Source organism: Oryctolagus cuniculus, chromosome 8 (genome assembly GCF_051225735.1).
Source record: "Oryctolagus cuniculus isolate XC-2025 breed Fujian yellow rabbit chromosome 8, ASM5122573v1, whole genome shotgun sequence".
Classification (NCBI taxonomy): domain Eukaryota; kingdom Metazoa; phylum Chordata; class Mammalia; order Lagomorpha; family Leporidae; genus Oryctolagus; species Oryctolagus cuniculus.
In genome coordinates, this window is record NC_142874.1 from 127,920,912 (window position 1) to 128,065,090 (window position 144,179).

The following is a 144,179-nucleotide window of genomic DNA, read 5'->3' on the forward strand; positions in this document are numbered from 1 at the left end:
ATAATCTTCTTTGCCCAGTTTCCAGACCTGAGCTAGTTTAAGACTTGAAACTTGTATATTGTGGGAGGATTTACTAGGATAAAGGAGTGTAATACACCAGTAAGAATTCTCTGTAATGATTTTCCTACTGCTACTCCAGGAGGCCTATGGGCATTTACCTGGATGAACTTAAATTGGGAAAAGGGAAAATGCATGAATGTTGAATATTGGACCTAAAGCCAAAGTTGTCACTGAACGCCCAGAATGCCGAGGCCCCATCATTGCTCTGCCTTATTAGAATGAGGGAATACAGGAACTACGTAATAAATGCAATCTAAGCCAAAGTCTAGCTTAGAGTGGGTCCAGTGGTTTTGTGGATATAACTTCTCCTTATTTCATTGGCCTCTGGATATATAATTGGAATTGGCATTCTCGATATTTGGAGGAACCCTTTTGCATTGGATTCCAGGTCTGTAGTCAAGAAAGGAAATAGAAGGGGCTGACACTGTCCCTCACTGCCACTTGAAAGACTTAATGATCCCTTTCTAATTTACCAATATGGCTCCTGCAAAAACCACATGCATTTTGGAGAATAACTGTAGACTACCTGGTTTTCTACCATGAGGTTTGATTAATACATTATGTTATATCTGATAGAGAAAGAATATGTTAGCTTTTACTTGTATGCAACAGAGAACAATATGCATTCATGGCTTTTTTCCTAAGGGTATGCTAGCTTTCCCACTCACTATCAAAATTGTGTCCAAAGAGATCTGGGCTGACAACACAGAATCACAAACATCATGTCACATGAAGTATCACATGGACATATTACATAAATTATATCATGCTGCTTCAATAGGATGAACAAAACATGGCAAGGATGCTGTAGGCCTTTATAAGGCAAATACTTTCCAAATTGTGGAAACTAAATCTGAACACAATGGAGATTAGCTGTGAGTACCTGGAATGACACATTCTTTGAGAAGATCAGCCAGACATTTGGTAGAAAGTTAACTCTTCGTGAGCCTCCCCTGACTAGAAATGCCAGCAATTCCTTTTAGGGAAAAACATTTATTTTGAGTATTATGTTTCCTTTGTATGTGGTCTCAGTCAACACTACTCTCCAGGGGCTTATGGAACACTTGGTTCCCACTCATTGAATCTCTGCAACATTACACTTGACCAAATGATCCCTTTAGCAGTGAAAGGAAGGTGTGGCTATGGGTCCAGGACCATGAGATCCATTGGTTGAGTTATGTTACACTCTAGCAGGAGTTAGCCTAATAAGTCACAGGAATAATCTACTGAACAGAACTGAAGAAGACATGAGACAAAATGCTTGGGGAAGACAAGGAACAGAATTCCAGAAGGTAGTACACCCCCTGAACCAGTGGATCTGTTTGGTGCTGTGAGCCCAATATGAATTAATTGGTCTAGGAACAGAAGGGTGGAAACAGAGATTCCTCCACTTGCTATCATTCCCCATGACCTACTGAAGGACTGTGTTTGCTCTCCTTGCATTCTGGGCTTTTCAAGTTAGAGGTCTTTGTATTCAAAGGAAGCTCACTCTTGTCAAGGGTTGCAGCAAGGGTCTCTTTAAATTATAAACTATAATTGCTAACTGAACATTTCAGACTCCTTATGTCCAAGAACCAGCAACCACAAAGAGGAGCCATTATATTAGCAAGGGTGATTGGTCTAGTTATGAAAAAGAGTCAGAGATACTATTATATGATGGGGATTAGGAATAATGTATGTAGAACTCTGCACCTGCTTACGTGCTTATTGGTGTCTCCTTGTCTAATGGTGGCTATAAGTAGTTAAGCTTGGCAGCATGTTTGTTTTATTTATTTATTTATTTTGACAGGCAGAGTGGATAGTGAGGGAGAGAGACAGAGAGAAAGGTCTTCCTTTTGCCGTTGGTTCACCCTCCAATGGCCGCCACTGCTGGCGCGCTGCGGCCGGCGCACCGCGCTGATCCGAAGGCAGGAGCCAGGTGCTTCTCCTGGTCTCCCATGGGGTGCAGGGCCCAAGCACTTGGGCCATCCTCCACTGCCTTCCTGGGCCACAGCAGAGAGCTGGCCTGGAAGAGGAGCAACCGGGACAGAATCTGGCGCCCCGAGCGGGACTAGAACCCGGTGTGCCGGTGCCGCTAGGTGGAGGATTAGCCTATTGAGCCGCGGCGCCGGCCTGGCAGCATGTTTTTAAAAGATTTATTTATTTGAAAGGCAGAGTTACAGAGAGACAGGGGAGAGAGAGAGAGAGAGAGAGAGAGAGACAGACATTCCATCTGCTGTTTCACTGCCCAAATGGCCGAAACGGCCAGAGCTGGGCTGATTCAAAGCCAGGAGCCAGGAGCTTCTTCCGGGTCTCCCATTCGAGTGCAGGGGCCCAAGGACTTAGGCCATCTTCCACTGTTTTCCCAGGTCATGGCAGAGAGCTGGATAGGAAGTGGAGCAGCTGAGACTCAAACCAGCTCCCGTACGGGATGCTGTCACTACAGGCAGTGGCTTTACCTGCTACTCCACGGCGCTGGTCCCTTAGCAGCACTTATGAAAGAAAATTGTGGTAATGAAGGCTGAGACCTTTCAGTAATGAGGGTTTCAGTCTTATTTCCGGATAAGATTCTGTGACCACCAGCAGTGGTATCTGAAGGCAAGGAAAATTTAGAAGGGATAGTGGAAGAGGGAAGTCTTGGGACCAATTGCAGTCATAGAGATTGTCGTTCATTTCTCTGATTCATCTTTTTGGAGTTGTCTCTTCTGAAGACAGGCCCATCAGAATTCTGGAGCTGCCTGCAGATATTTGGAGAAGTGTATCTGCTTGTCACAAAGGATATACTGTAGCAGATGTAACGTGCTCAAGTTGCCCTTCAGAAAAGGGTTCATTGCCCAGCCATGAGAATTGTGATTAACTGAAAGCATCCAGCTCTTAACTCCTCTAGCTTCACTTCAACTGTGGGTAAGGATGCCCCTCTACTGGAGGTGCCCTCGGTCCATGACAGAACAAGGCTCTAGCTGTTTTGCCCAGTGCAGAACTCCTTTAATTCCTGTAGCCTCCTCACCCGCCTTGAATTATCAGAGACTATCAAATCTGCAGTTCAGATAGCTACTTCCTCTACCCTGTCCAACTTTCTATTTTTTCTTTTCACAAATGATGCTCTTTAGTCATAATTTCCATGCATATTCTACAGAGAGCCCAAAGGACTCACAAACTAAAATATCTACTCTTTACATACTGTGTATCATTATATCACTATTCCCAAAGAAGGAACCATACCAAGACAGAGTTCAAGTTAATAACCAGAAAAATATAGGGTAAAAGGGGATGGAGAAAAGTTGCAAAGAAACATCATATGGGAACAGAAAAGAAAGATTGAGAATACACAGATGAAGGCAGAGAGATACTCTGTAGTGCTAACTGACTCATCATACTCTCCTAAAGTAGAACTAGCAAGTCACAAAACTTAGTGGAATGAAATTTTCAGTAAAATCTTTTATTGTAATTGGCATGGTAGATTTAGAATGTTGTTATATTCCAAAGAAGTTGATATTGAAAATAGAGTTTTAAAGGCTTTCTAAATTGTGGGTTCGTAAATATATCATCAGGAATTAGGAGAATGTAGATAATATGTTTATTTTTGAAGCTCAGTTTTGAAAATACACCCATTCTTTATTATAGCAAAATCTTTGGATTTCATCTCAGAGACAGAACACTGGGCTTCCATGGAGAATGGGAGGAGTGGGGAAATTACCCAGGTCTATATGTTCTTGGATATGGACCCTCCTTATATCAGGGTTAAATATCCCTAATTTCCTCTGATGCGGAACATCAGAGGTTTATCCTGGAAGAGAGTACCCTGAGAAAAGCTCAGCACCTGCCTTTAACTATTTGAAAAGTTGCTGCTTCAAAAGATTAATGGAAATAGAATTAAAAAACAATTCCTGTTGATGTAAAACCATTTTGAAATCCATGTGTATTTTTCTCCCTACCATGCATTTTCCATGAATTTTTTGAAGTCTCTTCTTATTCTGGTCAATGGGTAAATTTCAGAAGGAAGCAGATGTTAACTCAAGCAGTGAAGACTCACACAGGGGCATCTTTGCTCTTTACATTACAATCTCCATCACTGAAAATGTTTGAGAAAAGCAGGAACAAACACATGTAGGAAATGTTGGAAGAGATACAAGCTTTTTCAGGGAGTTAATCTAGGTGAGATGCCATTAAAACTTCTTAGTCTATGTTTAAAGAATTGGAATTGGGGTCTAACACTACTTGAAGGTCTATTCTCCAGTCTGTAGTACATGTGTAGAGAATTCAAAACAAAAGAGGCTAAGATACAGAAGATGTAGAATGGATAAGCAATAAATAAAGAGATAATAGCAAAAGTACTAAAGCTGTATTATAAGGTTGTAAAATCTCTTTCTCTAGAGCATTTAAATTATATGTGAAGTCCCCATCTGTTATCTGGGATGACAGAATTATGTCTGATTCTGAGGAAGGTGACACAGTGGAGATGAATAAATTTTTGAGTGTTGTTTAGTATCCTGCCTGGTCCTGAGATTTGGTTCTTTATGTCTGTGCTTTCTTTGAATGAATATGAAGTTTATAAAAGAGATTCCTGTTAAACATAAGGGAAAACGGTTAGAACTGTAGTGAAGAATGTTGCCATCTTTAGTTTTGGCTTTTTATGCAATAAAGAGAATATTTTATTATGTGCATTTGAAGAATAGCTACCACATTTTGAAAAATTATAGTGAGATTCTATTATGTGAAGAAACAATGATAATAAATCTATATTATGTTCATAAACCTAATACAAAATGAAATTATTGCCTTCAGAGTATTTGAAAGCCTATTCGGAAACCTTAAAAGCTTCTGAAGTTGTGATAAAAAAAATCACTACAGTTTGTTATTTGTTAGTTTTTATCTTCCTGTTTACATAACATTTTTACTTATACTTACCCTTCAGGTACATGCTTTTAAGTGAATTAAATTTAACTTAGATTTGACTGACTGACTCCAGAAATTATATGCAGAGTGAATAGGCAGCATGAATGTAGAATATTCTCTACATTAGGTTGTAAAGTTAGAGAAAACATAAAAGTTATAAGCCTTTCAGTTGTGAAAATTGATAGCTTGGAAAATGAATTAAATTCCATTCAACAGAAATTTGTTGAGGTTCAACAATTTGCTCTGCACTGTGACGTGTGGGTTGCTAGGAAGCACAAGTCTAACAGTTGGTGATTTAGCTTGGGAAATGGTACTCAGCTCTGAAGAGAGAGATACAGTGGTGTCACGGAGATAATTGGGCTCTAGAGTCCATGTTGTTTAGGAAGATTTTGAAATGCAGAGTAAGTGCAGCTTATTTCTACTTGGGCAGAACTATATTTATTGTACACATTCAAGTAATTTTAACATTTCCAATAGTTTTGAGTAATCATGAACATTTATTTCATGTGTGGGCTGGATCACTTGGACTAATGCAGAACTTATATCCAATCTTGGCTTGGAAGAGTCAGAAAAGGGGGCTAGTATACATATCTACATACATCTGAGAGGCAAACATTGAAAGTGGAAAAGAAATTGGATTTCAATACTGACTGATTTAGAAAAATGGCAGAGGAAGAACCAAGCATGTATTATGCTTTTCTCTTTGTAACTCGAACTTTTATTCTTATAAATGGATTATTAAATCTCTTAGTTAAATAGTTTTTCACTTCCTTGAACCACTAACCACAATTTCTACTTCATCTCTACTGAACACCAGGATGAACTTGTTCCTTATAAGACTACCCAACCTCTGGTATCTTTGCTGCCTACAATCTCCTCATCTATTTTTCCCTTTTATCAGTATGTGTACCTCAGATTGGGCTCACTCATGTCTCAATACTGAACACTCATTATGTCAATACTCAGCATCCTGTTTGGGTTACTTTGTTTGGTCAAAAATATAATTTTATTTTTTTCTGACATTTGTTATAGTCCACTTTGTATTTTGAGAATATTTCATTTGAGCATGCATTTTCTGAGATAAGCACATATTGCATCACATATTGAAAGTAAGAACAAAGCTGCTAATTGCCTCGTTTACAACTGAGTGGTGATTCTTGAATTGTTAGTAACATCTTCACATGTTGATTCATGGAAGTGACTAAAAAGAATTCATGGTCAGTATATCATAGAGTTTAGAGTTAATATTGTCATATCAGTGCTTATCAATATGAGAATCCTTGGAGCAATGCTGTTGTTGAACTTTTCTGTGATAGATAGGGGAATCAATGTATAATGTACATCCAGTATTCTGTTGACGAGTTCTTCTTTTGGATGAGAGGCATTCAGTGGCTTACTTAGTTCTAGTTTAAAAAATCTATTCTTGAAACATTTAATCTTGAAATAGAGAGGAATTAAGACAAGGAAAGAAAGATACTTAAGGTAGAAAATAAATGTCGTGGTTACATTACTTCAGACTTCAGGCTTCAAACATTACTTCAAACTTCAGGCTAAATGTTTAGAAAACAAACATTTACTAGAAGTATGCAAAAAGGATCTACCTGACTATGTCCACCTACTCACTGTGTTGTATGTTTTTCACCCTCTTCTGTGCTGCTTATGCCTCTGGAGGCTGACAATAGTCTACATTAACTTGGCTTTCTTGCCTTCTTGTTCATCAGCCAATGGGAGGCACAAGCAGTATGTCAGAGGGCAGGAGGAATCAGAGTATCCAAATTTCTTCTCACTCTCTGCTTGGCTGGCCACAGTTCTGTCATGGCAGCTCCTACAGTTATGGTTTCATGGCCCCAAGTCTTTTCTGGATCTCTTCAACACCTTGCCTTCATTCTTTCAGCTCTAGAGATTATAATGGCTTCTTATGGTTATTTGCTAGTTATTTGACCAGTGCTAGCCTATGATTCCCTTAAATTTACTTACACCTCTGTAACTAGTATCTCTGTCCAAGAAACACCCAGGACTACCATAGATTTCTTAGGAATTCCTGAAAATTCATATTTTCATTTTCATTAATGTCACAGTTGAGGAAAGACTGATGATTTTGGAAAAAAGAAGAAGTCTCACATCACCTTAAGGTATATCAAAGTCATGGAAATGAAACAGGACTATAGCACACGCGCACACACACACGTGTGTATGTATGTATTCATAGTATGGGAAATTATAAATCTTGTTTGAGAATGCTTTGACCATCTAATTATTCATAATGCTGTATGATGTGGAATATTATTCAGTTAAGTAATAATTACCACTGACTTTATTTGACTTGGGTAGGTAGAGTGGAACCAACTTCACTGATGTATAAGTATAGATTGAGTCTGCACAGTTGCATTGTGTCATGAATATATTGTTGCTTTATTCCAGCAGTCATCATAAATTCACCCATTGGGGTGAAACTTAGATAATGGACATGCCAGATGAGTGTATCAACACCCAATTTAGTTTCCACACTGCTATATTCCTGGTTGGGGTAACTTGATAGATGCACAGTATAAAAAAATCACCATCTATTTTGATTATGAGATATCAAGAGATCATGTAAATCTGCAGCATGCAACTCTGATTATTTAAATTTATTGGAATTATTGATGTGTACAGTGTTACAAGTTTGGCAAATCATGAGTCACACCAAGGTCACAGGTTGACCTAATTTAAATAGTGCCCTTCTGATATGGTTTGCTGAGAGTGGCAAAATGGAAGTGCTCTCTGCTTAATTGCTGTTGATGTGGTGTTATGGCTTATAATGTTACATGCCCCCTTGAGCCTCTTGAGAGTTAATCTCTTCCTCAGCTGGCGTTTTGGTATTTGAATTGCTTTGACTACTTCAACTAGATTGTAAGAGCACCAGGCAGAGACCAAGTCATCTTCTAAGCCAATACAGAAAGAGCACGTTGTCAGTGTGCCACAGACAATATAGGAGCAAAACTTACAGAGAATCTTGCCTTACTGACATCAGCTGAATAATGGTGGCAATTGCACAGGGACAAAAATAGATCCTTGTTATTATGTTCTTAGTTTCTCTTGACTGATACCATTAAAATTATTTTTCCTTGTCTCCATGTGTCTGGCCTGGGTGCTTGGTCTGTAGCAGAAAAGGCTTTCTTAGTCTTTTTCATTCCTCACTTGTTATTTTTCTCGCTGATTTATAGTGCTAGGCTTATGGCTCACAAACTCTCATTCTTCCCATTCAACATCTGTCCCCTTTTTATGGAACCCTTCAGAGAGCTGAGATAGAAAGGAAATATTTTAATCTTAATAAATGGATAACCTGTCTGAGACACGAAGATATTCCCCATACAGAAGCCACATTTTAGAAATGAATGAGTTGTTCTAAATTGCAGTTGTCCTTGAAAATTAATGGTCTGCAATTAATAATATGCTAATTCATTTTATTCTCTGTTCCATATGGTATTGGCTTGAGTTTCACGCTAGGTTTGCCCTTTTGAAAATGATTTAAAAATCATTCCTTACCTTCAAGAAGTTTCAAATAAAAGGCAACATGGCCTGTTGGGTAGGACTCTGGACTAGAATCACAGGGATGGGTTTTGATTATGTATTTATTGTACAATTTGACATGCTAATTATGTTTTTATGATGTTTCATACTTTAAGATGGAATGAACTGGTCTTTCTGTAGATGTGTATTTTAGAGCTTTCCTCCAATGTTGACCCAGCATGTAACTCTAAGACAGAGATTAACAATCCCACTTTACTTAATTGAACTTCAAATTCAAGGTGTAGAGGTTGCATCATCACTGAATATGTAAGAAATGTCTCTGCTCCAAATGATCTCATTCTTTTTTTTTTTTTTAAAAAAAAAAGCTTTCTGCTTGAAGTCATCATTAACAATTAGCTGTACTCATCAAGACTAGGTTGTCATATAAATGGATAGTGTATGTAGAGTGTTCAGGTGGTTAGCGACTTCTATGTTGTCCTATGTTTGGAGCTCTTCTTATAGGGTTTGAATAATAGTTAATCCTATGCTTTTATTTTTTTATTTAAAAAGTTTTTAAACAATCTATTTATGAGAGAGAGATCTCTTCCATCCTGGCCTCCCATATGGGTGGCAGAGGCCCAAGTATGCCATTTTCTGCTTCCTTCCCAAGCACATTAGCAGGAAGTTGGACTGAAAGTAAAGTAGCTGGGGCTCAAAATGACATTCTGATATGGGATGCCAGCATTATAAGCAGGGGCTTAACCCACTGTCCCACATTGCCAGCCCTATCCCATGCTTTTAGTCTCCTTCCTCTTGGTGATTATGGAGCTACCATGCATCCTTAGAGTGATATTAAAATAGTTAACCAAAAGATCATGGCAGCTGACCAGTAAGAACTTACACCAGCAGTATATACCACCAGAACAGCAAGGCAGAGCAAACCAGCTAAGTATCAGCTCTTCTCTTTATCTAGGATCGTCTGGTCAAATGTTGAGTGTAAGAGGCCTGTGTGCGACCCTCCCATCTCCCTTCAGTATTCAACGTTTGATTAAATGCCCAAATGTCCCACAGTCTCTCTGCCTAGGACCTGCTAGACTTTGCACAAGACAGACAGGAAGTACTGGAGAATTAATGCCACCAGGAGTAATGCTTAGTTAATACTGAGTGGAAGCTGGAGTATAAATGCTCCAGTATTCTGTTCTCAGTTGGGGCAACCCTGAGGTTTATTCCACACTGCCTGCCAAAAATAATCAGCAGGCTTGAGACCCTATTGTCTGCTGTGGTATCTTGCTCATAAATATCATTAATGCAGCCTTTCTTGATTTCTCTGTTGTGTCGCCTCTCACACTCCGATGCTTCTTGGAATTGCCCAAATAAACAAGTTAGGCAAAACTCAAGATGTAGTGAATTTCTTTAATTGTATGTGACCTGGGCATCCCCTTTGAATATGAGCTTAACTGTCTCATAGAAGAGGCAGGGCTTGTTACCCTTTACGCAGTTTTCAGTTTTACCCCTTCTTCCAGGTGCTTACCGTGGTCAGTCTAGGTATTTGCCCTTTGCCATCACTTCCAGGCAACCACCTTTGGCGGAGGTGGATCCTGCCTGTCAGTGATAACGCTGCTTCCATGAACTTGAGGTGCGTTTGCTGTTTTGCCTCCTCTGTATGTTACCCAACAGACACACTAAAATCTAATGTTTCTCCTATTTAAGGCTTTCCTAGAAAGTGGCAGACATAAATTGGATACAGAAGAGTCATGAAAGCATTTGCCAGAACAAACAGAGTTCCTGTGGAAGGGACACCTGATCATAGATATGACACTTAGGCATTAGGTCATCTGCCAGTATAACAAAGTATCCTACCAAACTTCCTTTGTAAATGTCTATGGCCAAATCTCCTTAGAGCCCTCTTAGGTGAGGACTAGGGTTTATGGCTGCTCTTGATTGGCCCCATTATTTGGGGACTCACAGATAATGTTGTCCCACCTAACACTGCCTTGGTACAATGGAATTGATTTTTTAGCAAAAAAAGCACATGTTCATGAAATTCACGCATTGTGCCATCCCTTAACTGTGTAGTAGTGGGCATGAGAGAATTTTGGAGTAGCCTTTTAAAAGTACCACAAAAGTATACTCTTACACTGTCCTGGAAGATATATGACAAAATTTTGAGCCAGGAACAAGGGTGGAGATCAGAGAGGCCCCTTTCTCTCCTAACAATGACCTATTAAGCGACAGTTTGCTTCCTGTTGCTTGTGCTGAAGTAGAGGTCGTGTTTTCTTTGGGGAGATGGTCGGTATTTCTAGGACTAAGTAGCTGCTGTTACAAGATTAACAGGCAAAGCATGGGTTTATTGTACTGATAAGGAATTAACCTTCATTTTAACAAAGAAGTGAGGTTGCTGTTATATAGTAGACACAGGGAGGGTGTGTTTGAAGCCCACAGATTGGAATTGTGGATACTTTTATGCCTATCATTAACTGCCAGTGTGCCATGCAGGCTAAGACAAAGATATAGAAACAGGGCTTGCAGCTCTCAGAATCAGAAGCCTTTCCTTGTGTGCTTATGGTTAACAGAATGGGTGGTGTCAGGCTCAATAACAACTGCAATAATGAGGCTGCAGCCTGCCCCATTACACTTCCTGTTTTAAGTCCTTGTTACTCCTCTTGTAAATCTTATTTGGTTTTTAGTTGGTTATGGACCATCAACTTGAAAAAGCAGTGATGGGGCATATTTAACTTACCTTTGCACATGAGAGAATTTGAGTTGCAAGTGGTAGACTTGTTGGAGCCTCAAGCATATTCCCTTCAATATTTACTGTTGCAGTAGCACTCACTGTTGCAGTACAGGAGCACACACACAGGTGATGTCCCTGTTTACAGTCCTGTCTCTGTCTGTCACAGGGCTCTCTCTGAGCCCCTGCTCAGGGCAAGCAAATGCCCCCAACGCACAAACAGTTCTCAACTATGATGCATTGAGAGTTTGAGCATAAATACCTGTAGAATACAGTCACCTTAGGCAGCACAGCTCTGAAGCTCCCTTCACATTGTGTCCAAGCACTGGCAGCACTGAGCCATTGCTGTGTGTGGTAGCAATAATGCACCCTTGCTTCTTGATTTTCTTTCCTTCCATTTTCTCACTTCCCCAGTCATCTAATGATCTAATGGGATCAGCTACAAAGCTGCCAAAGAAATTACTGAGTTAAAACAAGTTAAATAAGAGTCTTTTTTGGGTTTCCCAAATGTATTATTGTGTTTGTGTGTGTATTGCATATCAACAAGTAGAGGAGAGATCCAAGATGGCTGAAAAGGGTTTATCCACACAAACTTCCATCGCTCTGCGGTATGAAAAGAACAAAGAAAGGATCATGTTTCCAGGGGTCTGACTGATAGAAATTTTTGGCCAAGAACTGAAAAATCAACAAAGACTCCATACAATAAGAGGCGAGAAGACAGATACCGCTGCCACCAGCCGTATGGTGCAGCCAGCTGCAGGCTATGAGCCATCATCATACTATGATGAGACAAGAAGAAACAGCTGTGTGCTCTGCTGCCCACAGTTTTAGCTGAGAGGGAACTCCACAGTCACCTACTGACTTTTACTTCAGCCTGGGGAGCTCACTGGGGTCTAAGCAATTGCCAGGCCTGGAGCAGTGAAGCAGTCCTGCTTCCTTGCCCTCCTGTACTGCACTCTTGCAGAGAGCCACATTCAGCAGTGAAATGTTGGACAATGCTCCTCTATTCACTCCTACCGGTACCAGAATCAGCATCAGGAAGACATGACATTTCATAAAGAGAAATGAGAAGAGACTGGCAGCCCATGTCACTGGTGATATTGCCTGAGGGAGAACCTTGTGAGCCACACAGACTTTGAGCCTGGCCTGGAGCGTTAGCAGACTTCAACACATTGGCCAGTTATAATCAAAACAGCCTGGTACTGGCACAAAAACTGACATGTAGAGCGATGGAACAATATAGAAACCACAGACATCAATCCATACATCTACAACCAACTAGTCTTTGACAAAGTAGCTAAAATCCAACCCTGGAGAAGGGACAGCATCTCTAACAAATGGTGCTAGGAAAATTGGGTCTCCCCATGAAGAAGTATGAAACAGGTCTGTTACCTTACACTTTATACAAAAATCAACTCACAGTCAATCAAGTTTCTAAATCTGTGACCTGATACCATCAAATTACTAGAGGAAAACTCGAGGAAACCCTGCAAGAAATTGGCGTAGGCATGGGATTGTTTGATGAGACCCCAGTAACAGATACAATAAAAGCACAGATAGACAAATAGGATTACATCAAGCTATGAAGCTTCTGCACTGCAAAGGAAGCACTCAACAAATTGAAGAGGCAACTGACAGAAAGGGAGAAAATATTTTCAAACTATGCAACTGATAAAGGATTAATATCCAGAATCTATAAAGACCTCAAGAAACTCAGTAACAAATCAAATGATCCATTTAAGAAATAGGCAAAGGATTTGAACAGACATTTTTCAAAGGATGAAATGCAAATGGCCAATAGATTCATGAACAAATTCTCAGGATCACTAGCTATCATGGAAATACAAATCAAAACCACAGTGAGGTTTCACCCTACCCCATTTAGAATGGCTGTCATCCAAAAATCTAAAAACAATAAGTGCTGGTGAGGATGTGGGGGGAAAAGGTACCCTAATCCACTATTCTTGAGAATGTATACATTATGGAAGATAGTATGGTGATCCCTCAGAAATCTAAAAATTGATCTACCATAGATCCAGCCATCCCATTGCTGAGAATTTATCTAAACAAAATGAAATCAGCATTTGAGTTAATTGTACCCCCATGTTTATTACAGCTCAGTTCACAATAGCTAACAAATGGAATCAACTAGCTGTCCATCAACTGATGATTGGATAAAGAAATAGTGGTGTATATATATATATATATATATAATGGTATACTACTCATCAGTAAAAAAGAAGGAAATCCTGTCTTATAACAATATGGATGCAACTGGAAACTATTATCTTCAGTGAAATTAAGCCAGTCCCAAAAAGGCAAATATCCTCTATTTTTCCTGATCTATAGTAACTAATGGAGTACAAAGTATGTAATGTATATGAACAAAATTGAGACTTTCATAGTTATTGTCCATACTGTTCAGAAACTGTGTTTTTCTTCTTACTGTTTGTTGAATCCTTTACTTAGTGGGAAGTTAAGGTTATGATTATAAAATAAGCTAAGTATATCATTGTAAAATATAAAAGGAAAAATTGAAGAAGGAGGGTGGTTTGGAGCATGGGCAGCAGGGTAGATAGGATGGGAATTATCACTATTTTCCAAATCTGTGTATATGAAATACTTGAAATTTGTTCACATTATATAAATAAAAAATTCAAATAAGAGTAATCACAGAAAAAAAAAAAAACCTAAAAAATCCAGGACTTGTCAACTTCATTCTACTAATTCTACTATACATAGCACAATTTACACCATTTCCATTTCTTGAAGAAATGAGGTTCATGGCAACATAGAAATTATTGAGAAAAATGCATCTTGATGAAAAATAAAAGTTTCCTAAATTAGATTGTGCTGTGTATAACTGAATACCTCTTTAAAGATCATAGACATGAGGGGCCAGATTTGTGGTAACAATGGGTTAAGCCACTGCTTGTGAAGCCATCATCCCATATCTGAATATCAGTTTTGAGTCCCTGCTGCTCCACTTCTGATCTGGTGTCATGCTGATGTACCTTGGAGGCAGCAAATGATAGCTCAAGTACTTGGGGCTACACTACCCATGTGGGCAATCCATTGGGATTTCCTGGTTCCTGGCTCCTGTCTTTGGTCCATCCCAGTCCTGGCTGTTGCTAGCACTTGGGAAATGAACCAGTGGATGGAAGATGTTTCTCTCTCTCTCTTTCTGTGTGTGTGTGTGCATATGTATGTATGTAACTCTGCCTTTTAAATAAGTAAGGAAATAACTCTTTAAAAATATAGATATGAACATGAATCACCTTTTTAAAAACTAGCACCTCTTACCACACACTCAAGCTGGACATTGAGAAGTGAAACAACATGTCAGTGTCTACATTAATATGATACTGACATTCATTAACATGTGTTTACTTTTTCAGTGCTACCCCTCCTCAAGCAAATAGAATTTCCTCAAAGACTCATTTACTTTCTGACAGATAGAGTATCAACAGACAGTTTGTGCCCTAAAATTCTTTGAATACTCAAAATCTTTATCTTGTTATTTCCACCAAACTTAGAATGTTTGTATTATAAGTGGCTGTGTACAATCTTCTAAGAAAGAAAATCAAGTAAAGTTAAAGCTGAATTATCTGGTGGGCCAAACCACTGCGTATGTACAGTCTCACTGTATCTTCTTGAGAGTCTGAATATACACGTGGGAGGGACTAGAATTTACGTGGCAATAGAACGCAGACCCATATTCTGTGCTGCAACCAGAGAAACAAATGTAAGCTCTGCATTAACCAACACAGAGGGCCAGAACTTGGTCAAAGACAGCCAGTTTCCCTCTTCCACTCCCCAAGCCCTGTTTCCAACATGGGACCAAACAATGGATGCCAAAAATGTGATGCTCTCACCAATTTTACACAATAAATGTTCTGCTTTTAGTCTGCCACCAGCTTTCCTAAGGCCCACAACCTTCAGTATGTACATACCCTAATTGTACGCCTTCATCTACTGTGCAGCTTTTTCACTCTCCTGCCTGCATTTGAGTCTCTGTCAAGTGCAATCTTGTACTAAGTAAGCTCTGAATAACCTAATTTTTCTCCTTGGTGGTCTTCATTTATTTTACCAAACATAAGAACATTGTGACATAAATACTTTCAACAAATGAAAATAAAATGAGTCAAACAGAAATTATATAAACTGTCCAAGTTTGCAGAGCTGGCAATGGCAGACAAGAGATCTGAATCAGTTTATCTGATTCTGTACCTAGTTTAGTCACCACTCTGGAAACAGTGGTAAATTTAGGTTAACACAACTCCACTGCTTGTCAGTGTTGAAGTTACTGGAGCTCTATGACCCTGGCAAACAAGGACAGTTAAAGAAATCTCCCCACCTTTTGTGTTTCAGGAAAATGCCTCACTACAAAGAGCCACACTTGCCCACATGACACGGATAAGCCTCAAGGGTGCCCTCTTCCTTACAAATAACCAAGGCAAGCACAGACCCTCCAAATTTTCAAGATTGTGTCTCATCAAAGATTAGCTGGATTGTTTGTCCTCATTGATTATTAGAACAAGATGTTATTAATGGACTCGACCAGCTTTAAATTTCTCCTCTTGGCCCTGAACAAAATCAGTTGAGTGCAGGGATGAGATTCCTTGATTTCCTGTCTCACCATGCCACCCATTCCCACCCCTCACAGTTCTGGTTTTACTTGCCCCTCCTTATAAAATAAACTTTCTTTCTGCTCATCATTTCTGGTATTGCAGGTGTTGTAATCAGAGCTTTCTCCCTATATTTCAATAGTCCCTTTCTTTTTACCACAGCATTTGTTCCAAATACATTCTTTTCTTCCCCAAATTTGCATTTGTATTTGACGTGTCTAATGGAAATGTAATATGAACTACACATGCAATTTTAAATCTAGGAGTCCTATGGAAAAATGTCAGGAGTGAGCATTTGGCCTAGTGGTTAAGATGCTGGTTAATATAACAATGGTCCCACGGGGCCCATGTTGTGGCACAGCAGGTTAAAGCTGCGGCCTGCAGTGCTGGAATCCCATATGGGAGCCTGTTCAAGTCCCAGCTGCTCCATTTCTGATCCAGCTCTCTGCTATGGCCTGGGAAAGCAGTGGAAAATGGCCCCAGTGCTTGGGCCCCTGCATCCGCGTGGGAGACCCAAAAGAAGCTCCTGGCTCCTGGCTTCGGGTCAGCACAACTCTGGCCGTTGCGGCCATTTGGGGAGTGAACCATCTGATGGAAGACCTCTCTCTCTCTCTGTAACTCCGTCTTTCAAATAAATAAAGTAAATCTGAAAACAACAACAATAAAAAAAACAGTGGTCCCACATCAGAGTGTCTGTGGTTGATATCTGACTCTGGCTTCTGCTTTCAGCTTCCTGCTAAACACACCCACCCTAGAAACAATGGTGGTAGTTCACACAGTTGGGTTCCTGTCGCCATGTGGGAGCCCTGGATTGCATTATTGGATTCCAGCATCAACCCCAGCCTCAGCCATTGTGGGCATTTGACGAGTGAATCAATGAATGGGAGCTCTCTGTCATTCGGTCTTTGTTTTTCTGTCTCTCTGTCTCCCAAATGAATAAACTTTTAAAGCTATATGGAAACATTTAAATTAATTCTAATAATCTATTTAATTCACTAGATTAAAATATTGTCATTTTAATAGTGAGTCTAATGATTAATGGATTTTTTACATTCCTTCTGCATATTATGTTTTTGAAATGCATGTGTAGTTTGATGTGTACAGAGCATCTCTATTTGGACCAACTACATTTTAAATGCTCACAAAGTGGCTACCATGTTGGATAACACATGGATTCTCTGCCTAGTATCCCTTTAGCCTGTCTTCTCTTTGCCTACTTAAGAAGCTCACATATTTTTAGCCTCTGGGTTTCACTGCATATGATGCATTTGCTCTGGCTTACATAAATATCTGAATTCTCTTACATTAGATAAGAATAACACATATAATTATTTTCTAATGGCAGATTCTTTCACCTCCGCTGGAGGGAAAAAGATATTATTTGCTTACCTAAAAAAAAAAAAAAAGCTATAGCTACTTAACCCATATGCAGGGAATTAATGAGAATAATAACTCTGACATGTCTCATAATCAGACATACCCAGCGCGTTAAGTTGGGTACCCAGAATTGCATCTTGGGAATGATAAGCTATGGGCAGCTAGAAGGGAATTGGGCGTAAGCTGTATTTGATACAAAGTGTTGATTTACCTGTTTTCTGAGGCTTTAGTGTCTTGTTCTCTTTTAAAACATCATGAAAGTACACCTCATAGTTCGATATTCGCATTTGGGTCCCGGATCATCTGTGCAAATGGAATAATAGCTTGGAACTCCTGCTGCTGCTGAAGTGCATCTCTGGAGGTGGCTTTGAAATATCACTACATATTCAGCATTTGAACAACGGAAATTGATTTGAGACGGATGGCTGCTCCAGTGGTGTGTGGTACTCAGCAGGTTTCCCCAAGTGGCCATCCACTGTCATCACTAATGTGGCACTGCGCACCCACCGAGCACAAGAGCTGCCTGCTTGGCTCTCCGGGCTCAAGATGCTCAAACACTGTCCAGGCTCTCCGTCTTGTTTGATTTTATCCTCTTCTTCTCTTGCAAATTTTTTCTCTTTTTCTTCTTCTCAATTCAGCATTCTTTTTTTTTAAGATTTATTTATTTAATTAAAAGGCAAAATTACAGAGAGACAGAGGCAGAGAGGGAGAGTCTCCCATCTGCTGGTTCACTCTCCAAATGGTCTCAATGGCCATAGCTGGGTTGGTCCTAAGCCTGGAGCTTCTTCTGGGTCTCCCATACAGATACAGGGGCCCAGGGACTTGGGTCATCTTGTACTGCTTTCCCAGGCCATAACAGAGAACTGGATCAGAAGTAGAGAAGTTAGGACTCAACTGGCGTCTATATGGGATGCCGGCACTGGAGGGGGCAGCTTTACTCACTACACCACAGCGCTGGCCCCTCAGTTCAGCATTCTTAAAGCAGTGTGAATTGCTTAAATGAAATTTTAGAATTAACTTATTCCACCATGTATTGAGAATCAACAGTGTTCCAGGTATTGTGTTAAACACTGGATATATAGAACCGGGTAAAATAATCAAGGATTTAATGGTTTGGAAGATAAACAGAAAAGGGAATGTGTAGCTACAAGGGGATTTCTAAAAGTTTGTGGAAAATTGAAATCCATGCATCCTAGGGAACTTCAAAAAGTTCGTCAGGTCAGTTGTGTGTGTGTGTGTGCCTGCGTGCGTGCATGTGTGTGGGTGGCATCTCCTTGGTATGGGTGGTGACTCAGAGATGCTATTGCTAAGCACGACCTCCTTCTACAGGTCCAGACAGTGTGTACCTGTCAGGAATGACTTTAGTAAGTGCTGTTTGTCAGAACTGATAAGACCACGGCAAAAGCTTTGGCGGTTAGATTTCTTGTGACCCTGTGTGCAGCTCCTCTCACACAGAAATCAGAGCCTCATTCTGCCAGCAAGGATGAGTTAACGAGGAGGGCTGTGTCTGTGGTGATGCATAGCACTTCTGTCTTTCTCTTTCAACCTGTGTATGGACTGATTGAAGCAGGACCCTAATTTCTCTGTACCGATAATGGACAAGTTTACTGGGAAAATGGACTCCCAGGTGGAAGATGTAGTCTGGCTGGTGATTACAGGGACCAGAGTGAAGATGACTTTGAATCTGCAAAAATACCTGAAGCTGGAAAGCACTCAGATGACTGTATTTGGTCTTTCAGAAATGGCAGAAGAAGCTGTGCACCAATGTGGGGCAGATCAGGCCTCTGTAACCACCAGGAATCACATTTGGCTGGTGAAATTGCAGGTGCAAGGAACCAGGCTGGCAGAAGCCGAGACCCAAACATGAGCTGTGTCAGAACCAGAGGAGGAGGGGGAGGTGGGAGTTAGGCACGTAGAAACCTGCTGGTATGAGGATTGAGGGCCTAAGGTCACTGTTCTGTCTGCCTGCTCAGTGGGGAAATCACTGGCCAGTAATTTTCTAGCACGCACAGGGAAGAAGCAGTGGATCTTGTCCTACTGATGAGGTCAGAGGGCTCCGACCTCACTGCAGGTGTGAGTGCCTGGCTCCTCTTCTAGGGTCTCTGGCCTATACTGGACCTGCTTCTTAGCCATAGGACATTGCAGCCTGTTTAACATTACACCTCATTCGGCACAACTGCGCTCGCTCGCTCTCTCTCGCTCTCTGCCTCATCTTGTTACATCATATCTAAATCATTTTCTGAGCCAGAGAGGGATTTAAAAAACAATACCTTAAGTTCAGCAGTGTTTAACCTCAGTTTTCTTTCTTACTTGTACTTTCAAATATGATTTAGTATTTGCTCCCTCCATACAAATGCAAGTTTGGAGATGGGGAAGGGAAGCCTGTCTAATTTGTAAGATTTTTCTGTATTTAATTTTTAAACTTTCGAGGGAGTGAGGGAAGAGAGGAAAGAAGAGAGAGGAGGGGCTGGGGGAGAGAATATCTTTCAACTGCTGGTTCACGCCTCAAATGCTGGCAATAGTCAGTGTTGGGCCAGGCCAAAGCCAGGAGCTTGGAATTCAATCCAGGTCTCCCATGTAGCTGGCAGGGACCCAGATAATTGAATCATCACTGCTGTTTCTCAGATTTGCATTAACAGGAAGCTGGAATTGAGAGCTGGAGCCAGGGCGTTAACCCAGGTACTCCAGTGTGCATCCCAGTGTCTTTAACTGCAAGGCCAAATGCAGATTTGTCCCCAGATTTCTTTCTTTTCTAGAAAGCTTTTATTTAATTAATACAAATTTCATAGGTGCAGCTTTAGGATTATAGCAGTTCTTCCCCCCATAGCCTCCCTCCCACCCTAACTCCCGTCCTACCTCCTTCTTTGAAGACCTGTTCTTTCCACTGGGATCTCACTCGCAGAGATCTTTCATTCAGGTCTTTTTTTTTTTTGCCACAGTGTCTTGGCTTTCTATGCCTGAAATGCTCTCATGGACTTTTCAGCTACTTTATTTTCTTTTTTAAAGATATATTTATTTATTTATTTGAAAGACAGAGAGAAGCAGACCAGATGTCCATTTTCAGCCTCCATCCCCCAGTGGCTGGGCTGGTTAAAGTTGGGAGTCAGAAACTCAATCCAAGTCTCCCATGTGAGTGGCAGGGAACAAAACACTTGAGCCATCATCACCTGCTGCTTCCAAGGGAGTATATTGGCAGGAAGCTGCAATCGGGAGTAAGGTTGGGACTAGAACCCAGACACTCTAGTATGGAATGCAGGTCTCCCAACTTGTGGCTTACCTGCTTGGCCAAATGCCCATCAAGTTTCTTTTTAAGAGTTTGAAATGCCATCTCTAATCTGGCCTCACTACCCTGTGAGGCCAGCTAAGGTCATGGAGTCAGAAGTCCATTCTTACTAAAGGGACAAATGGTGAGTGTTTATCTTCTACTCTCAATCAGACTTATTCAAAGATGTGCCTCCTTTCCTTCTTTGAGTTTCTCCAGTGTATCCAAAGAAGAATTTATTTTTTGACTCTTGGAAAATGTGTATTATTAAAAATAATTTTGCATTTCTGATTTTTTGGCACTAAAATAAACATCTTTTTAATTTCATTCTTCATGAACTTTTAAGGTACCTTTGTGTAATACAAATATGATCAGTGCCACAATTGAGCTTCTAGTTTGGGCACATAAATGAGTGAGATGGATGGGGAGAAACCAGAGCATAGTAGTTGCCGTTGATCTTGTACTTGAAGAAGGTCGTGCACACCAGAAAGGAAAGATCCTCAGTGGCCTCAAGGGGCACACGGTGTTCCAGGGGAGTCTTGGGTGGTCAGAGTAACGTGGAACAAAGCAGTAGGGGATCTTAAATGTGTAAATTGTGGATTGGTTGTGCATTTGCTGCAAAGTTATTGTAAAGAGTTTAGAAACGTTTTTTGATTGTTATTGGGAACCAAAGGAGATTGTGAAAATCATGATTTGATGGGACCTGTGACTTAAAATTGTCATCTACGAGAGTGTTCAAGATGGCTTGAAAAGTTCTGATATACTATGTAGAAGATCCTTTAATCTGGGCATTTGCACATGTATGTAGTAAATGCTACCTTTTCTGATATGTAGCTTTACATCAGTGTTGTCATTCTTTGCCCAAATCAGTTTGTATTTGTTAATAGGCAGACCCTTAGTGTACAGTTATGTGGGACTATCTAGGTGGAGGGAATCTGGATGCAAAAATATGGTTCCTCTTCTTTTAAGGCTGATCACCAGGGAGCATCTACAATAACCCTTGATAGCTAACCAGAGTTCCTAGGAAAAGAACCTATAACCAGTGAAGACAATCCTGCCATCAATAAGTTTGCAGAATTTATTGTCTAAGTCTCTAGTGTGGTCTTTATTTATATATATGTGTGTGTGTGTGTGTGTGTGTGTGTGTGTGTTTGGGTACACAGACCCAAAGATTAAACTCAACAGTGAAGAGTTCAGCTAATATTTATTTAATATGGATGTAGCAAAACCTCACATAGTGGACAGATACCAAAAATACCGAGAGTAGGGGGAAGGGAGGGAGGTGGGGAAGGAGGGGTAGGGAGAGAGACTCAGATACTTACACTGGGAAATGTAAACAACCTAGCTAGTACTTATTTGGAACAAAGGAAGAAGTACTGATAAATGCTACATGTAGCATGAATGAGCCATGAATATGTTTTGTTGCATAGAAGAAGCCAGACAGAAAACACCAGTTGTTGTATGATTTCATCTGTATGATATGTGCAGAAGAGGAAAATCAGCAGAGACAGAAAGATTCATGATTCCCAGGGCTGGGAGCAAGGAGAAATTAAAAATGACTGCTTAATGCACACCATCTTTCCTTTCCAGGGTGAATAAAATGTTCTGGACTTAGTGGCAATAGTTGGACAACACTGTGAAGATCCTGCAAATCACTGTATTGTGCCCTTTGTAATAGGTAACAGCAAATTTTACTGTAAAAATTAAGGGAGATAAGAGATTAAGAGTTATACTTCACAGGTGCATACCACAGACAGAAAGACATAGAAACAGTAGCTACACACAGGACACACAGAAGAGAAGCAAATCTGACACACAAATGTATACATAGAGGCATCCACACTGAGAATGAGAGAGACGCATCTATAGAAAGAGATACAAAGAGACAGGCACAGAATACCCTGGCATCAGATTTGAGGTTGGGGGACCACAGATTGTATTGAAAAATTAGCCCATGTCTATATTCCTGTGAAAGAGTGGTCTTTCTACTTTCACCTGTTTGAACACTATAGTTAGTGGTGCAATAAGCCTGTGATTATAAAGTAAGTTGAAAGTATATTATTGCAAAAATTGAAGGGAAAAAAGGAAGGAAGATGGGGGGACTAAGGGAGGGAGTGAAGGAAGTATGGCTATCTTCTTAGAATTATGTCTATGAAATGCATGAAATATTTTCTCTTTATATTGATAAAATTATTTAAAAATTTTAAAAAATGACACCAAAGGAAGCAAGAAATTCAATTTGTAAATAAATCAAAGAATTGGCAGGACTGACATGTCCCAAAACAGGATTTAGGGTATATAAAAGGCACTTTTTAAAAGTGGAACTTACTAGAGTGTGGTAATGTCACAATAAGGAAAAAATGATATTTAATTCACTTAAACCATTTAATTACAAAATAAGAGAATATATGAATAGGAATAATTTGAATTGTAGACTTTTAGAATGTATGTTGTAGTAATACAAAGAGAATCATCTTTAATAACCATGACATTGCATTATGAGTAAATAATCAGTATGTCAATATATTGTCAAAAGGAATAACATTTTTAAGAATAAATTTAACACATTTCCTATATATAATATTCAGTCTTGATTTTCTTATAGAAGAAAGTAGCTTTATTGTTGTAGTTGATAATATTTTCCTGATAAAGGAGTGTTACAATATTGCTTTGCCTTACAGGCTGGCTATTAATTTTAATAAGAATTTAATAAGTGTAAAATCCACTGGGAATTTGCCACTGAAAGTTACCAGATGTTTTGTGTGGGACAGTGTGGTTCAGGTGTAATTGAAAGCTGATGTGCCATTCTCACCATTTTAAAAGAGTTGAGTGTCTTGCTAATCCAAAGTCCATGGTGATGGTTTCTACATGCTTTTCCTCTCTCATTCAAATTACTTCCTTTTGATTTTTCATTTTTCATGGGAACTGTGTTGATTCAAACCATATATTGTCAATTCACCAGTGAGTATTGTTAGGAAGAAAGAAAAGTTTAAGTATGATATACTGGGGTTGGAGAAAAATAACTGTTCTCTATAGCAATTGACTTCACCTTATCTTTCCAAGGTTATGCACCATACTACACTCTCCAAAGAATGCTTCCAGCAAAAGGCCTCCTTATTATGAATGGGGTCCTCCTGTTGTTCACAGGAGTGCTGGAAGCCACCTTTTTTCAGCCTCACTTCTTTTATTATCCTCTTTTATCTTGTTCACTTTCATCTTATGCTTTCTCTTTGGCTTATAAAATGAGTAAGCTGCAAGCAAGGAGGGGTAAAGGCCGTGACTCAGACAGTGGCCAATGGAAGCTTCTATCGAGTCTAAATCTTTGATGAGGGTTGCAAAGTAAAACATAAAGGTGCTGCCATTTCTATGGAAGAGATGAAAGACTGTTTGAAGTATAATAAATATATGTCCAATTAAGGATGATTAAATTTAATGTTTGAGAATTTGACATGCTTGTTGAGTTGCAAGATAAACGTATTGATAAACAGAAATGGGCAAAAAATCAACCAATCCAGTACTTCAGGGACCAAGGACTTTCAATGATAGTAAAAACGGGCTTAGTTTTGAAGCACTGAGTTTATTAGCAAAAAAATGATAGAGATATGATAGAGAATAAGTTGAAAAAATTGATTTTTCATTGGCATCTAGTAGGATCAATTCCTACCAGATGATGGGATGTGTAAAGCAGTTATGCAATAGCTGCCAAATTACTGACTGGTGTATGTTCCTTTCCATCTGTTTTTCCACAGGAGGTGACACTATGGGCTGGTCACTATTTGAATTTCTTTCCTTACCTAAGACTTCACACTCACCATTATCTTCTTGGCCCCCTAATTATGTTTTCCAGTTTTCTTCATAGGCCACTTTTCCCCCATTTGATCCTTAGCTGTGGATATTTTGGAGAGTTTGGATCTTGATGATACTCCCTTACTCCCCCTGAGCAGTATTGTTTTCATGGATTCATGCGTTTAAGATATCCAAATTTCCCGGACCCACTAATGTATATAGTTTTTTTAAAAAATATTTATTTATTTGAAAGGCAGAGTGGAGGGTGGAGGGGAGAGAGAGAGTGAGGAAGGGAGAGAGAGAGAGGGAGAGAGGTATCCTCCATCTACTGGTTTACTCCTCGAATGCCCGTGACAGCTGGGACTGGACCATGTTGAAGCCAGGGCCCTGAGAATCCATCTGGGTCTCCCACAAAGGTAGCAAGAGTCCAAGTACTTGAGACATCTTTGGCTTCCTTCCCCAGCACCGAGTCGGAAGCTGAACAGAAGGCAAAATTGCTAGCACTCAAGCTGGCACTCCCTTATGGGATGTAGTAGATACAGTAGCCTAACCTGCTGTGCCAAATGCCTGCCCCTGTGTATAATTTTAATGGACAAACATGTATTTATGATCTCCAAGTTTCTACCTGCAACTCAGATTTATTCTGAATTGCCTCATCTTATTGAATATTACTGGGGAATTCCACAACCTTCTTAAATGGTTGGTCTTATGTACCAGGTGATCTTTTTAAACACACTGTATTAAGAATACAAATCGGCTGGAGCCGCAGCTCGCTAGGCTAATCCTCCACCTTGCGGCGCTGGCACAACGGGTTCTAGTCCCGGTCAGGGCGTCGGATTCTGTCCCGGTTGCCCCTCTTCCAGGCCAGCTCTCTGCTGTGGCCAGGGAGTGCAGTGGAGGATGGCCCAAGTCCTTGGGCCCTGCACCCCATGGGAGACCAGGAGAAGCACCTGGCCCCTGCCTTCGGATCAGTGCGGTGCACGGCCACAGCGCGCTAGCCGTGGCGGCCATTGGAGGGTGAACCAATGGCAAAAGGAAGACCTTTCTCTCTGTCTCTCTCTCTCACTGTCCACTCTACCTGTCAAAAAAAAAAAAATACAAATCATGTACCATTGGTTCTCTGTATCCATCCCTGAGTTCTGCTTCTGTAGATCCAACTAATTACAGATCAAAAACATTTCTTGAAAATAATTATGTCCATATTTCACAAGTATAGACATTTTTCTTGTCATTTACCCCTAAACAATACAGTGTAACAACTATCTACATGATATGGACATTGTAACTTAGAGATGATTTGAAGTATATGGGGCCATATGTGTAGGTTATATGCAAATGATATGCCATTTTATATGAAGGATTTAGACAGCCTCTGATTTTTATATCCCTGCGAGCTCCTGGAACCAGTCCCTCACAGATACTGAAGGAAGACTGTATTTAACTGTGCTTTCAATTTATTCCTTTTCTAGTTTACCAGGTGTCAAAATATTTCTAGTTCCTAACCTAGAAATCTAAATTACTTGTTTTCCTTTTGTTCATCTCTTACCTGCATATTGCTCCTTTTCATCCATTTTCATGGGTACATTTCTCATAAATTTATGTTATTTCAACAGCTTCATAACCCCTCTTTTCTAAGCCATCTGTTTGGAGTCACTTTTAAAAATTGCTAATATAACTGTGTCACTCTCAAGTTTAAAATATTCCAATGGTTTTTTTTTTTAAAGATTTACTTTATTTATTTGAAAGACAAAGTTTCAGAGAGAGGTAGAGCCAGAGGGGTCTTACATCCACTGGTTTACTCCCCAAATGACCACAAAAGCCAGAGCTGAGCTGATTCAAAGGCAAGAGCCATGAGCTTCTTCTGGGTCACCCATGTGGGTGCAGGGGCCCAAGGACTTGGGCCATCTTCTACCGCTTTCCCAGGCCATAGCAGAGAGCTAGATCAGAATTGGAGCAGGTGGGACTTGAACCAGTGCCCATATGGGATGCTGGTACTGCAGGCCAGGGCTTTAACCTGCTGTGCCACAGTGCCAGTCCCTCCAATGGCTTTAAAATAACTTAAAGCCTACAATCCAGATCCTTTGTGTGACACTCTTAAAGAGCGGTATTTTACGATATTTGCATATTCCGTCTTCTCTGCATTGCTCCTCCATCTTAGAACCAAAGAACCGGCCAGAATGAATGTTTCACAGTTTCTCAAGTAGTTTTATCTTTCCACTTATGTTTGTGTTAAGAGGAAAGAGGAGCTCTTATAATTATGTAAATAAGTGTGATGTTTGTTTGAATTAGGATTGTTGTGGAAGTGATGGGGAGAAATGTTCTTGATGGGATTTGCTGAATGAGTGCTGTGTGTATAAAAGAAATCAAGTGCTGTATCAAGGATTTTTGTCCAATTAAACATATGAATAGGGTAGTCTCCTATCAAGGCTCAGAGAATATGGGATCAGAAGTTTTAAGGGTGTGCAGGAATCAGGACTTCAGTTCTGACAATTTAAATTTTAGGTATCAGACATCAAAGAAGAAAACTTAGTAGTTGGATGTATGATTAAGTCTGAGCTTTAGAGTTCTAGGATGGTATAAATTTTGGAATTAGAAGATTGAAGGTGTTTAAAGCCATGAGGTAGGAGATCAATAGGAATAAGATTAAAAAAAGACCAAGACTTTTAGATGAGGGGAATTCAAAAAAGGACCTAGCAAGAAGTCGACAGTGATGTGGGTAGAGTCCAAGAGAGCCAAATGCGGGAAGAGTTGGAAGTAGGAAGTGACCCAGTATGTCATGTACTATTAAGTTATGACTCAGACTAGACCATAATTTTTAAACAAAACTTTGACATTCATTTATTTTTTTTTTATTCCAGAAGTACGCTTGAGAAACCTGAGAATTACTGGTATAGGAACTCTAAGTAAAATATGAAAAAATAAAGCGAACAAAGCAGGAAAGAAATGAGGATTTCCTAATCAAGCTCAGAGTTCACACGTGCTCATGCATGCTCTTCTATCCTCAGGGAAATCTGAATTAAATGACATCAGTGCAAGTAATGCCCACCCCTAAAGTGTGTACTAGAAATAACACACATTTTCTGGATTTTTTTTTTTCAGTAAGAAAAAGGGAAGCTACTATTTCAAACTCTTTTTTTTTAACTTTTATTTAATGAATATAAATTTCCAAAGTACAGCTTATAGATTACAATGGCTTCCCTCCCCATAACGTCCCTCCCACCTGCAACCCTCCCCTTTCCCGCTCCCTTTCCCCTTCCATTCACATCAAGATTCATTTTCAATTCTCTTTATATACAGAAGATCAGTTTAGCATATATTAAGTAAAGATTTCAACAGTTTGCACCCACATAGAAACACAAAGTGAAAAATACTGTTTGAGTACTAGTTATAGCATTAAATCACAATGTACAGCACATTAAGGACAAAGATGCTACATGAGGAGTAAGTGTACAGTGACTCCTGTTGTTGAAAAATTGACACTCTTGTTTATGGTGTCAGTAATCACCCTAGGCTCTTGTCATGAGTTGCCAAGGCTATGGAAGCCTTTTGAGTTCGCTGACTCTGATTATATTTAGACAAGGTTGTAGTCAGAATGGAAGTTCTCTCCTCCCTTCAGAGAAAGGTACCTCCTTCTTTGATGACCTGTTCTTTCTACTGGAATCTCACTCGCGGAGATCTTTCATTTAGGTCTTTTTTTTTTTTTTTTTTTTTTGCCAGAGTGTCTTGGCTTTCTATTCCTGATACTATTTCAAACTCTTACAGTGTATCTTTTCTCCAAAGAATTCTTGAGAGTTTCTTTGAAGTGATTACTTGTTGAGTGAAAGAAGTGGAAGAAGTTTGTTTGACATGATTAGGAAAGGAAGACTGGATTTGAGTAACATCTGATACTCACTGGCTCTACGTGAACATGCAAAAATAATGATATTTTTTCAAAAGATTAATGCATGTATTATTAAAGTAAAGCATGGCTTACTTTAAAGCTGTGCAAATTTTCTCCAAGAATCAAAGAGTCAGCCTCAATTCTGTGAACACTGAATCTAAAAATTCTAATACAACCATAGCAGAGAAATGGATGGGAAGTGGAGCAGCCAGATCTCAAACTGGTTCTCATATGGGATGCTGGCACTGTAGGTGGTGGCTTTACCAGCCACACCACAGTGCCAGCCCCTCACCTTCATTTTTAAATGAGAGCTTTGTTGAATACTGGGTTGAGAGTTTTCTTTTTTAGGAATTGGACTATGTCTCTCCATTCTCTCCTAGCCTGTGGGGTTTTTGATGATAAATCAGCTCTTAGTCTAATTGGTGATCCTCTGAAGGTAATCTGGAGTTCTCTCATGTAACATTTTAGAATCTGGTCTCTATGTTTTACTGTTGAAAATTTGACTGCAATGTGCTGTGGTAAAGATCTTTTCTGATCATATCTATTGGAACTTGTATGTGCTTCCTGTCCTTGGGTGCCCCTATCTTTCTCCAAATTAGGGAACTTTTATGCTAACACTTCGTTAAATAGGCCTTCTAATCCATGCTTTCTTTCCAAGCCTTTGAGAATTTGTAAGACATGTATGTTTGTTCATTTAGTCCCATAATCTTGAACACTGTTTTCAGGTTTTCTAATTTTTTGTTCTTTCCTCATTTTTTTTGTCTGACAGATATTTCCAAGGATTTGTCTTCTATCTCAGATATTCTTTCTTCTGCCTCTCCAAGTATTTTGAGGCTTTCCACTGTATTTTGACATGTTGAATTTGTCATTTCTAATATTTTAATTTGATTTCTCTTCAATATCTCAATGTCTTGGCAAAGTTTTTCACTCATATTGTCTATTGATTTCTTTATCTCATGAATTAGTTTCTCTGTATTTCTGAGTAATTTATGACCATTCTTTTGAATTCATTTTAATTTCATCAGTCTCTTCATCTTTACATTCTGATACTGAAGACGTGTTGTGTTCCTTCAGAGGAGTCATATTTTCTTCCTTGCTCTTATTTCTTGGATTTCTGTATTTATTTTTAGGCATTTGTGGAAACACTTGATTTTTTCCTCTGGTGGGTTTTATATTTGAACTACGCCTCTATGGCTTAATGGAGTTGTCTACTCCTTCAGTGAATACCCAGAGGTATATGTTGCATGGGACGAGGGAGCTCTGATCAATGGTGTGGGGTGAGAATCCAGGGCGACATCCAAGTTGGGCATGGTAGATTTCCTCTATTTTCAGCATGGGGAAGGGGATTATCATGGCCGTTGGCATAATCACAACCTCACCTCTCCTCTTCTAAGATGATTAATGCCTGGGGTTAGCCCACAGTGGGTCCAACCCCTACTTGCACTGGCTCATGCACTGCAGAATGGGTGTGTGGTGTCCTTAATGTGAGCATAGAACCCTCTGAAATGACCCACAGTAGGCAGTCGGGAAGCTCTGTGCCTCTGATGCCAGATACAGTGATTGTCCAGAGACCCAGGTACACCTCATGCCATATCATCATTTACAGAATTCCCACAGAGCACACAAGGCTCCCACAGTCATAGGGTGCAGAAGATCTGCTCTCAACCCTGCAAGTTTGACCCATCCTTGGAAAAGCAAAGACATTCCCAGAGCAGCTTTCTGTGGGTGCTCCAACTTGGCAGGTTAAGTCCCAGAGCCTGTGATAGGTCGAGAGGATGGGAGCACCTCACAGTCCCAAGTGAGTCACCAGTTCTGTATCAGTCCTCCCAGCCAGGCTCAGAGTCAGTGAAGAACATGGATTTTTCTGTCTGAGAAAATCTCCTGGCTTCTAGCTCCTGCAGAAGAGCCCCTGCAGCCTCTACTGGTGTCAAGATGGTGCCTTCTTGCTGCTGCTTACTGGCACCCTTGTCAGGGGCTGGCGAGACAAAAAGATGCATTTCCTTCACTAGATTAGGTGGGTACCTTGCCTACTCTTAGGGTTCCAGACCGGATTCAAAGTCAGTGTGGTCCCCAGGGTTCTCCCTTGGGAAGTATCACCAGTGACACCGGCTGCAGCAGCCTGCTCTCAGCTTGCTCTCAGAAGCTGGCTTCTCCTCCAGCCCTCAGCTGTGGGAGTCGTGCAGGGTGTCCCTGCTCCCTGCTGCACGTCCACACTTTCTATGCTGCTCCATGGCATCCCTTTCCTTTCTGTAGAATTTCCACTGCAAACTTCTCTCCAGCTCTCCTCTGGGCAGGCACTTCTCCACTTTTCTTCTGCTGGCTTCCCCTGGTCAGAATCAGCATGTCTTTTCCATATTCAGCCAGTACCAAGTTTCTTAAAATGACATAGAAAGCCCTGCTTGATTTGACACCTGACCGCTTCTCAATATTCAAATTCTAAAACATGCTCCCATCCTGCCAACCATGTCAAATAACTCAGCTTCCCAAAGTTGTGCAGTCATTTTATCTTCCTAAAAATAACCTTCTGTCTCTTTATCTGCTCAGCTAACACCTATTCATGCTTCAATACTAGGTTCTAAGGTCATTGTTAGCTCATTTCTTCATTCAATCAAAGTTGATTGACCACCTTTGATGTGCTACCTACTGTTATCTCTCTCCTTCACAAAGTCTTCCCTATCTAGTTAGTTTTTCCTCCTTTGATTTCTATTCCTATTGTTTCTTCCTATCCATTGAATAGCAGTTGATATTCACTGCCATCCACTGAAATTTGAGTTCCAGTTCTTCGCTCTGTAATTAATATCCTGTGCATAAAAGCACCATCGCAATTAACTATGTCATAACCTGTGGCTTCCTTGTTTCTGTGTCCTGGTATACTGTGAACCTGTTGATGTATGGTTCATTTTTGTGTTTTGTGTTGATGTATGTAATCCCGATGGCTGGTATGATTTCTGTGACTTTATCATTTTTTAAGTTTTTATTTATTTTTAAAGATTTATTTATTTGAAACAGCAAGACAGAAGAGAGATCTGCCATCTAGTTGTTCATTCCCCAGATTGTCATAACATCCAGTGCTGGGTCAGGCTGAAGTCAGGAGCAAGGAGCTTCATCTGGATCTCCCAGGAGGGTGTCAGGGGCCCTACACTTGGGCTATCTCCCACTGCTTTTCCCCAGCCATTAGCAGGGAGCTGGATTGGAAGTGGAGCAGCCCGGACACAAACTGTCGCTCCTATGGGAAGCAAGTATTACAGGCGGCAGCTTTGCCTGCTGTTCCACAATGCCGGCCCTAGGTTGTATTTATTTTAAACATACTAATTGAAAGGCAGAGTGATAGAAACACACACACACACATGCACACACATGCACACACACACAGAGATCTTCCATCCCCTGGATCATTCCCCCAAATGCCCACAACAGCCAGAATTGGGCCAGGTTGAAGCCAGGAACCAAGAAATCCATTTTGTCTCCCCTGTGGGTGGCAGGGACCCAAGTACTTGAGCCATCATCTACTTGGTCTCAGGGAGCACGTTTGCAGGATCCTGGATCAGGGGCACAACAGAGCAGAAACTTGATCCTGGGCACTCTAGTATGGTATAGAAGCACGCCGAGCAGTGTCTTAACTGCTGCACACAATGCCCATGTTTATAATTTAAGACATTTTTCTGATTGAAGATGATTTAGAATCAAAAGAATTGATGGAATGAATCATTTCATCTCTTTAAGACCTATCTGTAAAACACAGAGAATAATAACTGCAGCGGATATTGCATGATCTTTTTGGAAATTGAGATAATTTACCCTATGAGAAAATATTTTATAAATATGAAAGCATTATGGTATTTGTTCCCTTTGGTTTCAGAGTTACAAGGTTGTCCAGATTACTTTGAAGAATGGTTTTATGGAAAGGACACAATTGTAGTTCTGCTCCAGGGCAAAGCTAAGCCTTTTTTAGTCTCTCCGCACAGTCCTTTTCTCTGCTTTCCAGTGTTTGCCACGCTGTCACTACTGGTCACATTCTTGTGCTCCCTTTGGAGGCTGATAGGTGTACTGCTGGGACGACTGTTGTCTCTATCAGGTGGGAAAGGAACAGGAGAGTTCTTAACCATGTCTTGTGTTCTGTATGATTTCCTTGGGCTCCCTCCTTGGTACCTCTTACAGACTCCTGTTCTTTCACGGTTGTGGAGTTAGCAAGTTTGTTCAATTTTCTTCCCATATCTAATTCTTGCATTTAAATAGGAACCATTTGTACCTATTTCTCTGCCTCATGGCTATTGATCACTCAAAGATTTTACTTCATAAATAGTTTTGTTTTCTCCATGACCTTTTCATAGTCCCACGCACTCTCTCCACCCATCCTTTTGATTTCAGCCATTAGAACTGATTAATTCTCTGTATGTTTTAAATCCTAAATAATTGCCCAAGGTGTGAGCCAAATTCTTTCTGGTTTTTTTTTTTTTTTTTTTTTTTTTGACAGGCAGAGTGGACAGTGAGAGAGAAAGGTCTTCCTTTGCCATTGGTTCACCCTCCAATGGCTGCTGTGGCCGGCGTGCTGCGGCCGGAGCACCGCGCTGATCTGATGGCAGGAGCCAGGTACTTATCCTGGTCTCCCATGGGGTGCAGGGCCCAAGTACTTGGGCCATCCTCCACTGCACTCCCTGGCCACAGCAGAGAGCTGGCCTGGAAGAGGGGAACCGGGACTAGAACCCAGTGTGCTGGTGCCATAAGGCGGAGGATTAGCCTAGTGAGCCATGGCACTGCCCAAGCCAAAGTCTTTATATCAACTCATTTCTCTGATATCCTGTCAGCCTATCGATAAGGTGTGTGTCCCAGATTCTGTCTTCTGGGATATGGTGTTAGGTCATATAGCAATTGACAGTAGCCTTAAACATCAGGGTATTTACTTGGCTGACAACATGATTGACATATTTAGTGTAGTTATATAACCCTAGATATTTTTGCTGAATATTGACAGTGAGGATGGAATCTATATATTATTTTTTATCTTTTTAATAAAAAGTTATGTTTTTATTTGAAAGGCAATAATAGAGAGAGAAGGAAAGACAAAGATCTTCTATCTGTTGGTTCATTCCCCAAATGGCTGCATCAGCCAGGGCTGGGCCAGGCCGAAGCCAGAATCTAGTAGCTTCTTTCAGGTATCCCACGTGGATGGCAGGAACCCAAGAACTTAGGCCATTTTCCACTGTTTTCCCAGACCTTTGTCAGGGAACTGGATCAGAACTGATGCCCATATGGAATGCCTGCACTGCAGGTGGCGGCTTTACCCAAAGTGCTACAGCACTGGCCCTGGAAGCTATATATTCTATAAGCAATTTGATGAAAAAATACTCTGGCAGGAGTGTGATTAATTGGATACTCTCATGTATTGTTCAGTTTAGCAAAATTGATGTAAGTCTATTTATTAATTTATTTTTAGAGATCATGATTGTATTTAGGAGTATTTCTGAAGTTTATGGTTTTTTATAGTTTTGTTTCTATTTATAGAATTGTTGTTAAAGAGATAAAGAGACATTTGCAAACCTTTATGTACAAAGATCACTATTGCTGTGTAGTTTGCAATAGTGAAAGATTAGAAGACATTAAGGTTTCAAACTATTAGAAAACCATTAGTTAGGGATTTTATCCATCTTGTCAGTCCTCTTATTTTCAGTGCCCAGAACAATGTCTAGCACAAAAGAGTTATGTAAGATTTAATCGTCATTATGAACAATTGGACAGTCAATAAAAATACTGTAACCCCAGAATGTTTGCTATCATGGAAAAGTGGGCCTTACAACATCTGGTGATAAAGTAGGAACCCTCACACTCTCTCTCTAAGAATACAAATCTTAAGTGTTTATTTTGTGAAATGGAATGGTGGATGGATTCTCCATTGTGTTTAGATATTTTCTTTGATTTTTGTTTTTTTATTTGACCTCATGGGAAAGATGTAGAGCTCCTACTCAGTGCCTGGTATAAATTTAGATCTTCGGGACCTGCATTGTGGTTTAGTGGGTTAAGCTGCCACATCTCTAAGGAGCTCCTGTACATCCATTCCAGTTCCCTGCTAATGCGCCTGGGAAAGCAGAGGAAGATGCCCCATGTACCTGGGTCCCTGACACCCTTGTGGGAGGTTGGGGGGTTCCTGGTTCCTTACTTCAACCTAGTCTAGCCTCGCCCATTATGGCCTTTTGGGGAGTGACCCAGCAGACGAAAGCCCTCTCTCTCTCTCTCTCTCTCTCTCCCTCTCTCCCTCTCTCTCTCTCTCCCCCCTCCCCGTCTCTCTCTGTAATTGTCTTTCAAATAAATAAATAATTCTTTTTTAAAAATTAGATCTTCATATCCATTTTTGTAGAGTCTTCTTAGTTTTCTAGAGTATTAAACCTCCCAAGCAGATAAGTCAGCTGCCCGAGATCACAGTTAATTATACCACAGGGATTTGAATGCAATTCATTATAATTCCTGAGCATATTTTCTTAACCACTAATCTATCCTGACTCTCTGACTACCCTTCCTTGATTAAACCAGTCCTCCCCAATTTTCCCCTTCACTGCAGCTACCTACTAATTTGACCCTTACATGAATTACTTGGTTATAGTCTAATTTCTTTGCATGATTTGAGTTTATGTTCTTAACTAGATAAAGGTTCTTTAATGCAAAAGCACTAATTTATGCTACTTTCATATTTTAATAGTATTGAGAATCCTTCTAAGGGCAGTAAATGTTTGAGATTTATAATTATTGAAATCTTTAGTGAGTGTACAAGAAATAAGCACACTTGTAAATGTGGATACACTCATATGTAATTTTTTGATATTACGTAGGCCTGCTGTTGCGTGTTACTGTGAATGGCAAGTTTAACATCTTGAGGGTTTTATTCCTGTCATTCAACGTATACTAAAGGTTTCAGACTTTCAATTAATATTCTATGGAAACATGAAATCTGTATTGCTTAGCTGTTTAGCAATACATTTGTTAATCAGAGAACAGCCACTGAATTCTACTTTCTATTTTTCCTCTCACACACTCCACTCATCTCCAGATGAACTACTGTTTCCTGTGTTTTAAGCCCATTTCTTCCATACTGTTGAATATGTGTCTGTTCAGCCTGAACTGGTCTTTTTTTTCCTTTTTTAAATTTAATAAATATGAATTTACAAAGTACAACTTTTGCATTGTTGTGGCTTTTCCCCCATAACCTCCCTTCCACCCGCAACCATCCCATTGCCCACTCCCTCTCCCATCCCATTCTTCATCAAGATTCATTTTCAATTATCTTTATATACAGATGATCAACTTAGTATATACTAAGTAAAGATTTCAAAAGATTATAGCCACACAGATATAGAGTACTGTTCGACTACTAGTTTTACTGCTAATTCTCATAGTACAACACACAGGACAGAGATGCTACATAGGGAGCAGGTGCACAGTGACTCCCATTGTTGATTTAGCAATTGACACTCTTATTTATGACATCAGTAATCACCCGAGGCTCTTGTCGTGAGCTGTCAAGGCTATGGAAGCCTCTTGAGTTCACCAACTCTGATCTTATTTAGGCAAGGCCATATCAGAGTGGAGGTTCCTTCCTCCCTTCAGAGAAAGGTACCCCCTTCTTTGATGGCCTGTTTTTTCTGCTGGGATCTCATTCTGAGATCTTTCAATCAGGTCATTTTTGCCACAGTGTCTTGGCTTTCCATGCCTGCGAGACTCTCATGGGCCTTTGAGCCAGATCTGAATGCTTAAGGGTTGATTCTGAGGCCGGAGGGCTGTTTAGAGCGTTTGCCATTCTATGAGTCTGCTGTGTATCCTGCTTCCCCCGTAGGATCATTCTCTCCCTTTTAATTCTATCCTTCATTATTTGCAGACACTGGTCTTATTTGTGAAATCTCTTTGACACTTAACCTATCTTTTTGATCAAGTATGTAGTTAAACTGACCACTTTAACAAGTGAGATGGCATTGGTACATGCCTCCTTGATGGTATTGAGTTGGAATCCCCTGGCCCATTTCTAGCTCTACCATTGGAGATAAGTCCGAGTGAGCATGTGCTGAACTGTATATTTCCTCCCTTTCTTATTCCCACTCTTATATTTAACAGAGATCACTTTTCATTTAATTTTAAACACCTAAGAATAATTGTGTATTAATTACAGAGTTCAACCAATGGTATTAAGTAGAACAAAAATACTAAAAAGAATAAAATAATAAGTTGTTCCTCAACAGTCATGACAAGGGCTGATCTGGTCACTGTTTCTCATAGTGTCCATTTACTTTGACAGGTTTCCTTTTAGGTGCTCAGTTAGTTGTCATCGATCAGGGAGAACATATGATATTTGTCCCTTCAAATATCATATATCAAATATTTCAATTCTGCTTATTTCTTCTCTAATCTTTAGTATTTTTTTCTTCTGCTGGGTTTGGCTTTGGTTTGCTGCTGTTTTTCTAAATCCTTGAGGTGCATGGAGAGGTCATTTGTTTGGTTCCTTTCCAGTTTCTTGATGTAGGCACCGATTGCTATAAACTTTCCTCTTAGCACTACTTTTGCTGTATCCCACAAGTTTGGAAAGGTTGTGTTGTCATTTTCATTTATTTCTAGAAAATTTTGATTTCTCTTTTGGTTTCTTCTATGACCCACTGTTCATTCAGAATCATGTTATTCATTCTCCATGTGTTTGCATATGGTGTAGAGATTCTTAAGTTGTTGATTTCGAGTTTCATTGAATTATGGTCTGAGAAGATGCATGGTATAATTTCAATTTTTTTGAATTTGTTGAGGCTCCCTTTATAGCTTAGCATATGGTCAATCCTAGAGTATGTTCCATGTACAGGGGAGAAATATGTGAACTCTGTGGATGTGGGTGGAAGGCTCTGAAGATATCTACTAGGTCTATTTGGTCTATAGCGTCAATTAGCTCTGTTGTTTCCTTGTTGGTTTTCTGTCTGGTTGATCTCTCCATTGGTGAAAGGGGGGTGTTGAAGTCACCTGTTATTATTGTATTTGATTCTATATCTCCCTTTAAGTCCTTTAGTAATTCTTTCAAGTAGCCAGGTGCTTTGTAATTAGGTGCATATACATTTATAATAGTAATGTCTTCATGTTGGATTGATCCTTTAATCATTATATAATGCCCTTCTTTGTCTCTTTTAATAGTTTTTGTGTTAAAGTCTATTTTGTCTGATATTAGGATGGCCACACCAGCTTTTTTTTTTATTTCTGTTAGGTTGGAGTATCTTTTTCCATCCTTTCACTTTCAGTCTGTGTGCATCTTTGCTGATAAGGTGTATTTCCTGAGGGCAGCATATATATAGATGGATTCTCTTTTTTGATCCAATCAGCTAGTCTGTGTCTCTTGGTTGTATAGTTGAGGCCATTTACATTCAGTGTGACTATTGTTAAATATGGTCTTTTTCCAGTCATGTTTCCTTAAACGAGCTGTTTATGTATTTTGAGATTTGCTTGTAGTTTAGTTGGGTCATTTTCTACATTCGTATTTTTTTGTAGTGAAGTTCTTGTTTTTGTATTTCTGTGTGCAGCATGTCTTTGAGCCATTGTTGTAGGGTTAGATGCAAGGATACAAATTCTGTCAGTTTCTGTTTTTCGTGTAAGATCTTTATTTCCCCCCACATTCATAAATGATAGCTTTGCAGGGTATAGTATTCCAGGTTGGCATTGTTCATCTTTTAAAACTTGGAATATATCATGCCATTGTCTCCTTGCCTGTAATGTTTGCAATGAGAAGTCTGGGGTGAATCTGATGAAATTACCCCTGAATGTGATTTGTCATTTCTCTCTGGCACATTTTAGGATTTGTTCTTTGTGTTTCACTGAGCTGAGTGCTGCCACAATGTGTCACAATGAATTTCTCTTCTAGACTAATTTGTTGGGGCTCCTGAGTATTTGTTGAATTTGATTGCTTCTATCAGTCTGCCTCTGTTGGAAGTTTTCTGATATTATTTCATTGAGGACGCCTTCCAATCCATTCTCTCTTTCCACACCCTCAGGGACTCCTATTATCCGGATATTACAACACTTGTATTTTTTAATTTTCTAATTTCTTCTTCCTGTGTGTGATCTGACTATATTATTTTTGAAAGTTTGTCTTCAAGTTCTAATATTTGCTCTTCTATTTCATCTGTTTGATTTCTGAGGGATTCCACGGTGTTTTTTATATGGTCAATTGAGTTTTTCATTTCCAGTATTTCATTCTGGCTTCTTTTTAGGATCTCTAATCCTTGGGCGTGCTTTTCGTTCAGACCTTGAATCTGTTTCTCATTACTTCTAAGTAATCTGATTATAAATTTTCTGAATTCTTTTTTGGGAATGACTTCAAATTCTTCTTATTGGCGAGTTCATAGGTACTTCTATATTCCTATTCAGGATTTTTCTTTTGTTCTTTGGCATTTCTGTTTGGCTTAATTTTCAGGTTGATTTCCCTCTGCTATTGGCTGCTGTGGGTCTGTACCAATAGTCAGTGTAAGCAGGCAGCTCTACCTTCTAGCGTTTGTTTATTTCTGGTAACTTGAGTAGGCTGGTGCCAAGGCTTTGAGGTGCCCAGCTCTGCCCCTTGGGGCCGGTTTTCTTGTTCCTTTGTTTGCCCTAAAGTGCCTGGGCTTCTGTTTTTCAACCCCCCCCCATCTCTGTGGCCCCTGTGCGACAAGTGGGGAATCGCTCCAAACCGCTGTGGTCCCCGCCACTGAAGTTCCCACGTTCGGAAGGCGAAAGCAGAGCCCACCTTCTTTCATGCCCAAATGTAAACAAACAAGATGGCTGCTCTCCACCCGCTGTAGCTCTGATTGCGGGGTGGGGGGGGGCACACCTTGCTGCTATACCACCATCTTGACCCCCTCCGAAGAACATGTGTTTTTTTTTTTCTAAAGATTTATTTTGTTTATTTGAAAGGCAGAATTAGAGAGAGAGGGAGAAATAAAAAGAGAGGGAGGGAGAGTGAGCGACCACTTCTATCTTCTGGTTCACTCCCCAAATAGCTACAGTGTCCATGGGCAGGCCAGGCCATAACCAGGAGCCTGAAACTCTGACCAGGTCTCCAATGTAGGTGGCAGCAGCCTAAGCAGTTGGGTCCTCTATCATTGCTTTCCCATGGGTGTTACCAAGGAGCTGGATCAGAATTGTAGCAACCAGACTTGAATCCACGCTTATATGAGATACTGGCATCACAAGCATCAGCTTAACCCACTAAAACCACAATGCCAGACCCAACCCGAACCAGACTTGTATACAATCCCTGAATGCCCAAATCCTATGTGTCTTTTTAAAATATTTATTTATTTATTTGAAATGCAGAGTTACAGAAAGAGAGGAGAGATAGAGGGAGATCCTCCATCTGCTTTTGCATTCTCCAAATGGCTGCAATGGCCCAGGCTGGGCAGACTGATGCCAGGAGCCAGGAGCTACTTCCAGGTCTCCCACATGGGTAGCAGGGCCCATGGCCTTGGGCAGTCTTCCACTGCTTTCCCAGTCATATCAGCACACAGCTGGATAGGAAGTGGAATAGCAGGGACTCAAACTGGTACCCAAATGGGATGTTGGTGCTGCAGGCGGTGGCTTTACCCACTGCACCACAACACTGCTCCCAAATCCTGTGTGTCTTAAAAGGCCTGGGACTTAACCCAGTTTGCTTCCTGAAACTTTTCTCTGATAACCTCTACTCATAATGATCTTTATTCTGATTTCTATCGTTTGCCATTTCCTTTGGAATATATGTGTTATAAATACAAAAGATATACACTGAACAACGTTTTAAGTTTATGGTACACTACTAACTGCATGCACGTTGTTGTACAGCATATCTGGAGGATCTCTTTAGTCTCCTCACTGAGACTCTCCTCCTCATTCCCCTTCTCCCTCCCTCCTGGCAGCCGTATCTTTTATTTTTGTTGTAGAATTTAAGAGGACTACTATCCTCATTGTCAGATTCAGTTCTTACTCATAGCAGGATTGTTGTGGGAATTTTTTTTTGTACCCCATACTACAAAACAGTTGGTTTTTATCTGCTCTGTGGGGAGCAACTCGGACTAGACTAAGTTACTGGAATTAAGACTTATTCTATGCATCTGCTCTCCCACAATATGGCGCTGAGAAGGGAGAAACAGCTTCTACACAGCTGCCTCCAGTTCAACCAATAAACTGTAGGACCTGCTCCTGATTGGAGGAGAGCAGCGTACTCGGCGTTGTGGGTAGCAGAGTTGGGATTGGTGGAAGAGGACTATAAAGGAGGAGAGAGACAACATGCACCAGGAACATCTAAGGGGAACATCTATCTGAAGGAACACCTGTGCAGCCTCCGAGAGAGCCGGCCGGCGGTGTGCTGCTCCCCCGCAGAAGTGGGGAAAGCGGCAGGGGGAACCGCCCTTCCACAGAGGTGGAAGGGTCGGTAGCCAACCCGGTAAGAACCAGCAGCAAACCCGGGAAGGGCCGAGCAGACAAAAAGAACAGCGCAGGGTCCTGTGTCGTTCCTCCACGAAGAGGGGGAGTGACATGCTCTTTTGTAACCAATAATTCCAAAAATCAAAAAAATAGAGTTTATTTCCAGGTTAACATCTAAAGTAGTGAAGCAAGATGACTGCTGGGTGAGAGCCCCCACCACCTGTATTTCCACAGAGACACCGATTTGAACACCTTTTCGTGCTCCAGTTTACCTGTACAAGATCTGGGAAAGCTAGGTGAGAGGCCACAGTGCCTAGTTTTCATATAATAATAAGAAAAGACACATTGAGGAAGGCAGCGAGGAAGGAGTTGCCCCTATCTTCCCTTCCCCAACTTCACACAGCACAGTGTAGAGAGAGATGCCTCTCACTTTGGGGAGGAAAGATGGGATTAAGTGTGTGTCTTAGGACCAGGACTACAACAGTGAAGCCAGTGGCAGGCAGAGCCCCACACTTCTGGCACCCAGACAGTGTGGTCATCCCTTGGTATTCACAGGGGATTGCAGGACCTCTATGTGCTATAAAATCCATGCATACTCAAGTCCTGTATATAAAATGGTATAATATTAGGCCGGTGCCGCGGCACACTTGGCTAATCCCCCGCCTGCAGCGCCGGCACCCCGGGTTCTAGTCCCGTTTGGGGCACCAGTTCTGTCCCTGTTGCTCCTATTCCAGTCTAGCTCTCTGCTGTGGCCCGGGAAGGCAGTGGAGGATGGCCCAAGTGCTTGGGCCCTGCACCCGCATAGGAGACTGGGAGGAAATACCTGGCTCCTGGCTTTGGATCAGCGCAGAGTGCGGGCCGTAGCGGCCATTTGGTATTTCCTCCAGGTCTCCCATGCAGGTGCAGGGCCCAAGCACTTGGACCATCCTCAACTGCCTTCCCGAGCCATAGCAGAGAGCTGGACTGGAAGAGGAGCAACCAGAACAGAATCTGGCACCCCGACCAGGACTAGAACCCGGGGTGCCGGCACCGCAGGCGGAGGATTAGCCTAGTGAGCCGTGGTGCCAGCCAAGAATTTTCTTAAGAGAATCTGTCAAATTATGGGACAGTGTTTCTTCAAATTCCCTGTCATTACCTAGTGTTATAACCTGTTATCTAAGTCCTAAAAAGAAGAAAATTTTAAATGTGGATTGGATGAGGGGAGGCTAGATATGTTCTATAGTGGGTGTCCTAAATATAACACCAGATTCTACATTTTCATGTTAAAATGCCAGAAATTATATTTTCCATTGGGAATTAGTATTTTTGAGTTCATAATTTTTATATTTTTAGAAGTATACTGTGTGTGTGTTTGTGTCTGTAGAACTCAATATTACAATCAATGAGTCATTGCTTAGAAATGAGTGGTATGTGACAAATAGTCTTCTAAAAAATTAAGAGCTAATAGTTTTGAAGTGTTTGTTCCACACATTGTGTTAAATGGTTTACATGTTTCACCTCATTTAAATGTTACTGCAATAAACTTAATAAAAGTTAAGTATACCAGATGTTCTGTATTACAAGCCAATGCTCATTCTGTTACAAGTGCCTTCCCACTTTAATGTTGGGGTGTTCCTATAAGTAGTAAATCCTGTGAAGTGGCAGTGACGATGATGACAAGGATTGAATGCTTTCGATCTGCCATACTCTGTTTGATGTGCCAAATGTGAATTATGACATTTAGTTTCACAACAATCCTATAATATAAAGCTTATTGTTTTATACATTTTATAGCAGAGGAAAAAGATGCACAGAGCCAGTGTGTATAACAGTTGAGATGGAATTCCAGGAAAAGGTGGTTTGGTTCTGGATTCTGAGCCTTTTACCAAAACAGTTTGCTACAGAACCACCCAGCAGTTAGGAGCATTGATCAGAATTTCACCTCTTTGCTTTACTAGCTATGCAACTTGGAGCAACCGACATAAAGACTGTAAACATGATTTTTTTCATCTGTAAGATGGATATAAATAAGTATACCTAACTTCTATTAAGCTATTGTCTTTCTCCTACTGGTCTGCAATTTCACCTTACAAAGGCTAGTGATAAGAGATTTCAAACTCCATCTTCCAGTAAATGTGAGGCTTGTAATTAAATTGCTTAGGTGATCTCTTTTTGCGCTTTTCTCTCTGTAATGCTGATTTAATCATCTTCATGCAGTGTCCTACTGGCAGGTTTCCCATGTGTACTTGGAAGTGGAAGGTTATATGCTAATGGATATTCATTGCATAACGAGGGCATGGGGATGTTATTTCTCAGGGCAGAGCTCATTACTCAGGTTATTGGCTCCTGTTTGTACCCAGTTGTTGCCCATCTTACATGATTATGCAAAGGCGGAATGAAACGTAGGCAGTCTCTTCATTTGTGCCAGTTGGGGTTCATGGGCTTTGTTTTATTTCCTATTCCAGCAAGTGTCTTTCACTTCCCAGTAGTCCTCGATCTTATGGTTGAGTAGACCCTTTCCATTCACAGATTTAACATTTGTGATGTTGGTGACTCATGAGAAACTGTGCAGTACTTGTAAAGTGTGTTGAGACCCATGTTTTGGTCCTATCTGATCTCAATCAGTGTGAGGGAGAAAAACATGAGACCGTGAGCGAGCTTTGTCAGTCACTCTAGGTCTCAGCATCACTGTGACTGTTTTTCTCAGCTTGTTGTCAGGTACACAGAATCCTTCATTAGGGGTCTGCAGGGGTTATTCAAATGCATCATTACATTCAACAGATTGATGTGAGAAACTATATGCAATAGTGACACTTATGCATGTGGGAATTTGCAAAAGTCTTTTGGTATACCTCTTGTGCGTGTCACATGTCTATGGCATATGTTAGAATAAACAGACTGCAGTTTTGCCTTCCTGTGTTGGGGATGATCTTAAACTATACTGCTTTTAAAACAAGGTTCTGGGAAAACAATACCTTGGCAAACTAAATTAAGATTATTTTCTTGCCTGAGCATTAAAATGGAGATCAGGTGGTCAAGTCAGCACAACTCAGCAGCATTAAGATGTCTCTCTCTAAAATCTGAAAGGAGTTTTACAGCTTGAGAAGTTGGAAACTAAGGCATTCAGAAGAAGAAAGCACGGTGTGTGTGAGCCAGTTTGAATCACAGTTGTGCAGATAAAAGCTAAGGAAGAAAACTTCAGGAGCACCAACTTTGTGTTGGGCATTAAGCTTCGGACTGTTTCATGTTATCTCAGCGAATCCTTTTGTTTTCTAAAACCTAACCGCCTTACTGTATTCTATTGTGGTAACAACACTTGACCTGAGGTGCACCCTCTGAGCATCGTTAGCCGCCCAATACCGGATGCTTAACTCCCAGCACAAAGCTGTACAGCAGGGCTCTAGAACTGATGCATTTTTGCATAACTGAAACTTTATACCCTGAGAACAGCAACTGCTTGTTTTTTAAGGCTATCTTAAAGAAAAGTTAAAATGGATTGGGAGGAAAGACTGTGTTGGGCCATGTAAGCATATTAATTCATACAATTTAACACTTGCTAGGGCCCTGATTTCAATGTAGAATTTTAGTTAAAATAGCATCCTATTGAGTCTTTATTTCTAAGTTATAGAACCAAATTACTGGTAAACCTAATGTTCTATTTAGTCAGTTTCTTTTTAAAAAAGATTTATTTGTTTGAAATGTGTGTGTTTGTGGAGAGAGAGAGAGAGAGAGAGAGAGAGAGAGAGATTGAGATTCTTCTGTCCACTGGTTTGCTCCCCAGATGGCCAAGGCTGGGAGCCCAGACATCCATCCCATCTCCAACTGCAGTGGCAGGGGCCCACGTGCTTGCACCATCTTCTGCTGCTTTCCCAGGCACATTAGCAGGGAGCAGGATCAGAAGTGGAGCAGCTGGAGTTCAAACTGGTTTCTTCAGTGGATGTCGAGGTGGCAGGTGGCAGCTTAATCCACAGAGCCATAATGCCAGCCACTATTTAGTCCGTTTGTACCCCAAAGTTTTACCAGCATCTTGTGTCTCAATATTGAATGTAGTTAAAAGTTATAAATAAAATTACAGATTTAACTAATTTAAAATTATTTACTGTTTCTCTCACACTTCTGTAGTTATAGCAGTTTCCCTACTTCGTTTCTGGGAGTAGGCAAATAACTTGTCTGGCCAAGTTCTCGGATGCTGGCAGATCTGACACAACGAAAGCCATTGGGGGTGACCAGACAGCTTGGACTTCTTGCTGTCAGAACAAGACAGGGCTTCCCTGCTGGTCAGAAAGAAGACTGAATGACACAGAGCTAACCTATTACAGCCAGGTCTAAAGCAGCACGCAGGACACTCCCAGTGTGAGAGCTAACCCGGGTGAAATGAACCTCTCATAGAGCTGTGAGAATGAAGGGTAGTTGTTTTAGGGCACGATGTTCAGAGGAGCTTTGCAATAAAGCAATAGTGGCAGTGGCTAGTGGATACATACACTAATAAAGCAAAAAGAAATACAAGAGATAGAGAAACTATTTGTCTGGCACACCCTCTTGCTACCTTTTAAAATTTTGTTATAGACTAAATCATGGGCTTTCCCAAATTCATATGCTGAATTCCTGTATTGAATACATACATTGAATGTGATTTACATTTGGAGACAAGGCCTTTAGGGAAGTAATTAAGATTGAATGAAGTGAAAAGGGTGGGGTCCTGATCTGATGGGGTGTGGAAGAGGAGGAGGAGACACAGAGGTTTTTCACTCTCCATGTGCACACAGAGAAGAGGCCATGTGAAGCCGCAGGAAGAAGGCAGTTGTCTCTAAGCCAGGAAGAGCAGCCTCACCAGAAACCAACCCTGATGGGAATTTGCTTTTGGGCTGGAAGCCTCCAAAACTGCTGAGAAAATACTTCTCTGTTGTCTAAGCCACCCAGTCTCTGTGGTTTTGTTGTAGTAGTCTGAGCAGACTCATACACCCTTCTACAAATCCCTAGTAAATGGGGCCAGAACAGTGTCCTCAAACTTGAATGGTTGACATTGACAGCTCCTCCTTGATGATAAAATGAAACATCCAGACTTTGATATCTGCTTGGGAAGGCCTAAAGGGATGGGTGAGTGGAAGGGAGAAAGTGTATTGCAGTTCTAGTTTCTCTTCAGAGAGGCCAAGATGCCGCTAACATGATGCCACTTTGGAGGCTGGGGCCTTGGGTAATAATAGGCTTAGATGAGGTCACAAGGGCAGAGCACTCAGATGGGGCAAATTCTCTTAGAGACATCAGAAAGCTCTCACCCTCCTCTCCTCTCTCTCTCTCCTTTCTCTCTCTCCCTCTCCCTCCTCCCTGTTCCCTCTCCTCTCTCTCCATCTCTCTCTCTTCCCATGTCCCATTCCTCCTCTCCCTCTGTGTCCATTACATGAGAAAACAGAGTAAAGGCAGCTACTATGTGTCAGAAGTGAGCCCTTTCCAATGCCTGATACCAGACCCGGAGTTGGGAGAACTATGAGAGAGAATTTCTGTCGTTTAAGCCATCCGGTGTATGAAGCCTTGTTGTGGCAGCCCAAGCAGGTGAGACAGAGACCTTCTGTTCCTCGCACTCTCACATTGCAGCACAGCGCTGCACCAGACACATGTTATCCACCTGCAGCTGCTGTTCTTACATTAGGAAGGCAGCGTTTGTTCTTCCTGGGTGGTGTTTTCCTGCAACACTCCAGCTCCTGGGCTGCAGTAACTAAGGGCACTCGATTCGCCCTGTGCCGCTGGCTTTCACTCTCTCCGTCCCCAGTTTCTGAGTTCCTTTCTGTCAACTGAGCATCTTTTTGGAGAAGCCCTTTGTGCGAGTGGAGTTCCAGGTCCTCACCTTTGCTGTCATCTGGGCTGCACTCCCTGCCCTAGCCGCGGTGTCAGTCTGAGAATCGCTTTGATCATCAAGCTTTTCCATTGCCCTTCCTTCTTCTCTGTGAAGTCTTGCTTCCTCCCTGCAGAGTGTTAAGCATTGTTCCTGTGATTCCTCTGGCACTGAATGACTCCCACGTAACAACAGCTCTTTCCCTCACATTTTTGCCTGGCTTTCTAGTTCTTTCCTCTCATTCTGGTACCCACTCAATGCCAGTACTTGCTCAGAGAGTCTTCCCTGCCTGTCCTTTCTAAATTCTTTAATCCCTACCCAGAATCCCTTTCCTTCCCTTGCTGTCGTCACCTCCTTAGCCTGTAGTATTGTTTTCAAAGTGCTTTGTTGCAGTTATCTATTTTTTTTGCCTGTCCCCTTTGCTCCTGTGGATGCAAACTTCATGAGAATAAGAATCTTGCCTGTTTTGTTTACCAAAGTATCTCCTGGAGGTAAAGTAATTTCTGGCACATTTGGGGTAGAACTTGCTGAATTGGAATGAATCAATACAAAGATGGTATTACTAAGAAATAGCAGAATGGATCCTCTGTGGACATTTCTCCAGTTGCTTGTTTCTGAAACGTCCCCTTGTTTTCACATTCGTTTCCTATATTGTAAAACTTGGGCTTACATTAAACTCATTTTACTCTGCTGGGAAATCTCACCTGCAAATTTTAAGTATATACTATCTTGTGATGGTAAATCCTTTTGGAATTTTATTATGTTTGAAAAATAATGATTTTTGTACCCTAAATGTCTTATATTCTGTGGCTGGAATTGTGTCGCAGTGGGGTTAAGCCGCTGCCTGTGATTTTGGCGTCCTTATGGGTGCTGGTTTCTGCCTTGGCTGCTCCACTTCCAATCCAGCTCCCTACCAATGTGTCTGGAGAGGCAGCAGAGGATAGCCCAAGTGAATGTGCTGCTATACCCCACATGGGAGACCTGGATGAAGCTCCTGGCTTTGGTCTGTCCTCAGCCCCAGCCATTACAGCCATTTGGTGAGTGAACCAGTGGGTGGAAGCACTCTCTCTCTTTCTCTCTCTGTAACAATGGCTTTCAAATAAATAAATAAATCTAAAAAAGAGATTCCTTATATTCTAATAATGCTTGTATGAATTATCTATATTTTGTATTTTTTTAAGATTTATTTATTTATTTGAAAGGCAGAGTTACAGAGAGGCAGAGGCAGAGAGAGAGAGAAAGAGAGGACTTCCATCTGTTGGTTCGCTCCTCAAATGGCTGCAATGACTGGAGCTGGGCCAATCCAAAGCCAGGAGCCAAGAGCTTCTTCTGGGTCTCCCATGAGGTTGCAGGCTGCAAGGACTTGGTCTATCTTCTACTGCTTTCCTCGTCATAGAAGAGAGCTGGATCAGAAGTGGAGCTGCTGGGATTCGAACTGGCATCCATATGGGATGCTAGCACTACAGGCAGCGGCGTTAACCACTATGACACAATGCCAGCTCCTATATTTTGTATTTTTAACATATTTTTTTCTTGCTGTGAGATTAAATGGTGTAATATCACTGATAATTTGTTTATTCTTTTTTCTTTGAGGAGTGAGAACAGCTGTTCACTGAATGTCCTGAGACAACAGACTAGAAGAGGAAATAAATTAGAATCCAAATGTAAGTTCTGAAAACGAAGACAACAGGAATAATGTTTATTAACAATGCATTTCCTTAGTATATCATTTTGTGCCTCCAAAGTACTTTTAAACCTATTATTTGATTTTACCTTTTTAATATCCTTCTGACATGGATGCAGAAAGGTGGCCTCCATTTCTAGAGTGTGAGATAAAGATACTCAGCCTAACCACTAGGAAGACTGCTATTAAGAACCACTAACTCTTCATCCAAGACATTTTCCTTCCTATCATCAAGTGGTGGATTCTGACACATGACTTGATTTAGCTTAATACAAAAGCACCGCGTTTCCTTAGCTGCAATTACCCTTCTATTTCAGGAGAGAGGTTGTTATCTCTGCAGTGGTGGAGTAGAAAGTATCCTGGATCCGGAATGAGAGATCCTCTCCCACTTCTTTCCCTAATTAGCCTGTTGTTCTGGAGGAAAATCTCTCCATTATTTGATCTCTAGGGCACTATGTTTAATCCTCTAGATTATATTAGCATTTTCTGTAATCACTGTTTAACAGAACCACTTGATAAGTATGCTGTTAGGAAAAAAATAATTCTCTGGTCTCAGAAGCTTGAAAAAATAAGACAGCCTGCACCATCCTCTTTGAAATTCACATCAGACTTCAGTGTGTGTGAAAAGGCCCCTTGGAGTTCTGGAGTTTATAAACTAAAAAGAAAAGAAAAGGAAAAGTTGCTGAAGTTTATTTAACCAAAAGACTCCCAAGTTTGTTTACTCAGCCACAGAATCTGTTCTATGAAAGAAACACAACCAGAGATAATTCTCTGAAGGAATAAACGTATGAAACTCCAGGTATCTTCCGGTTCTGAAGGTCTACAAATTGTTTTATTAATGAAAATTGAATAAGTAGCTTATAGTATTATAAAGACTGATTTGTTAGGAAATGCTTATATGGATTTTCATAAAAAGAGTCTATATTTAATGGAACATGTTCAAGTATAGCATAGAATAACCCAAATCATATTGCATCCTGACATTTTTGAGATTGTCAGAATAATTTCTTATTCTGCTGAGGGATGTGCCCTTAGCCTAGCTTCAGGCCACCACATGTTCCCTTTTCCCTTGACCTGTCATAAAATCCTCTCTTCTTTTTCTTTCTGCTATTCAAATTTGAGGAAACTGAAGGGCTTCAATCAATTGCACATTGTAAAATATTGTTGCCCTAGAGCAAGTCACAGTTCCCTGTTATGATTTTTGCCATTAGTGGCTGAAAAAAAGAATCTTTTAATGTGTGCGTGTGCTGGATATTTGAACCATTTGTGGAAGCCAATAAAAGTTATTCTTCCCCCTCCTCTAACTTACGCAAATGATTGACAACCACCACAGGGAGGGAGGGAGGGAAGGAGGGAAGGAAGGAAGAAAGGTAGAAAGGAGGGAGGGAGGGGAACAAAGTAGAAAGGGAGAAGGAAGGAATAGAACTTTCATTTTAGCAACTAATCCTTCAGGACTTTACAACTGTGAGGTTTTACAGAGTAGAACTGGAATTTTTGGTATCAGATCTCAGTTCTGCCACTTAAATTGTTGCCAATGGGAAGAACATTTTGAGGCTTAGAAAAGCAATGTAAAATTAATGTATAATTTGTTTTCTTATGAACTATGTGCCTTTGGAAAATAAAAAACCCTATGATGTTACCTTTAAAATGGAGAGAATTAATACAAAAAAGAAAGCCTTTTGCTATAGATTTATGGAATCATACTAACCAGATAATCATTGTGGGGGGGGCTCCAATAGAAAAGGAAACAAAGTGGCTAAGCCTTCTCTCAACAAGGCCGCTAAGCCTTTGCTCGAGTTTGCCGCACTTCCGCATCCCAGTGACTCAGCGTTTCCAACAATCCAAGATGGCCCCCGGGGGAGGTACCTAGCCTGACAGGAGACTTCCGTATTCATGGACAGTGTGTGTCCTCGGCTGTGATAGGCCCTTGAGGGCGTGCCCGGCTCCTGTCCTGCCTTACCTTTCTGATGGTTGGCTCAGTTCCCTTGTGCCCTGGACAGCCCCCTCTCTGTGTCTATAAAAGCTCTTCCCCTCCCAATAAAGTCGAGAACCCAGCTGCACGCAGGGCATTGACTGATCTCCCGGCTCTGGTGTGGCTCCTTTGCCACCGACACTCATCATGCCCCTCGGCCCCTGAGCTCCCCAGGCTGGCCCTGAGCTGCAAACTTAAAATGCAAAATTTGCTTTATGAGACAAAACCCATGTTTTCAGCAGCATTTGGATATTTGTTTTATCATGATTTCCTAGGACAAAAATCTGATGTCTGATCAGCTGGAGGTATTGATGTTAATGTCCATGCTTTAGCTGATGGATTTAACTAACTTGACTGTCTGGAAGGAGAGAAGTGCTTGTCCAGTTATCCGTTTCCTATACAGGGGAGGTCTCAAGTACCAAAAATGTCATTTCTTGGAGAGTGTGTTTCCAAGGAAACACATCCCGATCATTAAATAAAACATTAAACAGGCTTCAGACAAAACAGAGTGTCCCTAGGCCACAGGAAAGAGAAACTATGACAAACAGAGTTTATCCTTAAAAACAATGTTTTCAGGAGTCTAATTTTCTGTTAATTTCTGATCTTATCAATATTTGTAAAGCTGCTATTTATATTTTATCATATCACACGTGTGATCCTGAATATGCAGCATTTGGACAGGTAACCTCATATATAGATTGTCGGCAATAAAGAAAACATATAAAGGATCTGAGACTGGCTGGGCCCTTTTTCTGTCTGTGGCCTACAAAATACATAGCATACGTATGTACTGTGGCTTTGCTTCTCTGAATGTAACATTCATGAAAATTCTCTTGAATTAAGAGAGAATTTAGATTAATGAATTAAATAACACCAATATGTATATGAATAATACAAGTATTAGTTATAATTTATTTAATTTATTGAGTTATATTTATTTAATTTATTGAGTTATAATTATTTTCCAGGCAGTACTTTTCATGTTGGACCTTGTATCTTGCTTAATTGTTACTGCATCTTTATGGAGCTCATGCCATGATTATACATATTTTATTGCTAAGGAAATTTAAGGTTTTAGAGAACTAAGACATGTCCCAGGCCAATGCTATTCCTGTCTCTGTAGAGCTTATCTCTGCCTGTGAATTAAATTTGTAGGCCTTATTACAGTTATTGCCCTGCCTTCTTCCTCAAGTGTGCTTAAAATCTACAAAGGTTTTTTTTTAGTGTCTTGGAGCAGCACTACATGGCAACACAAGGCATTTGGAGATGATCCAATGTGAGTTTTATGAACTATTCAGTGTCTTCCTAGTTGAGAATTCTATCTATGAAATGGGAAAAAAGAGGATAAAACAATTCTGTAAAATTTGGAGCAGTAGATCTGTCATTTATAGGCATTTTTATATTATAAAAGAAAGAAGTAACCAGGCTAGTTTACACATGTATACATATAGAAATATACAAACATTTTCAATCTTTTCTTTTTTATGTATTAACTATCTCTGCATGGTTTTAAGTGTTCTCTTTATAAATGCATATTGAAACAGGATTCTCATCCCTGGAAGCTTTTAGGATATCTGTACCACAAGGTTCTAAAACCTCAAGGCAGTACACCTTGAGGGCAATTATTTCTCGTTATTATGGTGATAACTAATCTGGTTGTTGTAGGTCTTTCAGTGTAGAGTTTTATTTTATTTCAAAAAATAATTTCTCTTGTTCTCTGTACCCTTTGTTCTGATACTTCTGTTGGTCAGCAATTGAACATCCTAAAATAAATGCTGGCCAGTTTTTCTTTCATTATCTTATTTTTTAAAAGAATTATTTACTTATCTATGAATCAGAATTGTAGAAAGAGGGAGAAAGAGACAGAGAGCTCTTCCAGCTGCTGGCTCACACACCAAATGGCTGCAATGGCTGGGCTGGCCTAGACCAAAGCCAGGGGCCAGGAGCTTCTCCCAGGTCCCCCTTGTGGGTGCAAAGAACCAAAGTACTTAGCCATCTTCTGCCGCTTCCTTAGGCACATTAGCAGGGAGCTGGATTGGAAGTGGAGCAGCTGGGACTTGAACTGGCACCCATATGGGATGGAATTAGTTCTTTAAAGGTTTGGTAGAATTCAGCAGTGAAGCCTTCGGTCCTTGGTTTTTCTTTGTTGGGAGAGTCTTATTGATTCAGTCTCTATCTTAGTTATCAGTCTGTTTAGGTTTCCTATGTTTTCATGATTTAATTTTGATAGATTGTGTATATCAAGAAATCTATCAATTTCTTTTAGATTTTCTAACTTATTGGCATATAGCTATTTACAGTGATTTTTATGTATTTTTATTTCTGTGGTATCTGTTGCAACATCTTTTCATCTCTGATTTTATTAATTTGAATCTTTCTCTTTCCCCTTTTTTGGGCTAGTTGAACCAATGGTGTATAAACTTTATTTTTTCAAAAAACCTGCTCCTCATTTCACTTATCTTTTGTATTTTTGGGCTCTATTTTTAAAAATCTCTTCTCTAATTTTAATTATTTCTTTACTCCTACTAATTTTTGGTTTGGTTACTGGTTATTTTTCTAGGTCCTGGAGATGCAATGTAAGATCATTGATTTGATACTTTTCCAATTTCTTGATGGAAACGCTAATTGCTAAGGACTTCCCTCTTAAGAATGCCTTTGCTGTGTCCCATAAAGTTTGATCTGTTGGTTGTCATCTTCATTCATTTCCAGGAATTATTTGATTTCCCTTTTGGTTTTTTCTATGACCCACTGGTCATTCAGGAGCATGTGGTACAGTCTCCATGCGGTTGCCTATTTTCTGAAGATTCTTAAGTTATTAATTTCCAGTTTTATTTCATTGTTGTTAGAAAAGGTACATGGTATGATTTCAGTTTTTTTGAAGTTGAGACTTACTTTATGGCCTAGCATATAGTCTTTCCTAGAGAAAGTTCCACGCATTGATGAAAAGATGTATGTTCTGTAGCTTTGGGATGAAATGTTCTGTAGGTATCAGTTAGGTCCACTTGGCTCATAGTACAGAATAGCTCTATTGATTCTTTGCCGATTTCTTTGTAGGTCTGAGGGTCGTGGGTATGTGCACAGAGCCCCCGCCTACTGGATCCTGACTAACTTCTCAATGGTGGTGGGAGGGCACGAGCTTTCTATAGGCGGAGCTTCCCCTTGCCTTACCACTTATGTGGTGGGGGAAGGTATTCTGAATTGTTGAGTCCCTGGCTGTTCTGGTGGAGGGTGAAGCGACCCCTGGCTATTGCGGGGCACATGAACAGGAGGCGAGGGCAGCTGCCACCTGCTTGTGTCCAAAAATAGAAAAATAAAAAAAAAACCACAAAGGAGCAGAATGGCTTCTTCTGCCAGTCCCTGCAGGGTGGGAGAAGGAGAAGGGAGGTGTAACACCTCCCTATTTATTCATTTACTTTTTCCCCACGTAGCACTTCAGAAGCAGTTTGCCAAGCAGTCCCTCCCACTCCTGTCTACATCTCTGTCACCTGTTCTGCTGGGGCAGGCACTCTTCTCTCCAGGTCGGAGCCTCTGTTTTTTTTTTTTTTCCTTACTCTTTTGGCATGGACCTGGACTGTTCCCATTGGATTTCCTCACTGTGAATTCACCAGGGCTTTATCTCAGGCATGTAGTTTCAACCCTTTTGAAATATTAATATTGCCTGGTGTGATTTGGACCATCCTGTCGCTATTCCACCATCTTGGAACACCTTCCTATTCTTTCATAATGATGACTATTGTTCTCTGTTTCTGTATGTAATACATCCTTAAGTATCATTTGTAAGGCTGGACAGTGGTGACAAACCTTTTCAATTTCTGTTTGTTTTGGAAGATCTTTATTTCTTTATTTTTTTCCTGTACTTGATTGTCCCTATCTTTCTCCAAATTAGGGACGTTTTCTGCTATTATTTCATGGGCTAGGCCTTCTAATATATTCTTTCCACACCTTCAGAAACTCCTAAGATATGTGTGTTTGGTCATATTCCATAAGTCTTGAGTCTATTTTTTCTGTTAATTTTTAAAAATGGTAACCTTTTCCTTTTTCATAGAATATCTTTCTCTGTTTCTTTGAGAGTATTAATTATATAAATGCATTTTTAAGTTGATTCCTCTTTCTTACATTAAATTTGTTACTTTGCATTAGTTTATTTTTTGCATTTCTAACACTTATGCTGAAATGGTTGGTAGTTCTTGACTGTTCAGATTTCATATTGAAATCCTACACATTGAAGGTTGGTGTTTGGACAAATTTTGTTGACTGCTGGTCTTGATCAGGCAGCGCTTAGCTGTTTTGTTGGAGATATTCAGTTTTCATCCTCTTTATATCCTCTCTTTAGTGCTAGAATATTTCTCCAAGGAGACATCTTTGGTGTAATCTGGCTACCAAATATCTGGGTTGTTTAGGAGAAATCAGAATTTGTTAGGTATGAGGAGTCCTCTGTTTTGTTATTAAACTGTGGCTCTATTCTTTGCTGTTTGTGACAGCTTCATAACTTTTTTCAATTTCTCTAAATATTGTAGCAAAGTGGAGTCTTGTATATGGTTAGGGTTGGGGAGGAAATCAGGAGTCGAACTGCTCCCTTAAACTGACTTTCAGATACTCCCATTTTTTGTCTTACTCCGATTCTCACATTCTGAAATAGCTGGTGCTCCCAATTCCTGAGTCTCTTTTTGGATTCTGTTGCATAAAGTGGTAGATTATGGTTGGCATGCTGTCCCGTGAGGTTTCAGTTTTCTCTTTTTTTTTTTTTTTTTTTTTTTTGACAGGCAGAGTGGACAGTGAGAGAGAGAGAGAGAGAGAGACAGAGAGAAAGGTCTTCCTTTGCCGTTGGTTCACCCTCCAATGGCCACCGCGGCCGGCACACTGCGGCCAGCGCACTGCGCTGATCCGATGGCAGGAGCCAGGAGCCAGGTGCTTTTCCTGGTCTCCCATGGGGTGCAGGGCCCAAGCACCTGGGCCATCCTCCACTGCACTCCCTGGCCACAGCAGAGAGCTGGCCTGGAAGAGGGGCAACCGGCACAGAATCCGGCGCCCCGATCCAGGACTAGAACCTGGTGTGCCGGCGCCGCTAGGCGGAGGATTAGCCTAGTGAGCTGCGGCGCCGGCTTCAGTTTTCTCTTTTTAGGATTTAGGTTTCTCTTGTTTTAATAATTAATTACCTGTCATCCACCTGGTTTTCATCTTTCAAAAACTTGTTGACATCTTTTGGCTATTGTATACCTGCTGTTACTTCTGAGTCTTCATAGAGTTTGTTTCTCTCTCTCTCACTCTCTCATTCTCTTTTTCTCTGCTCCCCTTTTTACTCTCCCTCCCTCCCTCCTTCTCCCCCTCCCTCCCTCCCTTCCTTCCTTCCTTCCTTCCTTCCTTCCTTCCTTCCTTCCTTCCTTCCTTCCTTTTCACCCTCCCTTCCTTCCTCTCTCACTCCTTCCTCTTCCTCTCCCTTTCTTCTTTCCTGGCATCTTAGAAGAAGCACAATGATGTATGCACTTAACATACAGTATTTATTACCATTCTTCTTCAGTGTGTGTCTGGGAAACCTCATAGGAGTTCAGTTCCATTAGAATATGTAGTGTTAATGACAAAGTGTTGACACATATAATTAATTTGGCCTTGCACTTACCATTTTGACTATGTTATGAAAGGAAAAAAGTATCCATTTATATTATGAAAGTAAACAAGCATTTTAATGAAAAAATTACAAAGGTTAGTTTGTCTCCAATTGGAAAGACTGAACCTTTATAATAAATTACTTGGAATTTTGGAAGAGGCTTGACTGCTGAAAATGAATTTCACTAGACTGGATACAGAATTTGTACTGATATTTTCAAGTTGTTCATATTCTTGAATGTAGACTATAAAATGAGTCTCAGTAGAGGTGTGAGGTTAACAAATTTGAGCCACCTAGTTTGTTTGCAAAATGTCTATTGAGTAAAAATAATATTGGATAGCTACAATGAAAGCTGGTTAAGTTGTCATTGTCTTTTTTTTTTTTAAGATGTATTTATTTATTTGAAAGAGTTACACAGAGAGAGAAGGAGAAGAAGAGAGAGAGAGTGTGTGTGTGTGTGTGTGTGTGAGAGAGAGAGAGAGAGGTCTTCCAACCACTGGTTCACTCCCCAGTTGGCCGCAATGGATGGAACTATGACATTCTGAAGCCAGGAGCCAAGAACCTTTTCTGGGTCTCCCATGTGGGTACAGGGGCCTAAGAACTTGGGCCATCTTCTATTGCTTCCCCAGGCCATAGCAGAGAGCTGGATAGGAAGTAGAGCAGCCAGGAGTTGAACCAGTGCCCATATGGGAATGCCGGCACTGCAGATGGTGGCTTTACCTGCTGTGCCACAACACTGGCCCCTGTCATTGTCTTATATCCTAAACTTGGAAGAATTCTGTAGTAAGGAATTCCACATCACCACTTGAGTTTACAAAAGTGGCCTTACTGAAAATATAAATAAGAGCATGTAGTATTTGGGGAGGCTCTGTGGCACCAGACTGTGGCACAGTACTCAGTTGAGGAAGACTGCTTATACGGAGTGTGCACTCAATAAAGATGAGTGAAGCCTAGAGCAGACGATGGCACTGGTGACTGTAGGCATGCTTGTCTAACTTGCCTTGTCATGGGCTCCATTGGGTCTCAATTAATCTTCCAGACTCTTTTACCTAGAGGAGAATACTGAGTACAGGGCCAAACATAGCATGAAGTGTGACAAAGTGAGAAAAATGCACAGGCTCATTAGGGCTTTATTAAGGGAGAATAGGCCAAGGAAAGGGGATTATCTTACCATGCTCTGCTCATCTTGAGTCCATGAGGAGGAGCGAGAGAGCTTCCGTTCTTCCTAGCTTTTTATGAGCTTTAGAAAAGTGGAAGTGTTTATGTGGTACCACCCCCACATCTGGGGTGGGTGAAATACTTCCTGGGGAGGGGTCTCCTGATTGACAGCTAGGTGAACATGGGAACACAGATCAAAGGAGGTGTGGCTTACAGCTCATGAACTTAAAATTATTTATCTAAGCTGTCCCACATCACCTCCATCTTAGAAAACACTGTGTACCAGTTCTGTTGTGTTTCTGGGTTGAGAAATGATTCAAAAGAGTGGATGTGCAGGATTGAAAATACTGTCCCTAATCTTTGAAACTGATCATTTATGTGGCTGTTCTCTTCCTATGTCAGGTGAGAACTGGCCATGTGGACTTCCCCATGTTTTCCAAGAAACGAAGAAGCTATATTAACTTAGGATTCTTTTAAAGGCTGTCTGCATGTGGGGTTTCTATTTTGATTGGAGAGGACAATATAGGAATAAATAAAGAAGGCTTTATTCTTTAAAATTTGTTATAATGGTAAATGGAGTTGCCACCATCAAAGTCTTGAAAGACGTCTCTAAATGAATTGATTTGTTGATGCCACAGGCATATATTAAAATTACATTCCATTCTTAAGATCTGGCCTCCTACAACAGATAAGATTGAAGAAAATTTATAATAAGAATTATCAAAAGGATATCAGTATACTGTCATTTCATCAATATAGTAGTCTTGTTATCATACATTCTAAGTAGGGTATTTTAATGAGATTCTGTTGTATATCCTACTGTGGACTTAGTAGAGTGTTTTTTAATATTAAACAGTATACAAATATTATTTTACATTTTCTCTATCCATTAGACTTCAGATAACACATGCGTAAATAACAAAAATCTTCATATGGTAGTATCTAAGGCTAAGAGAAATTAAATAATTATTTTGTGGTTATAAGTAACTCATGCTAATTTAATAGGTCTTATCTGCTTCAAAGGCACAATATATGGTTTTTAAAAACAAAAAGCTCTTTAAGATTTAATTTGATCGCAACAAAATTTTATTTCATTTCAGGGCTACTAAAAAATCACAGTCTGTGCTAACAAAGCTAAAAATAGAAAAGACAAGAATTTCAGGTAGGAAACATTTGACACACATATTACTTGTTATACACATTTAAATTTTTTATGCCTCAGGAAAATTTTCTCTGAAAAGTGCTGATTTTACAGCTAAATACATGAAGCATATTTGCTCGATCTTTCTGTATTGATCCTAACTTGGTGCAGCTAATTTGTGATTTCTGTGGCAATCATTATATCAGCCTGAATTTGGGATCACTTTTCATTAGCTTGCATCATGTTCACCTTTTTGATAGGATCAAACCAGCACATTCGGATGGAAAGGGTGCTCAAGGCTGTGCAGTCATTAGCAACATCATTCAGTGCGGGGATGAATGTCCTCCATATGGTTTCAGGGAATCTCAAGCCAAAGCCTTTGTTGAAAGTGCTATTGTTTATTTTTCTCTGGGGCACAAAATCAATGTGCTTTTTCTCTATTTCAGAACTGCTACGTTAAAATGTCATGACATATGTGTTTAAAATGTAAAATCCATAAAAAGGAAAAAATCCACTTAATATTGATGGTATTTTACTTTTACCCTTTCTTCATGGCACAAAATGTTGTCCTTTCTCTCTTATTCATGACCGAGTCTATGTGTCATTTATTTACTGATGTGTATGGAGCCTGCCCTCCTTTCTATTGCAGTGGGGTGGGTGTCGGGTGACCTGTAAGCAGAAAGTCTTGTTTCTAGGTTCCATAACTTCGTTTTTCTTTCCCTACCTTCTGTGAAAAACTGCTCTATTTTATGATATGTCATTGCTTTTTAGGTATCCAGATGCTTGTAGATATCTGTGTAAAAGGATATTAGAGTCTGTATACCATTGCCATAATAAATTTATATATAAAATGTAGAAGGGTTTATGGAGGCTTGTGAAAAACAAGCCCTTTTACCTATAGTTAATTTGAAAGTGTCTTCAGGGGCACACCTAAGTTTATTTTAACCACCATGTTATAGATTCCATATTTAGAGTGCAATAATTTGCTTTTGATGAAAACAATCCTCCAGAATAAAAGAATCAGTTACTGATGAATCATCACCTGTTTTTAAAAGGATCTGATGTAGTGATACTGATTATGGTTTTTGCTTAAATGTTTATTTTAAAATGTATTGTCGTGTACTTGAAAGGTAGTGTAAGAGCCAGGGGAAGGCGAAGAGAGAGATTGAGTGATTTCCATCTTCTGTTTCACTTCCCAAGTTCCTGCGACAGCCAGGACTGGCTAAGCCAAATCTGGGAACCCGTAATGGTCTCCCACATGGGTAACAGGGACCCAAGCATTTGGGCCTTCCAGATGCATTCCTAGGGAGCTAGATCAGAAGCAGACTAGCCGAGACCTGAACTGGCACTCGCGTACGAGATACTGGCATCTCAAGCAGCAGCAGCTTAATCTTCTGAGCCATAATACTGACATTGTTAACAGCAAGATAATAAAATTCCATCTGATTCAAATAGATACAAAATATTTACGTACCCAAGCCAATAGGAGTGTTTATGTTTCTTTTTCAACTGGTGCCAGTCAAATGAAATGAGGGAAGGAAGTATTTACACTTAGTCATAATAAGCATGACACAGAAAGGCTCATAGGTAACCCATAGGTAACCCATAGCTGACATGTCTTTGATATATTATCTATATTCCTTTAGGTTTGGTGAGGGCAGAGCTTTTAGCTTAATTTTCTTTGCTTTAGCTCTTTCATTTAAAAACACACAATGACTTAAGGCGATGATGACATTAACTGTCTGGGTTGGAACAAGTCTGAGTTCCTGAGGTAAGTTCTAGATAACAAAGCTCCCCAGACCTTGAAGTCATTCTTCAGATTTTCAAAAGTAGTCACAGACAATTGGTAGATTTTTGGCTGAAAATGTATCTAGTTTGAATAGAAATGTCTGTTTATGAACACTTTGATTTTTATGCCAAGCTTCTCTTATTACATCATATTGTACAGATTTGTGCCTGTATTTATACACATAGTTCACTGTTTGAGGCATCAGAGGAATGCTTTGTTGCCATGGTGAGTTAAACGAATTTTCTCAGGGCTTTGGGATACAAAGTAGTACCAGATTAAGTGTTTCTGAGGTTGGCCTTGGCAGTGGTGTCAACTGTCACAATTTTGTCCAAGAGTTCTAGCTGACCAGCAATGACTTTTGCCAGTGAGATTGTCTGGACTTTCTGTTTCCTCAGTTCAGGTCAGTGAGACAGAAGCACTTTGTATACTGTATCACCCATTCACTTATTTGTTGGGACACCCTAGAGTTGAGTGTAAAAGGTCCCATTTTGGGTTCAGCATTGTGCCGTAGCACCATATGGACGCTGGTTCAAGTCCTGGCTGTTCCACTTCTGATCATGCTCTCTGCTAGTGTGCTTGGGAATTCAGTAGAGGCTGACCTGTGTGGTTGGGTCCTTGCACCCACTTGGGAGACCTGGAGGAAGTTCCTGGCTCCAAGGCAGGCCCTGGCAGTTGCAACCATTTGCAGAGTGAACCAGATGATGGAAGACCTTTTCTGTCTCTCCCTCTTTCTATAACTCTTCCTTTCAAATTAATAAATGAACCTTTAAAAAAAAGTTCCATTTTGTTTTCAGACAAGTAAGTCCCTTATAATTATTAAACACCTGTGTAACATGCCTGATGGATTGAACAATAGATAAAGTTTAAGGGTTACTGTGGTATAGAGCAAAACAGTCATTTGAACTGAAGTCAGTGGCAGACTGCTACCAGCTGGTAAAGGGGAGAAATGAGTTTTAAGATGAGCTCACCATGGAAAGCTCAATAGTTATTCCAGTGCAGGTTAAAAATACAGAGAAGATTAAAAAAAATCTGTGGGTGAGGGTGGGTTTCTCTAGGCACTGAAATATGAAATAGAATTGTATAGGAAATGGAATAGGGGGTAGAAGGAAAGGAATAGATACAAGCTAGCCATTACAGAGTGCAGGCACACAATAAGGGAGGCAAGCAAGCGAAATGAAACAATGTAGCTAGGGACTCAGGAAATAAGAAAAGTTTCTATAAATACATCAAGAGAAAGAACAAAATGGGGAGAAAAACACTGTAAGGTGAAAATGTTGAACAGAGAGAGTTAAGAAATGACCACAGCCCATCACGTCTTTTATTCTTCTCAGTTGTTGGTAAAATCTGGAGAAAGAAAGAATAAAAAAGGAAAGAGTATTTTTTAAAAATGTTTTCTAAACGTGTATGGAAATGGAGGAAGCTATTAATGACAATAACTGCCCGAGCTATTGTTGCCCGAAAATAGCACCTGTGAAATAAAATTTTATGATGCACTCCTGCAGGTTAAACTAAATGCTTCTGATCGTTTAGAAAAAGTAGCGTAGAGTGCTATAATTCCTAAAAGCTTCCAGTGGCAAAAATAGTATTTAAGAAGAGAAAAATAATACAGTTTCGGCTATGTCTCCTTTCCAGGAATAAATTGAATGAAGTTAGACACTGAGTGTGTGTGTGTGTGTGATTATTGTAAATTTTTATCCTTAAATTTATGATGCAATTGGAACCATCAATGGAGGATATTTTAAATCATAATTATGATTTTATTTTTTGTTTTACTTTACCCCAAGATTTATTGGGAATTTGTAGGTTTCATGTGTTGTTGTAAGAAGGGATGTCACAATTTATTTTGGGAATGTTGCTGCTTTAGGGAGAATATTTATAACTTCAAATAATGTTGAAGAGTATACAGCTGGAAATGCGTTTCAGTTTAAATGCAAAGAAAACAATCTATGGCATTGTGATCCAGTATTAAATTTGAGCTACATGAATTTTCCTTTTTGTGCCATATTGCTTCTGCATGTCTTCAGTTACTTTGATGCTTAGAACCTGAAGAATTTCCAGCATATGGGGCCTCTATGCTTATTCCAGTCCACCCAAAGTCTTGTCTCACTTTCTGTCCATCATGTCTACTCTCGAGTTCATGCCTTCCCTTTAAGGTCAGCTTTCTCTCCCTGTGTTATGTTGTTAAACCAAGAGAATGTAGGGCAGGTATTCCTAAGGCTTTAAAGATAGCTCCTTGTGAGGATATGCTGTCAGTTCTTAACACTAGAGGAGCTAATTGGTAATGGTACATTAATACGCTGAATCTGTAGGTACTTGTGCACTCTAGAGATGCCTGTCTCATTACTTGAAACAGAAAGAGACATGGCCGACATAGATGGGGTTAATAATTATATCAGAAGTAAATCTAGTAGCAACACAGGTAGCTTCAAACCAGATAATTTAGAAATAGCTAGGATAATTACTAATTAGGTCGACTGACAGAGGAATTTGAATTATTCATGAAAACCTGAAAGCAGAGGATAATTCATTCCTGAATACCTCTAAAACTAATTGGAAAGTTGTTTATTATATTTTTCACTAGGTGATGTGCTGATATTAATTTCATGCTTTATTTTTGACAATTTTATTTTAGAAATATCTTCAAGTGATATATAGGAATGATTAAGAGTGATCTTACTGCCTTAAAATTATCTCAAAATTCAAAATAAAAGCCTACTTCTAGTTGATTATTAAGATCAAAGTTATGGCCGGCACCGCGGCTCACTAGGCTAATCCTTCGCCTTGCCGCGCCGGCACACCAGGTTCTAGTCCCGGTCAGGGCGCCAGATTCTGTCCCAGTTGCCCCTCTTCCAGGCCAGCTCTCTTCTGTGGCCAGGGAGTGCAGTGGAGGATGGCCCAAGTGCTTGGGCCCTGCACCCCATGGGAGACCAGGAGAAGGACCTGGCTCCTGCCTTCGGATCAGCGCAGTGCGCCAGCCGCTGTGGCCATTGGAGGGTGAACCAACGGCAAAAGGAAGACCTTTCTCTCTGTCTCTCTCTCTCACTGTCCACTCTGCCTGTCAAAAAAAAAAATTAAAAAAAAAGATCAAAGTTATGACCTCTGTCAAAATATTAGGGAGACTCCTTTTGCAAGTGTGTTGGAAATGTTTCCTCTAATTTTATAATACTGATTTTTTTTACTGTTTAGAACATTACTATCAGTGTGTTGATATTAAATATTTACAGTACTTCTGAGACTCATTTTTGCATGGACAGTTAGTATTAGAACAAGGTCTTATATGAATCGATTACATATTTTAATTTCATTATTAGCCAAGATTGCTTGAGTAAATCCACAGGAATAGAAAGAAGTGATTTTGGTGATTCTGAGTTTTCAAATGATATAGACTTTAAAGCATTTATTTACTTAAACTTTCAACCATTTTTTGAGCAAGTCATATATGTCAATGTCCCTTTTCTAGGCAATGGAAATAAGTACAATATCTCCTCTTAAAAAACTCATCTAGTGGGGATGCATGGCAGAAATGATAGCTGTGGGCTTCTCACTCAAAACTGATGCCCCCAACCTAAATAAGAAGCAGTTACAAGGAGACTGCTGCCCAGCTAGGGGTATCCCCCAGCACCCTTTGCATCTAGGTATGTTCATAGGACCAGCATTTTTGCTCATTGACTGTGAATGCAAGTGATGTTTATTAGCTCCTGTTGGAGACTTGTAAGAACTGGAATGCTATTTCTTTCCTCATTGGATCACTGAACCTAGAGCCTGGTAGGTCGTAAAAGGGAGGAGTCAGGTCTCTGGACCATCATATGGAAGAAAGCCACTCAAAGCTAAGTAATCTGTTTTTGGAGCAAGAACCTCTCTGCCATGGCAGCCCAATGCAAGGGACCATGATGACGGTGCACAGGAAGCACCTTCATTTGTTACATGGACTTGGAGAATCCCCCCATATCCCTCTAGGGGTCACATTGAGCTACCCTTCCTCTTTTGGTATACCCACCAACTGCTTGCTTATCCCCTGCAGCCAATCACAGGCTGCCGAATGTATCTGCAGGCCCATAAGAGAATCTCCCCCACTTCCAGAATACCACTTTAAAACCTGTGGAATACTGACCACTCAAAAACTCTCTCAGTGTTTCCTCTTTATACTGTTTAAAATTTTCCATCCTGACACTTCATCCTAGCCACAATGAAGGTCATGACAAGTGAGTTCTGTTGTCCTGCTTTGGTAACTTTGTCCCAGACATAGTTTTGTCTTTGGTAAGACTGTATTGTCTCTGCAGCTGGCATTACCTAACTGATGTGACAGGCAAGTAAATCATAATCTAAATGCAATGTTAGTTTGAGGATAAATTTCCCTCTGACAAGAAGGCAGGAAGCTGTGGAAACACATTAGAATGCCATTAATGGCAGGTTTGGGGTGGAGGTAACAGCCATAAATAGAGAGACTTGGAGGAAATAACATTTGAAGTACAGTCTGAAAGTCGAGTTAGAGATAGGCAGGCTGAATGGAAGGATGGGGGAAAACACTCCAGAGAGTGGGAGCTGCACACACTGAAGGCACAGAGATGGGAGAAAGCACTGGGTGTTTCCTCAGCAGCCGTGTCTGTGAGGCTAAGGGACCGCAGTGGGCTTTTGTATCACATGAGGTTGCATTTTTCAGTTGTCACTCTAACAACAAAGATGGCAGGTACATTAGGGGCTTAGAAGTGGCTGTGGGCAAGGAGACCAGTTAGAAGTCTGTGGGCATGAATTTCAGTGATATATAATAAGAGACTGAGATATTACCTCCCAGCATGGAAAGAGGAATGATGACTGCAGGTGAGAGCTATTGAGGAGGTAGAACTGAAACAAATGTGAAGCCTGGATGTTGAAGTAGGACTAAGGGAGTGGATGGCACCATGAATTAGTCAGTAGAAACAATAGTCATACACAGGCTTAGAGCGGGAAATACTTGACTTCAGATGCCTCTCTAGGGAGGTACCAGCAGACCACCCGAGATGTTAATTTGGAACTCAACTGATATGCTTGGGGTGAAGACATAAATTTTAATGTTGTCATGGACTCCCAGTAACAGAAGCATGGAACCTAATTTAACACCATGGAAGAGGTTTGAGAGTGAAAACAGGGACTGAGGACAAGATCATATTGGGGACTGTTAAGAAAGCAGTCACTGCATTAGGATGGGAAAAATGGAACAAAGAGGAAGAAAGAAAGGCACTAAAGAATAAAGTCATCAACCGAATGTGGGAGAAGCACTCCCGCAGAGTAGTGAGTGAGTGGACGTTTAGCCTAGCAGGTAAGATACCAGTTACAATGTCCAAATCCCACATTAAAGTGCCTTGGTTCAGTGCCTGGCTCCAGCTTCCTGCTACTGCAGACCCTAGGAGGCAGCAGTGATGAGTGCTGCCCATGTGGGAAACCTGGATTGAGTTCTTGGCTTCTGGCTTCAGCCTGGGCCCAGCCCTGGCTCTGTTGTGCATTTGAGTAGTGAACCAGTGGGTAGGAGATTTTTCTCTGTCTCTTAAGTAAATAAATACATGTATTTTAAAAGGAGGAGGTAATCGATTTGTAGTATAGTAAATCAAAACTGGAAAGCTTTTACTGGATTTAGTAAAACTAATTCAACAAATGTTTGGTGTGTGCTACCGGCGAGATTGGTGTGTGCTGGTGTTGAGTGCAGTTCTCCAGCCGGGGGTACAGAGAGGAGCAGGGTGAAGCCTCTGCTATGGTGGAGGGAACATTCTGGCAGGGAGCCAGACTCAACCCAGTAGCCCAAGCACATAATTTTAGGGGAGGATGGGGGACTTTGAGGAGTAGTGCAGCAGGCTAAGGTAACAGAGCCGCAGAGGAAGGCCTCTGTGCGAAGGTTATGTTTGAGTACAGATTTGCATGAGGTGAGGGAGTATTCTCAGGGGATGCTGAGATCACTGGTCCCTATGCCTACAGCAGTTTCTTGGGCAAGTTGGAGGCAGAGGCAGGGAGCAGCAGATTGAGGGCTAAGTGGGAGGTGAGGGCTCAGGCCTTCCTGAAGATGGAAGGCAAGGAATGATAGGTAGAGGGGGACCTAGAGAAGATCTTACCTCATTTTATAAATAAAGTTAAACAGCCAAATACCTTACATATCTGTGTGGGGACATGTCTAATAGAGAGGGAAGGATTAATGGCACGTGGCTGATGAAAAATGCTTATAATTTTCTTGGCAGTAAGTAGGAAACTCGAGTTCCAACTTTATTTTTTTTTCTCCCTGAATAATAAAATAAAGATAAAATATCACATGCCTTGATGAGTCACCCTAGGAAGCAAAAAGATGATTCATATGTTTCATAGGTTTACCATCAACATTTTTCTTTAATTACATTGATTCCCTTAAGTCTTTCAGACCTTTCTACAATGGTTTTTCTAATCTTGCCTCATCAGGCGGAGGTTGCCTGTTTTAATTTCTGTCATCATCGTATTGGATCCACACAGAGCATTTTGGAATGGGTGTTAAAATTCACATCTTGTCTTTAGCTAAAATTTTTAAATTATGAAGTAAAAACAGAAGCCATAAATATTTTCTAGCTTTAACATATAGTGAAATTACAGAGTTAAGTATGTTTTCTCTTTCTAACATGATCTCATAAAAAATAATCCACTCTGAAATATTTGCAGACAATTTCCAGAACTTCAGTAACGATGCTTTCTCCTATTTCTTGCCCAACTCTCTTGATCCTTGATCCAAAAACTCTTGCTGTAATAAAGTCCACATTCTAATTAAAATAGTCTTGTTTCTTCATGTTTTCCATGGAGCCATGCTGTTATATTAATCTCTAATTATAAAGTCCTCTCCACATTTTTAGTATATCCTCTTTTCACTTCAAAATCCCTTTTACGTCTTCCTCCTTGCCATGCCTCACTAACATTCTGCACCAACACTAAGCTTTTCCTTTGTGATATTGTCACTCTTATTATGTATAACAAGTATTTTTACATTTGCTTGTATTTTATCTCATGGGTAAATTCTGTCTTCCATGTAAATTGTCAAGAACTTTGAAGATACACCTTCCTTTTTTTATTTATTCATTTATTTTAAGATTGTATTTATTTGAGAGGTAGAGTTAAAGAGGGAGAGAGAGAGAGAGACAAGAAGAGACAGAGAGAAAGGTCTTCCACCCGCCGGTTCACTCCCAAATGGCTGCAATGGCTGGAGCTACGCCAATCTGAAGCCAGGAGCTTCTTCTGGGTCTCCCATTTGGGTGCAGGGGCCCCAGGACATGGGCCATTTGATGGCATTTCAATCCCTGTCCTAATTATCTTTTATGTTAAGGATTAATGAAAACTGGGCAGTTTGGGGCCTCTTGCCCACATCATCCATGCTAAGTAGCATCTAAGCATCTAACTGCCTGGACCATTTTAGTTATCATATAGATTTCGAATTTCTTCCGACTGAGAATGAAGTCAACTCTATTCACTTTCTACTGCCACTTGTAGCAAATTATCACAAATTGATTGGCAAAACAATGGAAACGTAAAATATGACAGTAATATGGCTTAGAAGTCCTACATGTGTGTCACTAAGGTAAAAATCAAAGTGTCAGCAAGGCCCTGTTCTTTTCTGTAGGTTATAGGAAAGCAGTCATAGCTTTGCTTTGTTCTAGCCTGTAGAAGGCATCTGTATACTTGTCTTGTAGCCCCTTTCCTCAGTCTTTTTTTTTTTTTTTTTTTTTGACAGGCAGAGTGGACAGTGAGAGAGAGAGACAGAGAGAAAGGTCTTCCTTTGCTGTTGATTCACCCTCCAATGGCCACCGCGGCCGGCGCACTGCGGCCAGCGCACTGCGCTGATCCGAAGGCAGGAGCCAGGTCCTTCTCCTGGTCTCCCATGGGGTGCAGGGCCCAAGCACTTGAGCCATCCTCCACTGCACTCCCTGGCCACAGCAGAGAGCTGGCCAGGAACAGGGGCAACTGGGACAGAATCCGGCGCCCCGATCCAGGACTAGAACCCGGTGTGCCGGCGCCGCTAGGCGGAGGATTAGCCTAGTGAGCCGCAGCGCCGGCCTCCTCAGTCTTCAGAGCCAGCACCATCGGTTCTTGCCCTCAATGTCATTTACCTAGTCCCATTTTCTGTTGTTAATATTTCTTTGTGACTATTTGGGAGTGGTCCTTATTTTGAGATATTTGTGATTATATTGGGCAGATCTGGGTAATCTAGAATAATGACTCCATCTCAAGATTCTAACCTGAAGTGAATCTGCAGATGTAAGGTACTATATTCAAAGGTCCTGAGACGTAGGACGTGGAGAGGGTAATTATGTTGCCTGCTATAGCATCATACAGAGAGCTTAGCTGAAAGACTGAGACCGCTTCCTCTCTTATTCAACACGTATTTATGGAGCAATACTTTGTGACAAGTTCTAGTACAGGAATTTGGTATGTATCATTGAACATCACTGAAACACCCCCAGTTCTGTTGAGGAGTCATCCCTGTGCTGTGTTGAGGAAGGATTAAGTCTTACCTTCAATTGGCCATACCCCTAGACTTCCCTGTTTCATGTTGACAAATTCTTCATTGTTTTCTAACAAATGAGTTTGGGTTGGATTATATTACTCGGACAATCCTGCCTAATTTGGGTGGTAATTGGCCTACAAATATTTATGGTGTGTTATGCAGTGTTGTCCTCCTTTATAAATTGTACCTAGCCAAAAGTCTGAGAGCATCCATCAATTTCCAGATTCAGTGGCATACCCATCCATTAATCATATGTTCATTCAAAAGATATTTACCAAATAACCACTAGGTGCCAGAATGGAAATGAAATTGGTACACAGTTGACTAATTCCTTTTCTCCATAGAGCATTTAGAGTATCAAGTGATAGATGTTAAGCTAGTAAATACATAAATATATAAAATTTCAAATTATGATATTGCTATAAAAAATGAAATAAGTGGTGTTGCTCTAGAGGACTAGTGCATATACACACATTTATATGAATTTAAATGTATATATTCAAATAATTATCTATAATGTATGTACATATATAATGTGCATATCTATGTATATATGGATTTATTAGGAAATTGGCTCATATGAGCACAGAGAGTGAAAAGTTTCATAATGGCCATCCGAGCAACAACGATTCAGTTCACAAAGGTGGAAACCTCAGAACCAGGGCTAAGGATGCAAATCCCAGTCCAAGGCTGACCCTTCCGAAGGCTGCTGGTGCAAATCTCAGAGTCCAAAGGTAGAAGATCCTACAGTCTGATGTCTAAGGGCGAGTCTTCTACAAGAAAAAACCATGGAAAGCCACTAAGGTTTTTCGCTTCTTTTCCATTTCCTGTTCTGGCCTGACCATGGCTTTCCACTTTGAGAATGGGTCTTCCCTCCTCAGTTTGCAGACGCACATGCCAATCCTCCCTGGCAACAGACGCACAGACAAACCTGGAAGTACTCTCTACCAATTCACCAGACATCAGGCACTCCAGTCAGATTGACAGCCATTGTTAACCATCGTGTGGGCCTTGAAGGGAAAGAGTAGTATGTATAGCTGACCATGAGAGACAGTAACAGAAGTTGGTTTTTCATCAAGTAAGAGCAGGTTTGGGAACGTTTAAAGCTGGTGTAGTAGATTTGACAGACGATTTTCATTGTCAAATGAAATATGAACTTCATGGATATTTTGTGGGCAATGAGTACAACTGAGGATCTCCAGATTAGCATCAACCGTCCAAAGGGTTCATCTCTCCAAGTCAAAAAACATTAGGATGGTCAACTTTTGTATCAAAGACAGATCTGAGGCCAGTGCCGCAGCTCACTAGGCTAATCTTCCGCCTTGCGGCGCCGGCACACCGGGTTCTAGTCCCGGTCGGGGCGCTGGATTCTGTCCCGGTTGCCCCTCTTCCAGGCCAGCTCTCTGCTGTGGCCAGGGAGTGCAGTGGAGGATGGCCCAAGTACTTGGGCCCTGCATCCCATGGGAGACCAGGAGAAGTACCTGGCTCATGACATTGGATCAGCATGGTGCCCCGGCCGCAGTGCACCGGCTGCGGCGGCCATTGGAGGGTGAACCAACGGCAAAGGAAGACCTTTCTCTCTGTCTCTCTCTCTCACTGTCCACTCTGCCTGTCAAATAAATAAATAAATAAATAAAAATAAAAATAAAAAAGACAGATCTGCATGACTTGTAAAATGTGAGTCAAAAGCAGTTATTTTTTGTTTTATCCCTTTTCTATATACAAGTGTTTATATCTTAATAGACACAGAGCATGGAAAGCTATGTTAATTTAAAAATATGATAAAAGTAAAAGTACCTATAGACAGCATTTTCAGTAACTGAATGGATGGAGTACTTAATAATTAATCAAGTACTTAATAATTAACTTGTTAGTGTGGTGGAACTAACATTGGTTTAAGAAATCAGGAGACAAATTCTAATGTCCTCTCTGCCCACGGCTCACTTCACTTACCTGAGCTTCCGCATCTCATCTGAAAGTTAGCTTCTTTCTTTCTCAGTTCTCCTGCAGCTAAAATATCCTCTTGGCTATTTAACTCCCAAAACGTTCAAACATTTGGTGTGTTGCCAAAGGACAATGGTAATACCACCGTGTAACCGGGTCAATGTGATTTCATGGGAAACGGTTTACATCCTTTCATTTTCCTGTGTCTTGAGTCAGGCAGGATTCCGGTAGCCCTGCAATACCAAGAAATTTCCATTCTGGGACCTTTAAAACAAAAAGCCTTTCTCATCTCAAGTGCCTTGAATTTGGCAACACTCAAGGATTTATAAGGTCACTTAAAAGTTATGAAGCCAAATTAAAACTCTGAAATTCTCTCTGGTATTTTGTTTCTGTCATTCAAATAGCACTTCCTTTGTGCTGTTTAGTATTCTAGCTTTGGTTACTTGTGTTGGCTTTTTTGCTTCACAGTGAGTTCTCTTTGAGTTCAAAGGTTTCTGCATCTTATATATATTTATGTCTTCTGAGACAATTCAAAAAATGCCTGTATTTTGTAGGCATTTGATAAATATTTGTTGAATAAATGTGGATCTTAAAACGAGTTCCTTTGAAAAAAATATCAAGGGAAAAAAATTCAAAAGTGCTGCATGGGAGAACAATTTTATTGAAAAATATTTAAAACATCCTCAAAATCTCAATACTATAGAATGATGGTGAACAGAGTCCTCTAAAGTATCAAGGCACATTCCATCAGTTGAGGTCTTAAAGATTCAAGCCTTTTTGAAAAATTAACTTAAATGTCCACACTGCATCAATTATCTTATGTATCATGTGGTCTGTTTTCCTGATAAAATTGTTAAAGTAATACTGGGGGCATAATAATGACATGGGAGAACATCTCTTAGGTATAGTCCTTTGTTATAGATATTTTTGAATAACACTTCCCAGTTAGAGAGAGTGAAGAGAGAGAGAGAGAGAGAGATTCCTGCCTTCCCATCCTCCGTGGAAATGTTGAGAGGGCCAGTGGACTCAGTTCTGAGAAATGTGCATTACCAATTTTTCATCTTATCAGGGCTTCTCATAACAGCGAGGAAAGCATGTCATGTCTATGTAACTGGTGGAGTGGGGTGTGTGGTGATGCACATTGGAAGCCCTGTGGCCTCAGGGTGATTCTGGGTTCAGACAAAGTACACATTATGTTCCCTTGCCATGTGCCTGTAAAGTCCTGTGCATATTTGGTAAGTATTACCCAGTCCTTCCCATGCTATTCTTGGAAAATGGGTGTGTATCTTTTGCAAGGCAGTAGGAATATGTGCTGTCACATACCAGGTCTTCCCCTTACCCCACAGCTAAAGCGTCAGTGACAGGGGTGAGTGAAGAGAGGGTGACAAATAGAGCTCACAGTGAGTCACAGTGCCCTCCTACAGACGGGGCTCTCCTAGCCTTTGTGTGTTTGAAGTCTCCTATCATCTGCTCAGGCTTGTTTGCTGGATACTACAAAGGCGTCCTGTCCTCTCCTTTAGAGGAGAGATTGGGTGTCTATCTACTCTGTGAATATAAATAGCTCAGGTAGACACCAACTGTGACATAAATATTTCTTTAGAAATGCAGGTTGCGCATTGTGCCTTTTCCTTTTGGTGAGGTGATTGTTCTGCATGAGAACCTAATCTGTTGTTCTTTGGTCAATGGCCTAAGTGTACAGTAATCTCTATGAGAGTCTGAGACTTGCACTATCAAGTTTCCCTTCATTGCCAGATCAAGATGCATGGATCAGGGGTGGGTGTCGTTTGCAGTGCTCGAGATGCCCACATCTCATATCTTGCAGTGCCTGGATCAAGTGCCAGCTCCGTTTCGAATCCCAGCTTCCTGCTAATACACACTGTGAAAGGCAGCAGATGGTGGCTCATGTTCTTGGGTCCCTGCCACCCTCATGGGAGATCTGTATTGAGATCCGGCCTGCCTGCTGTCATGGGCTTTTGGGAAGTAAACCAGTCATTAGAAGGTGTGAAGGTCTCTCTCTCTCTTTCTCTCTCCCCCTCCCTCCCTCCCTCCTTCCTTCTCTCTCTTTCTCTTCCTCCCCCTCCCTCCCTCCCTCTCTCTTTCTTTCTCCCTCCCTCCCTCCCTCTCCCCCTCCCTCCCTCCCTCCCTCCCTCTCCTCCTCTCTCCCTCCCTCCCTCTCTTTCTTTCTCCCCTCCCTCCCTCCCTCTCTCTCTTCCTCCCCCTCCTCCTCCCTCCCTCCCTCCTTCCCTCTCTTTCCCTCTTTCCCCCTCCTACCCCCACTCCTCTGCCTTTCATGGTGGAAATAAATAAACAAAAACTCTTTAATAAAGATGTGTGACTGGTGGGGCAGGTTTTTGGGGTAATGCCTAAAACACATGCATCCCATATTGGAATACTGAGTTCAAATCCTAGCTCCACTCCTGATTCTAGCTTCTTGCTGGTGTATATCCTGGGAGGCAGCAAGAAGATGGATCCCTGCCAACCATTTGGGAGACCCGGGGTTGGGTTCTCAGCTTGTTGACATTTGGGGAGTGAACCAACAGATGGAAACGATTTTTCCTTCCACCCTCCCCTGCCCCTTCCTCTCCCCCTCCTCTTTTCTCTCAAATAAATAAAAGAATAATTTTTAAAAAGATAGATGACTTGCTGTCAAAGTTGGCAGCATGGATGTAGGGTCTGAGAAGATGGGTTTTTATAGCAGGGACAAACACATTGGATAGCAGCTCTGCCAGGGGTGAATTGGTGACCAGAAGTGAATTGCTTGTTGTCTCTGTGCTGTAGTTTCCTTATCTTTTAGAAGAGGATATCCATTGAGGTGTCCTGTGGATTCGATGAGGCGATCAGTGTGAAATGCTCTACACTGTGATTGGTGTCTAGTGGGCACTTAATAAAAAAGATTTCTTATGATAGTTACTGTTCTTGCTGGGACTAGGACCATGCTACTCAAAAATATGGGGCCTTGGTGACTTAACGGAGGCGCAGAAGCAAAAAGGTCATGGTGACCTTCCCTTGCCTTGCTCCCCTGCAGCGTGCATGGCCTTAAAGGGATTCACTGATGTACCTCACCTAAATGTAGGTCATAAGACCCTCATTCTCACTCTACACCTGGAGACTAAGAAGAATCTAAACCATCAGGCCTTAAAAGTGTCTCCCACCCCCGCCCCATTATTCTCAGTCTGCCATACTCCCTTTTAGTCCAGGCATATTTCTATAAAAACCTATGCATACACAGCAATTCTCTGGGTTCTGAGTCTTCATTTTTGAAGCCCATCTGTCACATAAAATGTTGATTAGATAATTTGATTACTTTTCTCTTGTTAATCTGCCTTTTGCTGTAAAGGTGTCAGCCATGGTCCTTGCAATGAGTAAAGAAGAGATACTACTTTTTCTCCCCTGTGTTCTCATGTAGGACATTTTCAGTGTCTGCAAAAAGCTATTCAGACCACTATACAGCCCTCCTATGTTTTGCTGTTTGTAGGTCCTGAGAATTTCACCCAAATTAGAACATTTTACATACATACGTAGAACTGCTCTCATTGACCTTCCGTATTTAGGAATCCTCTGTATTTCACTGGATTTTATACATTGTTTTCCCATTTCTCTTTGGGGTGCTAGTTGAGTGGACATTACTAAACAGAGGCTGAAATTATTCATTCTAGATTCTTTAGTGTAAAATTTTGAAACTGATGGAACATTTGTGAACAAAAAAAAATTTCATAACCAATTAGTAACATTTTGAATAATGTCTCCTCCTGTTTTCTCCTTTGTTGCTGTCTTCCCTGCACACGTTTGGGACCAGATGGCTTTAGGATGTTTTTAGGCTGTTGAACAGACTGGACCACATTCTGTGCCTGGAGGGCTGTTATCCATGTGTAGGTGGTTCATGAAACAGAAGAGTGGACTAATACGTTGTGGTAAAACAATTTTATATTCAAGGTGAAAAACATGTGCTAATTTATTTGCATTCATTAAATTAACATTCTTCTAAGGAGACATTTCATTTGAAGGATTGGGCTATAGATCTTGCAAATGTGTTTCTTCTTATGCATGCTCAGGCTTTTCTAGAAATGCTTCCATTTTGATGAAATGGACAAAAGAATAGTGGTACTTGCATTCATTGCAAGAATTTCGTATAGGCTGGCATATCCTTATAGGCAGAAGGCTTTAGCATATTATATATGTCAAATTGGCTGTTCTCATTAGGTTAAGGGAAAAAACAACAATTATGTAAAAGTCATTGTTGCATGTGAAATATTACTTCAGGATGCTTGTTGGCTTTGAAGTGGTGTCTATACCTTTGCTCTTAAGAGATCATGTTTTTCAGACTGAAACTTTACATGTATTTAATATATGTAGCAGACATGTCAGGGCAGAGGGACGTTTTGTATATGAATTTAATTAAGCATCAGGCCACTTTGGGACTTATTTTATAGAGCAATTTGTTTCATGTGAGTTCAACTGCCCAAGCTACCGTACAATAATGGTCCCATAAAATTATTCTCCAGAGGGCCTTATTTCTACCATAATGTGCTTTTACTTAAAATTTAGTTTAATAGCACCATTTTTCATGTATACCAACCATATAGGAGTAATAGCTATCAGAAAATCTAATGGTTAAAGAGCTCTTCCTGGTTTTCTGTATTTATAGTTGGGAATTTTTCATTCAAAGATGAAAAAATGAGAAGAGAGGGAACATTTATATATCACATTAGTAATAATCTTTGAATTTGCTATATGTATGTATATATATATATATATATATATATATAATTACATTTGGAACTCCTGTAAATCACTTGTATCTATTTTTGTCCTCACCAGGTACATTTCATACATGTGCTTGATCCCAGGTTAATGTTATTGGAAGTAATGTACCATTTGCAGCACTATGTGCCAGAAGACTGGTTCCTCACTGGCACCACAATAATTAATGGAGACATAATTCCAGTGTTTATAGTAAGGCTTCTCAAGTTTTAAGAAAGCAGATATGTCAGTACAGGTTGATAAGGTATTTGCAATTTATAAAAGTGTGTGCTGGATATATTTTCAGTCTATGACTTTTGATATGCAAGAAATCTTGCCTTTCTATTCCTATATATTTTTTCAAGTCAACATAGTTTCTTCTTTGAACAAGACTCTGTTAGATCTGTTCAGTAGTGCCCATTGAGCCCTATGCTTTAGAAGACTGAATGTTGTTAGTATAGGTATGCACCAAGTTTAAAGAACACAAACTTCTTTTCCTATCAGATAGAAGTTAGCAGTCAGCTCTTGTACTCCTGTAGTCCCTTCTTCTGACTGATGTCACGTGCACTGCAGGGTAATATTTGTCTTCATTTCCAAACACTGGAGAGGCTGTGGGTTGTGCCACCGTGACACTGGAAATGCGGGCACTGCTTTAGAGTGAAAGGAGGGTTGGAGCCAGTAAGGGGTTTCTTAGGAGAGAGGGAGATGAATCCTCTGTCAGACGCTTCTCACAGAGCACAAACACAAATGAATCTTACAAAATACAGTGTCATTTCCCAGTAGTGCCACACACCTGTTTTGTGTGTTCTTGTTTGTGTTTCCAAAGGTAATCACACATATAGATAGTGTTCACAATATGTGGCAAAGCTTGAACTATTTTATAGCATTAGATAAATCATATTTCTGTTGGGTTTGTATTTATATAAATTTAGACAAAACTTAGGCGAAACATGATACTGCTGCTTTAGTTTGTCATCAAGATATCAAATGCATAATGACAAATTAATTTATAAAAATGTCATAATTCAATTTTTAAGAAATAAAAATTTCATATGGATCTAAATATTTTTACTTCAAATTGATATTTCTAATTGCTTTAAAGTTTATTTGAAAGGCAGGGAGAGCAAATAGACCTCACATCTGCTGGGACTCCCCAGGTGCCCAGGAGTTAGGAACTCAATCTGGATCTCCCATGTGGGTGCTACAGTCCAGCTACTTCAGCCACCTGCTGCCTCTCAGGGTGTGCGTGAGCAGGGAGCTGGAACCAGGAGCAGAACTGGAAGTCAAAGCCAAGGCCCTCTGCTGTGGGGTGCATAAGTCCCAAGGCACTCCAATACGGGAGGTGGACATTCTAAGCGGCGTCTTAATCACCGAGTCAACTGCCTTTCTTACTAATCACATTTTAATTGATAATTTTGAATATTTAAAACATAATTTTCTGGTGAGCACATGAAAAATATCTTTACAATATCCTATGAGTCAAAAATATAATCAGATTTCATGTACTTGGAATTCAGTTTATTTTTTAGTCATTTGAGTCACTGAGGATAAATACAAGTTAAGATTCTGATAGAAACTATGAAAATAGATTTTAAGCATAGTATTCTATTTTTTTTAGTATTCAATATATTTTTAGTATTCAAGGACACAGAAACTAAACTTATTCTTTACTTTTTATGGAATGTTAGTCTGGTGGAAGGTGGGTGTTAAAAAATGGGACTCCAGAGATTTGATACTTTTCTTGAAAATTTGGCACTGAAACAAGGAGATGACAAAGATAATTAATGCATACACAAATGTAATTAGTGATTTTAGGAAAAATAAAATCATATACATAAATAACTGTACAAAAGAAAAATCTAATCATAGCCACTATATGTTTGTGTATTAAGCAAACCTCCAGAAATAACCACTGATTAATTTTCAGTGTGTAGAATCTGCCCATAGGTAAAACAATGAAAGTTTGATTATAATCACAACCAACTCTAAATACTGTCAACATCAGAAATATAAAAAAAAAATAGAGATGACCAAAATTAGAAGCAAGATTGGTAGGATGGATAAGTAAGTCAAGGGATTTTTTTTTTAAAGATTTTATTTATTTATTTATTTGACAGGTAGAGTTACAGATAGTGAGAGAGACAGAGAGAGAGAAAGGTTTTCCTTCCCTTGGTTCACTCCCCAATGGCCGCCATGGCTGGCGCTGTGCCGATCCGAAGCCAGGAGTCTGGTGCTTCCTCCTGGTCTCCCATGCGGTTGCAGGGGCCCAAGCACTTGGGCCATCCTCCCCTGCCCTCCTGGGCCACAGCAGAGAGCTGGACTGGAAGAGGAGCAGCTGAGACTAGAACCTGGTGCCCATATGGGATGCTGGCGCTGCTGGTGGAGGATTAACCTAGTGTGCCTCGGCGCAGGCACCCAAGGGATTTTTCTTGTACAAAAAAAGTCATACTCTTTTTGTACAAGAGCAATTAACTGAATTCCTTGAAACAAATAATAAAAATGTAAGCAGAGCATTTAGTTAAAAACTAAGCAAATAGAGGGACTAATACTATGACCATATTGAAGGGAGAGAAAAGTGACAAATAGTGGCATTAGCTTAAATGTTCTGTCTCACATAGTTCAATAGGAAGGCAATGAATAAAGGCTACATTTGGAAACCACCCCCAAAATTATTGAATGAATATTATTCATAAATATGGATCACAGGGAAAACTTAAGTCAGTAACACTAAAAATTGTGCATTCTGTTACAAAACAGAGTGGGGAAGGAAGAAGGAGAATTAATGATTTTAATTGTAAATCCTTTTTTACATTCTGTTTTTATACAAATAAGGGCATTAATAAACAGGGATTTTAGCTTCATAACAAAACCAAAAGAAATAAATCTTAGCAGACTTCATTACAGTTTTGCTTTTCATGTGAGCTGCTTTTAGTTATCTGATTTTGAAATTCCTATCTGAACTTGTGTATTTGCATAACATGTAGGGACTATTTGGTTTTTCTGGTTCTTACTTCCCATATGTATATAAGTGTAGTTCTTTCTGCGGAATATTATTGGTAAGTTTTGATAGCTTGTGAGAATGGTATAAATGGTATGCAAATCAAATACCTTTCTGTTTTGTTCCAGATTTCTCCGAATTGTGAAGGTCATCAGGAGTATGCCCCCTTTCATGTTAATATGGATTTATTATTGAAAACACTTGAAGTTTTCTTTTCACATGGCATATCATGTGGTCTTCTTGAGGTATGCCAAAGAAATGTAGTGGCACACTCTATATCTTATATAGAGTTGGACTGTAAAACTAGACTATTAGATTTTGCACACCATTATGCAGAATTCTTCTTTTATCAGAATGGCTAATATCAGAGTACATTTGAAAGGAGAAAAAAGTTCACATCTGCAAATGTAGCATGCTCTGGTGGCTATTAGGCTTGCCAGTTTGATTCTAGCCAAGATGTCATTGTGAAAAAGAGAAGGCTTTGGGAGGCAGCGATTCTCAGGGTTACTCTTCTATGCTAACTCTTCTCGCCACCATTTTTCACGTTACCTTCAGATTGGAGCAATTTCACCCTGAGTAGTGAGAACGTAAAAATCTCATTTCCCTCCCCCATGCCTCCGGCAGAAAACCGTGAATGTTCTTTGCTGCAGTTGTTTTTACTTTGGATTCCTGTCTATCAGAGGTTTGTGTGAATAGGTTTGAAAGACTTTGTCTAGTTCTGGTAGGAGATATGAAAGCGTTCCCCAAAAAATGTCATCAGGGTATCCTTGTGCATTATGTAATTGAGATGCAATTTGATTATCCTTACTCTAAATAGGGAATGGATTCTGTTTATATTTTATTAAGCAAGTTAGTTGGTTGGGTACTTCCCTAGACCAAGATGAAAACAGGTATGTCTGCCTTTATTAATATTTATCCCCAAAATAAGAACTCCAACAGAGAAATGCACAGAGACTTGAAAATAGTTCTCTAAGTGAATGTAGACAGCTTTCTTCTGTGGTCTCATGTGTTTCATGTGCCCTTATTGCAATCCCTCTCTGGACTTAACCTGGGATCTTCAAGCTTCAAGGATGCAAATACTTCAAGTGTTTCATGATTCTTCTAGAGGTAAGGCTAGATGACATAACAGTCGACATTTATCTCTCACAGTTCTGGAGGCTGGGATGTCCAAGATCGGGGTGCTGGCAGATTCCTGATGCGGGTCCCTTATCTGACTTGTAGATAGTAGGCTACCTTCCGGTTGCATCCTCACATATCAGAACAGGACAGATGGAAGGGATCATTCCTGAGATATCTCAGCTATCTCATGTATGTGAGAGAGAGAGAGCGAGCGAGAGAGCGAGCAAGCGAGCATGGGAGAGTGCACACGGGGAAGTCATTTCTCCTCTTATAAGGATACTAACTGTGTCATAAGAGTCCCATCCTCTTGACATCATCCAAACCTAATTGCCTCCTAGAGCCCCACCTCCAAATATAACAATGAGATTTAATTCTTCAACATATGAACTTTAGGGAGCGGCAAACAGAACATTCAGTTTAGCATTCTGTCTCCATCCCCCAAATTTCATGTCCTTCTTGCATGTAAAACACAGGAATTGCATGCCCACAGCTCCCAAATTCTTAACTCATTTCAATAATAACCTTAAAGTTCAAAATCTCATTTAAATATTATCTAAATCAGATAGAGGTGACTTGAGATTCATTTTAGCCTGAGGCAAAAGTTTCTCTCCAGCTGTAAATCTGTGCAAACAGGTAAGTTGTGTTTCCAAAATACAGCAGTCTTCAGGATAAACGTTCCTATTAAAAAAGAGAGAATTTTGAAGGATGTTTAAAGAAATAATAACCCCAAACAAGTTCAAAAATTAGCACCAGGGCATCTGCCATCCCGTTAGATCTCAAGATAGTGGCCCCACCTTCTGGGTCCTCTGAGGTGACAGTGGCACCACTCCCAGGACTGAGAGGGACTGTTTTGCTCCATGGAGCACTGCCTTGTCAGCTCTCCTGCATGGCCCCACCCGAGCAGCCTGCTCAGTGGCAGTCTCACTCCTCCCAACAAGGCCGAGGCAGCTTTTCCCCTGGGCCCACGCCCCCTGGGCCTTAGGTGGGAAGAGGAGTGCTGATGACCCCTGGGTGTTTGGAGTCCTTGTATTTTAAAGAATAGCTCGCACTTTCTGCCTCCTTTCTTTCTGTCCCAGTTTCTCTGTTTTCCTTAATCCCAGCTGGCAGTGTTTCTAATAGTACAGTCCCATCTATATTTCACGCTTCTGTTGAGATGGCTGATGAGGCCTGTGGTTTTCCCACCCACACTGATTTCACTATCAAATTGTTGGTTATCCAGCCCCGTGGTGCTGCCTTCCAAACACGTGTTGTCAGTTTTTGAGAATCTTCCAAATCTGGTTCTTCTTTGCTCAACAATCCTTTCATTTATTCATTTCTGGCTTTTTGTATTTTACTAACATCAGATTGGAACCTTGCCACTTTTCAACCCTTTGCTTAGAAATCTCCCCAGCTAAGCCTCCTATCTCATCACTTACAAGTTCTATCCTCCAAAAAAATGCTTAGACTAAAGCTCAGTTTTTTCCCCACTTCATAGCATGGATTGCCTGTCCTGCATTCTCCAGCGACATGCTCCTCATTTCCACTTGGCACCTCACCAGAATCACCTTTCTGGTTCACACGTCAAGCGTACACCTCAAAACTCAGCCCCTTATCCATTACTCAGTCTCAACACCATTTCCCAATGTTTAGGCATTTATTCTGACAGCTCCTTGTACCAAATTCTGTACTAGTTAGGGCTCTCCAGAGAAATAGAATCAGTCAGATATTTGAGAAAGAGATGAATAAAACTTGTGGGGAGAGGAGATAACTTGTTAGTTATCGACTTGCAGGATTATGGAGACTAAGATCTCCACCGTCTTTGGCCAGTGGGAGAACCAGAAGAGCCAGTGGTGTATTCTCTCCAAGTCTGAAGCTCTCTATACCAGCTCTGACTCTAAACTTCTATGAAATATGCCAAGCTTGAGCAGTTGGTATTGCACCAACAGCCACAGAAAACCATGGATGCTTTAAGAGCCACAAAAATACATCAGCTTAATAATAACTGCTAAGCTTTTCTAGGACTATTTTTAGGTATCTGTAACCTTCATTACCTTTCCCTTCAGAACATCAGTCTCTGAAACAGCAGCACAATGGCTTTGTGAAGATTTGTTTCTAGGATTAAATGGTAAAGGCTCTTCTCCCCTGAGCGTGTTTGAAAATTGCCCCATAGCATCTAAATATGTGTCCATATTAAACCACACAAATGTCAGAAAAAGCTCTCTGTTCCCAAAGCAGGAGGGATATTTAACTGCTTTGTATGTACCACGAGATAAAAAGGAGTGCTTTCAGGAGTACATTTTTAAAATAAACTTTATCTCCCATATCGTTAAATGTATTATGAAAAAGTTAATAATTAACCAATTTAATCATTGATTTTGATTAATTAATTGTACTAAGGATATACTCATATATTGATTTAAAGAAACAAAGAGAGTATTTATTTCAAAGCAAAACAAAACAGTATGTGCTGGATATAGGTATGGAACATTTGGCATGTTAACAGACAATTACAGAGTTGTGAAAATCCTATACAACATACTACATGCTTAGTCCAATTTTAGTACAGCTGTTTTCTAAGGACGGTTGGACTTTGTGTCTGCTGTTCCCTCTTTGACCTTGGGCTTTGCTGTGAAGGTATTCAGTAACAGCTCCTGTGCGATGGGAAAACTACCTGATTTGGCAAGTGTGTGCTTTATGAAATGTGATATGGCATCAATCATCATTAACCCAAATATCCCCATCACACGCAGGACCTGACCCCATCACATCTGGTTTCCTGTTGGAAAATCCTTCACTTTGGGGGGGTTTTGCTGATAACAATGCTCAGAATGGTCTCTAGGCAATGGGAACTGACAGAAGATGAATTATCTGTCACTCAGGAAGATGCCCTGACCAGGGAAACAATCAAGTACAACTGTCTGTTATTATTATTTTTTCCCCTTGGCTTTCTTTATTTCTTAGATTAGCTTCCAGCTCAGCATCTGCTTTAAAAGCCTATTGAAAAATCTCAGGAGAAAATATCAAGTAGGGAATTCCCAGCGAAATTATTCTTAATTGATGGCAAATGCAATCTTTTTCTCTTTTTGCCCAAATAACACTTTGATCAGAATACCTTAATTTTTCCAAAAGAGCTCTTAAAATTACTTGTATGCTATGTGTGTGTATCTTTAGCATAAGGATTTTTAAATTAGATATTGAATGTCTGGTCAGAAATTTCTATTTTTATTCTTCTGAAAAGTCTTGGGTAATTAGTGATGTGATTTCAGTAACTTCATTGGCTATGTATTAGATGCAAAATATTTTGTTATTCAGAATAGATCAAAAGGGTTATTTTCCTTACTAAGTACAGATTCTAGGCTTTTATATAAAGAAAGTATGGTATCTGAGTACTGCTTCCTTTTAATCATGAACAAAGTAGGTCCAGCACTGTGGCATAACATGTAAAGCTGTTGCCTGTGATGTCAGCGTCCCATATGGGCGTTTCCCATCCAGCTCCCTGCTAATGGACTAGGAAAAGCAGAGGAAGATGGGCCAAGTGGCCGTCTTCCAACCCCGATGAAGTTCCTGATTCCTGGCCTTACCTGGTCATTGCAGCCATCTGGGGAGTGAACCAGGGGATAGAACATGTCTGTGTTTCTCTCTTTCTCTCTGTTCCTCTTAAGTAAATAAATAAATAATAAAAAAGAACAGACAAAGCAGCAGCACAATAAGCACAAAATATCCCAATTCGCTTTTTGACAATTCAAGATGTTTTGGGACCCTTTGAAATGAAGAGGAACTGGGTGATGGGAGTTAGCTTTATGATGGGTGAAAGGATCATATCAAGTGATTGTACAATTTTCTCTGTGCATGAGCAAGGAAAACCATCTGAAAATTGCAGTTACTAGGTAGGGGGAGAGTTAAAGGGATCTTGATATATTTAGAGAATAGTCGGAGGAAATATTTCTTAAGGACATTTATGTCTAGATTATGATGGTAAACTCAGTTGCCAATAGGGGCCAAGCAGGTAACATAATTTATTTGGTGGCAAGGTGCCTGGTCAAGTTTTATTTGCATCTTATAAATACTACAATAGCATTATAACTACATGTAACCATATGAATAAATCTTACAAACAAGATGTTAAGTAAAAGAAATTAGATATTTAAGTATATATACTGTGTGCTTCCATTTTCTTAAGTTCAAACAAATAAAACAAGTCCATGACATTAGGAAAGCAGCTGTCTTGTGGGAATAGTGAATGGAAGGAGGCACAATAGGGTAGTCTGAAATGCTGAGAATAGTCTCTCTATTAATCTGGGTGCTGGCTACACAGATGCATTTAATTTATGAATATTCATGATTTATATCCTCTTTGGTTTGTGTATTATGTTCCAACAAAAGGTTTAACAATATGTCCCCACTCTCTTCAAATCCACGAAAATATTTTTTACTGTTTTTTAAACTTGTAGTTTAAAGTTCTAACTTTCCTATTCTAGCTTTTGATAGAGGCATGGGTATGGAGAAGTGTTTCTTCACAGTAAAAAAAAGAACTGAGTACACTCAATTGTACTCTAAGAAGTACACGGCAAATGGAATTAAAGAGCAAGTTTATTTTGATGCAAACAATTTTGAAATCCACCTGCAATCTTCTTTTCATGATATACATTTTTCATGAAATTTTTCAAAAACTCTCATATGCGTGGATTTCAAAATCAACGTATTTTTTAAAGATTCATTTATTTGAAAGGCAGAATTACAGAGAGGCAGAGGCAGAGAGAGAGAGCGAGTGAGCAAACTTCCATCTGCTGGTTCACTCCCCAAATGGCCATGATGACTGGAGCTGCGCCAGTCCAAAGCCAGGAGCCAGGAACTTCTTCCAGGTCTCCCAGGCAGATGCAGGGACCCAAGGATGTGGGCCATATTCTACTGCTTTTCCAGGCCATACCAGAGAGCTCGATGGCAAGTGGAACAGCCGGGACTCGAACTGGCACCCATATGGGATGCTGGCACTGCAGGCATCGGCTTTCCCTGCTGCACCACAGCACCAGCCCTTCAACTTATCTTTTAATTCCATTTCTCTGTGAACTTTGTGAAGCACCCTTGTCTGGTGGTAGATGGTGGCTGATACTGGGATAAGAGAGGTGAGGACTGTGAGACATGGGGATCCTATGCATTCCTATAGCAGGCATCTGCCTGTACATTTCAGCTGATTGGTATCATTTGGGTTTGTGTGTTCAGAGCTACCAAATCTAATTTTAAAAATTTATGTATTTGGAAGGCAGAGAAACAGCAGCAGCAGCAGCAGCAGCAACAGCAGCAGAGAGAGAGAGAGAGAGAGAGAGAGAGAGTATCTATTCACTGGGTCACTCCCAAATGGCAACAACAGCCAAAGCTTAGCCAGGCCCCCACCAGGAGCCAGGAGCTCCATCTGGGTATCCAATATGAGTAGCAGGGTCCCAAACACTGCGCTATCTTCTGCTCCTTTCTCTGGCACATCAGTAGGGAGGAGCTGGATAGGAAGCAGAGCAGTTGGGATGCAAACTAGCATTCTGATCTGGGATGCGGGCTTTGCAAGTGGTGGCTTAGCTCTCTGAACCACAACGCTGGTCCTGGAATCTAAGTTTTAAGTTCAGAATCTTGGCTTTCTGTGATAACTCCACATTTTTATGTTTTGAGATATTCTTTTTAAGCACTGTGAACTAGAGGGAGCATATCTGCAGGTCAGATTTGGCTTCCAGGTTGATCCTTTCAGTGTAGAATGATGGGTTGACTTCTGGGGACTTCTGGCCTACCCTGGATAAGGATTAAACACATTTAAGAAGAAAACAAAAGAACAGAAGAGTAAAGAGAGGTCCGAGGGGCCAGCACTGTGGCGAGGCAGGCTAACCCTGTGTGGGCACTGGTTCCTGTCCCGGCTGCTCCTCCTCCCGTCTACTGTTTGCTGGTGTTCAGGAAGGCAGTGGAGGGTGGCCCAACTGCCTGGGCCTCTGCACCCACGTGAGAGGCCTGGAGGAAGCTCCTGGCTTCAGATCAGCCCAGCTCCATGAACCAGCGGAAGAAAGCCCCTCTCTCTGTATCTCCCTCTCTATCTGTGACTCTGCCTCTCAGATAAATGAATAAATCTTAAAAAAAAAAAAAAAAGCAGGAAAGACACACATACACATTTTGTTTCACTGAATTTTGAATGTGATTTATGTCAGTTTAGTTTTCGTGATTTTTGTTCATCTTTATTTCCAGGTGCTTAGACAGTGGAGTATGACTTACACGTTTTGGCATCTCAAATGTGAGAAATGGAGTCCATTGCTCTCTGGATTTTCCAACTTACATTAAATGTTTTCTCTGTAATTGTCCCATGTGTGTACTTATTGGTTGTCACAGTGTGCCAGGCAGTAGGTACTAAGCGTTCAGGACGCATGTTCTCACTTAATATTCTCATCCTGTGATTGCAACAACTGGCAGGAGGGGAAACTGAAGTTTTCCTGAATTAATATTAGTGATAATTAGGATTCAAATCAGATGCATTTGATTTGAGAGCTTTGAACTCTTAACCACTAATTAATCATTAATCTTCTCACTGTATCCAGAGATAAATAAATCAAGAATTTGTAACGCTGCTTTAGAGATGAGGAAACTGAGGCACGGATGCTTTAAATCACTACGAAACCCACATTCCTATTTAGTGGGAGAGGATTGACACCAGCCTCCTGCTCTTGTTCCAGACTCTTGTTCTTGTACTTTGAAGGTCATTCCTAGAGTTAATTTCATCTTTGTGGAATTCTCTAACTGTGGATTCTTTCCTGTCACATAGCAGTTTAATTACTCTTTATTTGGATGTAATCTAAATAAAATCAACATAATCTTAGATGCTAAGATAAATGTATCCCATACAAGTGCACTGATATCTGATATGCATAATGAATTAACGTTCTTGATGCTTAGGATAGCAGCTAATGGTGCATCTCCTCTCAGCTATGAATTAGAAAGCCAGGCATTCATCCGAATATGCAGATGTTTCGCCTTGTGTAGTCAAAACCTCTGAATGACTGACACGATTTTGATTTTCGCTTTGAATTACATTCGTTGGTGCCAGACAGTGGCAGAGTATCAGACAAATAAATGCATGACTTTAAAAAGAATTCGTCCAGTCTTGACCGGTAGCAGAAAATTATAGTTTATTTTTATGGTATTTTATTATATTTTCTAGTTGTTTACTTATTGATCTTACGTTGTGCTTGTTTAAATTTTAATTAATTCTTTTGACTTTTCTAGTTCTCTTCTCCTAAACAGTGATTAAGGTTCACAATTCTGTTTACCAGATGGAGTTTAAGTCATCTCAGCCATCAAAACAAAACTTCTTTGCTTTGTCCTTCCTCTTTCTATTCAAGCTGATCAGGAAATCATGAAATATTTAACGCAGCATTTGAAATGAGAGAGTTGTGGAATTATCTCTTGAAATAGGCTATACTCTGTCAAACATTTTATTTGTAGTCTTGCTCCCTAAATGTTTACAATAAAAATAGAGAGACAGTGTTATTGTATTTTTGCTAAATTCATTAGGCCTTCTATTCAGTCTGTTAATTGTCCCCTCCTGTTGTGTGGTCTTAATGAAAAGAATCCATTTTTTAACCAGCACCCTCCATTGTGGCCCTGTTGTTACCATGGAAATGAAATAGCTTGTTCTGAAATTGTCTGCTGTACATATTTACAGCACATTAGGGTAACACCTGGGCATTAAAATCTTGCAGTACAATAGTTTTTTATTTTTTAAAAATGCTAGCAATACCATTTTCCCTTCACATTATTTTTTGCCATTATGGTAGATGAGCATGCAAGCAATAATTACTAGTACTGGTCTGAGGTTGGTAGCTAGATGAGATTTTTCATTAAAAAATATGGTATACAGTACATATGTATAACAAGTAGGGAAGTTCTAGAACCTTCACGATATGAAAACAGCAGTTTGTTGTAGTCAACTTTCATTGTAATAAATGCACATTGTGCTTCTAGAAGGCCTCACAAAAATGTATGTGTAGTTGTAATTCTATTCAAAATTTGTGCATGCCCTTTAGGAAATATTAAAATGCATCTTTTCTTTCCAAAACCCTTGGGTGGTTATCAATGCATTCAGAATAACTATAGTATCCTTATTAGAACCCACATGTTTGTCCCTGCAAGAGCTCATCCATGTCCACCTTTCCTGCTTCCCTTTCTGCTGCTCTCCCCCTCATTTTCACCTTTCTAGCCCCAGGGGCCCACCTGTTGTTCTTTGATGCCAGCAAACTCCTTTCCTGTGGATGTTTGAACTTGATGTTTCTTCTGTGTTGAGGATCGCTATCAATTTCTTCCTTGATTGCCAGCCTGCAGGCCAGCTTTTAGGCTGCACTGTAAAGGCATAAAGAATCCTTTCCTGATGGTGTCACATATTTTGTTTTTAATTCTCTCTTCATTACTCCCTCATACTTGCCTTTACAATAAATGTTCTGAAGATTAGAGAAAAAGGGCAATGAAATAAGAGATAAGACTCATTTATTTCCTGATATTCATTAATAATAAGCCACTCACCAACTTTAGCATACTTCCTCTTTTGAAATAGAATATAAATTGAAACATATTTAACTGTCAAAGTTAAAAAAAAAACATCATTATAGCACAACAATTCTGAGTATCAATTTGTGTTAATTTTTCCTCTCTTTCTGATGTAACACACCATTTGTGTTATATAGCTTGAAAATTTGATATAGTACTCTGAAAAGTCCAAGGTTTGAATGTTTATATCTGTTTCTAATTTGGTTTCTTCAGATGGATGAATATCCTATTTTTACTTCATCAGCGTAAGTTTTTGTAAGTGATTCCTTGGTCTTACATGTCTTATAATTCTCTCTAACATTTTAGAATATTAGACCATGAAAACATGCTATTTCTTTGAGTTTTGAAAAATATGTTTTACTCCAATGTAGGGCAATGATTTCAATTTTTTTTTTTTTTTGCATGACAGAACTCCTCTATAGCACCAACATACTTAATATAACTTACGTTGCAATAGTTATGCCTGCAGTCCGTACTATCTGCAGACATGTATGCATTCATGGGTTCCTATGGCACATGCCTCTCAAGTCCGTTAGAAAGTGAGGTTTGAGGGAAACTGCTGGTTAAAACTGTCAAAACATTCCCATCCCCCAAGTGCTCAGAGTGTTCTCCAAAAATCCTAACAGTGAAAATTGAAATGCAACTTTCTATATAATTGACCTAGTATCTCTTATCTCCAGTGAAAATGTTGGTAAAGGTAGGAGGGATAAAGGGAATCATGTTCCAGTTTTGCTGGGTTCTCCTAGGACTCCTTATGCTCTTTAATGGAATCTTAAAAACTGGTCCTCTTTAGCTCTCTACAAGGGAGACACAAGGTGAAGATCAGGCAACTTGAAAGACCTGCCTAGGAGCAGGTCTGAAGTCAGTATATCCATATAACTATACCAACTAAAGGAAGTAGGAAAGAGAGGCATGACTGGGCATAACTACAGGAAGCTAGTCCTGGCCAAGTCTGCTTATTATGTGGAAGCAGGAGTCAGTAATTTTTTAAAAAATATTTGTTTACTTATTTGAAGGTCAGAGTTACAGAGAGGGAGAGGCAGAGGCGTAGAGAAGTCTTCCATCCTGAGTTCACTCCTCAAACGACTACAACAGCCAGGCTGTGCCAGGCCGGAGCCAGGAGCCCAGGGCTTTATCTGGGTCTTCCATGTCGGTGCAGGGACCCAAGGGCTGGGCCATCTTCTACTGCTTTCCCAGGTGTGTTAGCAGAGAGCCGGATCAGAAGTGGAAAAGATTGAACTTGAACTGGCGTCCATATGGAATGCCAGCATAGCAGGCAGCAGCCTTACCTGCTATGCCACAGCGCTGGCCTCAGAAATCAGTAATTTTAAGAGAAGAAGCTTAATGTGGGTTTTTGACTTGTAAAGTATAATGCCACATCTCACCAGTATTCACAGTCCAAGGTATGTCCCTAGAAGTAACTAGCCAGCTGAAAACATATGGACACCATGTTTTCTGCCCAATACAGTGTTCTTTCTGGTTTCTTCCCATTTATGGTCATGATTTCATGATCATTTTTATGTCTGGTGAATTATGAGTGACGTCTGCTGGGTGGAATTTACTGGAATGCTTTCACATTCCTGATAACATATTCACCTGTTAAACACCTGTTCCTGAACCTGAAAACCTGGGTCTCTTTGCCTTGTGTCTGGATTGCCAATCACTGATTGAGGTGGTAGAACAAAGTAGGTCTTTATTTGCAAAACACAGAGGAAGGGGTGTAGGTAGTTATCACTGAATTCCAGAACTATCAAAAGATGAAGAGTAAGGGATCTTACAGATTTAAATTGAGGTTGATCATTGCTTGTTCCACTCACGAAAAGGTCTCTGGTTGGTCTTCAGTGCTTGTGACCGTCCGTTGAAAGGTCAGCAATAGGATGGCCACTGTGTTCTTTTGGGAATTTTGATGTTGCCAATGTGGGTCCCATTCAGTCTGGGGCTACGTGTATCTAAGTTTTGCTCATGGCCTTGGAATGAACAAACCTCTTAAGAGGAGACCAAATACCAAGATATAATCTTGAGAGGAGGTGAATAACTTCATGGATCTTGTAACCTAGGACCATGGGGATTGAATGCACCACTCCCTCAACTTTGTGAGTTGGGATCTTAGTAAGAGGTTAATTTGCAATCAGCAAAGTAGGGCAGTGAAACTTTAAGTCAAGGGAGGGAAACTGAGGAACTGATGCATCTGGGAGCTACATAAAAGATACTGTGTAGGCACTCAGATTCACCCATTTTACTTCTGTTTCTTTTACTTCTTTCCCCCTAAAAGATACAGTGTTTGTATTCGGCAGATATTATGTGACTGTAAGGCCACAAACCAATGGGTTATGGTTGGAAAAGCATAAAGATGTTATGGGAAAAAAACAATTCTAGGCACTTCAGATGTTTTGTAATGTATGAATAACAACTGTTTTCTTGGGTTTAGATGACTCTTAGATTTTCTGCTACTTAGAGGCCATCCTCCTAATGAATGCAGTTCCCCATGGAATGGGTGGAGCAAGATAAGAATGGGGTGGTAAAAGAAGCATCTGATAATAGTTACTCTACCCCGTTGGATCTCTGGGCTACAGTTTAGGAAACAAGTTGAGATTTTGTCTTATTTTCCAAACTAAAATTTTTTTTTTGACAGGCAGAGTTAGACAGTGAGAGAAAGAGAGACAGACAGAAAGTCTTCCGTCCGTTGGTTCACCCACTAAATGGCCGCTATGCGGATCCGAAGCCAGGAGCCAGGTGCTTCCTCCTTGGTCTCCCATGTGGGTGCAGCGCCCAAGGACCTGGGCCATCCTCCACTGCTTTTCAGGGCCACAGCAGAGAGTTGGACTGGAGGAGGAGCAACCAGGACAGAATCCGGCGCCCCAACCAGGACGAGAACCCAGGGTGCCAGCACCACAGGTGGAGGATTAGCCAAAACTATTTTTTTAAAAGATTTAATTTATTTACTTGAGAGGTAGATTTATAGACAGTAAGAGGTAGAGGAAACAGAGAGAAAGGTCTTCCTGCTGCTGGTTCATTCCCCAAATGGCTGCAGTTGCTGGAGCTGCACCGATTTGAAGCCAGGAGCCAGGAGCTTCTTCCAGGTCTCCACATGGATGCAGGGGCCCAAGCACTTGGGCTATCTTCTGCTGTTTTCCCAGGCCATAGCAGAGAGCTGGATTGGAAGAGGAGCAGCCAGGACTAGAACTGGCACCGGTATGGGATTACAGTGCCGCAGGCGTAGGTTAACCTACTGCACCACAGTGCTGGCCCCTCCAAACTAAATTTTTAGAGAGAAAATAATCATTGTATCTTCTTTTTTATTTCTTGTAACACTTAGTGTAATGTTCTGTAGTTTACTGAGACATTCTCTCTACTTTCTTTCAAGATTAGAAAAGTAAATACATTCATAAAATATTCTGTGCAACAAATGTGATAGGGCTATGAAGATGATTGAGGCAGCCCCTGCATGACGGGTCTTGGCAGCTTATTAGGAGAAGTAAACAAAGAGTGAACATACATATGGCGTATGTTATTATAGCTGTGTAGTCGGGGAACTATTGGAGAAGACAGGAGCCATACCTAACCTTGCTTAAGCAAAGGAGGAGAGTTATAATGATTTCCAGATGTTTTGGCAGGAAGTTATCAGGTTGAGAAAATTTCTCTAGGTAAAGTGTACGTGGAGGGTGAGACTATTTTTGGTGTGATGTGTGCTCATGGGTCTGAAAAAACTACTGCAGAAAGTTAGAATCAAATTTATGTGACAGGGCACATGGTATATATAGTCTTTGTTAGCATATTTTCTCTAGCATTCCAGTCTTCTTTCCTAATGTGTATGTGTTATAAAATTTATATTTTTCTATGTCATCCTGTATGTATTGCTTTGTAACCTTTTTACTAAGCTGTCTCTCAAATAACAATTTTGTATCAAAATATATATAACTACCCATAATATTCATAATGACTTTTATCATAATATGTCCAACTACATTTTTAAAGATGTATTTATGTATTTGAAAGGCAGAGCTACAGAGAGTGAGAGACACACATATGTGTAGGCCACCCCCCCCCACACACACACAATAAGAGAAAGAGACTTCTTCTATCTGACAGGTCACTCCCCAAAAGGCACAATGGCCAAGGCTTTGCCAGGTCAAAGCTGGAAGCCAGGAGCTTCATCTGGGTCTCCCACATGAGTACAGGGGCCCGAGTACTTGATCTGTCTTCACTGTTTTTTCAGGCACATTGGAGGGTAGCAACAGGGATATAAAGTAGCACCAAACAGGATGCCAGCATTACAGGCAATAGCTTAACCCACTGAGCTGCAGCACTGGCCCCTGTATGTACCATTTTGTAAGATTTTTTTAAAACATGCTGTCTCTCAAACCAAAATTTCATGTCAAAATATATGCATCTACCTATTACCATTTATAACAAACCTAACTATCCCATAATATGAATATAGGCCATTTATTTAAAGAATTTATTAAATATTTATTGTTCATACTTTTAGTGAAATATCTTATATTTAAAAATACAGTTATATTCAGCCTTTTCATTAAAGTTTGAGAAGAAAAGAGTTTGTAGTAACCCTATAACTTTTTTGCTTTATTAAAAGTATGTCTGTGAAGAATAGCCACATTAATTCTACTGGAAAACATGCTGATTACCATCTAGTAAAATATAAGTGATCTCATAAATACACAAATGACTGATAAAGCCACTAATGCTAAATACTAGAAGAAAGATAATAATATATTTTTTAGTCTACGAAAGGGTTTTAGCAATGGAAACTATTTTGTTAAAGTTGTTTAACTCTTCTGTTGAAGTTGCTTATTGTAAATGCACATACAATTTGTAGCTGCATGGGAACTTGCTATCTGAGGAAGGCCTTGTATGCTGTGTAATTGATACATGATAGCCCGATGTATCATTTTCTGCGTGAGTGATGTGCCTGAGTGTATTGATTAAATACTTCTTCTGTTAACCTGGAGCCAAATGTTTTTCTAATGTAGGAAAATAAAGTCCTTTTTTTGTTGGAATCTGCTTCTGAGGGTCTCAGATTCCCCCAAGGAAAATGTTTTCATTTATTTTCTTTAAATCATTGGTATCTTACATTGGGTAAAGATCTTAAGGTTCATCTAGTCTGATTTGACAGTATGATCCTACGATGGTATGGATGTGATATGAGTGTACTCTAAGGTTCCATTGTGACTGGGTGCTGCTCTCCAGGGTGCCTCTACTGGGAGATGCTGTGGGCCTTTAAGGGGTGTGACCTAGTGGACAGTCTCCCTGGGTTACTCAGGGTGAACCCTCCAAAAGGATCATGGAAGCCCAGGCTCTCGTTTTGCTTCCTGGTTGCCCGTATGATCCTTTCTCTACTCCAGATCTACCGCTCACCTGCTTTGAGGCTTTTTGGACTTTGAATTTAAAACTATGAGCTACATAAACCTCTTTTTCTTCAGAAGTAGCCTGCATCAGACATTTTGTTCCAGTGATATCGTGATAACTGATACAGATTCTTTGTATCACCACACATAAATACCCAAAGTAGAAATACCAAATGCCAAATACTAAATTTCTCTGAAGGAGAATGTTTTAGAAACTGTGGTACATGTCACTGGTTAATTGAGTAATCTTTACTTCAGAAGGTCAAAATATCTCTTTTTATGATTGCTAAGATTTCTCTTACTCCTTGGGGAAATGTTGGACAGTTCTCTCAGCTTTATTGTTATATTTCTGCGTTTTTAAAAGTCCACTTCAGTTCAAGTGAAGCTTCAAATTGCAATAGCATATCCAAGTTATTGCAAACCTCCTTTCCTCCTAGCACAAGCTAAGCCTCCTCTTGGGGACTTGGAATGCAGACAGCACAAAATCTTCTCCCAAGATAGCTATTCCACTTTTGACTTTGTATGCATTTTTTCTTTCCAGCTAATTTGGAGAGAAAGAGAGAGAGAGAGGGAGAGGGAGGGAGGGAGGGAGGGAGAGAAGACTTGGTTCACTCCACAAAGGGTCCCAATGCTGGGACTTCGCCAGTCCAAAGCCAGGAGACAGGAGCTTCATCCAGGTTTCCCACCTGAGTGGGGTGACAGGAAATTGAGTATTCATTGTGTACCAGGCCCACTAGCAGGGATCTGGGTTAGATTAGAGTAGCAGGACCTGAGCCAGGCAGTGATACAGAATGTGGCATCCCTGGCATCAGCTTAACCTGCTGCATAACAGCACCAACCCCCCACGCCAGTTTCTAGCCCACACTCCTGCTTTTGCTCCTTGGATCTTCTGTCCTCTTGTGACTTTTCTCTTCTCCCTCTTGGGGAGGGAGGGACTTGACATGTTTGTACCCTGTTAATTTCATGATAGGAGAAGTTTGGTTACTCCAAGGGCAGAGGACACTAGAGGCAGAAAGCATTTGTGATGGGAAAAGGTCATTGATAGGATAAATGGGAAATAAACTGAAAGATGAGATGGTAGAGTCTACTGAAAATTCCTGCTTAATAATTCTGCCTCACTGCCAATTCTTACTGTGTTAGAATATTTTTTATTTGAAATACAAATTAATGAGAAACCCATGGGAAAAATTAAAAATTAAAGGCAACATGAACAGTGTGAATATGCTGTATGTATCAATTGTTGTGAATAATGGAGAGTCAATTACAAAATAATTAGTTAAAATAAAAATAATACATGCTTAATATCCAAATGAAGCAGGTAACTATATATTGATTTAAAAAAAAAGATCCAAGAAAGGCTACACAGGGTAATGGGTCTATCTTTTTGACATCTTTATCAAATGAGTTATGAAATAATAATCCTTGGATAACAAATAAATAAGTTGTTTTTCAACTTATTTTCTTTCAGTGTCATTAAAGCTGTTTCTATATAATGTGGTTGTGTGCTATGATATTGATGACTTGAAGAGTTAAAATAGTTCCATAAATAAGTTGAATGCAGTTAATTAAAGAAAGAGAAACAAGGTTAGGGATCTTGTTTGTTTCTGAAGACATTTGAGCTGAACATGTTTCTTTGGCATGGGTAGCTCTTTCCCTACCACACACAAATGCAGACTTCCAGACATATGCAGCTGTGTCCCATCCCATTGGAGGGGAGCTGGTACCTCTGGGAAAGCAGACATCTTCCTTTAGCTGGGTGTTTGCTTGTAGCATCTTCTGTGAGAGCTTTCACTGTTTGAAGCCATGCTTGCAGGCTTCTTTAAAAACACTGTTTCTAATTTCCACATTTGCAGGTATCCTCCTTCACTCATCATCCATAAGCTGCTTGAACGTCCTGTGCACATCCTTCCTCCCCATGGATCCAATTCAGTAGGTCAACAAATCAGCCCATATTTACTGAGCTCCAGTTATGTGCAAGACACAGAAAGGTAGTTGTGTTTGATCAAAATTCAATGCAGGTTTACTGGCTCTATTACAGGGCTTCCTTGTTGGTAATTCTACCTTGCCATTTGATGATGGTAGAGCTTTTTAAGATGTTGCTAATGAATTATTCAAAGATAGGATAGATAGTTCAGCTAGAAGAGATTTGTGAAAATGATAGAAAAAACGATGTATGACTGTTTATTCTGGAAAAAGCAGAAAGATGTTCTAATGACAGAATTAAAAAAAAACTATTATTGTAGAGAAGTGAACTATAGATTTCATAAATAAAAACATCCAGGAAGCTTTTTAGTTAAGAGTTCTGGGCTTTTAATTAAGTGCCATAAGCTTGGCTTTGGCATTTTTATAGTGTGAATAATAAATAAAACAGTCCTCTTACATTTAAAGTTTTCCTCTAAATTACAAAAAAGATATAAGTCTAGGCTAGAGTTGTTGCTCTGTGGATTGGGCCATTGCCTGTGATGCCAGCATCCCATATGAGCACCGGTTCAACTCCTTCTGCTGTACTTCCAACCAGCTCCCTGCAATGCACCTGGGAAAGCAGTGGAGGATGGCCCATGTGCCTGGGACTCTTCACCTGCATGGGAGACCTGGATGGAGTTCCTGGCTCCTGGCTTTTGCCTGGCAAAGCCCTGGCCATTGTGACCATTTGGGAAGTGAACCAGCAGTTGTTAAGATCTCTCTCTCTGCAGCTCCCTCTCTGTCTGTAACTCTGCCTTTCAAATAAATAAGCAAGTCTTTTTAAAAAAATGTTAAAAAGTGCTGGCAAGTTATGAGCAAACTCATGATTTAAATATGCAAGAAGCAAGAATACAATAATGATTATTTGAGATATAAAGGTAGATAATAAATGTACTAATTACATTTGAATGATCTACTCTCTGTGTATGCTTTCTGCATATTTTGTATAAGTTAACTTTCTGGGGTATAGTAGACTGACTACTGCTTCAAGATGTTTGACAGCAAGTATTTCTAGTTGAAAGCAGAATGAAGCCTCATCTGTAAAATGGGGATATAATGCTGTTTGCTAATTCAATTCTTTTTAAGATTATATCAGATAATACATGGTCATAATACAGCTTTTGGTCATAGTGTTAGGTATAATCAATATTGTTATTTTAGTCTCTTTTGCTCATAAAAAAGCAAAAAAAATCTTATGTAAATATAAATGCGAAGTAGTCAAAGTGAAACAGATTTTTTAAAAAAAAGTATTATATGTTATAAAATGACTAATAATTTAACAATGAGGGTTAAATACCTCAAGTTAGTAGTGACAAGAGGATGATGGAGAGAGTAGATTGCACTGTGTGATTCCGGAAGGATTCTGAAGCCTAGATTAATATAATTCTGTACCTCCTAGATATGTGAAAATTCAGCCATTTAATACATTTAAATCTGTATGGTCGCATGACTGGCATCGTGTTAGGCTCATAGTCAATATCCAGTCACTTTAGTTCTTAATATCGTTGTCATTACTAGCATTATTTTCAGTCGGCTACCTCTTGTGAACCAGGCATCATTTTTGATTGATTTAAACTACTGGAAAGGACTCTAAAGGACTAAAACAATAACTTCATCATTACTAAAGCTGAGTTAGGTACTCTTATAGAATTATCACTGGAGCCAGGGTAGGCTAGAGTGGAGAGTGCACCTAGAGGGGATTGAGTTACACCTGCTCAGCCTCTTCTCCGAAGTAAACCATTTCTCCTCTCTAGGAAAAGAGTGAACAAGAGGGCAAGGAAGGAGAAAATAATCAGGTACATTTCCTCTACTGCCACTCCCTCTGGGGCAGAGTGTGAGCTTCCTCCCTCTGATGAGAAGGTGAGGCATACAGGGATATGGAATCTTACATGACAATCTGTGCTCTCACACCTCACGTCCAACACTCTCCTTTTTCTAGCTCATTAAGTAAGACTTTGTTGCACTTGAGAATTTACTATCTGGAAAATTGGCTTTGTTGGACAGCACTTTGTCTATATTGCAGCAATTGTTTCAAGATTAAAGAGATGACTGCCTTGGAAATGCTCCAAGGGTCTTGGGTCAAAGGGATCATACTGTTCAGGTGTTGTGGACTAGATTATGGGCCTGCAGACTGCTAACACTTTTAATAGCCAGTGGGTTTTTTTTTTCCTTTAGCAATGCTTCCTTGTGATATATATTTCCATTTTTAATCAGGCAGAAGTTATCTCCAAATTCCCTTTGTTTGTTAGAACCTTGTTTTCTCCAAAAAAGTTGAGGCATCTTCCAAGATTAGAAAAATATAGTCTTTAAGACTTTCTTGACATTTATACCAAAATAGCAATGTAGCTTGAATCAAGTGGGAACGTTTAGAAGACTAGAATGATAATTGCAGAAAAGGGGAGGGAGTGAAGTAATTCTCACTGCTTTTGTTAAAAAGTTTGTGCTTGTCATACTATGCTACATCTTATTTTTGAAATGCATTGAAAATTGTCACCGGTTTGATCTCTCAGATGGTGTGGCTGCCAATTCCTTCCCCAGCACTCTGTCACTTGGCTTGTTTCCAGTGATGCCATGTGTAGTTTTCCTTCCCTCCTCACTTTTCTAAGTAGAGAGGAAAACAGGTTCATTTTGGCATTAGCTTGCAAGCTGTATAATTGGAATTAAAATTCAAGACGTGAATGGTTTTAACACAGGGCCAGTTGCATTCACACTTCTAAAGTTTCCATTTCAAAGAAAGTACCTTTATCTTTACACCTGATAGTTTCCAAGTTGATATAAGAATGTATTCTCAGTTCAGATTGAAATTGGAATAATTTTTCTTTATCAATTTTGGCTTATTATTTTTTTGTTAATAGATGTCATTAAAGTGAGATAAAATTGCTCCCATTGCTGATTTATAATTTGTCAAATTCCTCTTCGTTTTTAAATATATTATCGATTCAACAGACAATCTTTGTCTAGTGGATTTCATAAAAGCTGATATGAACCATTGTGTGAAATTCAGAGGAGCACCTCAAACTTCTGTGCCTTAATGATGTCCATATAGTCTTTCCTCTGGTAAACAGAGCATCCATTACCTGTATTAGGAGACAACAGTGTTTGCTTGCTTTCGTCTAAGTTTGCCATTTATTCTTCTATGTTAGTGAGAAATCCATCTAGTCTATCTTTGTGTCAATAGATATATCCACATATTGTGGGTAGTAGGAGTCATCCACCTGCTAACACTTTGGGAAAATGAACATGCTCTTATTTCACAGGTCCTTCCTTCTAAGGAATGGGAGTTGATCAACACATATGTCACTGGTCCTCACTGAATCTGGAGGAGAGAGCTGGCAGATGCCTTTATGTTACAGATGGCTCTTCATGTGGCTGCATTTCTCTGTTCACCACCTGGAAACTTGCAGTGGACACAGCGGATCTGTCAGCAAGACAGTTGGCAGGGTCTGTATACCCCAGGGGTGGGGGAATGATATGTGCACAAAGGAGACCCATTTCCCTTAGATTTTACAATCCCTTTTTGTCATCCACACTTATATCATGAGCCATAATCATTCATACACTAATCGCGACTCTTTAGAGGAATAATTGCTGCTTATTCATGTTTTTAAGAAGGGCATGTAGGACAGCATCTAGCCCTTTTCTCATTTCTCATTTGCCTTCCTCAAAAGGGTGAAAGCAAGGTAAGTGTGAAAATCAGGAGAACCAGTCTCGGACACTGTAGAATGAGAAATAAAATGCTACAAGTTTAGATGCACACAAATAAACCCTATTCTTTCTGTTCTTCTGTGTTAAGTCCGGTATAAGTTTATATGTGTCCAGCTTTGATCTTAAGTGCAGTGAGTCAGCGTCACAGCACATCCCCTTAAGCATAAAGATGTCAGTAATTCAGTTCACAGTCATAGCTTATCTGCAAGGCAGATGAGCACCCGTCATGTAATCCCAGGAGACGTATCATAGTTCACATCAGTGACTAGACATCCCTTGTGTCACTTGCTGAATAAATGTATGGATGTTTTGACTGTAAATTTTTGGAAGTAATCCTCCCTGGATGCCAGAATAGCTGCTGTTGTCCTGAGTGTTATAGGTAGGACAGTCCTGACTGTCTGGCGGTGCAAGGAATTGGAGAACCAGTGACGTGGAAGGGGCTCAAGGCCTGCACCAGCTTGCTGCTTGGAAACACTCCAACACAATGTCAGAACAGCAGGGACTCTCTGAGCACCTGCCTGAGCTGCCCTTAAAATTAACGATTATTTCTGAGAACAGACAAGGAGGAAAATCTACTTCGTTCACAAGTTAGTGGTGTGGATTAGCTTCATTGGGATCTAATGGCTGACTGCCACCGAACTGATCTTTTTTTGTACTTTCTGGCTCCTTCCTTAGGACGCCAGAAGCTCTTTGTTTAGCTGGTGCTTTATCTAATTCTGGTGCAATCAATTCCACCTCATTCTCGCTCAGTACAATTGGCAGGACTATATTGTTTATAGGGAAGGTGTTTTATCTCTAATTTAATACATGAAATCTTTTTATGCTCCTTCCAGTAACGGGACAATTCTTCCATTGTCCCTTTCCAGTTTTGCTTCTCTTCTCCTTCAACCTATATATGAATCTATATAACTGGATTTTTAACTTTTCCTTTTTGGGTGCATAGTCTTACTTCTTTTTCAGGATTAAATTCTTAAGAAATCCTATGTCTCAATGTATTTCTTTTGCTTTAAAATGTGCTAGTAGAACCCTGATTTATGTATAAGCAGATTTATGCCTACAGTTTGTTCATTGTTTAGCAATAAATGTCTACATTATATAATGAGGTTGGTGTTTCGAATGTTTAGTGGAGCAAATTAAAGGCTACATAATAAATACAAAATTATCTATTATAATGTCCCATAAGCATGTTTTTATTAGAAATGCAAGAGGAATTCTCATCTTTGTGTCTGTCTTTAATGAGTTCCTGCATGACAGAACTCATGAAATTACTGTCTCTCAGTGTACTTTAGGTCAGTGGTCCCTGGAAATCTAGTCTCGCAGTCTACCATCAGCAAAAGCTTTGAATGTACTCTTCTAAATATATCTTAATTTATAAACTACATACCTTTATATATAATAAATGATCAGTTATATAATCTAAGATACATTATAAAACATATATATATAGAATCAGATATTTTTACTCTGTTAGAGACATAACTTGTTTTAATCATAGAAATAAATTACATAAAAGTTAAAATAATTCACTTAGTCCTGCCGTTTGTCAGTGACCAGACTTGTCTGTGCGTGTACACATATGTAAATATTTTCGCACAATGCCCTCTACAGGGCTGTCTTGCTGCCAATTTAGGTGTGTACCTTATTTGGTGTCCACATAGGTGTGTAATATGAAGACTGGACTTCCTTCCTCTGCAGATGTACTAAGTCTTATTTAATTCCCTAAAACAGGACATTCATGTTATACTGATATTTAGGCATTGTAAATAATGCCTCAGATGACCCCTTGGTGCCTCTATTTCTGGTTTAATTCTTTCCTTAGGACAAAGCCAAGCTTTGCAACTGGTAGCTGCAGATGAGTGACACTAGATGAGGCTTTGGGGGTCCTTAAAGGGTGTCTGTGACATCCTGCTTCCACACAAGCTCCTTTGTGTATCTGTTGTCCAAGCTACAGCTTTCGGCACAGGTGAAGATGCCAGGGCGCCCCAGTCAGCACGGCAGCCCAGGCTGTCGGCCTTCAGGTAGTTCAACAGCTGAGGCATGACCTAGTAGCTAGGAGGATTTTTGAAACCTGTTTCTCCAAGGGTCAGATATATTTACTGTCAAATTTTGGATGCCCTGTTTGTTAACTGATTTAAAGCTGAGTAGGAACTGACAGGAGGGGAAGTTAGGCTTAATAATAACCAATGGACTTTAAGGCCTGGGCAGGTATATATGAGGCCCAGACTTGCAGGTTAACCCATGGATCTAACTCTTCATATGGGGTGCTGGAGGAAACATTACAAAGAAGGTGCGAACCTCCTTAGGGATGGTACCCCATTGATTCTCATCACCTGGTTGGTGTGGGAGGAGAGCTGATCTGGAAAGGAGGTTAGCACTGAATAGGTGGTGTCTTTAAAAGGAAATATACTGTCCTGGCTTCAAAGTCTAATGACCCCAGGCTGTCCCCTCAATTGCGGTGGTTACTTTGGAAGCCAGGCAGAGCATAGAGCTTCCTCAGCTTAGGTCCAGCAGGGTCTGCAGTTGTGACCTGGGAATCCTTCGACCCTCACTTTCAGTGGCCGGGTTATTGGTAGGGTGGGCAGGGCTTCTTTGGAAGCTGTCTTTTGTCATCATAGCTGTTTGCCCAGTGCCCTGTTTTTTTACATTAACTACAGGTGCTATTTAGGACTGGACTGGACTTGTTGGATCTCCCTGATAGTAGATCACTGTAAAAAGCAGCTATTAGCTGGGCCTACCACCTAGCCTTATGTTGTTCCTTTTGCTTAGTTCACTTTTTCTTCTTGGTCTCTGTTAAAATAGACCATGAGGCAGCCTATAGGTTGTTAGTAAAGGGGTGCTCATTAAGTACCATCCCTAATCTTCAAGGCCTTTCTTACTTTCTTTGTTTTAAGATTCATTCTTTTACTTATTTGAAAGGTAGAGTTACAGAGAGAGAAATCTTCCATTCGCTGTTTAACTGCCGAGATAGCTACAATGTCTGGGGCTGTACCCGGGTGAATCTAGGAGCCTGGAGCTTCTTCTGAGTCTTTCATGTGGGTACAGGGGCTCAAGCACTTGGGCCATCTTCTACTGCTTTAGCATTAGTGGGGAGCTGGATTGGAAGTGGAACAGCTGGGTCTCAAACTGGTGCCCATATGGAATGCCATTGTTGCAGGCAACAGCTTAATCCCAGTAGGCCACAATGCTGGTCCCAGGGGCTTTTTTCTAATATCAAGGATGACCTGAGCTAATAATCTATAGTCTTCGGCATATTTTGACATTGTTTTTTTCTTGTGAGTTAAGATAGTGCCCACAGGAGAGATATGTCTTTTCAGGTAAGATCAAATCTGTCAGCCACTTTATATCATCTATCTATCCATTTATTAGGGTTTTCCATAAAACTTCTCATCTCCCTTTTTATCTCATTGAAATCTTGTGTTGTTTACAATGCCTAAATATCAGTAGGAAAAATATCCTGTTTTAGGGAATTAAGAAAGTTTTAGCACATCTAAAGGGAAAGGCAGTACAGTCTTCATGATACACACTTATGTGGACACCAATTAAGGTACAGATTTAAACTGACAGCAAGATGACATTGTAGAGGGCATCGTGAAAAATATTTACATATGTGTATATGCAGAGACATGTCTGGTCACTGATGAATGGCAGATTTAAGTATTTGGAAGGCAGTGTTACAGACAGAGTGGGAGAGACAGAGAGATAGAGATAGTCTATCCATTGCTTCACTCCCCAAATGGCTGCAAAGACTGGGAACTGGACCAGGCTGAAGCCAGGTGCCCAAAATTCTATTTGGATTGTGCATGTGAATGTCCGGGGCCCAAGCATTTGGGCTATCTTATGCTGCTTTCCTAGGTATGTTTACAGGAAGCTGGATTGGAAGTGGAACAGCTGGGTCGTGAACTGATGCTCATTTGGGATGCTGGTGTGGCAGGCAGTAGCTTAACCAACTGTGCTACAACAACAGTTCTAACACAGTAGAGTTTCACACTATTTTACCCTTTTAGGGCTCAGGACAGACAGTGGTGTTTGGAAAGGTCTAGAATTCTAACAAGATATATACTGTCCCCAACCATAGAACAGAGGGTTCTTGAATAGATGGGCAGGAAAACTTTTATAATTTAACCAGCAAGAAAATGTAACCCCTATGGCTCAGAGAGGCCAGGAGTCCTGGTCAGTCTAGAAAACCATCAGAGGGAATTGGAAAACCTGGCCCTTCTCAAGACTAAACCATCCTAAGACCAGTTTTTGTCAGTGTGTTTTTAAAAATGGCAGCAAAGTGGGTAGGGGAAATGAGACATGTGGCATCTTTGGTAGGGAATAAGTAAAGATCTTAGGGCTGACTGGGACCAGGCAGTGGGTCTCTGCTGCCCAGAGGTAGGTATGATGTCCCCTCCACCTCTTGCTTCTCCTGACATTTGAGGCCGAGTAAGGAGGGGTACCAAACAGGAAGGACAGAGAGAAAGGGTATTTCCATCTCTTGGGAGATACTCTGAGAGTGCCTGCATGTATGTAGGAAGAGGGAGACTTTGCTTGACAGGCAGACAGAGCCTGGGTGGCTAGTTTATTTTATTTTATTTTTTTATTTAATTAATATTAATTTACAAAGAGCAACTTTTGCATTGTTGTGGCTCCCCCCCCAACCTCCCTCCCTCCTGTAGCCCTCCCATCTCCCACTGCCTGTCCCATCCCACTCTTCATCAGGTTTCATTTTCAATTAACTTTCTATACAGAAGATCAACTTAGTATATACTAAACAAAGATTTCAACAGACTGCACTCACACAACTGCACAAGATATAGAGTACTGTTCGACTAGTAGTGTTATTGTTAACTCTCATAGTAAAACATATTAAGGACAAAGATCCTACATGGGGAGCAGGTGCACAGTGACTCCCGTTGTTGATTTAACAAATGACACTCTTATTTATGATGTTAGTAATCCCCCGAGGGTCTTGTCATGAACTGTCCAGGCTATGGAAGCCCCTTGAGTTCACCAGCTCTGATCTTATTTAGTCAAGGCCATATCACAGTGGAGGTTCCTTCCTCCCTTCAGAGAAAGGTGCCTCCTTCTTTGATGGCCCGTTCTTTCTGCTGGGGTCTTGTTCACTGAGATCTTTCCTTCAGGTTGTTTTTGCCACAGTGTCTTGGCTTTCCATGCCTGTGAGACTCTCATGGGCCTTTTAGCCATGCCCCAAGGGTTGATTCTGAGGCTGGAGTGCTGTTTAGGGCCTTTGTCATTCTATGAGTCTGCTGTGTGTCCTGTTTCCCCCGCAGGATCATTCTCTCCCTTTTAACTCTATCCTTCGTTATTTGCAGACACTGGTCTTATTTGTGAAATCTCTTTGGCACTTACAGGGTGGCTTAGTTTAAAGGAAATAGGTGAGAATGGGAAAGCCCAAGTTTCCATGAACTTGGCAAAGAGACTTAGGCATCACTAGACCAGGCAGGGAAGCGATAGAAACAGGCTACATGTGGAGCATGCTCAGGGCAAGGTTGCTCAGAACTTAGCACTTAGCACTGGCTGGCTCTGCCAACAACATGTGAGCAGAGATGGCTGAAACCGGGAGTCTTCTCTTTGTGCAAGCAAGAATTCAGACATGAGACAAATGGTAAACAAGGTAGCGAGGTTTAATGGTGTACAGCATCTGTCAGAACAGATGGGCACCTCCCTGGAGAGAATGAGAGAGGGAGGGAGGGAGGGAGGGAGAGAGGGAAGTGGGGGGGGCAGGGATGGGGAGAGAGAGAGAGAGAGAGAGAGAGAGACAGACTGGTCATTTCGAGTGGGATGAACAAGGTTACTAGTTTAATGGAGAGAATACAACTGACAAGCCAGGCGGGCATCTCAGCAAAGGACTGAGAACTGAGAGTTACATCTGAGAAGGTTTGGAAGGAGAGGGAATTTCCTAAGAGGGCGCTGAGGGAGCGTGAGGGGGGAGGAGGTGGTGAAGGGGCATGACTGGCAGGATCGAAGTAGGCTCAGACCGCAGAGGTTCAGGGGTTACAGAGGTTTGAGCTTTTCCCCAAGGAGGAGACTCTGTTAGCTGGTGCAAGGCTGACAGAGTGAAGGGCAATGCAGAGCAAGAAGAATGCCTGGACACAGGGACCTCAGAGCACTTTGTGGTTGGTGGAGTTGTCTGAGTCTTGGCAAACTGAATTCTAGAAAAAGATGCCTTTTTGGTTTATTTTTTCCCCACTGGATATAGGTCCTTAAGGTTATGATGGGGACACCCAAGGGGTGAATCTTTAGGCAGTCATGAGGGTGAGATTCCCATGTGGAGAGAAGAGGAGGGATGAGTCCTAGAGTCAAAATGATGTGAGGAGGAGGGGGAGGGACAGGCATCCGTGCGTCTCTTATTCTACCTTAAGACGGTGAGCCCATCCTCACCTCCAGGTGTCCCTGTGGTTGGAGAGGTCAGACCAGATCCAGATTTAGCTCCCGGATTTTCAGGACAGGACGAGAGACAAGCACAATGCAAGGTCCTTCAGAGAAGACTCAGGTGGATTCACCTGGTCTCCCAGAAGTGTGGCCAGTGTGGAACGTGGAAAGAGCAATGGGGAGGTGGTGATTCCCCACAGACTGATCACCTCAAAGTCACCTTCCTGGGTTTTGGCACCAAAATGTTAAGTTTAGAATGTCTTTCTGAAGAAGGCATGGAGACAATTGGTCCAGGCAGAAAAGATTTTTATTTTTAGAAAGTCAGTCTAGTGGGTCCAGAGTAGGATTTTAGCATGCCCAGGCAGTGGGTGGAGGTTCTGAAATAGGACTTCAGCCCACCTGGGCAGTGGTGTTGGAGGGGGACTTTTAAGCTTGCCAGGACGGTGTTGTGTCCCTATCTGTGGGTGGTGATAATGGGGAGCAGGACATACAAGAAACCTTGTCAGTAACTGCTGACCATGATAAGCAAGAACAGAATGGGCAGGTAACCTCAGGAACTGCGGACCAAAGCCAATCATTCATAATGTGGTGTTCTCAGGCTGTGGATTGCCACTTGTTCTGGGGTTATCTATTCACACCCAGTGGCCTGGCAGAGCCTGACAATGAGTTTACCTCTGTTCCTTGAGAGTAATAGAAAAGAATAAATCACATGGGTCGAATGAATGAGAGAGAAGATGACAGCACCTAAGAGGTGTCAATAAAATTAGAAGATAGAAAGCAAAGGACAAATGGTGAATGACTTGGATTGGGGGGTGGGGAGGTTTGAGTGGAAACCAGACTTCCTGCAATGGAGGATTGTAATGCATTGGAGGGGAGACAAATCTCTCTCTGAATAAACCTAGACATGGTCAGGTTTTAGAGGCAATAGGTACATCTAAAACTGGGGTGGGGGATTTATAACAGGAAGAATTGTTGAAAATTCTTATAGGGAATACCCTACAGAACCTATATAAAAGAGTTCTCTCATTTATTGCAGTGTGCTGGTTCCAAACAAGTAGAGTCTTGACTTAATGAAAATAATTCATAAACAGGGCAACTGAATATATTAGAAAACACCAGTGTTTGTTTCTGATTCTGTTTCCTTATAACTTTTAAGTTCTACTTTTTTTTCTTTCACCTGATAACATATGGTGTGCAAACAATTATTTTATAAATTTTCAACTTACATAATAAGGGGAATTTGCAAATTAAACTTGAACTTGTTAGAATTTACTCTTATATAATTTACTCATATATATATGCTTGATTACAATATCCTAATATCATGCATTTATTTGTTTGCCAATAAGACAAATATAGATAATTCTTAGGTATTCCTTTGGAAGAAGAGTGTTTTGGTTACTATTAATTCAATTATCTGTCATATAATATAAATCATTAATTTACAGATTTCAGGAAGACATTTAATTGGACTGAAACCTATCTAGTTTATCCCATCTGACATTATAGATATAAAGTTGAAATATTATCCAGCATGTCCAAGAATATATCTGCATCCCATATAAAAATAAGTCTTATAATAATAAAATTTCAATTAAAAAGTTTGGATTGATATTTTAAAAGTCAATTTACATTAAGCAGTATATCCAAAATTCAGCTACTTGAATCGTATTCTGTATATACTAATAGAGACTTCATCAATTCTGAATTGCATAAATATATTTTAGCATCAAGAATGGTCAGTATTTTTCTAAGAGGCAAAGGATGCTCAGGAATATGCAATGTAACAGGTTTTATTTACTTTTTATTTTTTAAAAAATAAAATTAATTCATTTGAAAGAGTTATACAGAGACAGAAGGAGAGACAGAGAAAGACAAGTCTTCCATCCACTGATTCACTCCCCAATTGGTCGCAATGGACAGAGCTGTGCATATCAGAAGCCAGGAGCCAGGAGCCTATTCCAATGCAGGGGCCCAAGGACTTGCGCCATCTTCTACTGCTTTCCCAGGCTATAGCAAAGAGCTGGATCAGAAGTGGAGCAGCCAGGACTCAAACTGGTACTCATATGGGATGCTGGCACTGCAGGCGGCTTTAACCGCTACGCCACAGCGCCAGCCCCAGAACAGGTTTTAAATATCAACCTGTGAATTACACCAACACTATGAATCCCAACTATTTGTTTCTGCTTTGAAGTTTATGGAATACTACTTGAAATAATGCAACTCAGAATAAATGTATAATACTGCAGTTTGTTCTGGTAATTTTTTTTTTATTTGACAGGTAGAGTTATAGACAGTGAGAGAGAGACAGAGACAAAGGTCTTCCTTCCATTGGTTCACTCCCCTAATGGTCGCTACGGCCAGCTCTGCGCCGATCTGAAGCCAGGAGCCAGTTGCTTCCTCCTGGTCTCCCATGCAGGTGCAGGGACCCAAGCACTTGGGCCATCCTCCACTGCCGTCCTGGGCCAGAGCAGAGAGCTGGACTGGAAGAGGGGCAACCTGGACTAGTACCTGGCGCCCCAACTGGGACTAGAACCGGGGGGTGCCGACACTGCAGGCGGTTGGTTAGCAAAGTGAGCCATGGTGCTGGCCTGTCCTGGTAATCTTAAGAGTCTTTTAAAGCAGAGCTGTACAATGCTCTTGAACTTTTTGATGGTTGAGTATCTAAGTTATAAGTAAGAACTGAAATTAGAGAAGATGATAAACGGTGAAGTGGCTACTAAAATGGACTGTAAAGGTTATGGATGGCTCAGATGATTAAAATCACTGGGAGTGTTACAAATGACACTGCTGTCTGCCTAGAGGAAGTACCTTTAAAAATAATTTACAAAAAATAAGTAAGAAAAAATTTATAAAAAATAATATCTATCATTGCTTAGGAAATACTGGTTCCTTTTCCTTTTTTTTTTTTTTTTTTGTTGGCCGATGATCATATTTGTCTGATTCAATTGATTCTGCACTGCCAAGCCTCTCTTTTGTACTGTTGATGCAACATACAAGACCTTTTAGTATATAGTACTTACTAAGAAAACCTACACTGTAACTGACACGTTGCTGGAAGCTCAATGTGAATGAGTCTGAGTTAGATACTCCAGAGGAATCCAGTCTTAGGGCAGACCAGACCCACACTTTTGTGTTTTACCTTCAGGAGCTCTACCAATTATCATAGTGAAGAATGGAGAGAAACCCTCTGGGGTTTCCAGGAGGAAGAGCAGACAATCATTTGAAATGTGAAAGAGCATTCTGTTCTTAACAAGGCTTGCCGTCCAGAGAAACTACTTTACCAGAGTCTAACTGTCAAGAGGGAAGGGAAACACTGTGCACTTTTCTTTTTTTGAAAGATTTATTTATTTATTTGAGAAGCAGAGTTACAGACAGAGAAAGGCCTTCCATCCACTGGTTTACTTCCCAAATGGCTGCAAAGGCTGGAGCTGGGCTGATCCAAAGCCAGGAGCCAGAAGCTTCTTCTGGGTCTCCCACGTGGGTGCATGGGCCCAAGCACTTGGACCATCTTCTACTGCTTTCCCAGGCTATCATCAGGAAGCTGGATCAGAAGTGGAGCAGCCGCGACTTGAACTGGCATCCATATAGGATGCCAATGCCTCATGTGGATGCTAAACCTACTATAACACGGTGCCGGCCCAAATACTAAACTCTTGCTTCCTCTGGCTGTCCACATGGGAGAAGGAAAATATCCAGCTCTGATCCTTCCCAGCCATATATTCCGTGTGACTTATGCATACCCATGGCTTCACAGTCCAGGGACGCAGGCTCACTGAAAGACAGATCTAACAGAGGGTCTGTAGTGCTTTCCCTCTTCTCATACCTGACTGTTCCATCGCTTAAAGGCCTATTGATTCCTGTGCCTTGTACTCATATATCATGTCTTGCTTTCAGTAGTGAGTTACATTGCAATACTAATTTGAAAAAAAAAAAAAAAGTTTCGGGACACCAAGCAAGTGCCAGAACTGGACTCAGATGTGGCAGAAGTGTTAGCATTAGCAATAGAGGAATTTAACAGAATTATGACTACACTAAGGGTTCTGATAGAAAAGGGAGACATGTAAGAACAGATGGATAATAAATAAATAGAGATCTGGAAATTTTAAGAATGAATCAAAGAAATAGTAAATATCAAAACACTGCAACAGAACTGATTCAAGCATTTGGTGGAGATATTAATAGACTGTGCATGGTTGAGGAAAACTTTTTGAGCATAGAGCAATTTCAGTAGAATCTTCCACAACTGAAAAGCAAAGAGAAAAAACAGACTTAGGAAAAGAAAGAACACTAAGACCTCTGGGACCACTGTGTATGTTGTAAGCTCCAGCGATTGTGGCTATTTGCGGAGTGAACCATCAGATGAAAGACCTCTCTCTCTCTCTCTCTTTCTCCCCCTGCCTCTGCCTGTAACTCTGCCTTTCGAATGAATAAATTTTTTAAAAGTAAGTACATGTAATGAGAATGCCAGAAGAAGAGAATGTAGAGGAAATATTTGGAAAAAGGGTTTGGGGCAGAGGGATGGCAAATTGAGAATTTCAGTATTGAGTTATTTTACTTGTATTTATTTTTGGTAAATTTTTATTTGAGAAAGAGAGATAGATGGAGGGAGAGGGAGGGAAGGATAGAGAGAAAGAGAGGAAGTGGAAAGAGAGAGAGAGAGAGAGAAATTCTATCCACTAATTCACTCCTCAAATGCCCACAGTGGCTGAGAACCAACGCTAGGAACTGAGAATTCCATCTAAGTCTCCTATGTAGATGAGGGGAAGCCTACCACTTGATCCATCACCAGTATCACCCAGCAAAGGCAGCAGGAGTTAGGAGCTGGAGCAGGGGTTAGATCCCAAGTACTCTGATGTGGGATGTGAACATCACAACTTGTCCCATTCCTCCTTTTTAACAGGAAAAAAAATTAACTGAAAACTGCACAAAGAATATTCTGCCTTATATGTTAGGAAATTTATATATCAATCTATATATTAGGTAAGACAGAATTTAATTTCTACTCTTAGTAATAGTAGGAAAATGGTGGAAATAGAAAGGGGTATAGGACTAATACAGCCGTGAAAGACTATGTGATGTCATATCTTACCTTCTACCATATGTCCTCAGATCATTAGTAAAATATGAAAATCCCCCAATCCATAGTGTTAGGGGGTCATTTCTGTAAATCTTTGGCAAGACTGAGGCTTGCATTTAGATTAGTACTAGACAGACACAACTTGTAGATGAAGAAGTTGAGAGAGATAAGGTCACCGTGTACGATGCAGTGGGTAAGCCACCACCTGGGATACCTGCATTCTGTATCCAGTTGCCAGAGTGTGAGTCCCAGCTCCATTTCCAATTTCAGTTTCCTGCTGATGCATACCCTGGGAGGCAGCAAGTACTTGGGACCCTGCCATCCACATGGGAGACTGAGTTCCCACCTCCTGGTTTTGGCCTGTCTCAACCCTGGATGTGGTAGGCATTTGGCAGGTGAACCAATATATAGAAGAATCTCTTTCTGTCTGTGTTTTGCTCTGTCCTTGTCTCTCAGTGCCTCTCTGTCTCCTTCTTTGTGTCATTCTCTTTCACATAAATAATAATTAAAAGGAAAAGAAGTTAGAGAAACTAGAATTGTAAGAATTTCTGTATAGTTAATAAACCAAAATCATCATTTGGGTTCTAGATCCTCACAAGTTGGCACACGGTAGGTGACAATTACATTTACCTAATATGACATCAAGCTCCTTAAGTGTTACAGCCTTTTCTGGGTGCCACATGCTTCTATAAATTGAATTATTATTTACAAAGTACATTTATTTATTTTTAAATGAGAGGATAAAAATCATCTGGGAATTGTAGAATAAATAGGGTCCCTAGGCCATGTTCTTAAATTGAAACAACTTAATCGAAATTAAAAAAAAAAAAGACACATTGAAGCACATTATTGTGCTTATTTTGTGTTTCTTTATTAGCAGATTTTTATACCACTAAACTTTGACTAAAAATAATAGTTCTTTTTTTATTCATGCTCTAATTATTTTGTTCTTTGTCTTTGGTTTGATGGGTTGTGACGTGGTAGGAGGAATGTTTTCCTGTTGGGTTTAGTAAACCCAGTAAGGCAAGTTTCATTTTATGCTTTCTAAATATGTGTATTAATTAGATAACCTAATGTAGAACATTATTTAATTTTTCTTGCTAGTATGTTTGAAGAACTAATTTACAATGTCACCTGTCTGTATTTCGTACACAATTGTATTATTGCATTAGCTTCTGGAACTCTATACTTATTCATTTAAATACTTTCCGAAGTATGTATTGAGTGCCTCTTTTCATGCTATATTGTAATGCAGAATTAATATGAGTGCTGAAGACATAGCACCAAAATAGAATGAAAAAAGGAATAGATTGATGAATTTCTCATCCATTTTCCAATGAAGTTTACTCTTAAAGGTATTTTTCCGGTTGTGTTTGTGGTCGTTGATTCAATTTTTTATTTACAGTGAGGTTATTGATGACTTGCATTTATCTAACTAAATTATGTTTTTAATATTAATGGCTATATTTATTTTTTCTGATCTACATAAAATGCTTTCATTATAGGAAGATACAAACATTAAGATAAAACATAAATCAAATGCAGCAGTTCACATGTTTTCCTTTTGTAGATTTAACATTTAGCTAAATGGAATTTTAATAATGCATCAGTTAGTAACACATTGAATGTTTGAGCTAAATTGTCCTAGGATAGTTTTATTATTAGCATTTTTTATTGTATCTATGATAGCAGTGGTGATGCTAACTTATAACTCTTTAAGCATATTTGTTTATGCTGTTAGATGCTTGCATTTCTGTTGAGAATAGAAGCTTGTTTCTCAATATATAAAATTATTTACTGACTTTGGAAAATTTTCAGTTAGTAGTTTGAAAATGAAAATGACCTACATTTTTTATTTCCTTTAGGACATTTACTCCTAGGGTTTGGCATAATCGTCCATGGTAGTAATGTTCAATTCACATCTAGTTGGCAAATTAATACATCAACTAATTACACCAGGGCTTTGGGTTCCAGCTCATGTTGGCAAATTTATACAGGTGTTCATTAACTCAGAAAGAGAGGGACAGAGACAATTGAGGGCACCAAGGTCAATTCTTAAAAGGTACTAAGGCACACAAAAAAGAACAATTTCAGTATTGTCTCTTGAGTCCTCCATAGTAACAGACACATACATTCACACATGCACACACATGCTTTTATTTTTGAACTGTCCCTAAATTTATTTAATATAGTGTCAGTTTTTAACATGGTGTATCATTTTCTCTCTTGTAAAATGTTAAATAAATGGGAAGCAGGAAGTGAATCCTTCTCTCTCAAAGTATTTCAGAGATAGACATGTAATTCTTATTTCTATTCCTAGCTTGAGCCAGTATTAAATAATTAAGAACTTACAGTATTACCTTTAGTTTGGAGTGTTTTATTTTCCTAACTGCGCCCTTTTTTTGCTTCTGGGTAGGAAATTGAAAACAGAAACATAATTAATGTGAGTAAATAGCTTATGTTGTTCAAAAATAAGTGATTTATGAGGGAGTTTAAATGTCAAAATACAATCCAAAATTACTTTTTTTAAAAACTAGATTCAAATTATTTGGGTATGTTATAGGAGAATTCACAACATTTTTTACTCTCCTGTAATTTTTCCCCTCTGAATAAGTTTCTTAAACTTGTATGCCAGAGTATGCTGGATCATGGGTTTCTTGGAAGTAGAGACTGTATTTCATTCTTCTTATTTTTCCCAACATTTAGCTCAGTGTTTGGCACATGGTGTGACGTGGGGACACATAGGAAGTGCATTGAAGTCAGACTCTGGGTTTGAAGTGGACAGACTGGAGTACGTCATGGTAGAATTAATATTTATTAATTAGCCTGAAGAAAGAGGTTTTGGGGAGCATATTTGAGGCATAGAAGAAAAACTGAGTGCTTTAAGGTAGAAGAGAGCATGAACTATTTTGTGAATTACATAGCATTGAACATGTTTGTGGTGTTAGTTGGATGGATGACTACTGAAAGATCACTGGGGTAAGACTGTTGACAGTTTATATACCATACTCATGGAATTTGAATTTTATCTTGAAAGCAAAGTATAGTCATTGTTTGAATTATAAGCAGATTGATGACATAGAGCCTCTTCTTTCCTTTTTCTCTCCCTTTCTTCCTTCCTCCTTTCTCTTTAAATCATCAAGATGATGCCACAGTAGTGTGTGTATGTGTGCATGCATGCGTGTTTGTGCACTATTCAGGGTTCTTTAGAGAGAGAGAACTACAGGATGTGGAAAGATGGATTGTTACAGATTTATCTTCAAGAATTGGCTGACATGAAGTCCCTACATCTGTACTAAAGAAAACCGGGAATGTGCTGATTGTGTAAATTCTATCCCAGAAGCAGCTTTGAGATCCTGAAGAGCTGATGTTTCAATTCAAATCTAAAGGAAGGAAGAGATTGAAATCCAGACTTAAGCCACAGATATAGGAGGAATTATCTCTAACTACAGGAGAACCAACCTTTTTTTAGTCTTTGCAACTGATTGCAGGGGGCCCATCACTAGGAATGGCAATCTGCTTAACACTGTCTACCAAGTCAAGTGCTAAACTCATTCAAAAATACCCTCACAGACACATCCAGGGTAATGTATTACCAAATGTTTGTCTAATCCTTGGTGCAGTCAACCATCACTGGTAGAAAAGACAGAGAGCTAAGTTTTCAGCGAGGACTATTTGCATAATTTAGGGACCTCATGATTGACATTCAAAATAAGTCATAACTTCTTGGAAAAGACCCCAGAGGCATAGGGAGTCAAAGCCAAAATTAACAATTGGGATTACAGTACTGCAAAAGAAACAGGAAAGTGAAGAGGCAACCAAGAGAATTGAAAAAATATTTGCAAACTATGCAACAGATAAAGGATTAATAACCAGAATCTACAAAGAGACCATGAAACTCCACAACAACAAAACGAACAGCCCACTTGAGAGATGGGCCAAAGACCTTAATAGATATTTTTCAAAAGAGGAAATTCAAACGACCAACAGACACATTAAAAAATGTTCAGGATCACTAGCCATCAGGGAAATGCAAATCAAAACCACAATGCAGTTTCAACTCACCCTGGTTAGAATGGCTCACATTCAGAAATCTACCAACAACAGATGCTGGTGGGATGTGGGGAAAAAGGAACACTAATCCACTGTCGGTGGGAATGCAAACTGGTTAAGCCACTATGGAAGTCAGTCTGGAGATTCCTCAGAAACATGAATATAACCCTACCATGCAACCCAGCCATCCCACTCCTTGGAATTTACCCAAAGGAAACTAAATTGGCAAACAAACAAGCTGTCTGCACCTTAATGTTTATTGCAGCTCAATTCACAATAGCTAAGACCTGGAATCAACCCAAATGCCCATCAACAGTAGACTGGATAAAGAAATTATGGGATATGTACTCTATAGAATGCTACACAGCAGTAAAAAACAATGAAATCCTATCATTTGCAACAAAATGGAGGAATCTGGAAAACATCATGCTGAGTGAATTAAGCAAGTCCCAAAGGGACAAATATCATATGTTCGCCCTGATCGGTGACAACTGACTGAGCACCATGAAGGAAACCTGTTGAAGTGAACTGTACAATATGAGAAACAGTGACTTGATCAGCCCTTGTCCGGACTGTTGAGGAACAACTTAAAACTTTAACCCTTTTAGTATTTTTTTTTGTTCTACTTAATACTATCGGCTGAACTCTTTAATTAACACACAATTATTCTTAGGTGTTTAAATTTAACTGAAAAGTGATCCCTGTTAAATATAAGAGTGGGAATAAGAGAGGGAGGAGATGTATAGTTTGGGATATACTCAATCTGACTTGCCCCAAATGGTAGAGTTAGAAATGTGTCAGGGGATTCCAATTCAGTCCCATCAAGGTGGCAGGTACCAATGCCATCTCACTAGCCAAAGTGATCAATTTCAGTACACAATTGATCATAATGATAGGGCTAACAGTCAAAGGGATCACATAAACAAGACTAGTGTCTGCTAATACTAACTGATAGAATCAAAAAGGGAGAGAAGGATCCAACATGGGAAGCACGATACACAGCAAACTCATAGAATGGCAGATGTCCTAAACAGCACTCTGGCCTCAGAATCAGCCCTTAAGGCATTCGGATCTGGCTGAAGAGCCCATGAGAGTATTTTAGGCATGGAAAGCCAAGACATTCTGGCAAAAAAAAAAAAAAAAAAAAAAAAACAACAACAACAAAAAAAAACACACAAACACACACAACAACAACAACCAAAGACAAAAACAACCTAAATGAAAGATCTCTGCGAGTGAGAGAGTGAGATCCCAGGAGAAACAACGGGCCATCAAAGAAGGAGGTACCTTTCTCTGAAGGGAGGAGAGAATTTCCCCTTTGACTCTGACTTTGTCTAAATAAGATCCGAGTTGGCAAACTCAAAAGGCTTCCATAGCCTTGGCAACTCATGACAAGAGCCTAGGGTGATTACTGATGCCATAAACAAGAGTGTCAATTGTTAAATCAACAACAGGAGTCACTATGCACTTACTCCCCATGTAGGATCCCCATGTGTTGTACTGTGTGAATTAATGGTATAACTAGTACTCAAACAATACTTTACACTTTGTGTTTCTTTGTGGGTACAAACTGTTGAAATCTTTACTATGTATATACTAAATTGATCTTCTGTATATAAAGATAATTGAAATCTTGATGTAAATGGGATGGGAGAGGGAGTGGGAGATGGGAGGGTTGCAGGTGGGAGGGAGGTTATGGGGGGAAAAAGCCACTGTAATCCAAAAGCTGTACTTTGGAAATTTATATTTATTTAATGAAAGTTAAAAAAATAAAAAAATTGGAAAAAAAAACTAAGTCATAAGTAATCGACATGAAGAAAATGAGCTAGGTAGGGAGATGTTAAAAAATTAGAATTGAGACCTTTCATGACAGGACATAGAGGATAAGGAAAAAACATAATTGATGATAGATACCTTGGGTGATTCTCTATTTTGGCTGTTGTGAATAGTGCTGCAGTAAACTTGGTGGAGCAGGTATACACTTAGAATTGCTAAACCAATTCATTAAAATTGCCAGATATATATCTGCTGTAGCTGGGAGGGCAGTGGAGGATGGCCCAGGTGCTTGGGCCCTGCACCCACATGGGAGACGGGATTGGGGGGAGGCACCTGGCTCCTGGCTTCAGATCGGCGCAGCGTGCCAGCTATGGCGGCCATTTGGGGGTAAGCCGGCAGAGGAAAGATCTTTCTGTCTCTCTCACTCTCTAGCTCTGCCTGTCAAAAAACATAAAAAATCAACACTAAAAAAAGTAACAGTTTTGTATACCAATGATATCACTGAATGCATAATTAAGACAACACAGATTGTTGATATCTGTGATTCCCAACCTAGGTGTAAGAACAAGATGAATTTGTTTTCACAACTTCAGTGGTTCATGACATGTCCAGATATGGAGAGAGAGAGAGAGAGAGAGAGAGGGAGAGAGAGAGAAAGAAAGAGAATGTGTATCTTTCCCCTACCCACTGGTTCACTCCTGAAATGCTTGCAATGGCCAAGGCTGGGCCAGGAAGCTGGGAACTCATACCAGCTCTCCCTCATGAGTTGCAGGGACCCAGCCACTTGAGCCATAACTTGCTGCCTGCCTGGGCTCACATGAGCAGAAATATGGAATTGGAAGGGGGGGTCAGGACTTGAACCCAGGCAATCTGAAATGGGATGCTTGTTTCTCAAGTGTTGACTCAACTGCTGTGCCAGATATCTGCCTCAGATATCTGCCTCAGATAGATGGATGTTTAAGTTGAGACTTGGATTTGAATACAAATTGTTCATTTTGGCATAATTCCAGGTCTAGAAGTAAGATGGTCCATTTACAAGGTATCTCTGGGGACAATTATTTTGTTGTTTTGACACTGAGATACTATGAAAGACTCTGTACAATATACTTCACTGGAGTTCCATTGAATAAGTGAGGATGCTGGAATAGTTATCTACCAACCCCAGTCTCATTGATTGAAACTGCCCACTAGGAGTTACTTCAGGACGCTAAGGGCTTGCTCTACATGCAGGAACCTGGGGCACTCCTGCCATTAAAGGATCAGGCAGGGTCCCAGATACAGGGATATACAGTTGTTAGGAAGCACCAGTGTACTTAATATGAGGTAGATCTCCTCTGGAGATATGGCTCTGGAAACCCTCAGTATTTAAAAGGTGGTGAAATTGAATGCTGTATAATGAGATTATTCAGAGAAAGGTTAGGATGGAAACCTGTAGAATACTAAAATTTAAGGGACAGCATAGTAAAAGATAAATCAGTGGAGAAAAATGTCTTCTTTTTGTGATTAATATGTCCAAGATACATAGCTTGCATGTGATAAAAAAGACAAAATGACAAGCTGAAAGCTATTAGAATCACTGTTTTCCCACCATTTGTTTTAGTTTGTATTTGACATCTACACATCAATTAGTATCATGGTAGCTCATGGCCTTATCAGTTCCTCAATACATCTTCAATACTTAGGTGGTACTTTATATAGGATATGCACTCAGCTTTTTTTCTTTTAAACAGGCTATTTGGGGTTACTGAACTTACATACACACATTTTGAAACAAAATTGGAAAACATGATTTAGAAAATATTGATTTTATTAATACAATTATTTTTTTTTTAAAAAAAGACCTTATTCTATACTTCTGTTTTCAATTAATCTTCACAAGACAGAAACCAATGAACCGAGGCTTACAGGAATTCTTTCACCTATTCCTCTCCCATATATTACTTCATGGACTTGAGGATTAATTCTAAGTTGAAAGCACAAATCCCAACACAGGAGAGCAAAAACATATGTCTAACCTGTAATGAAATGTTGATTTTCTCAATGCATTTTAATGCATTTAATAATATTTGATTTGTGCTATTGTTCCAAGGCAACATATGTTTGAAAAAAAAAGTCTATGGAGAATGGTTCCAAGAATTCCTGGAATAATTGGTTATAGCTTTTCTGCCAAAATGTTTCTTTTGCTTAGATGTGAATCTTCTTCATCAGTCTGCTTGATTTTGTATTTCTGCATTCTGATAGAACTGTATTTCACATAATGTCTTTTTGGGATTTTCTTAATAGCCATTGGTGAACATAGAAATCCCTTATGATAATTTCTGTGCATTACTATTATTATTTTGGAAAATGACTCAAAAGGAAAAATATGTATTGGTACCAGACATGACTCAAATGAATTCTTTCTTTCCAACAAGCTACCCATCACATTTGGAATTGCTTTATCTAAGGCTGAATTAGCTGTCATGATTTGTGGATAGAATATTTTATAAGATTGACTTTTGGAAAGAAATTATGTCCTAGCATTTTTTGAGGGTCAAGTCAATTAGTGACATTGATAAAATGGAACCAAAATGAATTTTGCATGTTCTATGGTATTTTTAGATGCAGTGGTCATTCTTTTAAAAAATTTATTTGTTTATTAAAAAGGCAGAGATACAGAGTGAGAGAGATTGACAATACAGAAAGAGAGATATCTGCCATTCCTGGTGCTTACCCCAGATGCTCACAACAGCCCACATACTCACAATAGCCAGGGCTGAGCTAAACTCAATCAGGGTCTCGCACTTGAGCAGCAGGGACTCACGTACTTGAGCCATTGCCTACTGTCTCCAAGGCTGCACGTTAGCAGGAGGCTGGGACTGCTTGCAGAGGTGGACTTGAATCTGGGCAGTCTGATATTGTATGCAGTATGCAGGCCTCCCATGCCGCATATTAACTGCTAAGCCAAGCAGTCACCCTGGAATGGGCATTCTATGTCCCTGTTTTCTCTGGTTCTGCTCCAAGTGAGTATTCTTTATTGAGTGAAAAGTATTACACTATATATAGTCTTTCTAAGGAAAAGTTAAATTGCACCTATTATGCTTATCTAAAAATAAAGGAATAGACATTCTTAAAAAAACCTGAAACTTTCCTAGTATATTTGCTGTGTACCCCTTTTCTTTCTTTTTCTTAGATTTGTTGTATATTCTCACTTGCTTTTATTTTTTTTTTCATTTCACTGAGAATGAAGATAATCATATCAAACTAATATTCCTATGGGTTTCTGAATTTTGTGTATTTCATCAGTTTCACTATTTCCATACTGTGCTTTAGAACTATATTTCATTGAATTAAGTTAACAGTTGTTTACAAAAATGTAACAGCCCAGAAAAATCCTTCTGAGAACTTATTAGCATCAGCAAATGCTTCTACTTCTCTAGCTTTTAGAGTTTTAAAACTCATATATCATCTCCCCCCAAAATTAAAATCTTTAGAATAAAGAAAAGTCACCATTTTTAGAATAGCAAAATAATTTGAAAAAATTTACATTAACTTTTGTGACTGTTAATTTCTTCATTGTTAAATCAGGATAAAATATTTCCTTGATAATTTATAATATTAAAATTATGGTTGAAGGACCTAGAACACATGAAGTATTCTTTATAACTTATTGTTGTTTTAATAAATACTTGATCTTAATCAACGGTTCTCAAACTTTAACGTAAATCAGAGTTGTTTAAAAGGCTTCTAAAACACAGATTACTGGTTCCCTCCCTTGGAGTTGTTGATAGATATTTGGTGGGCTTGAGCATGCCTGCTTCTAAGAAGTTATATTGATATTTGATTCCAAAGAAAACACTTTGGGAATCACTGACCTGAAAAGAGAGTGAGATCTAGAGCTAGCAACAATGCTTTTTGTTGTAGTCATCTCTGACTAGTAAATATTATTTTCTATTCTAAACATTAGTTCCCATGAACTTCCTTTAAAATGTTTACCTACTTCTACATGTTTTCCAGTGTCTCCATTTACTTACACAGTAGAGTGAATGTTGCTGTTCTGAAACTGTGCAATTTTCTCATGGATATTTAGGATTCAAGTCAAGTGAATAGAGAAAAGGAGGCCTTTCCTTAGTTGGGCATATTTTGAGACAAAACCATAAAGTACTACGTTTTGTTAGTTTGTTTCCTACTTTAATGTGATTGAGCAACATGAGATCCCTGACACTTGGAAAATCTGTTTTCTGTATGTATTTCTGTATTCTCACTGTAACGTAAAAGGATTTGTTCATCAGAGCAGACACTGCTATTGTACATGTATCTCCTTCAGGTACTAATTGTTGAAATGAAATGATGTTTTCATTTTAACTTTATGCCAGATTTATTCATCTCGCTCGGTGACCTATCTAGTCACTGTAATGAAAACCTAGATGACGTGATTTCATTCATAATTAGTGGAGAGGAAAGATCTTCTCTTAAAATATCACATTTAATCAGATATCTCTTGATGAGTCACAAGTTAAAAAAAATTCTCCCTCTTGGTATTCAGCCAAAAACACTGCCAGGTGTCCCAAATCTAAATGTAGTGTATGACATATGCACGGTGCAGCTGCAAGCGAGAATAATTCCTGATGAAAGCATATGTCTCTAAAAAGTTAGGTGTTGATTTCATTCCTTGGTAACCTCGGAATCAGGCTTAATGTTATTAGCGCAATCTTCAGCTACGTGTTAAAGCACTATTAATGGCCCAAAAGTAAAAAAAATGAAAAGAAAGAAAAAACAGGGAAGAGGCGGGAGGGGAGAGAGGGAGAGAGCATAGAAAGAAAGAAAAAGAAGAAAGAAAATCAATCAAGAATTCTTCGTTTAGTGAGCATACCTTTCAAAAATAAAGGCAAAATACTCTCAGAAATGCAGTAGCTGAAAAAATTCATTACCAGCTGGCATCAACTACAAGGAATGTTGAAGGCAGTTCTTCAAAGGAAAATGATGCCAAGTGGAAATACATGTCTTCACAAAGAAAGAAGAGCTCTTTAGTAAGTAACTATGTAGATAAACAGTTAAGATTTCTGAAATAGGGTTTCATTCTCTTTAAAAGAAGATTGACTGCTTGAGCAAAGATAACATTGTACTGTGGGACTTTTTAATTATGTGCAAGTAACATGTGTGACAGTAGCAAAAAGACCAGGGAAGGGGAAATGGATGCATACTATTGTAGTGTTCTTATAATATAAATCAAATAGAAAAGGAAAAAAATTCTAGATTAAAATCAAATAAATCAACATGTAGCTGGTTCTTTGCTAACATCAATTAAATTGACAAACGTTTGCCCAGACTCTCAGGGAAAAAAAATAGAAAGTGACATAATACAAATTATCAATATTAGGAATGAGAGAGATGAGGTAACTGCTGCTTGTACAAATACTAAGAGGATACTGAGAAAGTGTTATAAATAATCCATGCTGATAGATTTGAAAACTAAGATAAAAAGAAACCATTTCATGTGGATAATGGACAAACTACAAAAGCTTATCCAAGAAAGTATGCAGATATAACCTAAAAAGTCATGTCTTTAAAGTAATTACATTTATGTTTAAAAATCCATCTCACAGAGAAAACTGTAGGCCCAGATAGCTTTACTTAAGAATTCTACTAAATGTTTAAGGAAGACATAATACCAACAATACCAAAACTCTTCCAGAACATCAAAAGAGATAAAATCTTTCCGAGATTCTTCGTCAGATATTGTGAATATTCTAAGCAAAATTTTAGGAAGTCAAATCTAATAATATGCAAGAGATTATTAACTAATGACCAAGATAAATTTTATCCTTGCGGTTGACATTTTAGCTCAGTGAGTTAGGTTAGCTGCCACCTGTGATATCAGCATCCCATACTGAAGTCTTGACTACTCCACTCATGATATAGCTTCCAACTAATGAGCCTACATTCTGGCTGGCCCACTCCTGGTTGTTGTAGACATTTGGGGACTGAAACTGCAGATGGAAGGTTTCTCTTTCTCTCTTTCCCTCTCTCTCTTGTTTCAAGTGAATGAGTGAATGAATAAGTAAATGAATAAATAAATAAACAAACATCTTTAAAAGAGAAAAAAAGTCCTTTACATGCAAGATCAACTTAGCATTTTATTTTTTTATTTTTATTTATTTTATTTTTAACATTTATTTAGTGAATATAAATTTCCAAAGTACAGTTTATGTATTACAATGGCTTTTCCCCCCCATAACTTCCCTCCAATCCACAACTCTCCCATCTCCCATTCTCTCTCCCATTCTATTCACATCAAGATTCATTTTCAATTATCTTTATAGACAGAAGATCAATTCAGTATATAATAAGTAAAGATTTCATCAGTTTGCACCCACACAGAACATAAAGTGTAAAACACTGTACTAGTTATAGCATTAATTCACGTTGAACAACACATTGAGGACCGAGATCCTACATGAGGAGTAAGTACACAGTGACTCCTGTTGTTGATTTAACAATTGACACTCTTGTTTATGGCGTCAGTAATCTCCCTAGGCTTGAGCCATGAGTTTCCAAGGCTATGGAAGCCTTTTAAGTTTGCTGACTTTGAACTTATTTAGAAAAAGTCATAGTCAAACTGGAGCTTCTCTCCTCCCTTCAGAGAAAGGTACCTCCTTCTTTGATGCTTCTTTGATGGCCCGTTCTTTCTACTGGGATCTCACTCGCAGAGATCTTCCATTTTGGTGTTTTTTGTTGTTGTTGTTGGTGGTGGTGTTTTTTTTTTTTTTTTTTTTTCGCCAGAGTGTCTTGGCTTTCCAGGCCTGAAATACTCTCATGGGCTGTTCAGCCAGATCCGAATGCCTTAAGGGCTGATTCTGAGGCCAGAGTGCCGTTTAGGACATCTGTCATTCTATGAATCTGCTATATATCCCACTTCCATGTTGGATCGTTCTCTCCCTTTTTGATTCTTTCAGTTTGTATTAGCAGACAATGTCTTGTTTATGTGATCCCTTTGGTTCTTAGACCTATCAGTGTGATCAATTGTGAACTGAAATTGATCACTTGGACTAGTGAGATGGCATTGGTACATGCAATCTTGATGGGGTTGTACTGGAATCCCCTGACACATTTCTAACTCCACCATTTGGGGCAAGTCCGATTGAGCATGTCCCCAATTGTACATCTCCTCCCTCTCTTATTCCCACTCTTATATTTAACAGGGATCACTTTTCAGTTAAATTTAAACACCTAAGAATAATTGTGTGTTAATTAAAGAGTTCAACCAATAGTATTAAGTAGAACAAAAAAAAAATACTGAACGGGATAAAGTATTAAGTTATTCCTTGACAGTCCGGACAAGGGCTGATCAAGTCATTGTTTCTCATAGAGTCCATTTCACTTCAACAGGTTTCCTTTTAGGTGCTCAGTTAGTTGTCACCTATCAGAGAGAACATATAATATTTGTCCCTTTGGGACTGGCTTAATTCACTCAGCATGATGTTTTCCAGATTCCTCCATTTTGTTGCAAATGACTGGATTTCATTGTTTTTGACTGCTGTATAGTATTCTTTTTTGTTTGTTTGTTTGCCCTCTCATCCCATTTATTAAAGAAACAGTAAGAGAAGATACAATGCAGGAAAAACACCAACCATCCTTTCACATCAGGCTGAGTGAAGCACTGTGATTTCTCCCCTTCATCCCCTTCCCCGGCCAACCCCATTAACATCAGTTTAAATTTGAGAGGTTCATTGATTCCATGTACTAGTGGTGAGAGAGCTGATGAGCAGAGGAGCCTTACACCTGGCCACCTCTAAAGCCCAGGGAAAGAGCTCTAAGCCCAGTCAGCAAGCCGACATTGTATTTGGTGGTCTCTGTGAAGTAGTTGTCCATGTCTCTGTTATGTGTTCGAGGCCCCCAGGGAAAGGCATGGCAGTAGAGGATGCCCAGGTCCAAGCTAAGCATGGTCCATTCACCAATGCAACATTTCTGGAGAGCAGTGTGAGCAGGGAACTACATGTGAGTTGGGACCTGTGGGCAATGTATCCCTGAGGAAAAGTCCACAAGAACAAGAAACTGGTAAGAAACAAGGGGCAGAAAGTGTGCAACAAAAGCACAGCTGGCTTCTGGAAGGCTGCAGCTCCTTTCTCTCAAGGCAAGGATGATTCCTCAGTCCATGCCCCACAAATAACATTTCACCTTCAGTCAAGAAGAGAGGAAAAAGAATGGCTCATGGAATGTAGAGCCCCAGCTGTGTTCTTGACAGCAGCTCCCTATCTACCCTTTTCCTAAGACACAGTCCCTGTCCAGAACCACAGAGCCTGGAAACCAAGGTGGTCCTGCAGGGAAAGTGGTATTTAAGGGGGTAACATTCCATTTGGGTGCATTGCAGTCATTGGACCCCCTGGTCGGGGGAAAGCAGCTGGGTTTGTGCCAGGGAGGCTCCCCACTCTAGGAAAGGGGACCAAGCTTTTGCTCACAGGGCCATTCATCCTTGGAAAAGAAGCAGAATTTAAACCCAAGGTCCCAGCTGGCCTTGCAAAAGGAGCTGGGTTGATACCCATAGGGCCGGCTGGAGAAGAGCCCAGGTGCCCAGCAGCTGACCTGGAGAAAGCAATTTGACCAGGGCCCAATGGGCCACTAGATCTTGGGAAAGCAGCTGAACTTGGACCCTGCAGCCCAGTGCCTCTTGGGAAGTTAGCTGAGTTGGGACCTAGTGGCCCAGAGGCTCTTGGGAAAATTGCTGAAGTTGAGCCCTGGAGGCCAGCAGACCTTTGAAAGGTAGCTGGGTTTGAAGCCAATGTGCCAGAAGACTGAGAAAAGACAGTCGGGTTCAGTCCCCCCCCACCCCGAACCTGTCCCCCTTGTAAAGGGATTGGTATTTACCCCCATGGGGCCACCTGGCCTTGAGAAATGAGCTGAATTAGGGCATATGGGGCCAGGAGCCCTTGACATAGGTGATGGATTTGGCCCTGGAAGGCCAATTCCTAGAGAGCCAGGACCTGCGTTTGGACCTGTAGGGCCAGGAACTCTTGCCATGGAAGATGAGCTTGTGCCCATGTTTCCAGATGCTTGTGAAAGAGAAGCCGAGTTTGCTCCTAAAAGACCCACTGCTCTCAGAATGGGGGCAAGATCTAGTCCTTGAGGTCCAGTCATTCTTAAGTTAAGACCAGATCCAGTACCCAAGAAGCCACTGGTTCTTGCATCCAGATTTGGGCTTGGGCCCAAGCCACTTGCCCTTGGGTTGGGCCCAAGGCCTGGACCCAGGCCACCTACCCTTGGATTGGGCCCAAGGCCTGGGCCTGGAAACATACCTGACCTAGGGGCAGGGTTTGTACCCAAAAAGCCCGATCTCAGATTGGCATTTGGCCCAGGGCCCAGCCCAACTGGCCTAGGATTGGGAGGGCCATTCCCAGAGGACAAGATACCTGCTCTCAGATTGGGTCCAGATCCAGGGCCCATGGGGCCACCACTTCTGGGGTCAGGACCCGCTCCTAGGAGACCACCTGGCCTTGGGTTGGACAAAGGACCTGGTCCTGGGAGACTCCCTAACCTGGGGTTAGACAGAGGTCCAGGGCCTGGAAGGGACCCTGTTCTGGCATTCAGAGCTGGACCTGGGCCAGGACCCAATAGGCCACCTGGCCTTGGGAAAGCAGCTGCACCTGTGCCAGTAGGATTCATCCCTCTTGGAAAAGAAGCCATGCTTGGGTCACGAGCACTGGCCTGGAAAGGTGCTGGATTTGAAGCCAGTGAGCCTGATGAAGCTGGAAAAGGAGATGGGTTCCTTGGAAATGGGGCCAGATTTCCACCGAGAGAACCACCCGCCATAAGAAAGGGATCCGAGTTCATGCCCAGTGGGTGGCCTGTGTTCAGAACAGGACCCCCCTGTGGTCCAAAGGAGCTGTCGAGCCGTCCTCGAGGTGGCAGTGGAGCACGAGTCCACGGAGTTGGCCGCTCTCTGGGGAAAATCTGAGGTTCTTTCATACTTTCTTGGGGATGTTGGTGATAATGGGCTTAGGGCGGGTTTTGAAAAGGATCTTGTTTTTGATGAGTGCTGTCACCAGGTACCAGGTGCCAGTCTCGCTGCCAAGCTCATCACAGTACTCCCCTGGAGTGTGTTTGACAAGGACTGCAAAAGGTTTTTCCAGGTGGATGATTTTCCCATACAGGATATGATGCCCCACGATCAGCACGGGGATTCCCTCACTGGTGTAATGTAGGTCTCCCAGGAGGTTTCCAGCTAATACGGTGCTGTAACGAGCCTCAATCTCCCCCGGTAGCCCCATCAGCACCCATTCTGCCAGGCCTCCAGCCCCCGCACTGGAAATAACAATTTGCACCATGAGCTTTCCATCTTTAAAAAGCAACTGAAACAAGCTGCAATGGCGGCCGCTGAGCGCAACGCCGCACGGCCAACGGGCGACAACTGAACCTCCCGCCGCCATCGCCGCCACCTGCTGTATAGTATTCTATAGAGTAAATGTCCCATAATTTCTTTATCCAGTCTACTGTTGATGGGCATTTGGGTTGATTCCAGGTCTTAGCTATTGTGAATTGAGCTGCAATAAACATTAAGGTGCAGACAGCTTTTTTGTTTGCCAATTTAATTTCCTTTGGGTAAATTCCAAGGAGTGGGATGGCTGGGTTGCATGGTAGGGTTATATTCATGTTTCTGAGGAATCTCCAGACTGACTTCCATAGTGTCTTTACCAGTTTGCATTCCCACCAACAGTGGATTAGTGTTCCTTTTCCCCCACATCCTCGCCAGCATCTGTTGTTGTTGTTTCTGAATGTGAGTCATTCTAACCGGGGTGAATTGAAACCTCATTGTGCTTTTGATTTGCATTTCCCTGATCAAGTCATTATTTCTCACAGTGTCCCTTTCACTTCAACAGGTTTCCTTTTTCGTGTTTGGTTAGTTGTCACCGATCAGGGAGAACGTATGATATTTGTCCCTTTGAGACTGGCTTATTTCACTCAGCGTGATGTACTTTGGAATTTTATATTTACTAAATAAAAGTTTAATAAAAAGAAAAATATCTATTCAGATACTCTGCCCATTTCTTAACTGGATTATTTTTCTTTCATTCTTTCTTTTTTTTTTTTTTTTTTTTTGACAGGCAGAGTGGACAGTGAGAGAGAGAGACAGAGAGAAAGGTCTTCTTTTTTCCGTTGGTTCACCCCCCAATGGCCGCTGCTGCCAGCCCACCGCGCTGATCCGATTCCAGGAGACAGGTGCTTCTCCTGGTCTCCAGTGCGGGTGGAGGGCCCAAGCACTTGGGCCATCCTCCACTGCACTCCCAGGCCACAGCAGAGAGCTGGACTGGAAGAGGGGCAACCGGGACAGAATCTGGTGCCCCAACCAAGACTAGAACCCGGGATGTTGGTGCTGCAGGCAGAGGATTAGCCTATTGAGCCGTGGCACTGGCTAGATTATTTGCTTTGTTGTTGACATTTTTAAGCAGTTTCTATGTTTTGGATATTAACCCTTTATTAGATGCAATGTTTCCAAATATTTTTTCTCATTCTGTGGGTTGTTTTTGCACTCTACTGATTGTTTCCCGAGCTTTGCTTAAATTTCTTAGTTTGGTAATATTATAGTCCATTTTGTCTACTTTTGCTTTGGTTTGTGATTTTGGGGTTCCTCAAATTGATATTTAGGTTTGACACAATCCCAATCAGAATCCCAGAAGCCATTGTTTGAAGGGCTAACACTTGAGAAACTGATTCTAAAATCCTAAGAGAATACAAAGAATATAGAACATCAAAACAACCTTGAAATAAGATAGCAAAGTTGGAGGGATAATACCATCTAATTTCAGTACTCACTGTAAAGCTACATTAATCAAGACAGTATGACCTTGTTATAAAGATAGGAAAATGAAAATAACAGAGGAGAGATTTCAGGAATCAATGTATACTTAAGTGTTCAACTAATTTCTGACAAAGCAGTTTGTTAGGTAATGATAGTGTTTTCATCAAATTATACTGAAACATTTAGTAGCTACATGTAGAAAAGTAACTTTTATCCATACTCATACTATGCATAAAATTCAAAGGAAATTGGATCATACACATTAATGTACATTATAAAACTCAAAAACTCCAGAAGAAAATACAAGGGAAGATCATTGTGATTTTAATTTAATCAACAATATTCTTTTTAAGATTTATTTATTTATTTCAAAGAGTTACACACATACACGCATACAGAGAGAGAGAGAGAGAGAGAGAGAGAGAGAGATTTATCTTCCATCTGCTAGTCATTTGTCAAATGGGAGCAATGACCAAGGCTGGACCAGGTTGAAGCCAGGAACCCAGAACTCCATCTGCGGCTCCCACATGTGTTGAGGGGCCCAAGTATTTGGACCATCTTCTGTTTTTTTTGCAGGAACATTGGTAGGGAGCTGAATGGGAGGTAGAGCAGCCTGGACTCAAATTGGTACTCATATGGGATGCTGGCATCACCGGCGATGTCTTAGTCTGCCACAGTGCTGGCCCCAAGAATTTCTTGGGTGTAACATAACAGTCTGTGCCAGTAAAAGTATGCTTGATAAAAATTAAAACCATTTATTCTTTGAAAGGTGTTGTTAAGAGAATGAAGCGACCATTTACAGACTTGGAGGAAATGTTTAATAATCTTGTATCTGATAAAGGACTTGTATCAAGATTACATTAAAAAAAACTCCTATACTTAATAAGTACAACAACTCATTAAAAGTATGAACCAATGGTTTGAACAGATATTTTAACAAAGAAGATGTACACATATAGTAAGCAAGCCATGTATAGATACCTAGCATTATAATTGGAGAAACAGAAATTAAACTCTCAATGAGATACCCCCATAAATGGCTAAAATTGAAAAATCATATCAAGTATTAGCAAGGACAAGGAGGAACAGGAACCCTTATATGTTGCTGGTGATATTGGTAAATGGGATAGACACTTTGGAAGTCAGCTTGGCATTTCATAAAAGTTGAACTTGTACCTTATAATATGATTGAGAACAATACCCATAAATATTTACTCAAAATAAATAGAGGCATATATCTGTACAGACAATGAAGTATTTAGGTAACTATGTATAAAGAAAGCAGTATAATCCATGTTCCTCATTATATATAAATTTAAATAAAATTATATCATACACCTTAATGTCAAATGTGAAACTCGAGATTTTAGAATAAAATCTAAGAGCAAATCTTACACAAATGCCTGCAGAAACTTGTAATATCCAAAAATTCTAAGCAGACCATATATCCATCACAGGTGAATGCTTAAACAAGTTGTGGTGTTTCCATATAACAGACTTCTCAGCAATAAAAATATAAATTATTTATGTTTGCAATTATATAGATGAATCTCAAACATGCAGAATTAAGAAAAAAAGAGTACATGGTAGGTTTCTAATTTATATAAAGTTCTATAAAATACAAACAAATATTTCATGGCATAAAGTCTACCAGCTTTTGTTTAGAAATAAAAATGGGACCAGCATTGGCAGGATAGAAGACTACCAAGGATCATGGATATTGGAAGTATTTTAGCAGTGAGGGGGACATTCATTACATTGATTATTCTGTTTTATACACATGTTGAATTTGATTTAACTGTAGACTTTACATGCAGTTTCCTGTATGAGTATTATGTTTACTATGTGTTATTAAAAAGAAATAACCATATTTTGACTTTAAAGTATTTCTTATTACTCTGATGGTCAAATGTAGAGGATGAACAAATTATTTAGGATTATGTATATTGTCACTGATGTCACTCTAAACTTTGGTCTCTAGCATTTGATTTCAATTATACTGAAACAAAAAGACTTTGCAAGTTTTTCCTTTGAGTCTGTTTTAAACTTCCAATAAAATTGAATTTTTGACAAAAATGATGTGTTTGTAGTAAATGAAGCTTGCTAATGATATACCCACAAAGCTTAGGCATGTCTAAAAGCACCTGTTGAAGAAGCAGGATGCCAGCTTCCGGTTGGACATCCCGTGACTAGTAACTCCAATAACATGAGGAGGGTTATTTAATTCTCTACAGCTCACTGTACCTTGAAGTTCAATAGATAGCAGTGTTAAGTATTACTGTGAGACAAAATGTGGTAACAGACAAGTCTTTGGTTTCCCTTTAAGTAAGGTTAATTTTCAAATGAGCTTATTGGATGCTGGCTATTTCCTAGCATGTCTCTGTCAAATTCCAGTGGCACAAGTTTGACTAAGGACCCCTAAAGAGACTCAATCCATAATCCATATATGTTTGAAATCAAAGGCACATGTTCTTTTTTTAAAAATTATTTATTTGAATGGTAGAATTAAAGAGAGGCAGAAGCAGGGAGAGAGAGAGGGAGAAGGAGAGGGAGAGGGGATGGGGAGGAGAGGGGAAGGGAGAGGGTGAGGGAGAGGGAGAAGGGGTGAAGGGGCCCAAGGACTTGGGCCATCTTCTACTGCTTTCCCAGGCACATTAGCAGGGAGCTGGATCAGAAGTGGAGCAGCCAGGATTCGAACCAGTGCCCATATGAGATGCTAGCCCTGCAGGAGGCAGCTTTATCCACCATACCACAGTGCAGGCCCCAAATGCATATACTTTTATTTGAACATACTTAATCCATGTGACATTTACATGAAAAGATTATAAGAGAAGTATCTTACATAGGAGAACCTTTGTTATAGAAGGAATAATAATTTTTGAAAAATTAGAAAGTATCTTAACATTAATTATCATTGTGAAAAGAAAGTGAATGCTCAAACAATTTGAATGCGATATTAGCTTCAAGTTTAATTTGACTTATGATTTAGAAAGATAGAAATATTATTAATTAATGTAAAAGTAATCCTTTAACGTGAACATCATACCCCTAAATAGTCAAAGTAAGTGTTGAATCTAAAATTTTATTTGCAACAATCATGTGGCAAATGCATTTCAAGTCCTTTTTCTTGAATTTCTTTCTTCAATTTCCATCCCTAGGACTCCCTTAATTTCTCATGTTCCTCCTTCCTCCACCATCCTAAGTTATCTCTAGCAATGTAAATATCTCTGACTGCAGATGCTTCTTTATTCTGAAAGACTGGTTTCCCTCCTGGACCTAAAGATATATACATTTGTTAGTTTCCTAGACCAGGCCTTCTTCCCATGTCGATATTCATTTCTGTTCATCATTCCAGTGGGCTGTGTTCCATTGATTATCCTTTCTATTTCCTTTTGCTTCTTTTGAATTAGGATGTGAATTATTGATAATACGCACATTGCTCTGGTTTTCAAAAGCTAAGACAGCTAGCATCCATTGGGAAATCGTTTCTACCACATGGACCCTATACTCTGTAAGTTCAAAGCAGCATACATTCTATGGCATTATAGAAAAAGATTTCATTGTCACCTGAGAAATAGTAACAGATAAAATATATGCAGAATATCCACATAGACTAAGAGTCTCATAAAAACCACTATTTCTAATTAAGTGAGAATATCAATAAAATTCAATCCAATAGAGATGCAAGTAGTAATTTCATAGGTATAATCACTGTGGGAAAATGAAAGAGAATAGTGTGATAAAAAGAAATTAGTAATGGAAGAAGGAATCTTCTTTAGAGAGAATGGTAAAAGATAACTTTTCCAAGGGGCTAAGGACTAATTACAACTCAATGTCGATCATGTGAAGGTCTAATGGGAGAATATTTTGGTTGCAAGTACAAGGCAGGGCCCTGGGCCCCAAAGCAGGACTATGTTTAATATGCAGAAAGAAGGCCAACAGGTCTGAGAATGGCAAACTGAAGAGATTGTTAGTTCATAAGAATGAAGAGATAGCTGTGGACATTTGGGATTTATTTTAAGGCAGCAAAGGTGTCATGTAACCCATTCTGATGTGGAGAATAAACTAAACAATGCAGTGTTTGAGGATTTAAGATTTTTTAAAAATATATGTATTTATTTGAAAGGCAGAGGGTCAAACAAGGAGGGAGAAAGGGGGAGGGAGAGAGAGAAAAGGAGAGAGAGAGAGAGAGATGGGGGAAGAGAGAGAGAGAGAGAAAGAGAGGGAAAGAGGGAGGGAGGGAGGGAGAGGAAAGGAGAGAGAGAGATGGGGGAAGAGAGAGAGAGAGGAAGGGGGAGGGAGAGAGAGAGAGAGAGAGAGAGAGAGAGAGAGAAAGTGATGGAGAAAGAGAGCTTGATTTTCCATCTGCTGATTTACTTCCCAAGTGCCTGCAACAACTAGAGTTGGGCCAGGATGAAGCAGAGAGCCTAGAACTACACTCAGCTTTCCATGTAGATGGCAGGAACCTAAGCAATTTGGCTAACACCCAGCACCTCATGGGCACAATGGCAGGAAGCTTGGTTGGAAGCAAAGGCAGAACACTAGCCCAGGTACTTGGATGTATGGTGCTGCATCCTAAAAGGTGGATTGGTGGACTGCACCATAAGACATGAACCAATCAGTTTTTTAAAGAAATATAAGCAAAAATGAGTAAGTGCTAATAATGTCTAATACAAATATCCAGTGTAGGAAATTAAGTAGTATAAACAAAAATGACATCACCCTATCTTTCTCTAACATGCTATGAATAATACTATCAGTGTTGTCTATTTGTGAATCTGGAATTGGACAAGGGCATTGTACCTTAATGAAAATCTTAACACACATGCATTTTAGTCTAAATTTCCACTGTATGTTATTTTAAAAAAAGATTTTCCCTCTGTGGTCCTCGTTTGTTACTCGTCATTCACTTTTAGAAATTGGTCAGAAATAAGCCATTTCTGAATATTTAGGCAAAAGTGTATTTGTTAGCAGATATCTGCAAGTCAAAAAGTATTTGATCAATTCCACCTCTTTTAGATGCTCAATTTGAAATGTATTCAGATGATTATGGATATTTCCCATGGTGCTAAATATGTGTTGAAATAGCTCCTCTGTTTGGTGCATAATGAAAGAAAGCAATATTTGTGCAATGAGACTCTTCAGGCCAATAAACTCAAATTCTTGTGTTTTGACCTACATTTGAATCCTTATTTTGAAGGCTGGTTTATGGAGGACAAACCTGTAACCCAATCAGCTTCATATTAGCTATTTAATGTTTATAGTTTTCAATGGTGAGCAACTGTGATTTGCATTGTGGAGTTTGTGTGTGTGTGTGTGTGTGTGTGTATAATAAATTGCTGTATTATGTTGCAGTAGTTATGGTACATGGGTTTGAAGAAAGTTGTGGAATACACATGCAAAATTGGTTCCTAGAAAACAGATTTTCTCATACTTAATGAGTTTTCAAATTAAAACAAATCTAAAGTTGGAACAGGGGCAAATCCTTATGAGTATCAAAGATTTGGAAACTGAAGAAAGTCTCATTGGTGCCTTCATTCTGAGAACAATTCTCCATGCCGCTTGCCACTTTATGCCCTGCATGAGTAACTCAGTGTGCACCTAAGGACCATTTTAATGTGTGGCATCTGGGTGGACACCTGGAAGCCATGAAGCTTTGTATGACTGAGCCATTAATGCTAAAAAAAATTAACATTACTGTTGATTATCCTCTTTAACTTGTTTCATCCATAACTGCTCAATCATCCTGCAACCGGGTTACTGCCGTTTCCATATGTTTCTGTGTCACTTAACGTTGACTAATTAAAATGTTCTGCTATTGGTGCCAAAGAAATTTTTTAAAACTCTGAGCTGTTTCTTTAGCCAATTGAAGAGACTTTTAATATTTTATGAGAATTAATATATACATTTCTTTTAATTTGCCAGTACCAAACATGACCTAAAATTTTGTATTCTGTTTGATTTTGATTCAGAAAAACAAATCTATGCACATCACCTGTGATCTAAGCTTTGCCAAAGTTTAAGCCCTCTGTATGGTCTTGATAAAGATTCTTTAATATTTTCCTTTAAATCAACTTATTAATGAATATAAAATTGTTTTTGGTCAAAGAATCTATGACAACAAGATGAATTCTTTTCAGTAATAAAAGAAATACAACTAAAATATCAAACAAATGCTATTCCCTTCTTTCGAATTGTCAAAGATATAAAAAAAATCACAAGCAATGTTGGCATACTCAAATACTGCTAATGTGAGTGTAAACTGGCAAAATATTTAGAAGACAGTTTTGGCAGTATATAGCCCATTGCTTTGATATTTTCATATTCTTTGATTTAGATTCATTCAAAAATATTATGGGGAAGTAAACAGATATGTACAAATGTTCATGAAAAAAGACATGTCATATTGTTATTTGAAACACTCAAACTTAGAAATATGAATGAGAACAGTTTGAAAACAGTTCAATAAATTCTTCTACATAACACATACATACCTGTGCTTAAGAAATGTTTTTGAAGACAATTACCAAAGGAAATTTTCTTCATATTATGACATGATGTTGAGTTAGAAAAATTTTGCAGACAAACCTTATTACCTCATTAATTTATGGATCATCTTTAACACAAATTAGTCAAATTTATTTACTTGTACATCACTTCAAATTGTAGTTGATATCTTGGTATGGAAAGTACTTAAACAAAAGAAGTTGGGACCAGCATTGTGGTGTGGCAGGTAAAACCACTGCCTACAACACTAGCATTTCATATGGACACTTGTTTGTGTTCTGGCTGCTCCACTTCCAATCTAGTTCTCTGCTAATGACCTGAGAAGAGCAGTAGAAGATGGCCCAGGTGTTTGTGCCCCTGCCAGTCATGTGGAAGACCTGGAGGAAGCTCCTGGCTCCTGGCTCCTGACTTCAGCCTGACCCAGTGCTGGCCTAGTGCTGGCCATTGTGGACATCTGGGGAATGAATCAGTGGATGAAAGATCTCTGTCTCGCCCTCTCTCTCTGTAACCTAGACTTTCAAAATAAATAAGTAAATCTTTAAAAAAAATATAGAAGTTGTCTTAGTTTCTTTTGGAAGTTGGCGGGGAATAAATAGATATGCAGTAAAAATAGTCCTTTCCCCTTCCCCTGGCCTTGAGTTTGGAATCTAAATCAGGAATATTTATGCAAGCACTGAGTTTGGAAAACAAGAGAACCAATAAATAAAGTAAAACAGCCACAAGTAATTTGTTTGCTTATGAATGTATCTGTCATTTTCATTTGCTGTTGTGGAGCAGAGCCATGTATATCTGTTTGATCATTTACTTTCATCCACTTCCTCCTGCATCAGAAAAAAAAAAATATTTTCAACCAGTTCTCCAATATGTCTTCCTAAAACAGTGCAGTGGTAAGAATCAACACAGAAACGTGACACTGACAGACTCCGCTGTGTACTTGATTTGAAACTATAACTCCAAACACACACACACCCCATACTGAATATTTATCACTTCTACTCATTATTCTAGTTGGGTTGTATTAGAACAGTTGTGTGCTGAGGAAGACTGAATCATATGGTCTTCTTTGGTCTCACATGGAAGACAGTTGTTATAAGATAGGTGATCTCAAGTGGCTGGATGAGAGTAAAAAAATGATCCCCTACCCTTTTGCATATATAGATGGGAATTTCTAATTCTAGTGGTCGCTACATGTTAGCCACAAACATAAGCAAACTATTTTTAGCTAGTGTGAGGAAATAAAATTGGAATGCTTAAATTATAAAACACAATAAAAATTTAGTCTCATTACTACTTCTACCGTAAATTCATTGCATTTGAACTATCATGTAGTTTTTGGAAGTGAATGCTTAATACCAGAAGAAATTTCTTTTTTTAATAAAGATTTATTTATTTATTTGAAAGTGAGAGTTTGACAGAGAGAGAAGGAGAGGCAGAGAGAGAGAGAGACAGAGGTCTTCCATCTGCTGATTCACTCCCCTGATGGCCTCAATGGCCAGAGATGCGCTGATCTGAAGCCAGGAGCCAGGAGCTTCTTCTGGGTCTCTCATACAGGTGCTGGGGCCCACGGATTTGGACCATCTTCTACTGCTTTTCCAGGCCATAGCAGAGAGCTGTATTGGAAGTGGAGCAGCTGGGACTGGAACCTGCGCCCATATGGGATGGCAGCACTGCTGGCGGCGGCTTTACCTGCTATGCCATGGCAACGGCCCCTGGAAGAAATTTCTAACAATGATACTTGATGTTGAGGAAGAGGTCCTTAAAACGTCATTGATCAACAAACAAAAATCTTTTGGAAATTTTCCTTAAGTATTTCCAGCTTACTCCAAAGTTCAAAATACTACCATTCTCAAGATGTTCCTTTAATCTTTTGAAAAAGCCACTTGATCTTCATTTAAACTCAGCTAACTGCAGAACATTTCTGCTCACTATTTTTATCAGAACATTTTAGAATTATGCACCAAAGAGTTGTGGAATGTTTTTGGAGAGAGTTGTTTTGGACTACCAGAATGGTAAACTTGGCAGGTAAATAACCTTTACAAACAGTGTCATTTCACACTAATATATTATGGTAGCTAAATTAGCTCTGGGTAAAGAAGAAAATTATGTCAAGCCCCATTAAATCTGCATAGGACAGGGTGCACAAAGTGCATACCCAAGTGAAACCTGGGAAAGTTTAATTAACCTTATTTGGTCAGATTTGGAGGAAGGGTTTTGAGGACAGGCCAAGAGTTCTCCAGCAGAAGAACACATCTGCATGTTGAGCAGTGACTTCTCTGTTTATTTCCTCGACTTCCAAAATCTAGGAGAATGCTCAGGTATCTTGATGATGCGTGTTAGCTTTGAATAGATAACAGTCTGAAGAAAAATGCCTGCTTCTGAATATGAAGCACTTCTGAAGGATATGCAGGTCGCCTAGAGTTTCCACAGTAGTGCAAGATCATAAAACAGAATTGTGCTGGCTGCAATGGTGAAAGTGACCTTAGCAGTCACTGCGAAAAATTACAGTTGTTCTATAACCTTTGCAAGGTTTTTTTTTTTTTTGTTTGTATATTTTTGGTAAATATTATCAAGAATAGTGTAAGCAGGGCTTCTTTTTGTCATAAAGATTTTTGATATGGAGTGGGCATTTTTCTATGGGTTGGAAAATTTTTATTTTTTTGCTAAGTTTGGATCAGTTCCTAAGTCTTTATACTTTGATTTTCAGTGTTGTAAAATATCTCTGGGAGTTCCTTTAATGTGGAGTTTCTTGCTAGTATCACTTCTTAGTCTGGTAAGTTCCCCCTCAGTAAGTTCCTCTGTCTGTCTATCTGCAGTCTCTCTGTTAGTGGCAGTGTCCAGATGCTAGTCAGCTATTTCACCTGTAACTCCATTTACATGCAAATCCTGATGTTGCTTCTGCCCAGCTGCATGCATTTTACTTCCTGCCATCATGCTTGGATGTTCTTGGTCGCATGGTCCCAATTCCGCTAAAGAAATGGTGTGTTCTTTAGCTGGAGCATCGATATCCTGTCTGAAAATTCATCTATGAAACCAGCCTTTTACAGTTGAAATCACTTCTGGGCCTAGTGGTTGGGTTAGTGAGGTGCTGTTTGGCAGTATAAGCACATTTCATTCAAGTTACCCAACAAAATCACCTGGAATATTATCAACCAGTAGTGATGCTGTGGAAGTTAAATTATTTTGCCTAAATTGTCTGTCATTGGGGATCAGGAGGCAACATAACCACCGGTTTTGTTGTTTGTTCATGAGTAACAGGGGCACAGGGGCTAATCACCAAAAGACCTTGAAAGAAATGATGTAATTCGTGGCTGATTCTCATGTGTACCTGTTATGTATGTAATGATAATGTGGGCTGGAGTCATAGCCAACTTTGTCTTTGTAATCACTTAAAGTTTATGTATCCTGGTATCTGCAATTTGAACTATGCTGTAGGGGACAGATGTTATTTAATGTAACCATAGTAACTGAAAGGGTGTGTAAAACAACTATTGTTTTTACCAAGTTCAACAAATTGGTCTCAGGCATCTGTATATAATGTATTTCTTCATGAGGATATGCCCAGTTTTTTCTAAATGATGACAGTAATGTTTAAAATGTAACATACTTTTAGTCAGGGAAACTTACAATATAAATTATTATTTTCTTTATACTCAACAAGGAAAGTGTTAGGTTTCATTCTTCCTGTGCAGTGCAGAAAGGCAATAGGGGAAGATGATTTCCAGCTCTCCTTGTACATAAAAGCTCATGCAGCCACGGAAGATTGCATCTTCGGTGCTCTGGCGTGTATAACACAAGGTTGCCTATCTAATTAGACACAGATCTTCTCTGCTTACCATACTCAGAGTGGATTCTTACAGAAGAAAACATGCCCATGATTTTATGCATAGTTTCTTTGAAAGATTGTAGAGGTTTTTCTAGGTTAGATAATTGGCCTAGGGGAAACTCCTCAGTTTGGAAAATCAACACAGAAAAAAAAAGATTTTTTTCAGGAATGAGCCTTATGGCACAATGGGTTGTGCCACCACTTGGGATACCCACAACACATATGAGAATGCTTTTTATTGAGTCCAACCTCTACTTCTCCTCCAGTTTCCTGTTTGTGTGTACCCTGAGAGGCAGCAGATGGTGCTTCAAGTTCTTGGGTTCCTATTACCCATGTGGTAGACTAGAATGGAGTTCTCGGCTCAGCTCTGACTGTTGCAGGCCTTTGGGGGAGTAAATCAGTGAGCAGAAGATCTCTCTCTTGCTCTGCATTTCAAATAAAAAGAGATACATAAGAAAACTTTTAAATAAATTTTTGAAAAGGAAAGTTTTCTTAGACTCCAGGACTGAAAAAGATTTTTTAATGGGTTTGTTGAGAAAAAATTTATACCATATAAAATTCCCCCATTGTTAAGTGTACAATTCAATGAGTTATTATTTTTTTTTGACAGGCAGAGTTAGTGAGAGAGAGAGAGAGACAGAGAGAAAGGTCCTCCTTCCGTTGGTTCACCCCCTAAGTGGCCACCACGGCCGGTGCGCCGCTCCAATGCAAAGCCAGGAGCAGCCAGTTGCCTCCTCCTGATCTCCCAGGACCGGAGCCATCCTCCACTGCCTTCCTGGGCCACAGCAGAGAGCTGGACTGAAAGAGGAGCAACCGGGACAGAATCTGGTGCCCCAACCGGGACTAGAACCTGGGATACTGGCGCTGCAGGTGGAGGATTAGCCTAGTGAGCTGCGGTGCCAGCCATAATTCAATGACTTTTAAGAACAGGAACATTTGGTATATTCACATGTCATCCTTGTGCAGGACTATACTTATCTTCACCAAGTTGTTTCAGTTTCCATTCTGATATGTGTTGCCAAGTTGAGCAGTCTTGGAATTTTAAGTTTTGGCAAGAAAGTGCTATGTAATATGTTTGCAGAAACATAGTAGGAAAAATAGCTGTGTATTTATTTTTAGGATGGCTATTTTGTGTGTACAGACATTTGCATATGTAGTATTTATTTTGGAAACATCGATGGTCAGTCATATTTAAATGGACAAATATTTCAATTCAACTAAAACAATCTTTTCATTAGTTTTTTCTTTTTGGAGATGACATTTTTAATTTACGTTACAATTAAAGACTTAATGTGCTAAAATAAAGAGTTCAACGAATAAAAAGTAAAAGGATCACAGTTCAGCAAGAATATAGGCAAGGACTATAATATTCAAGTGAAGAGATGTCAATTTCACTCACAAATAGTAAATTTTAAAATAATTTTTAATTGTAGATTTTTAAAAAAATATTTGTTTATTTATTTGAAAAGCAGAATTAGAGGCAGAGGGAGAGAGGGAAAGAGGCAGAGAGAGACGGAAAGTGGGAGAGAGGGAGGAAGGGAGGGAGAGAGAGAGAGAGATATCTTTCATCTGCTGGTTCACTCCCCAGATGGATGCAACAGCCACATCTGTGCCTATTTGAAGCCAGGAGCCAGGAACTTCTTCGGGGTCTCACACATGAGTATAGGGCCCAAGCACTTGGGACATCTTCTGATTTCCCAGGCCATTGAAGAGAGCTGGATTGGAAGTGGAGCAGCTAGGACTTGATGAATGCCCATATGGGATGCCAACACTTCAGGCAGCAGCTTTACCCGCTGTGCCACAGTGCCAGCTCCTAATCATATATCATTCTTAACAATGTGCTTGAAAATATATAAAACAAAGTTTGCCAAAACTTTATTTGCAACAGTACTGTGGCACACAGATGTTTCTTTTATCTTCTCAATCTTTTTATTTTATTTTACATTTGCTCCCACATATAAGTGAGAATATGCAGTATCTGCCTTTCTGTGTCTGGCTTATTTCACTCAACATGATGTCCTTCGATTACATCCATTTTGATGCAAATGATAAAATTTTAAGAATTTTTTACAGCTGAATAATATCCCATTATATATGCATATATTTTTTTGTTTTTTAATTTATTTTTTATTTAGTAAATATAAATTTTCAAAGTACAGTTAAGGGATTACAATGGCTCCCCCCCATAATTTCCCTCCCACTCACACCCCTCCCATCTCCCGCTCCCTCTCCCATTTCATTCACATCAAGATTCATTTTCAATTATCTTTATAGACAGAAGATCGATTCAGTATATATTAAGTAAAGATTTCATCAGTTTGCACCCAAACAGAAACACAAAGTGTAAAATACTGTTTCAGTACTAGTTATAGCATTACTTCACATTGGACAACACATTGAGGACAGAGATCCCACATGAGGAGTAAGTACACAGTGTCTCCTGTTGTTGACTTAACAATGTGACACTCTTGTTTATGGCGTCAGTAATCTCCCAAGGCTCTAGTCATGAGTTGCCAAGGCTGTGGAAACCTTTTGAGTTAGCCGACTTCGATCTTATTCCAACAGAGTCATAGTCAAAGTAGAAGTTCTCTCCTCCCTTCAGAGAAAGGTACCTCCTTCTTTGATGGCCCCATTCTTTCCACTGGGATCTCACTTGCAGAGATCTTCCATTTAGGTCTTCCTTTTTTTTTTTTTTTTTTTTTTTTTTCCAGGGTGTCTTGGCTTTCCATGCCTGAAATACTCTCATGGGCTGGTCAGCCATATCTGAATGCCTTAAGGGCTGATTCTGAGGCCCTGAAAGTGAAAGGCTGGAAAAAAAATATACCATTTGATTCCAAATTTTGGCTATTGTGAACAGTGCTTCTATAAACATGGTGGTGCAGGTATCTCTTTTCTACAAGTTGTTCTTGTCTTTTGAGTATATGCCCAGAAGTGGGATTGCTGGATCATGTTGCAAGTCTCTTCTAGTTTTTTAAGTAATCTGTACAATGTTTTCCAAAGTAGTTGCTCTAATTTACATTCCCACCAACAGTGTAAGTGTTCCCCTTTGTCCATATGCTTGCTATCATTTGTTACTCTCTGTGTTTTGGATTTTAGCCTCTCTTGACAGGGGTAAAGTGATATTTTGGTTTCAATTTGCATTTTCCTGATGGCTAGTGATGTTGAGCATTTTTTAATGTATTTGTTGGCCATTTGTATTTCTTCTTTTTTTTTAAGATTTTATTTATTTGAGAGGCAGAATTATAGACAGAGAGAGGGTGAGACAGAAAAAGGTCTTCTGTCAACTGATTCATTCCCCAAACGGCCACAATTCTGTCATGTTGGTGCAGGGGCCCAAGCATTTGAGTCATCTTCTACTGCTATCCCAGGCAATAAGCAGAGAGCTAGATCAGAAGAGGAGCAGCTGGGACACGAACCAGCACCCATGAGTGATGCCAACGCTGCAGGGGAGGCTCAGCCTACTACACCACAGCACCTATCCCTTGTATTTCTTCTTTTGAAAACTGCCTATTGACGTCCTTTGCCCATTTCTCAGCTGGGTTGTATTTTTGTTGTTGTTGAGTTTGTTAAGTTGCTAATATATTCAGGATATTAATCATTTGTCAGGTAGGTTGTTTGCAAATATTTTTTTCCCATTCTGTTGGCTGTCTCTTACTATGTTGATTGTCTCCTTTGCTGTGCAAAAGTTTCTGAGTTTGATATAGTCCCATTTGTTTAGTTTTGCTTTTGTTGCCTGTGCTTTGGTGGTCCTTTCCAAGAAGTTGTTCCCTTCACCAATGTCTTGGTGTGTTTCCCCTACATTTTCTCCTAGCAACTTCATAGTCTCAGGTCTTAAATTTAGGTCTTTGATCCATCTGGAGTTGATTTTTATATATGGTAAGAGGTATGGATCTATTTTATTCTACGTATATACATCTAGTTTTGCCAGCACCATTTGTTGAAGATACTATCCTTACTCCACTGAATGATCTGAGCACTTTTGTCAAAAATTAGTTGGCTTAGCCAGTGCCACGGCTCACTAGACTAATCCTCCCTCTTGCACCACCAGCACACTGGGTTCTAGTCCCGCTCGGGGAGCCGGATTCTGTCCTGGTTGCCCCTCTTCCAGGCCAGCTCTCTGCTGTGGCCCGGGAGTGCAGTGGAGGATGGCCCAAGTGCTTGGGCCCTGCACGCCATGGGAGACCAGGATGAGCACCTGGCTCCTGCCATCGGATCAGCGCGGTGTGCCGGCCGCAGCGTGCCGGCCGCGGCAGCCATAGGAGGGTGAACCAACGGCAAAGGAAGACCTTTCTCTCTGTCTCTCTCTCTCACTGTCCACTCTGCCTGTCAAAAAAATAAATAAATAAAAATAATTAGTTGGCTTATATATGTGGATTAATTTCTGGGCTCTCTATTATGTTCCATTGATTGATATATTGATTTTTATGCCAGTACCATGCTGTTTTAATTACTTTAGCTTTGTAGTATGTTTTGAAGTCAGGTATTATGATGCCTCTATCTTGATTTCTCTTGTTCAGTATTGCGTTGGCTATTCTGGTTCTTTTTTTGATTCAATATGAATTTTAGGATTGGTTTTTCTAATTCTCTAAATAATCTCATTGATATTTTGATCTGGATTGTATTGACTCTGTAGATTACCCTAAGTAATATAGACATTCTAATGATATTGATTCTTCTGATCCATGAGCAAGGAATATCTTTCCATTTCTTTTTGTCCTTAATGGTGTCTTCCATCAGTGTTTGACAGTTTTCACTGTAGAGATATTTCACAACTTTGGTTAAACTTATTCCTAAACACTTGCTTTTTTTGTGGCTATTGTGAATGAGGTGTCTTTCTTGATTTCTCTTTTTTTGAGTTAATTATTAGCATACAAAAGTCTATTTTTTGTATGTTTATTTTGTAACCTGTAACTTTACTGAATTGGTTTATCAATTCTAACAGCTTTTTGGTGAAGTGTTTAGGTTTTTCCATGCACAACATCATGCCATCTGCAAACATGGATAATTTGACTTCCTCTTTCCTAATTATGATGCCCTTTATTTCTTTCTCTTCCCTAATTGCTCTCACTAAAACATCCAGGACTATATTGAATAACAGTGATAATAGTGGACATTGTTGTCTTACTCTAGATCTGAGGGGAAATGTTTTCAGATTGTCTCTATTCAGTATGACATTGGCTGTTGGTTTGTGATACATAGTCTTTATAACTTTGAGGAATGTTCCTTCTGTGCCTAATTTGTGGTGGGTTTTTATCATGAAGGGATGTTGAATCTTATCAAATGCTTATCTGTGTCTATCGAGATGACCACATGGTTTTTGTTCTTCATTCTATTGATGTGATTTATGATGTTTACTGATTTGTGAATGTTGATCCATCCTTGCACTTCTGGGATTAAATAACACTTAATATTTATATATGACCTTTCTAATGTTTTTGATTCAACTTGCTAGTGTTTCATTAAGAAGGCTTACATCTATGTTCATTAAGGGTATAGGTCACAGTTTTCCTGTTGTGTTATATCTTTGTTTGATTTTGATATCAGTGTAATGTTGGCTTCATAAAAAGAGTTTGCTAGAGTCCCATCCTGTTCAATATTTTGGAATACTTTGAAGAGTATTGGAGTAACTTCCTCTTTGTTTTGTAGAATTCAGCATTAAAGCCATCAGGTCTCAGACTTTTCCTTGATGCAAGATTTTTGATTACTGCTTCAATCATATTTCTTGTTTTGGGTCTGTTTAGGTTGTCTATATTTTCTTGATTTAATCCTGGTAGGTTATATGAATCCAGGAATTTGTGCATTCTTTTCAAGGTTTTCCAGTTTATTAGCATATAATTCTTCTTTGCAGTTTCTTATTGCCCTTTGTTTTTCAGTGATGTTGGTTGTAATGTCTCTTTTCATCAATAATTTTATTTATTTGAGTTTTTCTTTGTTGGTCTGGCTAAGTTAAGCCATTTTGTTTATCTTTTCAAAAAACAATTTTTCGCTTTGTTGATCTTTTGTTTTATAGTTTCAATTTCATTTATTTCTGCTCAGATCATTATTATTTCATGCCTCCTGCTGATTTGGGGTTGGTTTGTTCTTGTTTTCTAAGTTTTCAAGATATATCAATAGATCTTTAATTTGAGACATTTCTCTTTTTTAATGTAAGGACTTAATGTTGTAAACATTCTTTTTTTTTTTTTTTTTTGACAGGCAGAGTGGACAGTGAGAGAGAGAGACAGAGAGAAAGGTCTTCCTTTTGCCGTTGGTTCACCCTCCAATGGCTGCCGCGGCCGGCACGCTGCGGCCGG

General features: G+C 39.9%; 1 protein-coding gene, 1 long non-coding RNA gene and 1 pseudogene across 3 annotated transcripts; 2 read left to right on the forward strand and 1 right to left on the reverse strand.

Annotated features, from left to right (window-relative positions):
• The first annotated feature begins 18,442 nt into the window (after nucleotides 1-18,442).
• On the forward strand, nucleotides 18,443-19,030 carry LOC149125163 (diablo IAP-binding mitochondrial protein pseudogene; annotated as a pseudogene).
• Nucleotides 19,031-40,261: 21,231 nt separating this feature from the next.
• LOC103350790 (uncharacterized) lies at nucleotides 40,262-99,598 on the forward strand. Of its 2 annotated transcripts, none has more exons than XR_016212145.1 (3): nucleotides 40,262-40,494; nucleotides 47,878-47,948; nucleotides 98,052-99,598. It is a non-coding gene; the product is annotated as an uncharacterized LOC103350790 (long non-coding RNA). The 2 variants fall into 2 exon arrangements; XR_016212146.1 differs by lacking the exon at nucleotides 98,052-99,598 and adding an exon at nucleotides 94,686-94,816.
• Nucleotides 99,599-125,580: 25,982 nt separating this feature from the next.
• On the reverse strand, nucleotides 125,581-126,187 carry LOC100345261 (chromosome transmission fidelity protein 8 homolog). Its single transcript, XM_051819774.3, has one exon. It carries the CDS (start codon nucleotides 126,184-126,186, stop codon nucleotides 125,722-125,724), a length of 465 nt encoding a protein of 154 aa, XP_051675734.2. The 5' UTR covers nucleotide 126,187; the 3' UTR covers nucleotides 125,581-125,721.
• Between the last annotated feature and the right edge of the window lie 17,992 nt (nucleotides 126,188-144,179).

Coding starts and splice junctions, on each gene's coding strand:
- LOC100345261 (XM_051819774.3), bottom strand. CDS start 126,186: ATGGCGGCGGGAGGTTCAGTTGTCGCCCGTTGGCCGTGCGGCGTTGCG.